Consider the following 144,179-nt stretch of genomic DNA (forward strand, 5'->3'; position numbering starts at 1 on the left):
ATCAAAGGAAGTGTCCAAAATCTCTCTGTCGTGGCTTTCCAAAGATTCAGTCTCTAAACCGTCTTTGGGATCTTGGGTTCTGCGTTGAAGCCATGGCACATTTAAGCCGGGCACCCTAGGAATGATGGCTTTTACTTCATCAGCAACGTCCACGGTGTCCTTTCTGAAGCCCAAGGCCAGCACACATTTTAAGCCAATGGCAGGAGCAAGTCTCTGGCTGAGCTGAGGAACCTGACAGACAGGAACAGTTCTGCTTAAACTCAGCTGGATCATGTGTGAGGTGATCACGGCAGGCTTAGCCGACTTACACACTAGAACCAGGAGCAGTTCGTTCCTCTCCAGGGCTCTGGTGACTTCATTAACACCAATGGCCAGCTGTTTTCTGACGTGTGCAGGTGTCCACCCTGACACCTTCAGATCCCCTTCGGGCTCCGTCTCTTTTGGAGCCTCACTAATTTCAACATCTGAGCTGCATCTTTGCTTTTTTTACAAGAGGTGTTCTTTTTCTTTTCTTATCTTCAATTTTCTGAAGTCCAATTGACTTAAACTTGTCCTCAAGTGTGTGTAATATAAAGCATATGTCCTCTCTCTCCAAGGTGCTCCAGGAAATAACATATGGGTTGTTGAGTGAGGTCTTTACAACCAGAGGTCTAGTCTTCCGGATAGATCCCCTCTTTGGTGCCTGAGGGGCTACAGCCATCTTGAAAATCCTGTGCAGAACAGCCCTGCGGAGACCACGTGGCCGATGGATTCACCGCCGCGACTCCGTCGGTTGCACCGGACCCACGTGCGTGCGCCTAACGCGAACCACCGAGTACAAGTAGCTTTTTAGTGACCTAGGTTCATTCATTAAAAGACCCCAACTCCAGTCACATCCTTCTCCACCAATGACGTGATTTTTCATGAGACACGAAAGATCTTAACATTCTTTGTCTCCCCTTTATGAATACTTTGGATCTATTGTCTTACGGTTTCATTGCTCTGAAGAGACACCACACCCACAGCAACCCTTGTAAAGGAAAACATTTGATAGGGCTGGCTTACAGTTCAGAGACTGTCGTCACGGCAGGAAACATGGCAGGATGAAGGCAGACATGGTGCTGGAGAAGCTGGGAGTTCTGCATCTTGATGCGCAGGCAACAGGAAGGGAACTAGCTGGACCTTCTGAGACTTCAAAGCCCACCATCTAGTCACACACCCCCTGCAACCAAGCCACACCTACTCCAAGGCCACACCTCTGAGTGCTCTTCCCTATGGGCCTCTGGGGGCCATTTTGTTTCAAACCTCCACACTACCTTGTATGCTTCCTTCCAGTTTGGAAAGAAAAGTATCCTCCGAGTAACAGGCCCGGCCTTCCATAAATGGCCTCAATCCTCTTTAATCTGTCCCAGGACTGTGTTCCAATAATACCACTTAATTCCTAAATCTTCAACTTCTCATGGCCTACTTCTTCTTTTTCTAAGCCCAGAAACCTATTTAATAATTCATCAAATTATTTATTATTTATTTGCTTCTTGGTCCTTGGTTGCCCCATGAAGACCATCACTGTTCTCTTTTAAACTGACTCACCAACTCATCCTTCCTCCTTATTCTGCACAAGTCTCACCCTCACGTCGGCCGTGATCACTGCAAGGTATCTTCCTAGGCGAGGACTCCATCATGCTCCTGTTGCTCTGCTGGGCTCCCACATCCTCTCACACACTCTTTCGCTTACCCCTCATCTGTGCTCTTGAAGGTCTCACCTTTGGGGTATTGCTTATTTGGAGTATTCTCTTTATCCAGTTTCAACGCCACTGGTTTTATAAATATTAGTGATATGGAATAAAATCTAATTTTATACTTCTAGCCCAGGCTTTCTCCTTTACTGCTCACATTCCAGATGATCCACTTCCTAGAACTCAGCAGGACAGGCCCATGGAACCCTGTTTTCCACTACTTCCACTACTTCCCCCAGTTGTAGTTTAGACTATTATAAAGCCAAACTTTCTGTGATTGTCAAAATTAGTCAAAATACTAGACCTATGATGTACTAATCTCCTAGCTTGAAATTCCTTCCCACATTGATTTCAATTTTTAGATTTTAGAAGATGTTTCACCCCACACAAAGTAAAACAAAACAAACAAACAAACAAACAAACAACAACAACAAAAAAACTTCCTGGAATTTCCAAACAAGGCCCCATACCTTCATCGTTGAATTTGTTAAAACATGCTTAAATCATCAGTTTGGATGCATTCCTGTCCAGGTCCCCAGGGTAGACATGAGCAACATATTGTTTGCTAGATGGGTAACACTGAGGCTGGCCAACCAGATACACCGCTTTCCCCATATAACACTTAGAATTCTGTAATGTTCTTGGGACCACTTGAGAACGGCAACAATTATCTACTTGTAAACCCTGCGTCACTTCCTTGCTAGTAACAGCTTACTTTTGCCGGACAAGCTGAATCTCCTTTATTTTCCACATCCCTTAAAAACATGTACAGGAAAAGCATCGATATTGGGTACAGTGAAGCCCTCCCCATGTTACTATATCTTCTAGGGTTGGGATTCTTGATCTAGTGTGGTTCTATTGTTCAGACAGATATTTCCGAGATGTCTCCTAGCTATCACCAGGGTACAAATGCCTGTAGTCAAAAGATTTCTGGACTGTTCTCCAAATTCTGGATGTATCACAAGGGACCAATCTAACTGTACAGGTGAAATCTCCCATGCAGGTGTAAGGACTCACCATACTCCCTTAATTCAAAAGTAAGACAAAAAGATAGGGCTCACAGTGGAAACTCACTTGACCCACGAGATCACTCTGTATGCATTTCCTCCTGACCACACTGGAGTCAGACTTTCATGGCTTAAGTTCAATTCTCTAGAGTCAGCTCTCATGTTCACTCCTGAGGAGAAACTTCACTCTCAATGCATGAAAAGCGCATTGAGCTCTCTGTGAACGAAATGATGTAAACACAGTATTATCCTGTAGATAACCTCATGAGGTAAGTATTAATGTCAGAGGGAGTATTATTTTACAGTCGGAGAAGTCAGCTGAATGCTCTAAGTCAGAGATGACAGTAAGAGCCAAGAACATATTCCAAGAGTTCAGTGCTTACATCTCTTGCCAAACCTGATCCAAGCTTTTCAAAAAGTCACTCTCAGAAAATGAAAAGTCTAAGAACTTTATTCCTTCTTTTCTAGACTACTCTTGCACAACCCTCTTCCTTACTCTTATTCCCAACAGGGAAACCTAAAGAATGAAATATTCACTTAGGGGACATCCAACATGTGCGACATCTGGAGAAGTGTCGAGGTTCAGCCTGGAACACTGCACCTACTTCCTTTCCAGATCTGAGTCAAGGCCGTGCAGAGTTGTATCAGCATGAGTTAATTCAGTCAGAGTAGATCATGGTGGCCTCCAGCAACAGCGTGGTCTACTGACATTCTTCTCTGCAGTCATGTCTTACACAGGTGGCCCATGCAACTCCAGAGATGCCAATCTCCAAATAGATGTGCACATCTCAAACATTACATTTATAAGGAAGGTTTTAACTAAGTTGCCAAACTATTTTGGTGGGGCCCTATGTAACAGCAACCATGTAGGAAGAGCAGAACTGCTGGACTGACTGGAATAATCACACACATACTAAAGTCACAGTCATCGAGGCGTTCAGGCTTTGGTGTGAAAACAAAAGGAAGGGAAGAGAGTAAGAAAATGAAGAGAAGATAAGAGAAAGAGGCGAGAGAAAAGGAAGGGGAGTAAATGCACCTTTGAGGGAAAACAAAACAAAACAGGTATTTGTTTCCTGCACTTAAGGAGAGGTGCAAAAATGTGTTTAGTTACTCTTCCTGAGCACTGACACGTTTAGATTCTGGCGGGGTGCGGGGGGGGGGGGGGCACCACATCATTTATTCAACAGCTGGGTAAAAGCTAGTTGTACACTGGGTACCAGAGATAAAAACCCAAACAGAAGCACAAATGATCTTATTTCATTGAGATGACAATTTTAACTTATGGTAGGCATCCATGTAGTGGAAGCAGATGAGAAGATTCCTGCAAAGTTATTACCAGTACTTTGCCTTCCTTTAACACCAGTCCAGCTAGGCAGTACCGTCTAGATTCTAGAGGGAAGATCTGGACCTAAGCCTACCGAGTGCATTTCACGGTCACAAAGACCACACCCTTCCTTCCCACTGGCTGGCATACAATCACCAAGCCCAGCAACGGGCTGGGGAATGAGTAACGGTGGGCTCGGTGGGAGAACACATAGACACCCTGACTGGTTGCCTGTTTGTTTCCATGGTTCAAATCCTTCTGAAATGGCTGCTGTGAAGCTATCAGCATAATCTCAATAAAGATGGAGTTGGGAAGAGCAGAGGTATAAATAACCTCAAGCGCATGGGTAAACACACAATGTAGTAAAAATAATTAGGAAATTAGGAGTTGAGTACTTGCTATCTTTGTTTTAAAAACAATTTATGTGATTGCAAGTTAAAGTAATCTAATGTTGATGATGACTGTGTTTAAAGCTGAGCTCATAAGTCCCTGCGAACTGACCGGTCATGAGCGAGTAAGGGTCAACTCCAGTATCTCACTGGATTCATATGTAGGCACGACAGCGGCCAGGTGGCAATCCTGGCCTGGTTATCAGAAACTTGTTCCTTGCAGTGCATTGTCCTTGTCCTACCTACTCTAGACTAAGGTCAGAAACAACTGTATCCAACTTTCTATCTCAAGGACTTGTACTGCCCCTCCAATAGGAAGATGTCTGACAGTAAGAAATGAGGTCTCAGGAACTGCGTTTATAGGTCACGAATTCTCAGTGCTAAATTCAACAAACAGGGCTCCAAGCACTCACTATAATTTGACTCAAGGTGCTGGCATGACTAAGTGGCCTCTTCACGCTGCAACCTCTTCTGAAGACCAGTGGGTTGAAGAGTAAGTGGAGGGGAGGTGCAGACAGGAAAGGCCCCTGGTGGAGGAGGGGCTAGGCACTGGGCAATCCGCTTAAGAGTTGAGCCTGTGAACGCCCTCCCTGTATTGCAGTCTATGTAGAACCTGCTACCTACTGCAGGATCAGGAGGCAACTCCCGAACACTTACTCACCTACAAATTGTGAACATTTTCCTATACAATGAGATGAAAAATATCCTCTCCTCTGCTAAAACACACACCAATGCATAAACATACCCTGAGTAAATCAGAGCTTGACTGCTTATATCATTTCTTGATATCAGAAAAATTAGTTATGACATGAGAAAGCCGAGGCATGAAGTGTGTGCTGCCTGCCTTTCCTGAAGAAACCCATGCAGCAGCCTACTGCTGACAAGGACGTATTCTAACCTTTCCTACTTTATTAAAAACAAAATAAAACTGTAAAGCTCCTTCACAAACAAAAGATGAGAAAGATGGTTATGAATTGCTTACTCACTGATGAAAAGCACCTGGCTCTTGGGTGTGTTGTTTCACAAGTCAGACTCATGCTCTTCATTTCGCAGTGGAGCCTTGGTGCTATGCTAGGACACTGGGTTTAAATCACAGTCTTCTGGAGCAAGGTAATCTACTTAGTAACACCTACTTAGTAACATATTCTATGCTTTTGTATTTTACCATAATTTACAGACATAGGCGAAATCACTAAATACACTTAATACTTCAATACGTACATTGAAAACTACTGAAGAATGGCAGTTTTTATAGACCTTCTCTGGGGGCCTGGGGAGGTCCTGTGTCTGCGCATTATATAAGCTGCTGCCCGACTGATAGAAGATAACTTAGGAAAGTGTTTTCCAGTACACATGTGTGAAGATACGATGCTGGGTGACCAGGCTCGGCCTGTGCCCATCAGTGTCCCTAGGAGCCTCTTGTTTTTTAAAGAAGCTATCCTTCTGAAGTCTCTTTTTGCCCTAATGTCCCAAACAAGTATCACCACTTTGTGAACCACACTGTGAAGCACAGGTTGTGAACCTGAGCTCAGGGAACACCTGATGCACACAGCAGATCAGCACAAGAACTTCATGCAGGAAGCTGTGTCAGCATATTACCATCCTAGAGAAGAACAAGGAAGATTTGGGCTATGGCCAGCTTTCTCACTGCCCCTGAATCCCTGTGCTCTCCTGAAACAGAAGTGGATTGGTACAATTGAAGGGCCCATCTATCTTGAATTCCTGCATCTCTGAGCACCAGAGAGTATCACTGGGCTTGCAGTGTGGAGGGAGATGGAATAGACAGAGACAGTCTATATTCCAAAGGTTCCTAGAGGACAGCTAGATATAAGGTCATTAAGAGAGATAATGATGATGACGATTATAGTCATGTGAATTAGTGAATCAGCTTCACATTGAATGCTACTTAGGACCACTGGTAGAGCCTACTGATTATTTTCTTCATGACATAATTTAATCACATCATTAGCTGGTGCATATTCAAAAGACACTGACAAAGCCTGGGAAGAGTGCTTCCAGTTCCCCATGAAATGGAATAGATATGCCACCCTCACTCCACAGTCTCTGTTCTTCCTTACTGTTGCAGGTGTTCATACCCCAAACCCTCTTTGAGGTGGCAGAGAGTAGAAAAAGCAAGTGAGACAGCAGGAAGCCATAAGTGCCATGGAAACCCAGGTCAGTTCCTGAAAGCCACCGAGGAAGTGATGGCCTCTCTGTGGCTGCACTGTTGTATGCATGGACACTTGCTGTGTGTGTGCAGGACAGGCCTCCACTGAGAACGCAAGCAACAAGCAGGAGCCACATCACTAAAAGCCATTAATTTTACAGGAATGCAGTATTCCCTTTGTTTGAACTCCAACTCTTCCGTATTTGTTTTTTAGGGCTTGTATTCAAATTCTGTCTTTTCACTTACCTTTCTAATCTCTGGTAAGTTATTTAAAATCTCTATTTTTTTTTAAAATAGTTAATTCATAGAATTAATTTGAGCCTTAAATTTCTTCATATAACATGGCCAGGTAATCCATGTTACATGTATTTTTTTCTCCTCCTTTCCCCCTTCCTCATGTTGGGTGCAGAAGGCACCCCAAATGTTGCCATGGTTGTAAAAATGTTTAGCAGTATCTTTTTCTCTTCCTTCTCTGAAATCTCCCAGCTACACAATGACTCATTATCTACCTATCTCCAGTGATTGAACACATGCATGTTCTAATAACAAAGCATAATATTAAAAATATTTCCAAACCTAAATGACCTCATACAGAGCCTTTCAAGTTGCCCAAAGTTATTGAGTAATCAAGAGAACAATGACTATCCATCTGATCAGGACATCCTATTATTCTCCACTCTCCCTCCTGTCTGACCTCATCTCCACACCCATCAACTCAACTTTCAGTCCTAGCACTTCTCTCCCCCCCTCCGCCCTCCCCCCTCACTCTCCCCTCTTCTCTCTCCTCTCCAACTCCCATTTAGTGTCATTTCCTGACTGCACCACCCTCACGCCTCTAAACTCACCTCAAACTCTTTCACCTCCAGCCTTTCTAAAAGAGAATCCTCTCTCCTTCATTTATCTAGATCCCTATGGGCATTCACAATGCCTTTTATAATGTGTCTTCCGGTATGTCCTCCAGGAACATTTCCTTAACTCTCCCAACCCTCCTCCTGCTACTCCTGGTGACCCGGCTGTGGCGCTCAGCATTCTATCATTATGAGACTCAAAGATCAGTACAGCAAGGACATGGCTCACTTTGTCCTCAGTACTTCCGGTCTAGCTGCATCTAACACACACAAAGCAGGAATATAAAAATGAACTTTGTCATAAGAAAATAGATTGTCCCCGTGAAGAGAAAGGCAAGATAATGCCATTATTTTTAAACATCAACAAATAACATGAAAAGGAAAGAATAATTTATTATATAGAGCTTCAAAAGGACCCATTGTAGCCACATGTGTAGGTCCTGGAAGTTTCTTTCCAAATATCATGAACAATTTCCTAAAATACAGAGCATGAGATTTTTTTGGCTGATATTCAGCTACAAGTCACTGAAGAGGTTTACAGAGGGGCTGGCAAAAATGAACGTTATAATGCCTAGGCTCTTTGCATAGTTTAGACTTCATGACAAATTAAGTCTAAATTATCTTCATGCAATTGCTTATTTAAGGAGAAGAATATTAATTTTGGTTACATTAAGAAGACTATAAAGGGTTATAGTTTAATACATATGGGCCTGCCAACTTACTGAATATTAGAAAGGAATATACAGAGAAATTTAAATATAGCACAGCAGGAAAAAAAAATACCTCACAAACAATGCAACTTTTCAGTGCAGTGGCCAGCATCCCCCGAAAGCATACCAAGGTCAGCCAGGGCTTTGTCCACACCACCTCTCTCATCTTAGAGGAGGCAATTTAACTTTACAACTATAAAGAAACTTCCCATTAGAAGTAATTTCAACTTTAGATTTATTGCATTTTCCACAGTTATGTCATTGAGGCTGTGCACAATCCAGAGGGACTCGAGGGGCTACACTGTAAACTGTTATAATAAATATTAATGAGCATCATGCCTGATAAAACCTGAAGTCTGTACACATGCATGCAGGCACTCACACAAAACACGACTTTTCACCTTATATGGTTACTTTCAAAAACCAACTCTTTCTTTATTCTACTTTGTTGGCCTGCCAAACACAGAGTACATTTACTTTAAAAACACCAATTAAAAATATTAACAACATGAAAATATATAAACTGTGGGTTAGAGCCAAGGGCACATAAATTGACATAGATTCAAGCAACAAGTAAACAAAACAGTAATAACAGGAACTCCTCCATCACCCAAAAGGAAGCAGGAACAATAGCCGTGTAGTGAGAGTGATCCTCCTTCTTCTCACTAGGCTGAGTCCTTATGGACAGGGCAAGCTGACCATTAGGGAAGCAAGTCAAGTGGAGGGGCATGGAGGGGAGCAGAAGGTCTGGGGAGGAGGTGCTTCCACCTCACAGTGCAACCCCAGGGGCTTCCACAGTCCCGCTCAGGAACAGTTTCCTCAAGCCATCAAATCCACACCTTCTCCTTTGGCCTCTCCAACTGAGGAGCAGCTGTAGGCAAGGGCCAGGGAGGGAGCTGCAGTATTTAGATCACGTTCAAGTCTTGCCACTCGGTTTCTTGCAACTTTAGTTTTCCCTTCCCGCTGTAAAATGGAAATCCTTAGATATCTACCTCATACCAGTTGTTGAGAGGGATAATTAAAACTGGGTGTGTAATGTTGGTTAGCTGGAGAGAAAAAAAAATCTTTATTCATCTTGTTTGCTGACTGGAAGAAACAACAATGAAACTACTCTCCGTTTTATTGAGTTGCTGAAAATGAATTTAACCTGGGTCGTGGTGGAGCCTTGTAATTATTGCATTATACAATGTATGTACTATTATACACACTGTAGACAGTTATGAAAGAAGTTGTGTGTGTGTGTGTGTGTGTGTGTGTTGGGGGGGGGGAGACCAAAGAAACAACTAGGCACAGTCACATCTCTTTCTGCCTCTGTGACAGGGGCAGGCTGACCCCGCTATCTCCTCTGTCCATATGGGAGTGGGCCTAGTCTTATTCTCAACAACTGAATGCGCCTGGAGTTGCAGACAGAAGACTGCAATCAGACTCCATGCTAGGTAGGGTTTTTTTTTTTTTTTTTTTTTTTTTTTAAAGAATTACATGAGTAACTTCCTTTCATTGTTTGCTACACAATTGCCCCATACACCCTGGGTGCTGATGTGATAATCTGCTGAGAGTCCACTCTCACTTTATGTGTTAAAGCATGTATTTGTTGCCATTATTTCACCTTCTGTTTCTAAATGGTTATAGCATTCTGATGTACAGATTACTAAATTTGTGATTAAGCCAATAAGATAAATTAGATCTAGATAAAAATTAAATGACTCAATTCCTCTTCATAGTATATTTAACATTTTAAAGGGGGCATAGAAACTATTTAAGCACTTTTACAATGATATTCCTTAATAGTTGCAAATATATTCTACACACTTGTTAGATTTGTAAATTTCAGTTACCACTTAAAAAACCAAATACTTAACATGACAAGTCAGTTTGTTTATTTTGTGTTTATGTGTGTATGTGTGGAGTATGTGCATTCTGTATGCGTGTACATGCATGTGCCTGTGCACTCACATGTAGAGACCAGAGGAAAACATCATGTGCTCTCTTCTACCACTCTCTACTTTATTCTCTTCTCTATTCTGTTAAGACAGGCTCTTGCAATGAACCTGGAACTAGGCAAGGGGCCAGCAAACTTGTCGCTGCCCCTTAAGGTGCTAGAGTTACAGGTACCAATGTTGCAGAGACCCAGGCCCGGGATCCTTGGGGGCAGGGGTGAGCTCGCAGAGTCAATGACACAGACTCTGGGAGTCAGGCAAGTAGCAAACGCAGACTCCTTTATTGCAGAAAAATAGAGCATACCTTTATAGCCCCCTCCCAGCATCCCACTGGCTCCTAAGTTGCAAGTTACTGTTGTGACTCTTCCTCACTGGCTCTCATCATGATGTCACTGGTCTCTGGGCAGTCTGCTTCAGGGCATGCCCAGCTCTAAGCTGCCAGCTCTATGTGGAAGCCCAACTGCCATGCGTGTTGCTTATGATTTACTTTCTTGAATTCAAGCTAAACTTCCATTCTACTTAAAAAAAAAAAAAAAGATGCATAGAGTAATAGCAAAAATAAGATTACGAGGGCAGACAAGACAGTTTTGGAAAAGAGTGAGAGCGACAAAACTATGGTGCTTAGCTTCCAGCTTAAGTGCTGAATGAACCACTGCAGAGGTTCATAGAAAGCCCAGAATGTGGTAATTCTAATTACATATGGCTTGAGGAAGTGATTAAAAGCATATCTTGTGCCTTGAACATGTTCTGATGGTAAAACCACACAGAAACAATAGAGATCACATATATGATATATATCTATAGGGTATGTGTACATATAAATATGTAAGTTATGGTTAGCTTTTCAAAGGAAAATCATACTTTTGTGGAAAAACTAGAACATTCTGGCTCTGAATCTTGATTTTGTTAGCTGTTAGTCAACTAGATACCTTCTGTTAGTGTTTACGGTGTGTGAACGCCCACCCACCCCAGCAGAGGCTGCCTTACACACAATTCATGCTTCATTCACAACTTTTCCTACTTTGCTTTACCTTTTCGCTGGTTGACCTTTCTGACCGAATCAGAAAGCTTTTCAAGCTACTCCTCTGCTTTATATTTTTGTTGTGAACTAAATAAAAAAGCTTAGAAACAGAGCAATTAGTATTTTTATTCTAAGAAGGAGGAGAAGGAGAAGGAGAAGGAGGAGGAGAAGGAGGAGGAAAGGTCATCAGCCTTCATCCCTCATAGGTGGAGAAAGATAGCATTACTGAGTTCTGTGTCAGTCTGCATAGAAATATGGTAACTACAAGGAAGGTCCTAGATTCAGAGATGACAAAGCCACCAGTAAGGACAAAGTGGGACTGTGTGCAGGGAACCAGGACATGGGAGATGAACATAACCAATCAGGACTGTGAAAATGGAGAGCATTGGCTGCAAGATTCTAGTAGATATTAGAGGCCAGTGAGTCCATTATGAAGCTAAAATGAAGAAACAGCAGTCGGGAAGAGACTACAGGCACGAGGATGCATCTGATGAGGGGGGACCAGAGGACATGGCTGTGGTGCCCACAGCTAAACAGAGACCAGAGAACCACGAGGAGCGCTCCTCTGTGACAGGGGAGGAAACAATGTGGAAAGGAAGGAAGAGAAGCTGAAGTGGAGGAGTCGGGGTAACAAACACGAGCGGCTGTTTTTCAAGGGGCAAAGCGGGCAAGGAGAAAATGGAAGGGACAGTGTGAGAAGCAAGGCAAAGAGACAAAGTAACAGATAAAACTTACTGTAATAGGGGTCCATGTTCTTTAAAAGTTAATTGATCTTTCATGTTGGTATATATTTATTATAAAAATAATGAGTTTCATTATGACATTTTCATGCATACATGTGTGTCATGTAATTTGATCATATTTACTCACATTCTTCTGTGTAGTTCCCCTTCTATTTGTACTGCAGGGGCATGCACACGTACATATGTATACATGTTTATATACACACACATATACATGCACACACAGTCTCTCTGCACCTGGCTTATTTCACTTAACATGATAATATCTACTTTTCTTCATTTTTCTGTAAATGACCTAATTCATTTTTCCTTATGGCTGTGTTAAAGTCGACTCTGTTTATATTCATATTACCTATTCACCTGCTGACAGACATCAAGGCTGATTCTATGACTAGTCTATTATGTGCAGTGCCTCAGTTAAACATAGATGTATAAGTATTTCCACTGTTTATTGACATAAGAGTATTTGGGTATTCACTCAGGGGTAACATTTCTGGGTCATATGGTAGTCATGTCGTTAACACAAGACAAAAAAGTAAGAGAGGCCACTAAGCAATGAACCCAGTCAGTTAGTCAACAAGCATTTGCTGAGCAACACTGAAGTGGCTGGAACCGCTTATCAGTAGTCAAGAATTCCACGGTTCACTCAGAAGCATAACACAAGGTAGTAAGTGCTGTGTTGGAGATCTATATAAGATTCATGGAAGAAGAGAGACTTGTATTTAATCAGAGAACAGGGGGATGTTTTCTGGAGGGGGAGCTGCTGAATGGTATTTACGGTAATCTCTGAGAACAGAGAACTCCCACTGGAAATGCTCCTTCCTACTCTCAAGCACAAAGTGATGAGGAAGTGTATGCTGTATCCTACATGAAACTTAGTCCACACGAGGGGAGTTCAGGAGCCTGACCACCAGTGCTTGGGCATGCAATCTCACAATCACCAGTGCATAAGCCACACAAAGCCAACAGCTCCGTGGGGAAAATCATCTAAACAAAAATCTTTCTGTCTTTTGTGAGCAGCAAAGCTGGCTGTGGCTGTTATCCTCTCATGACTGGGATTCATTCTGTGTAACTGCCTTCTGGAGTCAACTCACACCACTATATTCCAATTTAATAATTACTTGCTGGTCCCCGGGCAGTAAGCACAAGACAAATACTGTCTTCAAAACACTCTTGCAACAAAGTTCCCTTGTCTTGCTTGGCTTCTACGATTTGGAGCCTTTCTAGGTATCATATCTATTCTATCAACACAGATACTCCAAAGGCCTCACAATATCTTTGTCAAGGACAACTCTGAAAAGGAGTTTTTACTGAGCTGTCCAGGGGGCTTTGCTCCATCCTGTGTGATCACACCACTTCATTACTGCAGAAAAGACTGAGTTCTGCCGTACGGTTTCCTAGGAAGAAAAACAAAACTGCACAGCAAGAATAACAGTCACAGAACTGGAAGGGGACTCAAAACCACCTAGGTAGCCACCTGGGTGATAAAGGACAAACTAGATCAAGGACACTTGAGCTGTTTCAAGTGAGAGAAATATCCTTTTGTTTAGCATGGATATAGCAAAATCTTTGTAAGAGTCAAATGAGTGGCAGGTCAATCACTGTGTACTGCTACTTAGAGCAACATTCCCCTTTGGGGTGGAGAAACCATAGTTCACATTTGCTGGAGTCCACTGTGTACCAGGCACAGCGCTATGTTGCAGGATTATTCCATGCTGTCCTTACACTAATCCTAAAATGATTGTCCTTATTTTACGATGAGGAAATGCAGGCTCAGAAAAGCTGAGAGCCAATCAACGCTTGCTCTGATTTTACTATTAAGGGATGTGTGACTGTTCTTACATGGCGTGATATTATTTGTCTGTGTGTGAAAACAGAACAAGTATGATAGATATCTCATAGTGACTAAGTTATTATATGAGCTAATGGTCCTAAGTATGTCTAGCACAAATCTGTTTTTCCCATTCTCCTGGCAGCATGGGGTACCAGAAACCCTGCCACGTTATGCAATTAGGTGGCTTGAGATCAGAGGTGAACTCCATTCCTTGTTAGCTCTGTGACATTGGGCATGTACTTTGCTCTCTGAGCTTTAATTTCTTCACATAAAATATGAAAACTAACACCCATACCTCATAGACTCGGGAAGGTAAGCCCTCACAATGGCAGAATAGGCTCAACCTCTACGAAGATGCTCAATAAGCAGTATTAGAAAAGGATGCTTATGATCCCAGCACTCGGGAGGCAGAGGCAGGAGGACCACTGTGAGTTCGAAGCCAGCCTGGTCTACAAAATGAGTCCAGGATAGCCAAGGCTACACAGAGAAACTCTGTCTGAAAAACACCAAACCAAACCAAAACCAAACCCAAAAGCAATGCTTAGGGCTCATCTCGTTCTTTTAGAACCCCAAAGGCAAAATGGCTCACTGTGTCAGGAAACTGATCAATGAGCCCCTTTCTGAGACATTATTTTCATAAAAGTTCAATGGAGACAAAAGGAGGCAAAGCTCCCTTCAAACACTTGCACCCACAACACAACTCCATGCCTAGAGTCCCAGGGCTCATGTGATCTCTCAGTTTCCAAGACATGGCAGTGTAGCAGCTAAAACTTCACACTGAGTAAGGGAAAGCAACAGATGGAAGTCTGATAGCGGGAGCAGCAAACAAAATAAAGAAATACATTGTCATTAGGAATGCAGACACTGCTCATATGAATAGCACTGGCCACTAATTATACAAAGAAGTATAGATTACCTTAAAATGCGTCAACAGAACGGTTGTTAAAACCAACAGAACTACCCTTTAGCATTTCCAAAGGAAAGCAGCAGTCCTTGGAGAATCCCAGCTGCAGGCCACCCAGTGTGTGACAGAAAACAAATCAGGTTATATTATTCTGGATTTCTTTCAAAACTATATTGTTTCCCATTTTAAAGAACATACCTTTATAGCAGTCTCCTTTCTACCGTGTACCAGAAAAGCAATCCAAAATATAGAGATAACAACTGTCCTCAACCAACTCAAGTAGAACCTAAAACGGGAGGCTTTCCTGCATTTCCTTTTAGAAGCATTCACAAGCAATTTAATAGTAAGCCTAAGTCTTTCTACTTTTGTTTCTCTTTTATTCCCCTAAGGCTAGTAAAGCACAGATAATAGGAATCCATGGCGGTTAGGGAAAACCCAGATCTCTCTCTGGTGTCCTGAAGTCATATTCCCATGTCTGAGGCGAGCAGGACAGGGTTTCCTCACAGCAGAAGCTTAATAAACAGGACCGGAATAAGCAGTACCACACGGCTTCCATTCCACCACGGCTGAGCTAACCATGGATGGACTCCCACGATCCGAAATTCTTTACACTCTTTCTAACAGTTGGACACTTCTGAGCAGACACAGAATCAGCCAAAAAATTCTTTTGTTTCTAAGAGTTGAGCAGACAAAGGGGTTGCAGAAGAACAGCTGAGGAAAACATCTGAATTCTACAGCACAAAACTGTCATTTTCTCGTTATAGAAATACTTGAGACATGTAGCTGAGAGTCAAATAGCTGCATTAAAACTGCCCCCATTTGGCTCAGGACTCACATTCTGTAACCAGAAACTATGGGATCTCAAACAGGAATTGACCTTACTTCTGCCATTAAGTCAATGACAAAATCGTATCTCCAGGAGACCATGGCCCATGAGTTTTTATAGGCCCTGGTAATGTCAGTACCAAATGTACACACTCTTGCTATTTGCCTCCAAGTTGGCTCAAGGTCATATACAGCTAACTCCTCTCCAACTAGAATAAACAGTGACTTTATGAATAAATCTCCACTAAGTGGCAGAGGAGACATTCTTTCAGATTGACTTACTTATAGGTTCCCTGACTATCATTTCATCACATCAAATAAGGCAGAGATATGCAAAACATATCTCTGCATATCTCTGAGTGCACATGTCTAATGAGTGTCATCTTCCTCAGTCACTTCACTGCATTAGGTTTTGAGGCAGAATTTCTTACTAAACCTGCAGCTCACCAATTTAGCTAGACTGGCTGACCAATGAGCTTCAGGGATCCAACTGTCTCTGCCTTGCCAGCTCTGGCGTTAAAGGCGTATGCGGGCTTTTATGTGGATGCTAATGATCCAAACCTCAGGATTCACGTTTGTATGGCAAAGACTTTACCAACTGAGCAACCCCCCCCCCAACTAGACCCCCTCTTAAACATAAAGGTCTGCTGGAACACAGACATTGCCATTCATTTGTGTACATATGGCTGCTTCCTGGAGACAGGGAGAGAGAGCAAGGGAGGAAGGAGAAAGAGGAAGGGGGGCGGAATGGAAGAGGGAGGGGGGAGGGAGGGGGTGAGCTATGTGGGCTGCAAAAAAATCCAAGACATTTGATATTAGGTCATTAACAGAAAAAGTTTGCTGAATTCTGATCTAAGGAGGGCTGTTGTCAGATGGCCAACGTGGTGGGGGTGAGATGGTCAGGTAATAATGATGTTTGTCATATATGTACTTGGTTCGTTACTATTTCCCACATTCCTCAATTTAATATCCAGCAGCTGAGTGAATATGTGAGCTTTGCTTGGTCAAATCTGTAGGACTTAAATCAGGGATACTACACTAAAAGAAAATCTGGTCATTTAAGATAATCAAGATAAATGTATCCATTCATTTGACAGAGTAAGCCACTAGAGCTGTGTCTTCAGCCAAGAGACTATGTCATCCCCTTGTGAAGGTAGCCATTTAGTGGGAGGGTATGAAGGATGTTGTCCCATAGAGCAAATAGCAGGGTTAGGAAGTCAGTGAGAGATTCTCAGAAGGAGTTGCTGAAGCTGAGGGCTGCAGGCCAAATGGGAGGATGGCAGAGGAAGAGGCCTCAGCAGAGAGCACAGCCCCAGACAACACCCAGAGCTGAAAGGGAGAATGGTGGGTGTTAAGTCATTAATAGAAGGCCACACATTTGAAGAAAATAGACTGAAGTGGGGGCGGGGTGAAGCGGCAGGCCAAACCAAGCAGTGCTTGGATCCCTATTAACAAGTTTAGAGTTATTCTAAGAGCAGAGTTAAACCCAGTAATCCCTGGGTGACAATTCTCCCGCCTGGGGCCACAGCTATCTTTATGATCCGTTTTTCTTTTTACTCTGGAGCTAATGTCGTGAACATTCCCTTATGTCTTTATTAGTAAAATCAATCAGCAAAAGCCGAAGAGAAATCATGATAGCAGAAAAGGCAAAGTAGAGCCTTATGTGGATGTTCTAAACATGAGAATGAGAATGTAGGCTTGCCTCCATTCCTTTCCTGTTGGGCATGATGAGCTATGTGTACCTTCCTACTGGAAACAGCCAATTCTTAGACTTCAAAACTGTGACTGCAGAAATAGCACTCTGCAGCTACGAGGCCAAGCAAGTCACCAAGGTAGCACCTGAAAACGAAAGGCCACATAATGAGCTTGGGGTAAAAAAATCCCAGGAATAGGAACAGAACAAGTGATTACGGCCCAGGCACCTATGATGTTTACTTAAGCAAGGTAACTTTTCAGTGCTATCTTTCCTACCTGTTAAGTCAGAGAGCTGGGCATGCTTAGAATTTTAATGAGAGCTAAATGGGAGTCTGGAAAGCTCCAGATTCATAACAGACCTTCCGCCACACTTTTCTTCCTTCTGTATTTCTGATGTATGTCACTGCACATGGGCAAGCTGCCATAATGGCGGAGGAAGACACAGGTGTACATGTGAGTCAGGACTCGCTGCTCTGTAGACAGACAGCTCCTTCTGCCTGGTAAACATTACCAACTTTTGTTTTCTAATATAACTTGCTCAGAGAACTAACCCTGTAAAATGATCTTATCTTTAATTTTCCTGTGTGGGTTAGAAAAGGCATAAAAACAAAGGTATACATGTAATATAATTATGGAATTAAGAGTTGTTATGTAAAACTCAGCTTGAACTCCTCTCTTAAGACACACACACACACAAACACAGGTTTGATTAAAAATGCCCTTGTTCAAAGATGATGAGCATCAAAGAACCTCCTTATGGAGATGGCTTCAAAGGTGGTAAACCAAACATTGGGCAAAATGTCCTCAGTCCTGCCACAAACAGAATCTGCCTAAAAATGGGCAGCTTAGATGCAGGCAGAGTCGACAGCTGCACTCTGCCAAGTCAGAGTAAGCAAGTCCTCAATAGTTGCTGCCCTGCAAACAAGCCTGGCAGAGATATTAGGCCAGAAAGCTGAAGATGAGGCTCCAATGTTATAAAGTGTATTGAGTGACTGGTCAGGCAGTAAACTGTCTTAAGTCAATTTGTACATTTTGGAAGCTGCTAACTCACACTGCTGGTTCACTCAGGAATTTAAATTTTATTCCTTCCCAAGTCTCTGAGGGGCAGTGAAGACAAGATAGTATAGTTTTACAACCAAGCTTAGTTGATTAGAGGACAAGATTGTCTTAGATTAAGATAAAGAAGTCAAGCTATTAGAGTTGAGATAGGATAGATTATTGAATCTCATTCGGAAATTTAGACCCAACAAGACAGGAAAAACACTTACTTCAAATGGGACGAATGTAGATGGCCAAGTCACTATGAATGTAACATATATAGAACTCATTATTCTCATGATTGTCACATGGTTCTCCCTTGTATGTAGTTTGTTTTATACATGTGTAATAAAAGTATTTTTAAAATGCCCTTGTTAGTCATGTTATCTGGTTTTAAGGGAAAGATTAGCAACATCAAAAGAAAAAATTATTGCTGCATATGAAATAATTCTCAATGTGGTTTTCAGAACTTAGAAGCAATTACAAAACAAAAATTAAACTCTAGACTTTGAAGGCTAAAAGAACTACTGGAAATGTTGCATTGTCCAACTCCAACAGCCTTTTAGCTATTAGTTCTTTTTGCTTAGGGAGTTATAGAGTACAATATACTTCTTTGAACCTCTTGGGAAAACATTGTGTACTTTGAGATACAGACCGTTAGCACTCTGAAAAGGAAAGAGCCCAAGGGCATCATAGGGTCATTTGTTTTTCTATCAACTGATACAGACACTGAGAATGAAGTAGTTTACTCAAGGTGACACTGTTACGTGTTTGCCATGCTGCGCAACAGACCTTTCAGGCAGAACCAAAGGGAAGAAATCAAAAGTATACTTAAGTATTTAAGCAAGAAGCCAGTTCCCACTTTGGTGGGGGGAAGGCTAGCTTTTTCATAGGCTTAGCCTCAGCACCCTTTGTTGTCTCACATACTTTTGGAGTAAGGAGGGTGGGCCCTTTAAAACTTCTGAAAGATTTGCAGCAGATCTGGGAACAGAGGCTGTGAACCACTATCATAAAGCTTATGGTACACAATGGATGCAGACCATAATCAAGGATTATGCCTTTTTATTGGTTACCACTAGAAACATACTCGCCAACCATCTGTAACCATATATCCACAAAAGAAATACGATAATTGCATGGAGAGCTACTACACAGAAGATGTGAAAATAGCCACAAGTAAGTGACATGCTGGGAACATCAAAGTGAGTGTGGCACTTCTGATGAGGGGCTGACTATGACAGGCAGGGACACGGGAGTCCAGAAGGGAGTGGAGCTTTAAAAGGAATACGGGGTAAAGTTGACTTATCTTTCCTTATAAAGCCTTCTTCTATCAACCAGCCACCCATCCCCTCCCCCAGTAAAAACAGGGGCGGCCTCTAAATGCCAAGAGAATAATTGTCTGTGTTTTGTATGCTGAAATTGGCTTGGCAAGCTCTCCACCTTGCAAAGAATACAAAGGGCTTAGTTTAGTCTGTGTGTAAAGGCTTCACGATCATTACATCCAAGGCAGCATGCTCGGGGGAGGGGAATGATTCTGCTCCCACTCCCCCACAATTAAAAGTGTCTGACATCCATTTATTTACTTACAGCTCCAGGCAGCAGCCACCACCCTGGTCAGCACACACTCTTGGCGGCCCTCAATGTTTTCTAACAAAGGGCTACAGGGATCCACACACAGTGGACAGGCAGAAGCTGCAAACTTGATCTGTCTCAGGCTGAGAGGACCTGCTACAGTTGACAGGCTTCAGAGTGTTTGAGATCTGGTTCTGTTCCACAGGCTGCAAAGGGGCACTCCCTTCAACGACCAAAGTGCTCTTCTGATGGAACTGGTACTATGAAAGGCCAGCTCTCCTCTCTGGCTGCTTCCTCCATGAGGGCATGAGGAAAACACTTCAGTTGGAAGACCCAAGGCCTGGCCCAAATTCTTATGGTCTAGCTGGTGCCATAACACTTTACTGTGTTCTCCTGGCTGCTGTGCTTTCCTGATATACCTGTGTGACTGTTTACAGACTTCTTGATTTTGTAGCTTCTCTCTTCCCACTGCCTAGCATAGCTGAATAAAGGGGCTTGAATGAAAGCCACACTGTTTTAATCTCTCATCACTTCAAGATGAGGGTGTTTCATGAGACAGGATGGGCCAGCTCAATTTTGCTGACACAGGGCTGTAACAGTTTGGCTGAGAAGGTATCTGTCCTAACTTGATACAAGCCATTAATTCTAATGAGAAGGCGCTCATGTATGTAGTGGCCTGCTTTGCCACTTACTGTCTTTATGGATTGGGGCAGGCTGACCTAACCTCATAGGGTTTAAGTTCTGAGAACCCATATGAAAGCATAGATTGATAAGGGGTTCATTCCAACAAAACTATGCATGTAAAATATTCTAGCATGGTCCCTGGAGCTAGTAAGCTCTGTGTTGTTTCTATGTCAATGATGGATTCTGAAAGTCTTCACTGACCATCAGGAGTCTGGTGAGCACACTGTGGTCTTGTTTACATCAGTTTTAGAGTTTGGCTGGTGTGGACCAAAGAGTCACTTCATGCCAAGCCCCTCTACATTGGCAGGGACACAGTTCACTATCACTTCTCTATTGGACAGCAGCAATCGATCGGTTCCTGGCCAAATCCCAATTCCTTCAGTTTGCCAATCTTGCGTTCAGACAGGCACACAATACCACACACTCTTAAACTCCTTGTTTAGCTCTGACTAGACGAACTCATTTCACTTGGTGAATGAAGTAGGACTAAAAAATATATTTGTATCAAAATGCTAAAACTATTTTCATGTTAAGAGGAGGACACGTGTGGTGATAAGGGGATGGAGTTGTTTCTTTAGGTCATCTCCACCAGGATGCTGTGAGTCCCTGACATGTCCTGGGAACCTGGACACAGCACCATATACCCACGTTCTCTAATTTGATCTATTTCATTTCTCAGAGTGTTTGCTGGGCACTGGTTGTTGCACCTTGTTTAATAGATGAGCTGCCCTGTGAGGAGCAACCGTATCTGGCCCACACGTTCCCTTATTTTACATTGCTGAACATAACCTTTGCTTTAGTACTAGGAATGGTTAATATTTTACATATATTGTGTTTTCCTGCCACTTTCTTCCATACATTTGACCTGGAAACTCCTTTTATCCTTCAAGAACCAGCTTACCTGCAAAGTGACCTCAGCAAGTCCATTGGCAGAGCTAGTCTCTCCTTTTCAAATACTCCTAAAGCACTTACTACGTACTGTGTATACTGTAGATTATTTATTGTGTGTTTTTAAAAGTATTTTGTATTCAAACAGGAGCCTACATTTCTACCATATTAAGTTGTGAGTTTCTCAACATCTGTTTTTTAATCTTTACATTTGGCAAGGGAGAATAATAAATGTATGTGTTTAATTTTTTAAAGGCACAAAGTACAAAAATTACACTATCTAATATGAAAGGGAAATTTTGAAAAGTTGCTTTCCTACTCATCCACTAAAAAGAAGAAAAAAAAAATCTCAGACTAGTCTACATGCTTAAGAAGTAAGGCATATCAGAGTCGTTTTGATTTGCATTTCTCTGATGACTAACTACACTGAGCATTTCCTTAAGTGTTTCTCAGCCATTTGATATTCCTCTGTTGAGAATTCTCTGTTTAGTTCTGAGCCCCATTTCTCAATTGGGTTATTTGATTTGGTGGTGTTTAATTTCTTGAGTTCTTTATATATTTTGGATATTAGACCTTTGTCAAGATGTAGGGTTGGTGAAGATCTTTTCCCAGTCTGTAGGGTATCTCTTTGTTCTGTTGACAGTGTTTTCTGCCTTACACCACAAAACCAAACAAACCAATTGAGAAATGGGGGCTCAGAATTAAACAGAGAATTCTCAACAGAGGAATATCGAATGGCTGAGAAACACTTAAAGAAATGATCAACATCCTTAGTCATTAGGGAAATGCAAATCAAAACAACTCTGAGATTCCATCTTACACCCATCAGAACGGCTAAAATCAAAAATTCAAGAGACACCACATGCTGGCGAGGATGTGGAGAAAGAGGAACACTCCTTCATTGCTGGTGAGAATGCAAACCACTTTGGTACAACCACTTTGGAAATCTATCTGGCGCTTTCTCAGAAAAAATGGGAATAGGGCTTCCTCAAGAACCAGCTATTCTACTCCTTGGAATTTACCCAGAAAATGCTCCAACACACAACAGGGGCATATGCTCAACCATGTTCATAGCAGCCTTATTCATAATAGCCAGAACATCGAAACAGCCTAAGTGTCCCTCAGTAAAAGAATGGATAAAGAAACTGTGGTACATTTACACTATGGAATACTACTCAGCTATTAAAAACAAGGGATTCCCAAAATTTATGGACAAATGGATTCAACTAGAAATAATCATAATGAGTGAGTTCACCCAGAAGCAGAAAGACTCACATGGTATATACTCACTTATATCTGTACACTAGCCCAAGGGGCATGTCCCATGAAAGTCTTCACTTATTAGGAAAGTGGGTCAGAGGGGAGGACATCCTATTGGGACTTTAGGTGAAAAAAGCACGGGAGAATGGGGAAATAGAAGGATTCAAAGGGTCCTAGAAACCTACAAGAAGAACATTATGACGGGCAGATCTGGGCTCAGGGGTCCTGCTCAAACAATGGCACCAGCCAAGGACAATACAGGAAGTAAACTTCAAACCCCTACCCAGATCTAGCCAACGGACAGGACATTCTCCAAAGTTGAGTGGAGAGAGGGGTCTGACTTTCACACGAACTCTGGTGCCCCATATTTGACCACGTCCCATGATGGGGAGGCCTAGTGGCACTCAGAGGAAGGATAGCAGGCTACCAAGAAGAGACTTGATACCCTATGAGCATATACAGGGGGAGGAAGTCCCCCTCATTCAGTCATAGGGGAGGGGAGTAGGGGGAAAGAGGGAGGGAGGGAGGAATAGGAGGATATAAGGAATGGGCTAACAATTGAGATGTAATATGAATTAATAAAATATTTAAAAATGCAGAAAAAAAAGTAAGGAGTCATTCAGCCTTCTCCCCAGTTACAGGATAATACTGGGGTACACCTGAGATGCTGGGGTTTTCTCCCCAGTTACAGGATAATACTGGGGTACACCTGAGATGCTGGGCAACAGGCAGTCAGTGGCTCAAAGGTCTCATGTTGCCCAGCTGCCTTATGAGTTATGACTTTTTCTCTGTAATATTGACTTTTCTTGTTTAGTCACATTGCCTTAGATAAAAGAAGGGGCAGGAAAGATTATGTTGTCATGTGACCTGCTATGCAAAGGATGAGGAAGATGGTTGAAAAAGACTATTTTTTATTTTTTGTGGGAGACTTTCAAGTACTCTCAAAGATATGTTTTTATTTTTTAGAATTTGTATCTTTCTGGAGCTGGAAATACAGACTGGATATGAGCAAGGGACATTTTAGCAGACACAGCAACACTGTTGTGGGCAGAAGACCCTTGTGCTGGTGTTTGTGTTGGGTGTGACCTCAGACATGTCCATTAACTTCAGTGGGGCTTAGTTATAGAAAAAAGGAGACTGGACATGCTGACCCTACTAGACAAAAATTCAAAGAGGACAGAAAGCTTTAATGATTGGCATGATACCATCTCACTTCTAAGAAAAATCAGAGCAGGAAGAAATATTTAAGTGGTGTAGTTTGAAAACTTAAACAAATCCTGTTATTTTCAAGAGAGCTCTGAGTTAGTCCTGGGAGTGTGCTTTTAGAGCTAACTTGAATTACATGAAAACAATCTTCTTTTTCTGCTCTATTCCACCAGATCTGGAAACCATTTTTAGTGCTGTTTCAACCGTAAATGAGAAAGGACTCTTTAAAGAGCCACTGATTTGTAATGGAAAACTTGGATAAATCAACTATTTATACTCAAGAGATTTTTATATTTCTTTTTGTCCTTTCTCCATAACACAGAGCTAAGAAAATCCATGATGTAAGTTTGCCCTGTTAGACCTCATTGGCAGTCTATTTATTCTGTATCTACAGCCTAGCTGCTTCTGGGACTGCAGCAGTTAGAAGACAAGAACCAAAGAGCGCCTTCAAGTTAAATAGAGACTATGAATGAGCAAGGAGAGCACATAAAAAGGTGTGTGTGTGTGTGTGTGTGTGTGTGTGTGTGTGTCCCGGTATTTGTTGACTAAAGTTATTTGTGCTTACTAAATCTAAAATTCCTCATTGGCAAAATAGGATGAATAACTGTCATACACATGAAAGGTATTTGTAAGTAAACACTTGAAAGGAACCTGGAATAAGTTTCATCAATGTCTCTTATTAAATTTTGGGGTCTGAATGTAAAATTTCAAATGACAGCTAATATACAAAGAGTTGCTAAAATCTTCCCTATAAACACCCTCAGCAATCTGTTGTTTCCTTGGTGTTTAAGATCTGAGAAATTGTGTCCAACTTTCTACGTTTCCTTAGATAGACTCAGGTTTAACGGAGAGTGACTGGGGTCTAGAAGAGTAAAATTATAATGTTTGTGTGCCAGGTGACGGCCTGAAACTAGGTGGTGCAAGGAATAGGTTGGAAAAACTGTGTCTTTATAATAGAGAATAATCCTGCCCACTAAAAGAAGGCAGATTCTATGACAAGAGAAGTGGCTTTGCTTGTGTTAGCTCTGAGAAAGAACAAGGTACATGACCTGATGTTGCTGCGAGCTGGCTGCATCTGTTATCAAGGGGAGACCTGAGGTCCTGGTACTGTGGGGAACAGAGGAGAACGCAGTGCTGCTCACATCTGAGTCTGCGGGGTTTTCTCTCAGAACTCAAGATCTTTGGGAATCAACACAAGCCACATTCACCATTTTTCATTCCCTTCTCTGAAACTGTGTCCATGTCCTACAGGGAAAAAAATACCAATAGTGGAATGTAGTGGTGATTTTCTTTTAATTGAAAATGGGAGAAAAAGATAAAGAGAGGCAAATGCTCTGATTTTCAATTTGTCTTGGTAGCCATCAGATAGGTTTAGTACAGCTGGCTGAGTTTAGTGTCTTCAAATGCTGGTGACTTGGGCAATAAAAAGAAACTTTAAAAAAAATTTTTTTTGTTTGTTTGAGAGACCAAATAAAATCCCAACAAAATCCACCTCCCTGCCCCTCCAAAAATCTGGCCATGCAAGCACAATCTGGCTATTCTGACTTAAACACTGTTAACATCTATTTATAGAAAGCATTTTCATCACGAATCACATTTACTGTAAGACAAATGATATTAAAGACCTAAGCAGTTCTGCTGAGAACCCTGTAATCTTACTCCAGCTCTGTCCATCTTCCTTTGAGGGAACTAACTTTTCATTTAATGGTTCAATGCAGAGAACGGTGGGAACTGAAAAGCTACCAGACAGGAAATCACTGAAATATGAGCTTTTAAACACATCTTGGGTCATTCCTAGCAACGAGGCGGCATAGGATGGCTCTGCATTATGTGGTTGTCCAGTCATCAAAATAACAATTCACACCTTAAATTCACTACATGTTTAAATTAAATTTAAAGGACATAAAATTAATAAACTGCAACATGCCCCAACACAAAGCTAATGATGGCCAAATAAAAAGTATGATTGACATTCAGCTCATTTTATGTATAGAGGGAGGAGAGTTAGTCATTTTCAGGGGAAGTGCTATCAAACACTTTCTAAATTCAGTGAAATTAAAAGGAGATTGCTAATTTGCCTTTAGGGTCTAAAGTCATGTACTCCTGGCATATTACCATGTGTGTATACAAACACACACTCAGCTTTTTTGTAGGCATTTTCTATGTCTTTGATGACATGAGTTTACAACTTTACTTTGTCTTTAGCAAGCCTTTTCCTAGTTTTTATTTTATTTTTTTGCTAAAAGTCTTTTAAGCTTACTAAGATAATGTACACACAGCACACTTCACTCAGTGCCTGGCATACAGTTGGCTACACACTGTTTCTCAGTAGCTCTACAGCACTTCGAACCAGTGTTTATTGATGAATCATCTCTATCTTGAAGTAGCTCTTACCCAACCAGCTCTGCTGAGGAAGAACTGCATGATTCAGTCATCCTGTAAATCCTGCCAAGGGTCCAGTTCCTCTAAATACGGGGGACGCAGGCATGAACAGCAGGAGGCTTTGCTTGCTGGCTGCACCACAGATCCATTAGGAGGCACCATTATCTTCATTTCACAGGTAGGGATGCAGATCCAAGGCCAGAGTCCTCTCTTGGAGCAAGGGTTTGAGCTCAGAGCTACGAAATTTTACAAACCTCATATTCTACCCTGAGGCATGTTTCCTGCCATTCCAACATGTTAGTAAGATAGTCAAGAAGGATAACTGGTATTTACGAATAACTGTACATTCAAATATGTTTCTGCACATGTATAATACACAGAAGGAAATATTCTGACTGAATAGCCCAGAGCTGTTCACTTATGCTACTTGGAATTTTGTATAACTTGGCGTCCTCAGGAATTTACAAGTGGGGGAAAGGTATCAATGATACTTATGAATGCTAAAGTAGGATTTTCCTTTATTATTTTCTTTTATACTTTGTGGGTGATGTACATAGACGACCAAATTAGAACCCTATTTTGCTACTGTAGTTTTTAACAATTCCCAACTTCTGTTTTTCTCCCCTCAAAGTAGAGAGAGGAGAAATAAGGAGTTTAGAAGGATTAAGTAAGTTAACTAAGGAAGGCCATGTTGAACAGGGGTGTGCACGGTAAGCACGGAATGCTAGTTATCTCACTGTTACTATTATTTCCTCTAAGCCAAAGTACTTCTGATTAACTACCTCAATATTATAGTAAGTGAAAAAGACCCAAACTGATTTCTTTTGAGCCTTTCCCAAGGTACTTTATACAAAATCATATTTCTTCCATAATTTACTCAGGAAATTAACCATATATTAATCCTGAATCTATTTCTGAATGACTATCCAGTTATGTACAGTAAACACTTGTGGCATACAAGATAATAAGAGTAATGTTAGTCACTTCATGGGTAAGGACTTGACTAGGACATGTACATTGAAAGAGAGGGTGAACAGAATAAGTTTCTATTTACATTTGCCTGTTTCTTATAACAAAATTACAAAGAAAAACCCTCAAATTCTCTGTAGTCCTTCTCCTGCATTGACACATTCTTACCAAAATCTGCCATATTTTCAACTAGTTTAAACCAAAGAAAAACAGACCAAGGTCACTACAAAGGAAAACAAAATACAATCTACTTCTAGCTGCCAACTGCATGGTATTTGTATCCATGGATACGAGACAACAAAGAATCACAAAACCTTACTGTGGGAAGCCCCAAGACTTCAGAGCTCATCTAGGCTCCGCCCCAGTCCTGCCATCAGGGGAGCCATTAGTGAGCAAGAGACAGAGCAGAGGTCAAGGGGAAGAAGCCTTGCTTCTTGTTCCATCTTGAAGGATCTGGAAGGGTCAACGCAAGGCAAAATTCTCATGTTGTAAGTGGGAAGTCAGGCCTGCCCAGTTAAAGGAAGAACTGGAACCAGAAGTCAGGCTTCCCGATTCTTAGGCTGTGCAGTCAAAGGCCATGATGGATCATACATACGGAGGGCAGTAAAGGTGGTGCATTTATGGAAGCAGCAAGTCACCATTACTTGGCATTTAGTGTTTAAAGAAAAAGGCAATTATCCTCCCTCCTCCTTCTTTGTAAAGTGGCATTAAAAATAAAAATAATAAATAAATAAATAAATAAATAAATAAATCTGTCTTTAACCACCATTGCAAATACATTTTTCTTTACCTCACTCTGTATCCCTGGGCCATGCACAGATGTACCTAAAAATTGCCAAGAGAAACAATGAAGTCACTGATAATACAACGCATGAGTATCATTAAATTCATGCCTTTGTTTTCTTCCTCTCGGTAATTACTTCTCATTACTGATCATGTTGTGGGTGTTGGCAGAGGGGGAAGGAAACTCCACCACTAGAAACATGTAGAGACACATACTCAACAGACCAGGCACCTGTATATGCTGGGTCTGCTCTCAACCCCTGAGTACTGCTTCATTAATCAGCAGTACTACAGCCACTCACTCTAGTTCCCAAACAGACCTGGTAGTCTCAGAAGAAAAACAAAAACAAAAACAAAAAAACCCTATAATCATGTTGAAAAGAGCAATAAACATGCTATTAAAATTTTGGAGTTGTGTGCTTGTTTTTCTATTTACAACTTGTCAATGGCTCTCTTTTGTCAGATTTCAACTTGGTCACTTAAGAGTGAGGGGAGAGCAGCAAGCACAGAGGGCTCCCAAAGCCCCCTTCCATCTTCTGCTGCAGCCTGGGCAGCCTGGGCACAAAGGGCAGTGCTTCCGTGCAATGCTGAGCAAGCTCAAAGAAGCAAAGAAGCGTATGCTATCTTGCTATGGAGGAAGGGCATACTTTACGACAAATGACAAGGGAAGAGCAGTAGTTAGTGACTAGCAGCAAAACACATGGTGATTCCCAACCATAGGCAATTGTTCCCTACAGGGACTCGCTGCTGGGCTCCAGATGAGAGTGATATGTTAGAATGGAGGGAGGGAAGGACCCAGAGAATCTAAGAACCCCACAAGGAGACCATCAAGGATGGAGGATCCTGACCCCAGTTGATCATTTCTCCTTGGTGGGGAGGACTGGTGGCACTCAGAGGAAGGGGAAACAGGCTATCAGGATGAGACCTGATAGGCTGTGGTCATATGGTTGGGGAGGAGGTCCCCTTCTGCCAGAGACCTGGGGGAGGGAAATAAGACAAAAGAGGGAGGGTGGGAAGATACAAGCGAAGGGATAACAATTGGGATGTAATCTGAATAAATTATAATAAAGAACAAAGATATATATTCAGCAATCAAGAAGACAGAAATAAAGAAAAAACAAAAAACACAACATAGAAATCCTTTAAGAAAAAACACATCTAAAGAAGTAAATATATTTTATCACTTTTAAATTGGATTTTGTTATTGTGTAGCTGTGGTGGGCTTTTCCAAATGCCTCTGATTTGTGAGTGTATATCTCTCTCCATCTACACACGGGAAAGCTATTGTTCCACACTTGCCTCTACTAAGGCAAGAGCATGAGCGAGAGCTTCCGTTCTCACTGCTGCTGTGCTGCTGATGCTGCTGACTGATGCTACCAAGGGTGAATCTGGGTCTAGCATACAAGAGGATGAGTCCAGAGATGAGACAATCTGGCTGAAGCCCCAGCACACCAAACAGCCTGCAGCTAGATGCATGAGAAATGTGCATCTTAGGCCAACGCAAGATGGGTGAAACTACGGAGTGAGCTGCAGAATTGAGTTGCTGTGGCTACTATCTTAATTTTAGAATAGTTTAGAACAATAATAAACACCTGAGACAAAAGGCCCACAAAGTACAAGGAGCAAATTGGTCACCCTGTTGAAGAGCATTCTGATTGAATCAGGCAAGGTACATCCCAGGAGACATGACAGTGATTAACTGTATTAGGGCTTGGTGTAGCTCAGTAGTAGAGCAAATGATTGGTACCATCCTCAGTAACTCCTCCTCCCAATATATACATTAGAAGATAGAATAAAAACATTATGTGTAAGGCACGAGATGACCTCGTTCTTCTCGTGCAAATATAAGGCAGAGAACAGTATTTATTGCTATGACTATATCTAATCTCTGTGGTAACTTTCCATTGTTTTTATAGTACAGAACAAGGGCATCCTTGAGGTGTTCAACAAAGTACAATGCCTGGAGGAAAATAATTAGAAATATAACTTACATCCATCTTTCCTTTTTTATTTTAAAATACCTTTCCATAAGGCACAGAATATGTTGATATAATAGTGCATAGGCACTGCTTACAATTAAATTAGTATATTTGTAGTAGAATTTTCCATAGTCATATCTCCCACTCATCATAATTTCTACCTGGTATGGTTGAGTTCTACCAGTAACTTCAGAGGCAGAGACAGAGGATTGCTGGAGTCCAGGTATTTGGAGCCAGCCCAAGTAACAAAGTAACAAAATCATATTAGTTAAATGTAAGTTATTTTACACACATACACACACACACACACACGTACACACACCTTCCTTCTTGTCCCTGGCTACTTAGCAAAGAGCCAGTGACAACTACTGCCACAATCATTGTTCACTGATAGTGTATCTATGTTACGTACTCTCTATAGCCAGGCAACAAGCATTTCTTATGGTGGGAAGCAGGTTGTCTGTATTTGTCTTAAGCAATGTAGCATATATAGCATATTGGCTTTTCAACATTGTTTAAGAATGTAGGCTTAGTGACTACATGTGCTTTCATTTCTTCTATTTACAAAGTTCTCTGTACTTTCAGTTCTTCATTATTTGTAGAAGATACTAGTCTGTGCTACACAGTGTCGTTGTGGGTCTTGAGGTAGTTTGCAGAAGGTGGTTTGCAATGGTCTGTTTACAGGAGCAAGCATCTCTAGTGATACTCCAGGACACCCATACTTCACAGCTCAAAATTCCACCCTAAAACACAGTTCTAAGAAAAGAAATGTACATACACCAGAAAAAATATCAGCAAGACTATCCAGAATGGCATATTTCTAATAATGTGTTTGTTGGAGGAGGGTAAATTATTTTAAAAAGTTATCAAAAGAAAGTGGGTGAGTAAATGGTACACTATTCCCACAACGAAACCCTATATAGCAAGCAAAATACACAAACTACAGAAAAAGAAACAAACGTGAATTTTTAAAATATAAGATAAACAAGTTTCAGAAACATATCAACATGTTACATACATTGGCTTGAAAACATGCATGTTTTTATTGTTCCGTAACATACATACTTTTTTTAAATGTATGAAACACGTACAGGAATATTACATCCCAAGTTAAGATTATGGCCGCTTCTGAAAGTGGCAGGGAAGAGGATAAACACTGAAGTAGACACACGGGATTTAACTGCTTCTACAATACACTACTTGTAAAATAGTTTTCTTGTATACATGGTAACTTATTAAAGTTTCCCAAGTATGCAAGGTAGCACATGGCAGCAGTTAACTTGTATGCTTGCAGTCCTCACCCCTCTCAGATGTTAAAGATTATTATTGTGGACTGAAAGTAAGCACCAGTGATTTAATGTTGCAAGGGGTGGGGATTTTATGGTAGTACATGCCAGAAATCTCATTCAGTATTCAGGAGGCAGAGGCAGGAGGACTGCCACAAGTTTGAAGACAGCCTGGCCTACGTAATGAGTTCTATATAGAGTGAGGGTATTGCCTCAACAAAACAAACACCAACAAATGTATCTGCCTGTATATTACTTTGAGTCCTCTATAAGCTTCAGACTAGTCAGAAATCTCCAAGGCGAAAGAGCTTTTCTTGCTGTCAATCATTTGGCTAGCTGTGTCCTCAGCTATGGAGTTCATCTGGTCCTTTTCCTGTCAGCTACTCTGCACTGGTGCCTCTGCTTTATGGATGAGATAAGCTGTGATTTATCTATCTCGGTGACACATCTGGAATTTTGGTAGGCTCTCAGGAACAGAGTCAAGGAGTGGGCCTGGATATTTTTAATACTAAACTTTGCCTTGATAACAAAGCAACCTAATGTATTCTCTAGCAGACATTCTGGCTGTCCTGTCTTCATGTGCCAAAAGCTAAAAAGTTAACAAGACAAAAACATACATATGAAAAGTAGCAACAACTTCAAAAGGAAGTAATGTGACGCTAGAGAAAAACCATTAGCAAGTTCATCCTTTCACAATGATGTTAAGTATGCCTAGATGTAAGTAAGCACTCCACCACAGTTGGAGGTATGACCTGGGTTCTTGTGGTGGAATGCGTGGTGGCTGAAGTTCAAACACGGTCTGTTTACCCATGGACGTAAGTGGCTTTAATCACAGCAGAACAAGCTTTTAAAATGTTGACTTTAAAAGGAGAAGTGTAAATAAGACGGTGATTTATGAACCTGGTAATACCCTTCTCTGCTCTACACATTAAGAAAGATCAAGTTTGGGGCTGTGGTAAATATTACAAGAACGTAGCGTTGTTAAGGCAGTAATAGGTACTTATAAAACTACCTCTAATGAGTTACACATTGTCTTCTCTCTTGCAGTCCTTGAAGAATGCGGTCCAAAAGAGGCAACACTGAGGGCTCAGCCCCAAAGCAATTCCCAAGACATGGCAAATTCCACACTTTCCAAGACACAAAGCACACTGTGCAAGAAAAAGAGTCCTCTACTGAGTCAGATGGGGTCCTTCCTCATCTCACGTCAGAGAAGTCACACACTGGCAAAAGCCACCAAGCAGAAGACCTCTCAAGAGATGACTTGCTATTTCTCCTCAGCCTTCTAGAGGGAGAACTGCAGGTCAGCTGGGCTGGGGCCATCCCTGCACAGTCTAAGGGGAAGCCTGCTTGTGAATCTGGTCTGCTTGCTGCTAGAGAAGTTGATAGCTGCGGTTCATCATTGTGCATATCCAAAAGCAAGGCATAACTACACAAACAGAATCCTCTTCTACCAACTCAAAACACAATTACAATTAGCCACATCTAAAAGGGGTTGTCATTATGACATATCATTGGCATGCATGCTACGAAAGGACACATCCTCTGTTCATGCAGCTCGGCAGCTTTAGCTCACAGGCACATCTTATACAATTGTGCCAGATGACTTCTGCATTGGTTTTAATAATAATACACATTTTGTATTCCATTTAAACTGGTTCCTTGGCATCATCAATCATTTAATTTACATAAAAACTTAAAAACAGCTGCTACACATAAGAAGGATCTTTCTCCCTAACCAGTGAAAGCCCAAATGACAGTCCACGAAGGGCTATTTTATCTCCTGTTGGAAACTGATGAAACAGTCCCCCAGTGTAGTGCAGTGATGATTTTGTAAACCGTAAGTGGAGTGTAAGAGTGATGAAGGGACATGGTTCGGGTGCCTTCTCCAAAAGGTACTATACCCAGCAACTGCTCGCTTATATTTGAAGGACAACAATCCCCCAACTATCACAAGACAGCATGTGCTGAGTCTGGGGGTAGATAAGCAATCTTTCTGAAATACTGTTTCTTCTTCCAGGCTCGAGATGAAGTCATAGGCATTTTAAGGGCTGAAAAAATAGACTTGGCTTTGCTGGAGGCTCAGTATGGGTTTGTCACTCCAAAAAAGGTGTTGGAGGCTCTCCAGAGAGATGCTTTTCAAGCAAAATCTGTCCCATGGCAAGAGGATATCTATGAGAAACCAATGAATGAGGTAAGTACCACAGTAGCTGTGGGCAATTAGAAGGCAGAAGCACACCAGTCAGCCAGGAGACTGGGCCTAGCAAGTGATCATGATATGTACCTTCCTTCAGTCTTTACAATCATGTCTTAATGCTCTTAAAACCTACCCAAGCTGACAGATATTGCAAGTTCTATGAGGGAGAAAAAAGAATGACAGGCAAGATGCTTCCACTTTGGTTTGTTTTTTGTTTCTTACCACTGACGTGAAACATAAAATGAAGAGCTCACATATGCGCAAATCTTGCAAGCATATGCATTTCTTTTGGGGCCTGAAGGATATCCAGACTATAATAAAAAGCAGATCAAGTTCAATTATCAAGGTTAAAACACTGAGGTATTATGTCATAGAAAGTTTGATCATTAAAAGGAAATGATCTAAACTGCCCAAGAAACAGAATTTTAGAAGATGGCATACCCTCTGTCTTTCAAACACGTACCGAAAGTGAAGACCTTTCTACTACCCACTGCATCCTGTGGTGACAAAGGTGAGCCACCCAAACATGGCCACCACTACCCAGAGATGAAGGGCTGCTTGATTCTTTTTTGGTGCTGAAAAATGTAAAACTCTGGCATCCTTTCTTATTTTTCTCTTTTCCTCAGGGATCTAAATGGAAACTTACATAATTTTCATTTTTATAAAAGGAAACAACTAAGAATATGAGTTAAGGCTGAGAGAATGAAAGCAAGTTCTGGACAAATCACTCCCCCAGCCCCACCCTCACCCTTGCTCTGGCAATCTAGCTCAGGCTTGACCTCCAGTGTTCTTGCTATTCTTGTCTTGGGAATCTCATGAGAGAAAATGACTGTCTTGCCAAATTCTGAAGTAGTTTGGTCATGTGAATGCACTTCTCTAAGTGGTGTGGATGAGACCACCCAAAGTTTGTTGATTTATGCCTTAATCCAAATTTTAAACAAAAGGAACTGATGCTGCATGCAAGTCAACAGCGCTAAAACTACCCTGGCTCCCAACGAGCTTCCCCTGGGTCTGACAGATACGTGGACTACATGAGGTGCAATGCAAACTGATGGTTGGTGAGAATGCCCCGGGTAAAACTCCTCCAGTGGCAGTCCTGTGTCTGCAAAGTGTCCCTGAATGTCGTTCCTAATCTCTTCTTGCTTTACACATTCAACAGTCCTTCACTGTCACTTCTACAAATATCCTTCCGCCTAACCAAGACCCCCACCCAATCTCACACACATTGCTACCTCCATGTTTGGTCAACTTTTCTCTTTTATTTTTTCCTACTTCACAACTCTAGATGTCTTTGTCCTTGGCTATAAGTTTCCTGAAGCCCAAATAAGAACTTACAAAGCTGTCTACTGTCCTCTCCCTAATAGGTAAGAGGTGAGAAGGGACATCCAGAAAAGAAAGGGGAGTTCTGACAAGAATTCCTTAGATGAGGCTGAAGAAAAGGAATGAGGAGAGTGGACTTATTGAGACTATGCATGTCTATATCCTAGTTACACAGTAAGAAATCTACATGAAAAAATCTTTTTGTTTTTGCCAGCCTGCCATTTTCGAACTGTCAACATTCTCCCTTTGCCTTTATTCTCCTCAATATTTCTTCTGAAAACAATAAGGAGAACCAAACATCCATTGATTAGAACATCCATATTAGGGTTGTCTGTTATTTGGCATATATTAACACAAAGATAACTATTATTTCCTTTTAAAAAGTCAGAAGCTAAAAGATGAGCGCGCGCGCGCGCGCGCGCACACACACACACACACACACACACACACACACACACACTCCTTATTTTTCTGACCATGGAAAGGAGTTTTGGTGTCAAAACTACAACTGGACCAGATGTACTTTGATTGTATAGGGACAGGAGTCAAGCTGACTAACTGGAAGTTATCAACACACAGTAAACATTAGTAAGCCATTTCTTAAATGTTCTACCCAGCTGTCCCCTGAAACTGCCAACAAGTACTGCTGCTTTCCCTCCCAGCCTCAAGCAACAAAGGATAGAACACGGAAAGGGCGGTGTCTGATCATCTTTTAGCACCTAATGATACAGTGTCTTACATTGGTCCCAGGTGATGTGTGGGTTTATCTTCTTTTCCTAGTAAAAGCAAAAGGGCTTGGCATTCAAATGACAGAAGGGTCACTAGAATACTTGTTACTTTGTTTTAAAAATTAAGGTACCAGGTTTGATCTTATAAATCATTAAATCCATTCATTTGCTTTATAAAAGAAGAATCTCAAGTATAAAATAGAAAAGTAACTTTGCCAAACTCCATGTACTCGGGAAGAGTTGGGTCCATTGTGTGATCTGTCAGGAGTGAGAAGAGACTGCAGGGAAAACCACTGGCATATTTTCTAAAAGGCATACCAATACATTAAGTCATGGAACAAAACTTCAAACACAAGCTAAAGCAACTCCAGAATCAACAAGCCTCTTCAGGGAGCATCTTCTCTGCGAGGTCGTTATGCAACAGCTTTCTGATGACTGCTGTTACAAAGGCAAGCTGCCTGGGGATTGCTCTGAATAACATATAGGAAATTCAAACCATTCCTCTAGAGACATGGAATGTGAAAAAAGGAAGTCTCAGGAATTGGGCTTTAATATGAAGAAGGAAACTGCTCTGTCGAGGAGTGAGTGGGGAACAGGAGAAGTTTGGGATGGGGGAGGAAAAGAAGGCTTCTAGGTCTCAACATTAAAATAGAGCAATCTTGTATCACTGTGTGTTCTGAGAACTGCCTGAACCCAATGTGGCTCATGGAGAATGGAATGAAAATGGGGTCGATGTGACAGATGACTCTGAGTAAGCAGTGGTTCTCAACCTTCCTAATGCTGTGACCCGATAACACAGTTTCTCATGCTGTGACACCCACCATAAAATTATTTTTGTTGCTACTTCACAACCGTAATTTTGCTTGTTATGAATCGTAATGTAAATATCTGATATGCAAGATATCTGCAACCTCATGTTAAAGGGTCATTCGGTCCACAAGTTGAGAACCACTAGAATACAAAATGAATATTCCCACGGGTGATAACACACACTATCAGGCCTAAGTAAAGGGTGAGAGGAACTGGGGGAGCAACCACTTAGGTGGTAGGGTCCATGTAACAAATGCATCGCCCTGACTCCATCCAGCCTCCCTCTCAAGTAGGTGGTGAAGAAACCAACAATCAGTACACAAGAAGCAACAAAACTAGGAATCAGAAAGTTTATGTATCTATATACTCTATTTGAATGAATACGGTTTTTATTTCAATTCATTACAAATTAAATCATGATTAATTATATGACAATTTTTCCTTTAAAATAAAAGTTTCATAGTATTCATTGTACATGGTACTCTACAACCTACAGACATGCTTTTCAAGCTGTACATTAAATATTATAAAATGGTACTTGGCATTAAATTCACAATGAGACACAATTTGTTCAATCTTATATGGTAGAACAAAGCAAAAAACAGTATTTTATCAGTTATAATACCTTGCATTTAATCCATAAAATAATGTTTTAAAAACTGTCCAAGGAGTAAAGAAAATTTAGCAAGTTAGTTAGTAAAAACACAGAAATATATAAAAGGCTCAAAGGTGGAAGTAATGTGAGTAATTTGTAACTAACAGTCAATAAATGCATTTTTTTCTTGTAGTTGGATAAAGTCATAGAAAAACATAAAGAGTCTCACAAGCGAATCTTGGAGCAACTCCTAATGGTAGAAAAATCCCACAGGCAAACCATAATGGAGATGGAAGAAGAAAAGAGAAAACACAAAGAATATATGGAGAAGAGCGACGAATTCATAAACTTATTAGAACAAGAATGTGAAAGGTAAGACCAGCACTGGATGAAACAATGGCCCCTTCTGCAGAGGTCACTGTGGGCTGGAAGAACTGCAAGCCTTAATGTGAAACATATTCTGTTCTCAAAGATCTGATGGCCCAGGGTGAGGGAAGCATATATTTAAAGGCAATAATTATTATATATAATAATAATTATGGAAATATAAATACTGAGTTCCCAACTCTCTTAAGGAGTGCCACTGAGAGACTGTATGGGGAGTAAGAGAAATTGTGCAAAGGCAAACATGCAAACTGATTCTCAGTGTAGGAGGAGAAATTAGTGCAAGAGCAAGTGGTGTGGCAAGAAGTGGCATGAGCAGCAAGGGAAGCCCAACGCCACACAGCTACAGAGCCCGTGCAGGCTCAGGGGGGAAAAAGGGAAGCCCAACACTCCACACAGCTACAGAGCCCGTGCAGGCTCAGGGGGAGAAAAAGAGGGACAGGCACCCGGCCGCAAACACTCACACAATACACTGTTTGCAAGATGAAGCCAATAAAAAACTGTGAGAAGGAAAGTGAGGTCATCAGGTATGCTTTCTTAAAGAACAATGAGAGCAACATGGAGGAAAGACTGGAGGAGCTGAAGATTGGAGGCAGGAAGCCTGGTGTAGAGCCAACAGCCCAGATAAGGGAGACGAGGGGTGTAAACAGGAAATGGTTATGCTGGAGAGTCCACATCGGGACTGCTGAGACTGGAGAGGTGTGCATTGCCCACGCAGAGTTGTTTAGCCAGAATTCTGGTTATGCATATGTGAAATGGAGAAATGGGGCACAGCTTTTGGTTGTGGAATTTTGGTTGAAGAGAAAGGTTAATTCATGAAGGTGAATCTGTTTAAGTTTTTCCTTGGTTATTTTCGTGAGCTTTTTCTTCTGGTTCTTCTTTCCTGCCATGGTCAGGAATATAGGTCTACAGAAGTATGGGCTCATGTGTGGATTTGTAATGGGCACCAGTTGAAGCTGTCTGAGTGGGTGCCATCAGGAGATAAAATGTTGACAATAGAACCCTAGAATCAGTGCTTCGATGTTTTCTAGGAAGTCAGTAAAGAAAGCTGAGGGAGGAAAAAAATAGCAGGATAGAAGAACCAGAAGAAAAAGCTCATGAAAATAACCAAGGAAAAACTTAAACAGAACAAAATAAACAGAAACAAGTGGATAGTGGAAAGTGAAGCAGTAAAAAATCATACAGGAAAGGACAGAAAATGCCCTAGGCTTTGGTGACATGGAAGACATTACAGGAATTTAAATGGGCATTTCACCAAGACAGGAGCAGAAACCAGTGCAATGCTCTAAAGAGAAGATGAAAATACAGTTGCTCCAGGTGAGAACCAATACTTGAGAGGTGTGACTGCTAACAGGGGCTTGGAGGTGGGGGTGGGGCAAATCTTTTATTACCGTACCCAGGGCAGACTGTTTGTTCTACTGTGACCTACTCTGAATCAGTGTCAACAGTATGGACATCCGTCCATATCACACAGAAAGACAGTCGACCACTCCATGGATACTGCAAAGGAAAAAGACAAGCAATGTCTGCAGTGGCAGTTTCTACGGCGCTTGGTTTACTTCTTTCTATGTGTACTTGCAACAGTCACACTGTTGACACTGAAGTCTAACAAGCACAGAATAATGCAGAAACAATGATCAAAACATTAGCCATCTCAACTGCTCAGTTCAAACATTTCTGGTTTGTTTTGTATTGTTTTTGAGTCTTGGCCTTGCTGTGTCGCTCAGGCTGGCCTTGAGCTTGAGACAATCTTCCTTGCCTCAGCCTCCTGAGTACTGGGATTAAAAGCTTACACTACGAAACTGGGCCAATAAGTTTCCAATTAGTATTTTATCTAGGAAACTGAGGTTCCATCAACGTTGCAGCTCACTTATTTTCAGAGAACTTCCTGGTAAACACTCACTTGAGAATATCCCCTATACCCACTCTATTTACACGCCCCCCACCCAGGTTGTTTGTTTTACACATGGGCAGTAGAGACAAAGGTGAGAGACAGCCTAGCAAATCTGAACCTCATGAACTTTAGAGCTATCCGCAAGAAATCTGGCACCAATGGAAGATTCAACTCAGACATTACAAATATACGATTTATTATTCAATGAGACAATGTTATATTAAATATTATTTTGAACCCCTGTGGTTTGGCACTAGTGGCCTCATTTGGCCCCCATACTGTCTTGGCATTCACTTGCTAACAGACACGTTCTTTCATCTCTCCTTATTGTGAACATTCACTGACCATGGTCAGGATGTTGCCTGGCAGAGAACAAAGGGGTGCAGGCTGTCCCTGTCCAGGGGCTGACCACATGAGAGGCAAGATGACTGAGACTGTGAAGGGCTGATGGAGTCCGGTTCTCATGCTCACAGCTGCTCTCATCTTCTGGAGCAAGGCTGGGGCAGCAACCACAGTAACACTAACACTGGGAGGCAGATGCATATGGCTGTTTCATTCCAGAGAGCAAAGAGGAATAACACCAGAAATGTGAATAAAAGATCAGTGGAAACAGGACACAGGCTAGGGGCAAAGTAAAAGAGGGGAGTGCACACCTTGGCAACAGTCTGCTAACGACGGCTTTCTACAGTAACTAATGAGCAGGAGAGGAAGAATTCAATGGGTTAGTTTTTGTCTTACAGGATACAGAATCTTAGCAGATCATCAAACTGAACAGGGCCCTGCAAAGAAATAGGGGAAGTAACTAAATTGGACTGTTGCTTGCTCCCTGCTTGGCCAGTGTAATAGATAGGTGAGCAGGCACTGGTCCCCATTGCTGAGGAGAGGCTTCCAAGTGACACTCAGTGGCTGTGAGAATATCAGGCTTCCTCCCAACTCACACCACACACAGGACCTTCGTCCTTTGCTCTGCCTGTACACAAATCCGGTCTCTTGGCACTCTAAGTATATACCCCTCCACGCTTGCTCCAGCCTGCTGCAAGAAAGGCTGCAAGCCTCACGTGGCATGACTGACATCCACCTCTTTAAGGCCACGAACACGAAATTACTGAGTGAATAGCACCTAACAAAACAGGTAAGGAAAGGCACTCCAATGATTTCAGGTAAGCACACACAGGGAGGTGCTTGTTTACATAGAAGAAAGGGAAACATCAGTCTCTCGTTTTCAAGTGGAAAGGCACACACCATCACTGAATCCTTTTAAACTGTGGTGACACAAAAAAGCAAGACTACTTTTTCCTAGAGGAACAAAGAATAGTGTTTACTTCCTTAATCAAAGTGTTTTAAGAGTCACTCCAGAATTTGTGAACTCTCATACTACAGTAAAACACAATGTAAACCCTACTTATAAGCGGGTTGTGTGAGTACAGCAACAAAGGACTATCTGCTAAAAAGTATGAGGAGAACACTATGAGGTGAGAGTTTAGCATTTTAAGTATTAGTTAATATCTACATAAAAAATTAAGTAAGATATTACTGAGGTAATTAATGAGACCTTAGAGGATACAATAATGGATTTCAAATGAAGGCTCAATTTTTGTGTTTTCTTTGGAGAATTCATTTTATGTGAAAAAGCCTAAAGGAGCCTGATGTCACACATTGAGTTCAGGCCAAAATGTTTGCCAAGTGATGTCGCTGTTGTAATCAGTAAGCAGTTGGCTTTCCCACTGAGGGGTGGGGGGCAGGGATCAGTGCTGGGAAGCATGTTCCCAAGCTTGTTAGCGGAGCGGTTCCCTAACTGGGATCTGTGTGGCTTGGAGGGTCCACACAACCTTGTCATGTCACACTTCACGACAGCTTTTGCGCAGTGACCAGTTCTGCTGAGTGAGCATGTGTGTCACTGATGACCTGCGCTCTATACACTTGGCTGAACTACAAGTGGAGTCTATGTGAAGGTTTCACACTAAAGTAGAGCCAGGACTAACTGTTGGCCTTTCTGGACAGCTTCACAGGAAAGCCAAGCAAAAATCATTTTCAGTCAGTGTAATTTTGCAAAAAATTCCCATAAGTAAAATGCCAATTTTGTATGTGCTTTCAAAAAACCCTGCAGAATTTTTCTTTAGTGTAAATGGGGTGGGGGTGGGGATGGAGTTTGTAAAGGAAAAAAAAAGGTCTTATTTTAAAAAAATATTAATTCTCTGACTAAAACAAATCACATCACAAACCACATCTATTACTGTATTTATGCCCCTGAAAGGACTACTAAGGCAGGAAGCAGATATTGTTACAGCAACCACATAAAAATGTGGTTTCAACTCTAGATGGTTCTAAAGCCCTAAATTACTTTTCAAAGTATCTTGGCCAAGTCACTTAGCACTGATGATCCAACTTCACAGAGGAGACGCTCACCTTTGCGTCTTAGGAGCCACACAGAGGAAGACCTCACAGAGAGAATATACTTCCTACCCCTCTTCTCCCAGGTTTTGAGTAGCTAGTAACTGGGGCAAGTGCACACTACTGGAGGTCAACAGGGGTGCTTTGGTCACACTCTAGACAAGTCCTTCACTGTTAGGGTTCAGTGAAGAGCAAACCATTCCCACTCCTTCCTTTGACAAGAAGCAACTTTATAAAGATGTTCATTAGGTTCCCATTCTAACATGACAAGCCTACTTTGTAGACTTGCTTCAGGCAAGATGACTGAAATATTGAGTTCTATTGATCCTACTGTTACCTCACTCACAAGACAACTTAGCCAACTTTCAACTCCTCTCCAAAAGCATCAGACCTCTCTGAAGGCTTTGGATATGGGCCCTTGAAATACATCAATGAATGAATATATTAAATATCAGAATTTAAGTTAAATGAGTTAGGTACCCAGGTGCTGAGCTTACTAGTGTGACTTACCAGTCATTCATTGGTTCATTAAAAATGTGTAACTACACTGGCTACGGGACAGTCCTGTATTAGACACTGATGGGATTAAGGGAGAGTTTCATTTACATAAAACCCAGATGTATTTACTGTAAAAAGTAGACACAAAGTAGCCTGAAACTGTGTTGCTTATCAGGCATTTTAATATATAGGAAAAATGCCACCATGTAGTAGAATAACATGATGCTCACAAGGACCAACTGAGAAGCCAATAAACTTACTAAACAGAGAACTTAACTAAAGGATTTTATATCTTGCAACTATGGCTATAAGGATTTTTATCATCTTTGGTCTTAAATATCAGCTTTTCTAGTATCTCACAAAGCAAAATACCCTGCCTACAATACCTTAAAATTCTACTTCTAAAATGCAGTATTTGGAAAGCCAGCAGTTTTACATTTCATGCACACTAAACTATTGTTGTAGAGTACATTGCACACAAATGCAATCATTTCCTCTCAGTTTTCTGGCAAGCAGCTTTTGTATTACATATTCTCTAGACTACGTCCTGAAAGTAGTAAAATGGATGACAGATCTCCACTTGACCTTTGTCATGGGTATCCAATTCCCTGTCAGAACAAAATGGAGACCCACCACAAATACCTATTTTGATATTGTACTCTATAGAGAATTACAATGTGAGTAGTCTTCTGTTCACACCCCCTACTTGATACCTAACATAGGAGCTAGGCAGGGATGCAGAGAGATAAATTAACTCATGAATGCCAAAAAAAAAAAAAAAAAAAAAAAAAAAAAAAAAAAAAAAAAAAAACCCCACACAAAAAAAAAAAAACCCAAAATATTTTAGACTATACATCACAACTCAATCTTTAACAAATGCCACAAAGAAGTATCCACGTGACTGCACAGTTCAGAGGTTTTTATTCACGCCACATAATGAAAGGGGTCAGAGCTTGAACACAGTGCTGATGCTGTTTGACCATTCTCCTTCCCAGACAGCTAGACTAAATTTCACAAATACATTTGAATGTAAGTCTGGATGTATAATGATTAGCAAGTTTACCCCATTCAAAAGACTAGGACTGCTTAAGGCAGCAGTGCAGTGCCGTTCGATGATGAACTAAGGGCTTAAAGGTTGGGAACTCAGGTCTGCAGATCAGAGTGCATGAGTTGCTGATGTGAAGCGTAACTCACATTATCAAGAGGCTGGTGAGAGTGACAGCGCCACGAATGCTAGCTTCCAATTGCAGATCCGCATTTCCATTCTTAGGCCATGTAGAGTTCAGTGTACTCCATGGTTGATCAAATATTATTAATTAAAACTAACCCTAACATCACCTGCAAATCCAGGCCATTCAGAACCTTTCTACTCCTGACAGGGCGACTACAATTAAAGCATTGGTATTTAAGTAAATAACACAAGTTACCAAAAGCTCAGAATCTTATAATTTTCAGTTAGAATAGAACTATGGCATAGATAGAGCAATCTTGTGGTTTCTGAACTGAAAATAGGGAGACCTACTAAGATCTAACTAAGAAGTTAAAAAAAAATCTTGTTGCCATTCTCCCAGAACACTGTCACTGTGCACCCTAGCCTTGGGCTTGGTGTCACAGGAGATCCAGAAGAAGTGCACAGCCTAGCCACAGTGCAGCTGACACAAGGTGGTCATAAAAATTTGGAAGAACTCGCCTGTTAATTCTATGGTATAGAAACCAAGGTTGCAAAATTATAAAGGGACGGGAAAAGGGGGATTTAAGGACTTTGGTCATTCAATGGCCAGTATAGCCCTAAGAAGATGGAGGACATACAGTAAGTACTGGTAAATACATCTAACTGGCTCACAGTCACTGGCTTAACAGCCTTATGAAAGAGGAAGCCAAAGACTGGATGTAGAAAGTCCACCTCAAACTTCCCTTTCCACCCAGACTATAAAATACAGAGAGGAAGAAGAGTATTAAAACACACCACAGTGAAAAGGATGGCCTCCTACATAGAAATCAAGCAGTGTGCTGGACTTGACCTATGTCCTGAAATCTGTACCTTGCAAGTTTTCCCTGGGAGGCGTATTAATCCCTGAGATGTGACTATGACCATACCACGCCGAGGGTGGGGCAGAGTGGCAGTGATGAGTGAGTATCGATGCATAGACAGGCCTTACTGAAGCCCAAGGTAGCAGAGCTGACAGCAGGAACTCGGGCTAGGAAGCTGTGGCTTGGAGGATGGTGTCATCCTTCATCCAGGCTCCTATGGGGCCTCTGTCAGGCAGCTGTTTTCTAATGAAAGTGTCAAGAAGTATCTGATACAAGCTCTTTGCTCATAAAAGTATGAATTCACTTTCCCTTCTTTGCATGCCCTTTCTTTCATGTGCTGGCTAAAACATGCGTTCCACAACAGTCTGAGTTACCTCAGCTGTTCTCTGAAGCTCCCCCACCTCCTCCTGCTATCCAACTGCTCCCTACTCTCCACAGAGGAACCTGCCCGCTCTCTAGGACCCCAGCTTAAACACATGACTTGTACTTCCCTCTCTTTCATTTCCCTCTTCCTCACAGCTCCAAAGATTTCAGTTTGCTTGCCCTATTTCTTTTCTCTAAAACTCCAATAAAATTGTCCTTGAATTTCCTTCAGGGGGTAAAAATATATGGATTTTATAGGAAATAACTAAATCATATCCTACACAGGGAATATAGTAATAGTCACCGCCATGTGGAAATCACTAAGGAGATATTGAGATTGAGTTGGCTAGCTTTTCCCAGACAAACGTGACATTACATTATAGATATATATTATGCACCCAGAAAGACATTTGTTGCAGTTTGTTCACTTACATTATTATAAACACTATGTAGTCCATGGTCTTCCATTTGCAAAGTGTTAGGCCAGGAAAAGCAGCAATGAAATTTGAAAACTTGAGAGCAAATCATCCAAATTCCAGTTCAAGTCTGAAGGACTATAAACCACGAGTGACATTATCAATTCAGTAATTTATGCACCGATAACTCAACTTTCTCCCAATTTTGTTTTATTTTGGCCCTCAAAAGATGGATGATGCCTTCCAACACTGGGAGGCCAGACACTCTACTCAGTGCACTGTTTCAATCATAACCTCTTCAGCAAGCTCAGACACACCCCAAAATACCACTTAACTGGTTAATTGCATCCTATGGCCCAACCAAGTGGACACATAAAATTAAGCAACAGAACTACATTTTTTACAGTTGTCTTTTTTCAGAGCATGTTTTTCACATACTAGGCCATACCACTGGCATTCTGAAGATTGCCAAGGAAGGATTCAACTAGACCGTGGGCTTGGCTCTGAGGATATGACAGCGAATGAGAACCATCAAGGGAAATGCTGTTCAAAATAGACACAAATATAAGCAGGAGGAGTTACAGATCGATGAGAAGAGGGGCTACAGAGGAGGCAGAAAGGAGAAGTCATTCCCAAGTCACAGTTGCATCTTATTTCCTGCAGTGCAGAGGAGCTTTGAAATAGTCTAACAATCTAACATGGTAAAACAATGAACTGAGGTAAAGCAATGCTCAATGAACTTAAAAAAAAAACCTGACACCACTGAGATCTCTCTGGGGGAAGTCATCCCACAAGGATAAGAAAAATGTTGAGTGCAGTGGTATTCAGAAGCGCTCAGCCTGTCATATGACGAAAATCAGCCCAGCTAATGGGATGGCTTGAAGTGTATCAAAAGCCCCAGGTCTTCTGCCCGGCCTATCACCAGTCGGAAGACTCTCCACCCTACTGCATCCTCTTTACTAAACTGCAGAATACCAAACATCCTCACTCTTTTGATTTACTTTCCTCCTGTAAATTCAAGCATTTAAAAATTTGATCTGGGCATGGTAGCGCACGCCTTTAATCCCAGTGCTTGGGGGACAAAGGCAGGCGGATCTCTGAGTTCGAGGCCAGCTTGGTCTATGGTGATTCCAAGACAACCAAGGCAACACAGAGATACAAAAACAAAGAAGAAACAAAAATGTAAAATTTTAATTAAAAAATTAATTTCCATACACAGTATTAGGTTTCATTGTGGCATTTGCAGATGAACTTCATGTTGGCCCCCTTCCACCTCTTTGCTATCCCCTTGACCCCATTCTATGCCAGTTCATTCACCCCACAGCCCCCTTCCCACTTGCATGACGTCACTTGTGTCTACTGCATCTCCCTACATCAACAGCTATCATTCCCTGCCATAGTCGTTCTAGTTTTACAGGCTATGCCCCTTCTTACTCCCTAAGCATAAACTGAGATCCACATGAGAGAGCACAGGCAACCTTTATTGCTGGGTCTTTAAAAAAAGAACTATGATTTTCCACTAACTGTGTCTCATAGGCTAGCCCTGTCAATTAGCATGGTTATGGGAGAACAGAGTATTAGACAATCAGCTGTGACAGGAACTGTGAGTACATGTGAGACCAACAGAGCAGGTGGGTACTTAGACTTTGAAGTCACATATTCCAAAACAGCAACTACCAAAAATAAAAAAGCCACAAAAACCAACCCACCTGAGCTATACTATATACACTTTTGGTATCTTATCATTTTTCACTAACAAAAATATCAAGAATATATTCCTAAGTCCTTAACTATAACATGTAGATATATTACAACTTAACAGAGTTCGCTCTGTGAACATTTCGATTCCTTCTACTTTCTTTTATTATAAAGAACTTTATGATAGCTTCATATTTCAATTAATTTATGCGAACTCCTAATTGTTGCTTTAGGATAAATTCTTTGATGTCTATTACTGGGTCAAGGTTTTAAATCTCTTTTATTTAAGGAGTTTGAAGTTTGTAGCTAAATGGCCATCTGCAGATATTTATACAACTATCAACAATAACGGAGAGCCTCTCAGTGTATACTTTATACATTTATCTGGGAATAATCATGACTATGATCTCATTTAAACATATGATGTGAAAACATCCTTAAATCTGAATGTCAATAAGATGAATCAGACTTCCCCACTGATATGGACTTTGATTTTAAGAGTTATTTATTGAAGTAAAGCCCTAATACATCATCAAAAGCACACTTAAAGATTATAACATTTTTCCTCTAGAGCATTTTGATGTTGTTAATATTTCAGTGTATTCCCACGCCCGTTCTCCAACAAATTCAGGGTTTTGAGTTGAGCATCAACAGTCTAACTAAATACTACTTGTGTTGGTATTTGGTAAACAACACTCACTATAGACCTTACATGGCTCTAACCAGCCTTCTTCGTTTCCCAATACAAGATTTAAGGAGTATATCATTAAATTCTTTCTCTAATAATTCACTTGGCATGGATTACACACATGGCAAATATAACTAAGAAAACAGGTCAAAAGATGCCCAGCATGGACTGAGCTCCCAGCTAAGGGTGCACACATTGTCCATTCTGTCCTGGCTCCTGTTTCAAACTACTGATATCAAGGAGAGAAACCAAAAGCTTAGAGCATCTATTCATGGGATGTGTTATCAGAGCTCTGGTGAGTGGAGGGAGTAACCAAATGAGGCCATGTGAGAACAGAAACCTTAGTGAAGCTATTTAACCCCATTTGTCCTGCCATCCTCTTTCCTGCTTTTCCTCCATGTACCATGTACATACACTTGTTCACACCCACAAATGTCTCAAGCACCCTGAAATGGCTGAGCTGATTGACAAGCAGGCAACAGCTTCAGAAGTGATATAATCGGGTTTTATAAGAAAAATGCTTTCTGTGTTATTTTATTAAAAATCAGGAATGCCAACTCTGTTTTGCATTTTATATCTTACATGTTGGGTTCTAGGCAAGTATGATAGCTAAGGCACTTGTATCATAACAAACACGGTAATATACCTAAGTAAAGGAAAAATGCAGAAAAGACATTGTTCTACCCTGATGAACGCATACAGAAACATCTAATGTTTCCAATTTGAACAGATTTATACATAAAATACCCATAATCTCACTGCCTGAAAAGTCTGGTAATCAAAATGACAAATTGGGACTTCTACATGACAGCTTTGTTTCATTAATAAACACAAGGGGCAAATAGTGAGGGGATATATGATGGTAAATAAATTTAGACATTCCCACAAAGTTCAGTGCATAAACTATTTAAATCTTTTTTTTTTTTCTGACAAGGCCTCATTATGCAGCAGACTTGACTTGAGCTATTGTCTGATTGCTAGGATTATAGGCATGCAAACACTGCACCTGCTTGGGAGAAAGGAAAGGGAAATTTGAATGTTATGCAGAATACATGATCCTACAGAATTATTTCTCACATTTTATGTTAATTGTTCTGTGGGTGTGTATTTCAAAAGAACCCTTACTGGGCTGGGAATGTAGCTCAGTTGGCAGATGCTGTGTCCAACAAGCATGAGGCCCTGGGGTCCTTCCCCAGCACCACATAAACAGAGCACTGTGAACAAAATGGAAATATTAGCACTTAGGAGGAAGAGGCATGCAGGGGAATCAGTGTAAGGCCATCATGGGCTATGCAGTGAGCTCAGCCTGGTATACAAGTGGCCCTGCAGGAAGGAAGGCAGTAATAGAGAGGGAGGGAGGGAGGGAGGGAAGGAGAAGAGGGAAGAGATGAAAGAGTTCAAGAGAGGTGGGAAGAGGTATGAAGGGAAGAGAAGAGAAAAAGTGGAGAAGTGAAGGGAGAGGAGTGGAAAGAGCTTACTGATAAATTCTAACGAATTTATAGGAGTGGTTCTTCACCCTAATGTCGAGACCCTTTAAGACAGTTCCTCATGCTGTAGTGACCCCCACCCACAAAATTAATCACTGCCATTTCATAACTAATTTAGCTACTGTTAGGATCTTAATGTAAATGTCTGATATGCACATGGATTAGGTGTCCTCTGTGGGAAGGGCTGGTTTAGAAGCAATGATTAGTTCTTAAGGAGTGAGTGTGAAGGCTTCCTGGCACCCAGGGATTAGCTTCAAGGCATTTAGCTGGCAGAAATTAAATGCCCAGATACAAAGGAAGTAAGGAAGATAACTAGTGAAATACTGTGTCTCTTGAGGATGGATATATGTTAGGTTGTATGCCACAAGCCAGATTCTCCTCTTTATTCTGAACTCATACCATGCAGAAAAGTCTCAATCCACATAACTGCCTGGTAAGTGTCTAAAGCCAAAGTTGGGGAGAATCTAAGAATACTAACAATAACAAGATTAAATAGCAGAACACTATTTTAACCAGAGCTCTTTAATAAGGATTCCAAGTATGCCATCACGTTCCTGTACAACTTCCTGATAAAGTCTTTTAGAGCAAAATGAGATTGGAGAAATACATTTCCATTTGGCTGAAGCAAATGGAAAATTAAATCTCATTTTATCCTAAATCATAAAAAGGGAGCTGTTGTAATATGCTACCTAATCCTTTTTGCCTGGCCTAAAATTAGCTAATTACAGCAACATGTGAGCAAATGGCAATGAAATATAACCTAACGAAAACCAAAAAGGACAGGAGCATCTATTTATTTTAAATGTGTCCAAGCTCTGCCAAGGAGGCCTTCCAATCTCCATCCCCCATCCTCAAAAAGAGCAACCCAGCTAATCTCACTTAGCTATTATCCTGTCTTTGCCCAAACTTTGAGTTTGACTCCAAGTTTGCTGGACAATTTGATGGAAAAGAGTGACATGGATTCTATCTGCAAAATGGACACAACAGTCTTGTGCTCTACTTTGCTGCCCAAAGCTTATCTGGGACTACTAAAGGCAACAATTTGGGCACTCACCTCTAAGAGCTCTCAAAGCTCTGTTTCTGCATTGTGTTTGCTGGGAGAATTCTATGCTGGCATTCTATCAGTCCACAGTGTGAGTCAGTCTATTCCAAACTGGTTTTTTAACTAGAAAACTGAGAAGTTTGATGACACATTAAGGTAAACATGCTCACTGGATGAAGTTATTTGAATTTTTATAGCCTTTAATCCTCTGTGAGCTGTGAAATCCATACAGGTTTTTAAGACTAGATTTAAGTTCATCTGAGTTAAATAACAGAAATTATATATAAACAAACTCTATTAAAAAGTCCATGGAATCTGGATAGCTAAGACCATTTAATACCATAAAGAGCAATTAAGGTAAGCTGATCTGAAACTGAAGCCTTTTACTATTAACTAATCGCCCTCATTCTTAATTAAAATCTCAGTTCTCAATAGACTTCTTGCCCAAAGAACTAAAATTTCTCCATCACTCTGGTTGGATGACGACAGCTCTTGTTGACAATGATAAATGAACTCTGAGTCTGAAGGGTTCACTGCAGTGAAAGAACAGGAAGGGGCTGCAGACCAAGACCCTCATCACCTACTTTGCAGGCAATCTGAGAATTCAATAGGCAGTTGAATGCAAATGGCATAAAAATGTGGTAAAAATACACACCAACAGCATCTAAATTAACTGACCTGATAGCAACTGTAACTAGCTAAAGCTTGCAGTGTTTTTATCTTGGACTTTTTAACCTATCAGATGACTGACAAGGTGGATCAAAATGTTAGAAGTTTCTCTTTTAACAGCCCACTGCTATCATATCATTACTTCTTTGTACAAACAAGACTCTTCAATATATCCACCCCATTCTCTTTCTCTTGCCGTTGGAGATGTCTGCTTCACCTAAAGAAATGATGCTCCAGTTGTCAGTTCACATTTCTGCTCCACACTGATATTTCCTTATTTACTGTTACTCCTGAGGGCGAATGCCTCACATATAATTAGGGGACAACTGAGTGGTCTGAAAACTTTGATACTGGTGACTTTCCTTGCCTCCAGCCCACTTCTTCCTGTCAAAGGCTCCAAACCAGCCATTCATGATGTCCACAATCACACAAGTGTGCATATAAGCCACGCACACACACAAATAGGAAACAAGTTTATTTTGTAGGCTTCATACCACACCCAACCCTAGCTCCAAGCGCCTCTCTTCATCCTGTGTTCGATGTTGAGGCAGGTAAGGAAGTCATTTCACAAGAAGACGCTCAAGAGTCAAATAGGTGGCTCAGTATTCTTTTCATCCAGGCTTTAAATCCCTGCTCCCCAAACTATGCCACTTTCACCATCATCTTGCTCTGGAAATGCTGCCTTAGTTAGAGCACTGGCTTCCTAAATTCTGCAGGTAAACAGTTCTCTGCAATGGTCCTGTGACACACAGGAACAGTCTTCCATTATCAGTTTTGAAAGTATAGAGGAAAGAGGCTCAGAGGCTCTCACACAGAGCATTAGGGGCTAGGACACAGCTCAGCTGGTGGTGTGCTTGCTTAGCATGTGTGGCCTGGCTTCCATCCCCAGCTCTGAGCATACCTTATGCCTATAACCTAAGCACTTTGGAAGAGGAGGGAGGGAGGGCAATGGTTCAGATGCATGCGCATGCGCGAGCTCTTGCACTTGCACTGTGCTTCTTACACGTATGAGGCTGCGGCAGAAGACCAACTCAAACACCACAGTAAAATCTCCTGGCAGGGGGGACACCAAGGAAATAATGAGATTTGTTTGTTGTAGATATGGTAGGTTCTATTTTTCATACTTTATACAAAAACAACACAAAGAGCCCTTACGAAGAACTGGAAAGCTAGTTGAACAGTGGAAACAGCAACAGTTACAGTTACCTTCAAACACCCCTAGGCTCTGAGATGAGTTGCCTCATTTATCCTCAGCGTAATCCTCTGAAGCAGGTACTATTATTGTCCACAGAATACTCACACAGTCATTCTGAAGACCATCAGTGACCTGCTCAAGGTCACACTGTGAGCCACTGTGAAGGAAAGGAGGCGTATGGTCCAATTCCTAAATCTAAGTTTTTAACCCTTTCTGTGCAGGAAGGGGTTCCTCAACCTGGGTGATCATCACTGTTTGCCCAGAGAGATATTTAGAAATGCAGATTTCTGGGCCAACTCTTAAACATGATCAAGCAGATTCCTGGTTATGGTGGTCAGAGGTACCAGCACAAGGGCATTTCAAGTATGGTTCAGATGTTCTTTCAAGATGCCAAGAGAACACGAGTGAAGCCAGTTGTCAAATAGTTGTCTAAGTCAAATCATCTGCCCGGAATAGAAGTAGAATTTCTCATTCCACACAAACCTCACTCCATAATGGTCAAGAAGGTCTTGTTACTGCAGGGTCAAACGAGGTGACGGCCATAATGCGCCAGCAGCTAGTATTAAGACACACCACCGCAGGAGCAATGTTAGAGAAGAGGAACATGATACTACAACAGAAAATCTGCTGAGCAACAACTGTTAGCTCAGAACTTGACCCAGGCAGAAGGCATGGGAACCAAGGTAGAGAGAGCCTAAACCCCGGCCGTGTTCTCGCAGGACCAGATCAACATTTATTAATATTCAATATAAAGTTTAAGCTTCTGAAAAATTCATGTGTGTAGTTCATGTATCCATTTATTTCAAACTATTTACTGAGTGCCTTCCACATGTAAGGCACTAAACCCACATATATGACCTCTGCCCTGAAAGGCAGGAAAGCATTTGGGTAATGGAAAATGATGTCATCATTGATTACAGGATCAGAAATATGCCTCTGTGAAAAGGTAGCATTTGAGCTGCATCTAGAAAGACAGGCACAGTTCAAATAGACAGAAAAACAAGAGAAAGAGAAACAGAAATCATTACAGATCGGCAATGGCATAAAGGAAGGACATTAAGACAAAACACTACAACCAAAATCAGAGAACAAAGGGGAGTATGCTTACACTTAAGTATAGGTAATGTAGAAAAATAGTAAAATCAATGGTTGCAATGTAACAGTGGTCAAAGAACAAAGAGCTGTGAATGTGAAATTAAGAACGCTGTAGGTAGCAGAGATGCATTTCAGTAGCACAAAAACAGAAAGGCAAGAAGCAAACACAATAGATCTGAGTTGAAGGAATACTTACACTATAAACTAACAAGTGCATATGGTTTTCTTGTTGTTAGGGTTAGGAGAAATGACTTTTATGTTAGACAAGGTTGTATATTACCTTGGTGTTTTTGTGGGACTCCTAACAGTAGGAGTTGGAGTGTCTCTGACTCTTTCGCCTGCTCTAGGGACCCATTTCCTTCTGTTGGGTTGCCTTGCCAAGCTCTGATATGAGGGTTTGTGCCTAGTCTTATTGTAACTTGTTATGGTGTTTGGTTCATATCCCTGGGAAGCCTGCTCTTTTCTGAAGAGAAACAGAAGAGTGGATCTGTGGGAGAGGAGAGGTATGTGTGGGGAGTGGCAAGAGTAGAGGGACAGGAAACTGTGGTCAGGATGTACTATAAAAGAGAAAAAAAAAAAAAAAAGAACTGGAACTTAAGGAAAAAAAAAAAAAAAAAGAGAGAGAGAGAGAAATAATTAATTGAGAGAGAGAGAGAGAGACTTTTAAGGTAGGGATATAAAAAATGAGGGGAAAGGGCAAATTTTACAAAAGGTATCTTGCCTTCAAGTAAGAGAGCAATATCTTTCTCTACATCCATGGCTCTAACCCAAATTCACTTAACAACTTCTCAAAGTATGAAGAGTAGGAAATGTTTGGCCAGTCATAGTGGGAAGCAGACAGTTGATGGTTAAGTGTAACTAAGTCAACTGTAATCTTAGTGCCTCTTAAGCTTTCTGTATTGCAAGATTTACTACAGTGTAATAATAATAATAATAATAATAATAATAATAATAATAATAATATTATTATTATTATTATTATTATATGGAGGTGGTATTTGTGGATGGGGTATACATGCCACAGTATAGTGTCTAATGGATCCAACAAACTTGTAGAAACTGTTCCCTATTTCTACCATGGGAGGCCCAGGTTAGTAAGCTTGGCAGCAAACCTTGACCTACTGAACCATATCTCAAACCAGATCTCATATCTTAATTTTATCTTTATAAACTTGAAGGTCAATATTTCTTGAAAAGGATAAAAAACAAGAGATTACAAGAGATTGAAAAGCAGACTTCATTAAAATTAGTAAATTCTGTTTAATAAAAATACAAAAATAAGATGAAAAGACAAACCACAGATTGGGGAAAGATAATCTATTTGAAACAACCAACAAAAAACTCAGAATATGTAAGCAGCACTCACAAAGCAATAACAACAGTAACAGGACCAATAACCTAATACCAAAAAAGCAAACATTTGAAGAGGTGCTTTATGAAAGAGGATATTCAAATAAGGGTGTGACTAGCCCAAGGGGTATGTCCCATGAAAGTCTTCACTTACCAGGAAACTGGGACAGAGGGAACGACATCCTATTGGGACTCTAGATGAGAGAATAGCAAAGTAGAAGAATCCAGAGGGTCCTAGAAACCTACAAGAAGAACATTATGATAGGCAGATTTGGGCCCAGGGGTCCCGCTCAAACTATGGCACCAGCCAAGGACAATACAGGCTGTAAACTTCAAACCCCTACCCAGATCTAGCCAATGGACAGAACATTCTCCACAGTTGAGTGGGGAGTGGGGTTTGACTTTCACATGAACTCTGGTGCCTCATATTCGACCATGTCCCCTGGAGGGGGAGACCTGGTGGCACTCAGAGGAAGGATAGCAGGCTACCAAGAAGAGACTTGATACCCTCTGAGCCTATAGAGGGGGAGGAAGTCCCCCTCAGGCACAGTCATAGGGGAGGGGAGTAAGGGGAAAATGGGAGGGAAGGAATAATGGGAGGATACAAGGGATGGGATAACCATTGAGATGTAACAAGAATAAATTAATTTAAAAAAATAAAGTGAAATGGATGAAAAAAAAAGGATGTGGACAGTGAGCTCAACATTGTTAATTCTTAGGGAAATATGCATTAACATTAACTTATGGGCTGATGGTAATAGCTCTGCAATACTAGAGTGCTTGCTTTGCATTTACAAAGCAGTGGGTCCTATCCCAGCACTGCAAACAGAAAAATTGAACCCAACTCGAACCACTAAAATCCAAACCAAAACCCCAAATCCTACTCAGCCTTACCAGAAAGACTAAATCAAAATGAACACTGTGATCCAGATGTTGTGTCTCATATCTGTAATTGAAGCACCTAGTAATCTCAGGCGCAAGAATACCAGGGTAGCCTGGGCTAGTGAATTCCAACCTGAACTGAAAAATGAGACCTTGTCTCAAAAAAGACATTACTAAATGTTGAGAGGAGGTGAGCAAGTAGAACTTGCATACATTTCTAGAGACTGTAAATTCTATTTATAGACACATCATTCCATTACTATGAGGCCACTGATGTTCTATCCAAAATAGACAGAAATAATCTAAGGTAGCAAAGGTCAAAATGGTGGTTACTTCCAAAAAAGGAAGTAGACAGAAACTAGAAAGTGAAAAAAAAATATGAGGCTATGCTACGTATCCTAAAATTGTACTATAAAGAGTTGACTGAACTCAACAGTTCTGAGCAGTGCTCACATGACTGGTTCTAACAGCAACTGGAAGATGTGGAGGGGCAGGTGAGTCTAGCTTTGGAGTGTTGTGGTGGAGGCATCCAGGAGGATGTGCACACACAGGTGAGGCAGAACTTGGGTGAGTGAAGCTAATGATAAAGATATGGTAAAGCTGAAACATTGTGGAGGAGGGCACGACATGGGCAGTAGGGTAGAGAACAGATGACTGGATTGTGCTGGTGGCAGGAGCCTATATTCAGAGAACAAGAAATTAAAAAATAATCTGTGAGGCAGAGAATTTGGAGAGGCCAGTGTTTATGAAGTTAGAAAAGAATATTATATGAAAAAAAAAGAATATTATATGAGACAGGGGGTCTGGAGAAACCTGTGTTTGTTAAGGAAAGACTTCTCTATAAGATAGGATTAAGAGAGATCAGTGCCTTGGAAGCCAAAACAAACAAACAAAACAAAAAACCTTAAGGACCGGGAAGGCAGTCAGCTGTGTAAATGGCTCTCAAGGGACAAGGATGTCAAAAAGAACCTGTTAGATGTGATAATGAAGTTACCCACCAGATTGCTGCAGTATCATCATGCTGGGAAGCAGTGAGTCCAGACGTCCATCCAAGGAGGCTGGTAAAGATGTCGACACAATGAACGCAGTACTGTTCTTTGAAGAGATTTGCCAGGGATTTGGAAAGGAAGACAGGAGTCAGTCACTTGTGGAAGCAGTGAAATTGAAGGGAAAGGAACAAGTGTGACTGAAGATTTTCAGGCAGACGTTGAAACCAGACATGACGAATAGAACCAAGTCCTGGAGAAGACCAGTGGATGTGGGAGGCCAAGGGGGAGGTGGTGACTACAGGGAAGGAAAGCTGAAACATGGACACAGGCTTAACTAAAAACCAGTACATGATCACAAGAAGAAAGAAATTTAAATATGAAATAAACTGTGGCCTGGGCCTGGAATAGCAAGAAGATAGGCAGTTAACAAAAATTAATATTTAGAAGGTTAGCCGGGTGTGGGGGTGCATGCCTTTAATCCCAGCACTCAAGAGGCAGAGGCAGGTGGATCGCTGTGAGTTCGAGGCCAGCCTGGTCTACAAAATGAGTCCAGGACAGTCAAGGCTACACAGAGAAACCCTGTCTCAAAAAACAAAAACAAACAAACAAACAAGCAAATATACATATATTCAGAAGGTTACACTACTTATATTAATAGAATGTCCTACTTTATAGTAGTATATTGACTATATTTTAAAGGCTATATTTAAATTTAGCCATTCAATAATTCCAGCACCTAAAATACTGCCTTATAGAAACAAAACTAACAACCCTTACCATGAAGGTAAAATTACCTGAAGTGGTTACAAATACTAGATTGGAAAACAATGTTCTTCTCTCCCCATTGAAAGATCTGTTCTAAGATTAGGCACTAAACTACAGATGGTGAAAATAACAAAATAAGCACATTCTAATGATGAAACAGTATGGTTTACTGACCCAGCAGACCTTTGTTTACTGTGAGAATAAAAACCACATACTTAGCATTAAGAGCAACAACAACAATACCATTTGCCACACTCACTGCTGCCAGGAGTGGAAGCTCTGGTCTGAAAGCTGGGCGGCTCAAAGCAGGTAAGCAAATTAAGGGCCAGTTAGATTTTGAAATAAGAGCATTTGCTTAGGAAAACAAGATGCATATCTCCTGTTACTTTTCCTGGCCAAGGATCTTGCTTAACTCAATTAGCTCAGGCTTGTTTTTTTTGTTATTGTTGTTTGTTTTTTTTTTTTTCTTTCTTGAGGCCATTATTTTTCTATTACCAAATGAAGATTTGTTCATTTATGACAAATTAGTATAAGTAAGTGAAACAGCAGGGGACCTTCATCATTCTTTCAATCTGGAAGAGTTTTTATGCAATTTTTCTGTGTGAAGCACCTTAGTTTTTTGTTGATGTTTGCTTTGTTTTGTTTTTGCAAGAACATCCTTTTTTGGGGATGTCAGACCACTGCTCCAATTAATCAAGGGTCTCTTTTCTCATGTTATCTACAAAGGGTGTTACACATAGAAACCTATGTAGATGCATGAAAATTTTACACTCACCAACTAATTACAATTTTTCTAAGCCTACCAAACCAATATGACTAATACTTTAAAACTGAACACCTACACGTTTGGATTTATATTTGTATGTATATACACAGAGGGGAGGGTGGAGTGGAAGGGAGGAGAGGAGGCAACTTATTACTATTTTTTCTTTCAAAATAACTCTAAGTATGTTTATCAGCAAAGTTTTATGGGCTGAGAAACTAACGCTTGAGAATGTGCATAAGCTGCTTAGGGATCAACTGGAAATGGGTAGGGAGGGAGGTGACACACCACACGGCCATGTTTGTGCCCTCAGTCATGAGATGACGCTGGTTTGTGGGCAAAAGAACTTCCTGCACAGATGGGGAAATGGAAACACTTAATACAACCAGAAGCCATAGGATTCTAGCTGATTTGGACTTACATGATCAAGATTTTGTTTCCCCTGTCACAATGCTTATAATCAATAGATTTTAATCATACCCATTTTTCCACCTCCAGTTTTTCCAATTCTTTAACTGCCTTCCCATGGAAGTCACCTTATTTCATTCTGTTTATACATGTGTGAGAACTCCAAACTTTGTTAAAACTTTCGGGACAGAGAGATTCCAAGAACATAACATGTGAAAGTAACATATTTGTAATCACAAATAATGTTTTGCATTTAGTATGAATCTGTTCCAGACAAGAATTTTGTTGACTTGCTAACCCTTTCAGTTGTCCAATTTCTTCCTGGCAGTGGAATGTGGTCCAAGATTTCTTCTCTCCATCAAAATAAGTTTTCAGGAATATTTCGTGTAAGCACTTTCCACACAACTTTCCGTCTTAGAATAGCTGGCTAATGAACGCTGGTACAGTCAGGATAGCTTTGTGAGGAACGGGAGCGGAACAATGCTACCTAGAATTAGCTAAAGTGTATCTCATTTTCACTACCTCTCATTGAACTGATTCTTTCAAAAGAATGAGTGTGTGAGTATCTGAGACTATTCAATTCAAGACCCATCTATGGAGTTCCTATCTTTTCTTGCATAATATGGTATAAACTGCTGAGGAGCCTTAGCCCGCCTCCCTTTACCGCCCTGTGTTTAGGAGACCAAGCCCTAAAGTCCTATTTGAACAGCATGCTGCTACACAGTACTGAAAATGTCCTGGGAACTGATATTAAGAGTCATTTATAGCTAGTCACGGTGGTGCACACCTGTAATCCCAGAACTCAGGAAGGCAGAGGCAGGTGGATCCCTGTGAGTTCAAGGCCAGCCTGGTCTACAAAGTGAGCCCAGGACAGCCAAGGCTACAAAGAGAAACCCTGTCTCAAAACAAACAAACCAAGTCATTTATTCTGATAAATATTTTAAAATGTCTAATCTAAGCGTGAAGACTGTGATTCACATCTTTAATCCCAGCACTCGGGAGGCAGAGGCAGGCAGATCTCTTAGTTCCAGTTAGAGACCAGCCTGTCTACAGAGTGAGTTCCAGGACAACCAGGAATACACAGAGAACCCTTGTTTTGAAAAATCCAAAAAGTACGCACTCCCTCTGATTGCTTAGGTTAGTGAAGGTAGCATAATCATTTAAGAATTTTGTTCCTAAAAAATTAATTGTAGCTGGCAAAGGACTCTTACAGGCCTATATAGTACTAGCAGATAGTGCTCGGGACATTAGTGGAAAAGACACCTTTAACATTATTATCAATAACACACATTTTGTATACCTGTGCAACACTGTGCTGAGCTCTACTGTGAACATATGTGCTGTTACTTATATGGAAATAAGTACGTATCGTGTGTGTGTGTGTGTGTGTGTGTGTGTGTGTGTGTGTGTGTGTATTTTAAAGTGTATGTTGAAGCTTGTTCTTATCCGGGCTGGAATCTATCAACAAGATTCATCAACAAGATAATTCAGAGAAAACTCAATAGATGCATCCTGTCACGCAGAGTGACATAAGTAAACATACAAAGAAACAGATTTCTTTCTTAGCTTCAGAACACACTGCTGTTATTTGCTCTTTCTAAACTGTCATACTACTGTCAGCTTAAATCATAGGTCTTGATGTACAGTGAGATTTCCCTATGAACTTCTGGCTAATAGCCAAGCAAAAGTACATAATTTAAAACACTCAATCAGTTTCACTCTGAGGCATTTAGTTTAGTGTTTAATAGCTTCTCCAGGGACAGGAAAATTACAACAGCACATTGTTTTGACATGAGCTCGAATGAGTCATTGCTTGTCACTACATTTTTGAGGATTTGGCATTAATCTTCTGAGAAAGAGAACCTAAACATTTGAAAGAAATGCCATTTTCCCTAAACAGTTTAGTAAAACAGGGCTACTCTTTTCAGAAAGCAGTTAGAATGCAGCCCCAAAGGAAAACACTATTCTACTCTAATTAGGAGCCATTCTCTTTTCCCAACACCACCTTCTGGGAAAGTTTTAATAATCTTTGAAACCCAGTCCCTAAAGCAATGTTAAAGCTCATCAGAGTGTTTACTCTTTACAACATGTTACTAGACAGTATACAGAGGCAAATCTCAAACCCAGTACCACCCAGCATTCCCACTCATTATTCCTGCATGCGCTCACAATTTCAACACAAAAACCGGACTGACTTGAATTTGAACTCCTAGCTACTGCAGAGTCTAGACTCTCCTACCTGCATACCTCACGCCTTCAAGAATGTTTGAGGACCTAATCAAGGGCAAGTTTACTTCCCTGTGGACCGGTGGTTCTGAAACTGCTTTGTACACTGAAGTCACCAGGAGTCCTGTATTGAGGAGCCAGGTCAGAATCCAGAGATGTAGTCATGAACGCTAATGCGAGCTCTCCAGGGAATCCCAGTGTATAGCAAGGTCTGATGAGGAGGTTCATGAGAGCTAGCTAATGTTAAGCAGCTAGATGCTATATGCCTCATTTAATTCATACAACAGTCTACAAGGAAAGTACACCCCAGTACCCTCAAATTAAATGGCAAAACGGAAATACAAAGAGATTATACAACTTGGATGCAAATAACTCAAGATTTCTCTGTCCACGACTGAAGTATTTAACTTGGGTTGTGGGATGTAATCTGTAAAGTCACAATCAAGGAGCAGGTGGGAGTCTAAATGTCTGCCCTTCAGTTTCAGAAACAGTACATTTCATGTGTAAGTCCTCATACTTTGCCTTAGACAGAGTTTGTGGAAACATACAACAGAAGTGAGGAAAGTACTAGGGGAATGGCAATAGTCACAAACACAAAATCTGTACATGAAATTGCTTTTGGTCATTTAAATTGTGTAATCAACTTAATTCACGGAAAACTTTGTAAAAAGAATTAGGGGGAGTATTTCCAATGATTTTAAAATATGTAATTTTTACTTTTAAGTCTAGTGCATTAATAATGCTTATTAAGCTTAAAGTATGTGTTACAAAATAACCAAAACGCCCTTAAAATATAATCATGTGATAAAGGAAATAAAAAATGAGCTTTTCAAACTATAATCAAATGTTCTGTTTAAAATAAGTGATGTAAATAGAGATTAACAAATATCAGACATTATTTTCTTTTAAAAGATATTTTTAGATGAAAAGAAATGACTTTTCAGTTTCAGCGTCTAAAGAAATGAACACATAAAAACCCCTATCAAATATAATCAAAAGCATATTCACTATAGCTGTTGTGAAAAAAGGAGTGCATACCTTTTTTTAGTATGTATATTCAGGCTTTCTTGGTTGACATGAAATTGCAGTAGCAATCTGACTTGCACTAGTATTACTAGTTATCTAGAAAAAAAATAGTTCAAATTGCACATAAATTTCTATGAGCTCTTGAGACGCAGTGTCTCAAGAACAGTGTCTTTTAACTTCACTTTCTGAGGATATTTCAATCACTGTCCATCTTATTTTATAACATGGGTCCCTCTCTGAAGCCAACGCTCCACGAGCTTCAGGGATCTGCCTGTCTCCCTTCTCACCAGCGCTGGGATTAGACACATGCCACCTTGCTCAGAGACTCAAACTCTCATCCTCATGCTTGCATTTGGCAAGCACTATGCCAACTGAGCCATCTCTCCAGTCCTTTCTGGATATTCTTATATGACCATCTAAGTCACATTAAAACAAAAACAAATACATTCTGTTTTTAATTAGTCATAGTGATTAGAAGCACAAGCAACTATTTAAGCAAGAATACTAGACATGCATGAGTATTTGCTCAACTTTTACACATTATAGAATGTCCTCTCCAGTGAGGGCTCAAAACAGAGATCTCTGAAATCCCAGGAGTCCACTTTGAGGGAGGTAGGAAAGGGCTATGACAGAGAAAGCAGAAACTGAAGAACCTAGTACAGAATCTCACTGCTTCCTGAAAGTCTGCAACAAGTTTGGTTTTCAGCTTTTAGTGTACAAAATTTTCCTAAACTACATTGCTGTCTTCGTATACCCCCAAAATAAATAATAAAATAAAATATTCTGTTTGTTTATTATTCTATTGTCTTGGCAATAATATTAGCTTTTAGAAAATACAGACTACTCAAATTCTTTAAAAAAAAAACAGAAAATTCAAATTCTGATGTCAGGTAAATGAACATAAATTCACTGAAATACATAAGTCTAAACTTTAGGTTGTTTATTGTTTTGTTTTGAACTATATTTATTTATGGCCATGTATTATAGGTATGCTATTCATTGTACACAGTCATTACCTGAATCAGAGAACAGCTCGGCAAACTGTTCTATAAGGAGCAGGTAGGAAACAGCTTAGGCTCTGTGAGCCACATGGTTTTTAGTGCAGCTGTCAGCTCTGTTGTAGCAGCAGAGAAGGGGCCAGGTGACAAGTAAATAAAGGAGTGTAGCTCTATTCTTTGCAATTTTGACCTTGAAATTTGCTTTTTATATAATGGTCATGTATGATGGGGTAAAATGTTTGTTTTTGTTTTTTTTTTTAAGTATCTGCAAACTTAAAAACTAGTCTTAGCTTGTGGGCCCTAAAAATTTGGCAGTGGCCTAGCTACAGAAATTAGTGAGGCCTTTCACAAATTTGTAACTACACATATTTATTTTTAAGGCATAACAGTAAAACACACCGTTTAAACTAATAACCATAACGGGGGGGGGAAGACAGCAGGCAGAGTTGGGGTTCCCCAGCACTGCCATAAATCACAGCTAGTTATATGCCTATTGAGTTTACACAGTATTAGTCTGAGTGAGTCCTTCAATGGTGCTAATAGCATTGTCTTTGAAAGGACCCTAACCAACAATAATACCTAGTGAATTTTCCCTACAACTGGCAAGTTTTAAATAAAGCAGTCAAGTTTTACTAAAACTAAAATTAAATGTCACTAGATCTTAAGAGACAGAACATTCATAAATGGTCTTTACCACAGTCCTTTCTGCACAAAAATTTTTTAAAAAGGAAAAAGAAACTTACTTTTAGAAGCAAATCATCATGTATCTTTCTAGCACTTTTCTCTATAAATTACAATCACATTTTAAAACATTTTCTATTTGTCATGTCTGACAGATGACTGGAAATGGGCCTCAGCTTCCTTTTGTGTATGTTGGGGTGAGGTGGGGGGTACAATATTTTGTGAAACCTGTGTTCTTAGGTACCTTGTAGAATCTGGAACTCTGCATAGCAAAGGTTTAGGTGCGACGACAATCATAAAACCATAAATAGTCTTTTGAAACACTATTTGAATAGAGCCTCCCTGAATATAGTAATTTGTGGGTCATTTCTCTCTTCTACAGTCATTTTGAGGACTGTTTTTTTTTTTTTTTTTTTTTTTTTTTTTTGGTATTTGCTCTGTTTTCACTACTTTAATAAAGTACTGTTAGCAGGATTTTGCTTTGACTTCCCCATTCCCTTTTCTTGTGGTAGCTGCAGGAAGAATTCAAATGTGACACAGAGCACGTAGTTAGGAAGACAGACAAGGTTATCAGAGAGAAATATGAAACCCTCATGGGGTGAGAGTGGACAGTGACTCAAGAGATCGCTATGCTGGCCAACAGATCTATGCAGGCTCAGTACTGTTTCTCTAAAGTCTCTAGAACACACAGCTTTCCTGAGAGAGGTTCTCTAGTCATGTGCATAAAAGCATCTGTATTTGAGTGTAAGACAGAGGACAACAGTACCTCCTTGTTCCTTCCAGGATGCCTCAGGCTGGACAGTATAGTGTGTGCATTTAGATGACTTAGAATGTCTCCACCCAGGGCCAGTACCCAGATCCCACTTTTCTGACCAGTAACCAAAGTTTCTCAGTTTCAGTTTCTGGTTCACAGGCAAAAGGGGTCCATTATTAATGAACTGCAAATCCACTACTACCTTCCAGTATCACAGATCATTAAATAATTTTTCAATTTTATTCTATCTAAAACTGTATAGAAATTTATATAAATATATATTTATTCACATATAATTATATATAGCCTTACATAATTATATATTTACATACATACATACATACATACATACATACATACATACATACACACACACACACACACAGCTTAGCTTGTGGGCCACACATAGTTGAGAATGGGCTGGCCAGAACTTAGTGCTAACTTCTGGAATTTGTGACTACAAATAAAGCACTCCTAACAGGGGTCTATCTTTTGGGAACTTCTTACTCAAGGACTCAGTGTGACACTTAAGGATTAAGGTGACTGCAGTTCATGAAGAGACATGTAAGCAACCTCCACCCCAACTAGAAAGAACACATTTCACACAGAGAAATGCTGTACGAATGGGGCATTCAGGCTTTTAAAAGTAAAACAGAACCTCTGAGAAAAGCATAGCAATTAGGTAGCTAACACTGGGGCAACAAATTTTCCCTGGCCTTCCTGTTGCCATATGCCTGCCATCTTTCCTCTATAGTTTCCATTTGCTGTTTCAAACATATGTTGCCACTTATTTGCCAGGAAAGAAATCTCTGACCTACTCTTTATGTATGATGAAATGGCAGACGGAACGGAGCCAGAGACAGCACCATTAACAGTTATTCACACTTCTGTTTTCTCTTAACTTCCTTTTCTCTAGTTTATTCCTCATATGCTAGGAGGGATGTGTAATCATAAAAACATCCGTGACTCATGCTTTAGAATATGGAACCAAAGCAATTCCCTGAAAAAGCAAATGGCTCCTCCTGCCACAACGCAGCCTCTTCTACAAAAGGAGCATATCTAACACTCAGAGCTTGAGCAAACAGAGGTGAAGTGCGCCTTTGTCCAACTTCTATCAGCCTCAACATAGCTTTCTTTTCTCGTCATCGCTGCTAGAGTTTACCCAACATTAACTCACAGCCTTAATGAGGCACCTGTTCCATGGGCCAGGCTGCAGGGAAAGAAAATATGACAGAGATTAGGTAAGAGGAAGAAGGGTTTTTCCACCAAAGATGAAGGGAGCTGAGGAGATACAACATGGAAGGCTAGCACAGCATCTACAGTAGTAAGAAATAAAGGCTCATTTCAGTCTCCATTAATTGTTCTATTTTGGTTTACTGAAATAAGTATGTGACAAGAAGCACTGGCATTGCTATGCTATTCTACAAAACAAGCAAGTAAACAAACAAACCAAACTCACCTTAAATGATAAGCAGCAGAAACTACCAGAAATTTGTCCTGGTAAAAAAGACTGTCAACCAAAACATTAGGCTTTGTTCATGAGAATTAAATCAAATACAGTACCTTGACACTTGAACAGTCCACAGACACTACCACTTAAATGTAAAGGGTTATGGTAACAAACAAACAAACAAACAAACAAACAAAGCCCTGCTAAGTGAGAACCCGCTGAGCCTATATCATCCCTTAAAAGAGGGGGATGGCAGCTTTTCCAGGATGAACACTGGGGACCACAAGTTATTGAAAAGAACATGATTTAGTGCTTTTGCTGGGACAGCAAATACAAAAGCACAGTTAAGTTTCATAATACTGGCTATGTAAAATATTTACTTACACATTCTCTAGGTTACGAACACCTGACTTGTGAATGTTCCTTCTATATAAAAAGTCCACTCACCCTCCATACAAAAAGATGACACCTGATGAGCAAGATTATTTCCAGAGCTACTTAATCTTCTGCAGGCCTGGCTGGCCTACGGCTGCCATGGATATGACAGGGAGGTATTCACCTGGAATCCAAAGGGCGAGCCTGGAACACAGTTGCTAATAAATATCATATTTTATGTAGCATGCGGGCTCTCCGCTGGTTCACAAAAAGCTAGCCAACCCAGAATACAGCCTAAAGCCTATACATTTGCGAGCACATTGCCCTCCAGTGCATGCTGTGATAGTCACAGTATGTATGCATCTCCTGAATCATGCCGTTACTATGTCACTACATCACCGCACCGTCAGTTACGAAAATGTAGGGTCTCAGTTTTAATGTGGGTTTGTGTCCTTCTGCTAGAGTGAGAACCAACTCCAGTCTTTTAACAATGCTGCTTTCACAGGGAAATATCTTACAAGTGAGCCTTTCAAATGGCCCTTTTGCAAAACAGGGAACTTCCTACATTTGTTAAGAGTATTTACTTCTGTCCCTGCTATAAGAAGGCAAACTGCTCTAGGACCTGAAGTGACACTCAGCTCAGTATTACCATATTTTTCTTCCATGAGCAAAAGAAAGTGGGGAAAACCCCTAACCTTTAAAAAACACTAAATAATAAGAAGAAAAAAATAAAAGAAAGTAGTAATCGTAAGTGGAAAGGAGGGAACAGCACATCAGGTCACAGAATTAACGGGGCCAGCAGCTCTTCTGTGCAGCTCTGACAGCAGAATGAGCACACACCCACACTCACAACAGATCAGCGTGCCCTGTGGGCCACACTGCCAGCTGCTTTTGCACTTTTTCAGATACAGAACTTCTACTGCATGGAAAAGACATCAAGTGATTTATATGCAGTGCATAATTGAATTAGTTTGGATCCAATCTACTTTCTTTATATCCACACCTTTCCAGCCTACATCCTGTTGTAAATTTCTTAAATTAGGGATCTGTCTTACTTTCTACCAGACAGTGAAACGTAGTACCTTATAACAGAATGGCAGATGAACAGTGCAGCAGGCATGGAAGGAACTAGTTTACTGCTGCATGGTACATGCTGGCTCTTGGTTAACGGGCTTTTCCTCACCTAAGACCAGGCTGTACATAATGCACTTTGAAAGGATGCCTAGGGTCTGGTCTGCCAGCTTCAAGGAGAGGAAAACACAGAGTAGAAGCATCTGTGAAGTCAGCAAAAGAGGGAGTGGATTGTTCCCACCTTTGATTTGTTTTGGTGAGCAGTAAAATTTAATTTAATTTTTAAATGTGTATATTTTATAAAGAGGATTCTAGCAAACAGAAATCATCCTCAATCACCACAGAATTTGACTTCTATATGAAAAGAATCAATTATAGACAAGAAGTGGTTGTGGAGATTAAAGCAACTGGAGAGGCTTTCATGAAGGCAATGAACTCTGCACAAGCACAATGAAAGAATTAGCTATCTGCTTTCATCAAACAAACAACATAATTATTCAGGATCTACTATGACAGAAAAAAATTTATAAAATCTTCATACTTTAAAGAGGTAAAATTTAGTTAGTCTCAGATCTGAAGAGGACTCTAATTTCCATAGAAAGTGAACAATATTCCTTAGTTTATGGTTAAAAAAATATCCAGATGCTAAATTTACCACTAGGGATACTATACACATAAATTAACTACAAAGGGGAGTGTCCCAACAGGCTCAGGACACCTCAGGGGAAAGAAGCAGAGCACCCTGGCACTTCACTCAAGGAAGGCCCTGCCGCCCCTCAAGGTGGTCACACTCTCACCGTTTCTAATTTAGTTTTGTGGTCATCATCAACAGGGTCTCTACATTTTACAGACAAAGTGACAGAGCAATGTAGCACTCAGAGCTTACACAGCAGTGAAGTTAGAATGACTCTAGGCCCACAGCACTCCCACAGATATGGTCATGTATGCAGCCAGGCTGGAGATAAAAGGTAACTGACCTACAGGTCAGCCACGTCACTCTCCTAATTTCTGGCCACTCTAGATAATATGAGAGGAAGGTAGCAGCTTCCTGACTCCTAAGGAGATAACAAAAAGTACTTTATTCAGGTGAGATGTTAGGAATTACAGAAGTACTTTTGCCAACAGTGAGACAATGAGACCATCAAGGGGGTAGGCCAGAGCCATAAGACCTAGAGAAACAAAGGCAGCATGCCAAGACTGGAGCGTGGGCCCATTTCTTTCTCTGACAAGGTAAGGGTGCGTGCGGTGTGCATGGGTGTGTGTGTGTGTAGGATGTGTAGGGTAGGAGTTGACGTGTGAGATTGTGATACCTTTCACCATTGTTTGAGCTAATGAGAGTCCACTCAATCTGGTAACTGTGGCTTGAGGCATACTTGCCACTACCATTTGTTTGGACACTTATACTCTGGACCACTTGAAGAATCCAGTGAACTATTTTTAGGATAGTATTCAGTAGAGGAGAATAAGTTCAAGTTGCCAATGCCTCTACTCTCCAGAGACAGGAAGCCATCTTGCATTACACAATCCTTTACACAAAATCAGATGCTTGTCTAGTAATCTAGGACTCTGTGAAAAGCTGCCCAGTTCAAATTGGTTTCCCCCAGGAAGCATCAGCTACATGAGAAGCCTCCCCCTGGAGTGCGCAGGATGAGACTTCAACACCTACTACCCATGATAGCTCCTTACAAAGCCCAGGAGAAGCTTCCCGACCTCTCACAACCATCGTTCTATGTTAAAGACTAAAATAAAACACAAATGTTATTCTACTCAATGGGCTTATATCTGACAAAATACTATGTGATTTGGCAGCTAGGAAGAAAAACCCCACCAACTGTCTATTTTATATAAATTGAATGGTAATGCTGAGATGCACACCCTTGAGACAGTATCCATAAGTCCAGCTCTCTATACAAAGATTCTAGCATACTAATCTTCTGGATATTTCTTATATAGTTTTCAGGCTGATTTTTCAGTACTGGGTTGTATGAGTCTAATATTTAACTGCAGACAGTGACATAGACTGGCTATCCTCAGGCACACATAAAGACACACACACACACACACACACACACACACACACACACACACACACACACACACCTACCTTAACATATTTAAAAACAAGTATTTAAAATACATTAATGCGATGGCAAATTACTAAGGGTGACCAAAGTATGGCATGACAACCTAGCAAGGCATACAAAACAGCAAATGTGGCTTTTTCTTGGAGAATAATTTTTAAACTGTAGGAACTTAAATTTTGGACCTCATGGTGTGACAGGTAGCATGGGACAAGTGTGATAGTCCCACAGTCCTCCTAATCCCACACAAGAGAGTGATCACAAAGAGCTCAAATGTCAAATCAGGCTAATTTAGAAGCAGGACCAACTGCCGGGGACTGAAAGGACAACTGCTTTCCTTGCACCCTGGCATTGAGAGTGGGAAGGAGTAATCCCAGTGAAGTAGATGTCAACAATGTAGCCCACTTGAGAACTGTAGCCAGACTCAATATTTATGTGGGTGGTCCAAACCTAAAACCAGAAAGTAGACAAAACAAAAACAAACAGAACAACAATAGCATGTGTTGATGTTTGTACAGAGCTTTGGGGCTGAAAATATCCCCTGGTACAAACAAATGGAAATTCTCTCTGGTAGATGCTCCTTTCAACACAAGGTTCGAAGAATACCTAAATAAAGAGTTCTCCATATATGAGCTCATATAAAAAACAGAAACATGCTTGAAAATGGCATATAATGACTGAAACCCAAAGTAGGATTAGATTTACAAAGTCCTCAGATTCAAACTATCGGACAGATGTGAACCATGTTTCATCTCTTTAAAGAACAGCAAAGGAGTCGACAGCATGGACAGCATCTGCCTAGACAAGACACTTCCCAAAAGTAGTCGTACTAGGGGTGAAAGAGAGAAGCTTCAGAAATGAAGTACATTATGTCAACCAAGCAATAGAACTAGTGAACAGGACAAATCTGAAGGACTTGCAGTCTACAGCCATATCACCCGGGACACCCCCAGTCTCACTCGAAGGACCTAAGCAGGGTGTAATCTGAAAAGGCGGACAGCTGGGGAAGCTGACAGAAGAGTATAGGTGTGTGAAGACAGAAGAATAAAGCTTAACAGCTGTCTAACCTAAGTGAGTTTTTAAGCAGAAACGAGTGAGCACTGATCAGAAGCCATATCTGAATAGGTAATATTGGCTAAGAATTTTCTAGAACTGAAGACACCAATCTACAGAATCAGTGAAATCTCAATAAAAATTAGGACGAATAAAATATATCTGTACTTAAGCACACCACACTGAAACTAAAATATAAGATAAAAGTCAGATGATAAAAATAACCAAAGAAATAAAGGAATGACAATTAGATTGATGGCTATTCAACAGATAACATAGTAAGCCAGAAATGTGATAATATTCTCTATCAACTAAGAGAAAATCAGTGTCATCCAAGAAGCCTATACACAGAAAAATCTTAACAGTAGAGGTGAAAGAAGTTCAAATAAATAAAAAGAGAATGCACGAAGAACAGACATCCACTTTAAAAACTTCAAAGGAATACATTTGTATTGATGGAAATTGATCCCAGATGAAAAACAGAACTATAAGGATGATAAACAAGCAATTGTAAGTATATTGGAGCATCTAACCACCATCCCTAAAACTGTAACAGACAATGATGCCCCGTGGAATTAAAAACATCTAAGCAGGCATCCAGGAGGACTGTAACAGTGATGTCCTGTGGAACCAAGAACAACTAGGGTATGTGACAACAAATCACAAGTGTGTCATTATAGTTTAAAAAAAAAAAAAAAAAAGAAGAGGATTAAAACACTAGGCATCTTAAAATATTAGGATTTAAGATGTGGAGAAAAATTGACAGAGTAAATAATCCCCAACAAAACAGAGATACATATGAAGCTTCCAAAGCACTTAGGAAGGAAAACCAACAAAACTGCAGATCAGAAAAAGCCAAGAAATCAGACACTAACAACAAAGCAGCAATAAATATTAAAAAGAGAACAGATAGGGGCTGAGGAGAGGGCTCTGTTCTTCGACTGGGAGTGAGGAGCAAAGGCAGGCAGATATCTGTGAGTCGAAGGCCCGTTTGGTCTACAGAGCAAGTTCCAGGCCACCCAAGGATATACAGTGATACCTTGTCTCAAAAAACAAACACACACACACACACACACACACACACACAAAAAAAAAAAAAAAAAAAAAAAAAAAAAAAAAAAGAAACTAAACAAACTCTGGCTGTTTTTCCAGAGGACATGAGTTGAATTCCCAGCACCACAGCAGTTTACAACTGCCTGTATCTCCAGCTCCAAGGATCTAGCATCCTTTTCAGGTTCTTAGGGCAGCCACATACAAGTGACAAATGTACATATGGCACACACACACACACACACCAATTACCATAAATGCCATTGCTAAGAGACAAAGTTGCAAACTGGAGTAAAACAATTCTACCAACAATAACTCCTAACCATGTGCTGTCTATATAAAATTTACCAGAACACAATGCAGTAAAGCTAAAAGTAAAGAGTCAGAAAACAGGATGAAATGAGCAACTACAAAAGAAATTTGTTTATATGCCTACATTAATAGAAGACAAAATAAACAGTAAGGTAAAAACCATCTATTTTAAAAGAATCAGGGGTTTTTGAAACCTTAAAGCCCACTCCCAGTAAGACACTTCCTCCAACAAGGCCACACCTCCTAATCCTTTTCAAATAGTGCCACTCATATGAGCCTATGATGGCCATTCTTATTCAAAACAACATAGAATTCAAGACCCTAGATAAAGAAAAAAAGAACCCAAAGCCTGGCCTTCGTCAGAGGGGGGACAGAGATGATAGTTCCAGAGTGATCCTTTCCTAATTGCAAATGTCCCACTAATGAGGAAGCCACTGATGACTATAAGAAGTTCATGAAGACGCACAGGAAGTGCAGACCTTGCAAAGGTGAGTGTCGACAGTCTCCTGGAAAGCACATACCCACTCACTAGGCAGACAGCTCCCAGACAAACAGGCTGCTCACCTGTTTTGTTTGCCTGTGCTTTAAGTTGTTTTGGACATAGGTTGTTCCTATGTAGCCCGACCTGGCCTTGGACTCTCAATCCTTTTCCCACCACCTCTCTCATGTTGAGATTTCAAAAGTCCAGCACACTACATCTGTCTGCCTACTGGACTTTGCAAGCACCAATACTGTAGCCTTGTTAAATGAAACAAACCATAATCAGCTTCCTATTTGGAGGCAGACTTGTCTTATGACAACTATTGAACCTTATTTTTCAATATGTTGACTTGAGGCTGGATAGATCACTTATCAGCACTTGATCTTGAAGAGGACCTGGGCTCAATTTCCAGCACCATGTGGTATTTTACAACCATTCATAACTCTTCATGTCCTCTTCTGACCATCATGGGCACCAAGCACACACATGGTACACATACATGCAAACTCTTAACACATAAAAGACATAAATCTAATATACTTAGATACTTAATATATTTAGGATGAAGTTAAAATGCATCCTTCAGGGCCAGAGATCAATCTGTTTCTGCTTCTTGAGTGCTAGGACTCAAAGTGTGTACCACCACTGTCCTGCAATGTAATATATCTTTAAATACATCCTTCATTGTATAGAGTAGGCCCAACAGAAAAATGAATGAGATCCAAGTGATACTGGTATTTTTCTGTCTTTCTTTTGTTTTTGTTTTTTGAGACAGAAATTTTCTGTGTGCAATTTTGGCTGTTCTGGAACTCACTCTGAAAACCTGGTTAGCCTTGAACTCATAGAGATTTTGCCCTCTCCACCTCCCATCCCCCACCCCTGGCTGATAGTGGTATTTTCTGACTCTTGAAAGGTTACCTATTTTCGAGCTTAATTATTGAGTACAAACTGGGTACAAAAGGGCTATTTTTTCTCCACAAATATTTTTCCTTGATAACAAGTTCTGCTTCTATATGGAAAGCTCTGTCAAACTACTTTCTTTACAAACACATTCCTTGAGACATGGAGTATAATCTATTTGACAAAGGCTCTTTTAAAAATGGACTAGATAAAACACTGAGGACAGTCTGTACTGGCAAGAGACAAGAAGGCTAATAGGTCTTTTCCGTCTCTAATTTCTGTGATTCGAGGGTTTTTTACTCCGACAGTAATACTTGTTGAGTCCAACAACTTCTCAAAACTATTATTAGTTGCCAAGGAAACACAGAATGTTTGTCAGAATAAATAAGCAAATGGACTGGACCTAAATAGCAGGCTTTTCCTACTTCCCATGCAGTGGTGGCATCATGTTCTGCCTCTTCATTCTCTCCACGCCACTCTGCTCACCTGCTTGGCCTGCTTGCTCATAAGAATACCACATCTATGTCACAGCACTACATGGGGGAAAAGAACAGAAGACCTCTGTTCCACACCAAACCCTTACTCCATTCAGTGTAGATGCCATGCAATGTTAGGGGACAGCAGGAAGCAGCTGGGTTTGTGACAAACATAATTAAAATGTATGAATTTACACCCCCACTACAGTATGAAAACATTGAATTGTTAAACAATATTCATCTGGCAGAATTATGTGTCAGCTTTCTTTTTTGTTGTTGTTTTGTTTTGTTTTTCAAATTTTGAAGATACCTATTAATTCTAAAATGAAAGCAAAAAAAAAAAAAAAGAATTATTTAAAATTAGTTCTTGCCCCCCAAAAAACCACCATTCACTAATAAAGTACTTCTCCCACAGCCTCACTATTGCTGCACTTGGTGTCATCAGCTCTCTGGGGTGTAGGCTGCTGTTTTAGACAAGCTTTGTCAGCTGAAGCATGTGTAGAAATAATCAAAGGGTGCCACGCAGTGATGGTGTACACCTTTAATGCCAGCACTATGGAAGCAGCGACAGGAACATCTCTGAGTTCGACGCCACCCTGGTCTACTGTCTGCAAGCATGAGAGGGAGCACAAAAGAAGGAAGGAAGGAAGGAAGGAAGGAAGGAAGGAAGGAAGGAAGGAAGGAAGAGAAAAAAATCAAACAGCTTCTGGAAACTTCAAGGACTACAGATGCCCAAAAACATAGGCTGTACATTAAGAGTGAGAAGGTACACACACACACACACACACACACACACACACACACACACACACGTGTGTGTGTGTACGTATGTATGTACGTATGTATGTATGTATGTATATCTAGGGTACTCTTGGAGCACAGTAATTGCCGCCCTAAACAAGAGTAGTTTTGGGAGTATCTACATCATCCCACCAGGCAGGTATCACCCAGGAAACAGAAAGAAGTGTGAAGGGAGTCTACAGTTGCTTGCACAGTGCTCAGCTCCTCAGCTCTTGTGTGGGAGCAGGAAGGTGTGAACCAGCATCGTAACCCAGATCCGTGGCAGTTTCTTGGTGCTCAGGGGCAAAGCTGCTTTGCATGAGCGCTTCATGAAACTATATTAGCACTGAGGGTGGTTTTGTTGCCAATCCAAATTTAACCAAAACCAATGGGAGGACTATGGAGCTTTACCTCCCTGAGCCATCCGAGTATGTCCTTACTCTGTTCAGGTTACCAATCTGGACCAGGTACATATGAAGTTTACTGCTGGCCTTTTTTCCTAACACGCACCCTTTCTTATCTTTGGGGTTTCAGTTTGAAGATGTTCTGCATATGCCTGAAGCAGGGTAATGTTGAACCTTGCATAAATGTTACTCTTCTTATGTACATATATCTCTGATAAAATTTAATTCATAAATTAGGTATAGCAAAAGATTAACTAACAATGACAATGATAAAATAGCAGAAATCAATATACTATAATAAAAATCTTTTAAGGCTTTGGGATTGTTTCCACTTAATGTTACCAAAACCATGGTTCAGAGAGGGTAGTGTTTTTCCATGTATTATATTAGGGCAAAAAAGGAAACACATCACATTCAGGGGTGTGGCTACCACCCACTAGGCTAGGCCAGGGCTCATAGGTAGCCAAGAATACTACTCACTTAAAATGAAGATCATCACTGAAGGTATGGGCATTTGAAAAAAGCTGCTTAATCACTGTTTCTCTGGCACATACTGGGATGACAGAGAAGAAACAGAGGCAAGGAGAAGTGCTACCTAAAAACCAAGACCAGATCACAAAGAGGATTTGGTTTGACATGCTTAACAGCATGCATTACTTGCATTAAATAGGATGATACTGTACTTATGGCTAATAATGACTGGCTTGATTAATGACATGGGTTGCTGTGATCATCACAAGAACCTCCATTAGCTTGAACCACATGAAATTAGACCAAGGGAAACTATCTGTGACCACAGGAGTTCTTTTCAGGTGGTAGAGTGCTTGCCTAGCATGCAGAAGGCAGCGGGTTTGATCCCCAGAACTGCCCAAGGCCACCAGAGGGGAGCAGGTCTGTAATCCTAGGCAGGCAGAGGCAAGAGGATCAGCTCATTTAGATTATGAGTGCAGATTACTAATTGTAGAAAAAAGTCTTACCTTAATTTGCTAATATGCTTACTTTATGGTAACTAACCAGAACTAGGCAAGAAAGTAAGATTTCCTCAGCCTATTTTGGTACAGAAGTCCTATCTAGACTGCTTTTGTAATGATATGTGTTAGGAGGGAACAAAAATTACAATTCAAGAAGAAATGTCATAGGAAGAGGGAAAGCAATGAAAATCCACTCATGAGCTTCTGAGAGCCAATGATGCACAGCAAATGCTGGCTGGAGTTTGCAGATACAGTATAGGTAGGCTGCTGTGTCTACTTCACAGGGCTTGACTTTGAACTATAAGAAAATCTCTCTCGTGCTCAAATTTTATTAGTGTTTATGTCATGTTGCTGCCACCTCCTATAAAGCTGTCACATATGCAATTCCATGATGTGTCCAGTGTAAAAATTCCCATAGGGTTATTTAATGCACAACTAGGGTAGCTCTGGTGTGAAATTCACAAAGACAGTGAGTGAGTCTTGGCTTTCCTGGTTCATCACCTAGTCTGTAAAACAGTTGTAAACACTCATGTTTATCACAGTAGTCCCTTGACAATGATAGACACCACTGAACCAACCTCCAAGATTACATTTAAAAAAAAAAAAGCTTTAGCCCTTGCTTCTAACTGTGATTACCGTGTAGCCTTGGTTAAGAGATTTCCATTGGAATGTGTTTCTTCATCTGAAAACTATGGAAAATCCTATCTCAAAATGTGTTGTAACGATTAAACAATGGTGTGCATGTAAAACTCAAAGGACGGCCACTGGCACCATGTAAAAGCTCAAAAAAGGGAAGGTTTCCGTTAGTTACTGAAGATGCTGCTTACATACCACGACCTTAGTTGGAAAGCTGAACCACAGTGGCCCAAGACCAGTGCCTCAGGGAGCAACAGGGCACAAACAAGTAAGGCTTCGGAAACTTGCTTCAGGAACTGTAGACAAGTCTTGCATGTGTCCAGAGAAAGAGGAAATAATTTCACAGAGGATATAGGAAGTCAATGAATGAGAATAAATAGAAAGTATGAGTGCAAAACCAAGAGAAGGAAAATAGGGGACAGTGTAAAGTGTCAGGAACTTTTCACCAACAGGAGAAAAGCACAGCAAGCTAGCAACTGCTCCATCTTAGATAAAAGCACTTTATGCTGTGAGTTCATGTTTCATGCTGCTTTCATCAGTCACTTATCTCATTAGAAATAGAAAAGGCATAATCATCTCAATGGGTACATTTAGTAAGGAGAGGCGCATACAGAAATGAAAAAGATCACACTGTGCTTCTCAAACGGAACTGTAGTAAAGCTAGCAAACCAACATCTAATATAGACACAATCCTGAAAAGCAAATGTGAAGTATGAATTTTAAATTCAGATGAAGGGTGTGTGTGTTCCCTTGTCTTTAAACAGCTGTATGAAAGGCAGCTTGGCAGTCTCAGGAGATTCACTTTTCCAGTGAGCCCCAGTAAAGCAGAGGATACATGCTTACTTGGGGGCCCTTGCTCCCCCACATCACTCCCCTGGATAGATATTCTACAACCATCCTCTCTCACACCCCCCACCAAAGAAACAAGCAGACCATTTTCACTATTCCTGCTTGGCAAACATAAGGGAACAATAACGCCATAGACATGTACATCATAATAGGAAGCAATCCTATTTCACTGTGATTTAAAAGGAGGTTTTAAATAGACTCGAGCTACTAAAACTGCTCATCTGAAGCCTGCAAATGAGGCTGGCACATCTCTAATTTACTTAGCAGATGCACAGATTTGGGATATGGTTCTGGAGGTTACTTCTCTTACTGGCGTTCAAGGTAACTAGGGGGTCAGCGCTCATTTACAAGGAAGATTTCTATACTAGGAAATCTGTCCCACATTAGAGGATAACAGATCTAATTCTATCATATTTGGCCAATGTTCTCCTTCTTGTGTCTTTGAGCTTTTGTCTTACTTGGTCGGTAGGAGAACAGCAGATTAAAGTTGGTTCTGAAGTTCTATTTTTATACATTGTCCTGCAAGTACACACAAAACATTCAACTTCTTTAAAAACATTTTCTCTGCCAAAATAACTGAGTTGTAACTGCTTTCATTAAAAACCAGCACGGAGAAACGGGAAAAGAGGAGGTCCTTTCAGTAAAAACAGAGAAAAATAAGATTTCATCTGGCCTTCCCATCATCACTTGTAGAATTGTTTGGTAGTTACATCATCAGGAAATAAAATACTATCCTCTGAGGACCCCTACTCTCTACAAAGAGAAAAGAGGTTTGAAGTCTACATGTCCCAAATTCCGACCTCTTTTTCTCTCTTGCCTCCCCCAGAAACCCAAAAGAAATGTAACAAAAATGTATTTTAAAAGTTTACTCAAGAATCAGGGTGTGCAATTTAAGAACTTAAAGCAGCAACTGAAGTTGTGAGAGGCAGGAGGAGGGTCAACCTTGACCCTGCAAGATCTTGGGCAGCTTGGTAGGAGGGCGCGGGTGGGTCGCCTGTACCGCGCCTGGAGCCGGGGACCCACGCTGCACACAATGCCCACATCTGCGGAGCTGCGAGGGTCAGGTCTGTCACTGCCCCGCCGCCCGGCCGCACATGCGGCGCGCCTTATAAGGCTGAGCGGTGACGTAACGCCCCTAGGCCGGCGCGCCCGGCGTCCCGCTCGCATTGTTCGGGAGGCTCCCGGAGCGCGCACAGCCGCTCGCAGCGCAACCGCGGCCCGGCTCGCAGCGCAACCGCGGCCCGGCTCGCAGCCCGGCCCGGCCCGGCCCAGCCCGGCGCCCGCAGCTCAGGTAAGCCCGAGAGAGAGAGAGCCGCCGCTCCGGCTCCCGCACGGCCACCGCCCCGACAGCGGCAAGTGTGTGCGTCGCGCCCCGCACCGGCTCAGCTTAGAGCGGCGGGCAGGTTCGCGGAGCGCACTCAGTGACCGCCAGCTTCAAGCCCTTTCCCAATTCAAGAACTTCAAAGTTCTTGCGGGCGGCGGGGAGAAGGCGCGATTTAAGTTTAAATGGGAGGTACGGATTCCAAGGCTTCCCGAGAGGCTACCCGTACTGAGAAATCTGAAGGGCTGTGGACTTCACTTTCTTATCTCCTCAGGACTTAAACTCTTTAAGCTCTTCCAAGAGCAGAGTGCGAAATCCTGCCACATGGGATTGGATTTGTTAGTGTCAGCTTTTTTCGTTAGCAATCTTAATATAAAAGCATTCTTAAAAGCAGCGGAAATACGGTTGGAATTAGTAGGAAACTAACCTTTAAAATAACTTTTTGATGATACAAAAAACTTTTACTATTCTGGCTCAAATGCATGTCAACCCGTACCAGGAAGTTGTTCGTTTCTAGTTCTTTCTACTTCAGCTCTACTTTGTAAAGGACAATCCTCATTTAAAAGATGAAGTGATCGCCTCTAGATTAACATTCTAGATAATATATTTTAAAAACTAAATTTGAAGGTAGCATCTACAAAATACTCTTAATCACTGGCATTTTTAACCATAAATAATTACACCTAAGCCTGAAAAGGCCACTGCTATTATAAAGGCTTCAGTTAGAAACGAACATTTGGCAGACACTGAAAAGCTATATATTTTACTTTACCTTTCAAAATAACGATCAGCAGAGGAATTTTTTAAATGTCAAGTTTAGCACACTAGAAGAAGAGATGGGAAACAACTTCTGTACTTTTACCTGATCCGAACATACAGTGTGGAACAAAACTTTAGGAACCAAAAGAATTATTTCCCCTTTTAAGTAACCTCTATTTTCCAAGTTTACACAATTAGGAGCTCAGAATCCATGGGCTACCATTGCTATTGAGTTAAGCTGAAAGGCTGGAAATGCTTTCATACCCTTGGCACTGGAAAGACCATCAAGGCTACTGTACCATTCTGATGTTTAACAGAAACGAACCACAACCATTTTGAGGTACAAATGTGTATTTTATTTATATTTGTCAGTGAGAGGGAGAGTTAGATATAAAACTTAAGACTGAAATAGTATTTTCAATGTGATCAAAAATTGAGAAATGGTTTTAGTAGTTCTTGTAGTTGAGTTTTGAAAGTATATAACACACCTTCCATTTTTGCTGCTTATGAGGTTTTTTTGTTTTGTCTTAATTTTATTTGGAAAAGTAAATGGCTATTTTTTTCTATCCTAAAAATAAAGTACATGTTGTCTGGTCTGAAGATAAGCTAAATAAACTGCAAGTTAGTACTAAGTAGTATAATTCCTCCAAACCATCATCTCAATCCCTGGGAAGTCTCTCAGCAGGAAAGGAAGGGCCAGCTGCCAGGGCTCTGTGAGGATGTTTGGAATATAGGGTTCTGTGTTCAGAAGATAAGGAGGAATTCTATTTGTTTGTTTGTTTTTATAGACAGTGATTGGAAGCTCGATGATAGTCTGCCTTAGGGAAAAGGTATTAGAATTTTCTTAAGTAGGAGAGGAGGGAAACAGAAACCATCAATTATTGTTTGAGCTATACCCAAAGCACCATCTGTAACATTAACTACAGCTCAACTGCTGAAAAGCAGAAACCTGTCCAAACCTACAGTTGTGTTTCCCAGAGTCTGCCTTTGTTTTTAAGTATACAAACACTTTTTAAAACATCCAATCACATGCTTTTTCATATTACTTTTTTTTTTAAAGCTATACTAACCTTTAAACATGCTTTAAAGAAACTAAGACCTCTTTTAAAACTGAAAGTTAAACCAAATTTATCATGGATACACTATGTCAAAGTGGGCTGTGTAGCTGAGCATTTTTCAGTTCTTAGGACAATCTGCACAATGGGAATTTTTTTTAAAACTTCAAATAAAGTACACTGCAGTCTTAGGCTTAGTAAGTTCATTTCCCCTGTTACAGCAATTAACATAGCTGTTAATCACTGGATTTCTGCTGTGCTTTCTTAATTCTGTGATGGACTGTAATAAGGGCCAATGTGAAAACATGAATCAACTATTTGTCTTCATTTTCTAGTCTTGTTGCAATTTCAACTAATTTCCCATCTCCATCTCTCTCTCTCTGTCTCCTCCCTTCTCCCTTCCTCCCCCCCCTCCCAGCCTCCCCCCCCCCCCCCCCCGACACACACCCCTTAGGATTTCACTTTAGGATTTCTGTTCCAAGGAAAAAAATTACCTCTGGTAATAAACAGAATTTGAAGTTGAAAAAGTGAGAATTGAAAAAATAAATTTCCACTGATTCTTTGTAGGTTTTTACAAGTAAACAGGAAAACAAACAAAACCCTGATCCTCTTAGTTAAAGGAAAGGGTGGGGGGCAGGAAAAGACTGCATATTGTGGGGCACTCATCAGAACAGAAAGCAATGTTGGCTCAGCCTCCCTGGGTACCAAGAAGGTGGCATCTGTGGCTCACTCAGAACTCTAACACACTCTACAGCTTATCCTCTTGGGCATATCATTAACTTCAAGTATCCTACGTTTATGTAACTTGTGGTGGGCCAAGACTGTTGCTTCACTTTCAACTGTTGCTTAGCTTCTGTGAACTCTGTTTAAATAATTGTTGAAGAATAAGGTACTGCATCTGCAGCCAGCATCACAAATATTCAAAGCAGCAATCCTATGGCTGCTTCACCGCAGTATTTCTGAGCCACCAACCTAATCACGTAAGTCTGATGTACACTACAAAGACTACTAGGCTCTCCTCTGGCTGGTCATGTGAAGTGAGGTGTGTGTGACATTTATCTTGAATCCTTCTATGAGACTAAGTGATTGCTGATAGCTTATCACCAACACAGCTGAAAACTCTTCCACATCCTTCTTTCTCATTAAGGTACAGACTTGAGAATCTCGTTCCCTCACTAATCTGCATTAACAGTGCCTCTGACTGGGAAAGCTGGGCAAACAAAGCCGAGGGGCCTTGCCAAGCAAACTTTCTTAGCCATGAGACGAATGCTCCCCCTCTTCATGCTGATGTGAAATGTTTCAGTAGATTAAGACAGGATCTCAGCAGTTGTGACTCTGAGTTCAAGAACAGTAAAGAACACATTAGTCGTTTTCTTTCTCTAATCTAACCATCCCCGCATTCCTGTGCGCAACTGGTTCCCAAATATGTCTAAGTCTTAAGGATACAACTATTTTATGATGACAAAGCTAAGGAATGTTTGCACGAGAGCAGTAGGGAGGTATGCAGAGGAGACAGACAGGTGATCGCTGGGACAGACAGGTGCAGACACACACCCCATTTCTTGTTTCTATTTGTAATTACTTATTCTAGTCCCAAGGTCAGTTATCAGCAAAAGACAGAATATATTACACCAGAAGAGCAGACGTTTCAACCACATCAACCACAGAGATGCAGGCCTTACTAGGTCCTAAATAAGCATAGGCTACCCCAGGAGTGTGTGTGTGCTCGCTGGCCGCTAGCATAGCAAAGAATGCCAGCAGGACTTCACAGCTGCAAGTGGCAGCGGTCATCTGATCCTGACATTACAGAAGACACTGACATCCTGTGTGACCTGCACCAGTGATGCTGAGCAACTCCCAGGCAGAGCCAACACTCCTCCGCTCTTGGACTGTAGCCCACTATTGAGTTTCTCCTTTAATTAGTGCTCAAAAGACAAGCAAACAGAGGCCTCAGAACTGTATGTGGTAATTTGGACATAAAATTCATTAACAAAAAGGTGGATATGTTCTCATTAATAACTAATAAGAGAACAAAGGGAAAGGAGTGAGATGCAGTCAATACAACTTAACCAGGCCATCTGGATGGGAAAGGCCACTCTTGACTTGAAGGTGAGAGGTGCTAAAGAGAGTGTGTGCTGACGTCATTGTGAATTGACCTGACAGGTGACTTGTTAGTACCAAACAGTTTCTACTCCACCAGCCTCCTTGGCTATCAAGAAACCCTCTTTCAAAAATCAGAGGCTTAATACCTGCAAAACACTCGCCTCATGAAACGCAGGCCCCTTTGAAGTCCACTTGCAACTGGTGATACCTTGATTCCTTTACCCTCACACCATGCATTGCCACATGTATCATACATTAACTAGTTTACTGTCTGTATCTGGGATTATAAAGTAATTCAGTATCGCTTTTACAGCCAGCTTTCTCCCTAGTGTCTAGCCTTTATCAGTAGGTATGTCACTAGGACCAGAAGGATGTTGAATAAACGTATGAATAAAAGACCTATAGCCCAGAAGCTTCTGACTTGGGAAGAGACTCCTCTGCCAATGATGGGCTGAGGAAAGGCCCTCTACATTTTGATCACATGTCCCAAACAAATCTCTGCCACTACCTGAATTAACCACAGAACTGAATTACAAATAAAACAAACAAACAAACGAACAAAAAACAGTTAGTAGATCAAGTCAAGGCAGTGAAATCTTTGAACTCACTGTGCCAGGTATACTGTGTACGCAGACTATGTCAAATGCTTCTTAGCTCTTGGGCCGGTCTCTCCATATTTCCTTTAACTCCCTCCCCCAAATAATGAGATTGAGAGTGGTGAGAGAGCACCAGGTGAACTGCCTTGGGCATGAGAGAACAGCACAGTTCAGCGGTTTTGTCCTTAACGAAGAAGGGATTCCTCTGAATTTCTAATCTCTGCACCCGGCTGTGGGCCTGGAAGGTGCAGGCATGTGGCCAAACAACTAACTCTCCAGGTAACTGGAAAGGATTGGACTAGCTTTTCCTATGGACTTTGTCTCCAAAGTTTCTGTGCGTACTTTCTATATCTAAATTTCCATGGGAGGTATTTTTCTAATTCCAAAGCTAGGCAACACCATTGCCTACTCTGAATCCAGTGCAGGCCTTATAGCTTGTTGCAGAAACAGCAAACTTCACAAGATGAGCTGGCCAGGGACAGCAAGTTCACCACGCCACTAACCTCTTAGTGCTGCCTAGCTCTGAACTGATGAAGAACAGGATCACCAGCGTCTTGCACACAGGCTTGAGCTGCCCTCGCTCCCATCTCAGCTTCTCAGTGAAACACTGTAGCTCACAGACATTAGCTGTTTATAAAAATTAAGCAATGCGACTACGCACCTACGCACACACACACACACACACACACGCACACACACAGAGAGAGAGAGAGAGAGAGAGAGAGGAGAGAGAGAGAGGGGTGAGGTGGGTGCATGCTTTTGATCCTAGTACTGGGGAGTTAGAGGGAAGGAAAGGCGGAATCTAAGGTCATTCTTTGGTTAAAGAACCAGTTCAAGGCCAGCCTGGACAGAGACTCCACTGCCTCCTTCCCACAAAAAACTTAAACAACAGAATATAGCTAATTGCTGAGTGTGCTTGCTAGTGAAGCTACTGGCACAAACAGTATGGTGAAACTAAAGAGTTAAGAATAACAGGTTCTGCCATTCATTCACTGGGCCATCCTCTTACACCCTTGCTTTCCCCAAACCTCATAAAAGAGACAATGCCAGCTACCCCAAGTATCTCAGTATTGGGGGGACGACTAAATAGTGGTCAGTAGCCTTTATAAGAATTCTGGTCAACATCTATAAAAATTCAAGGTATTGATTTGTCATTACAAATACATCAGTTGAAGAAAGCGCAGGTCAGCCTAACATAAGTACATCAGCCCTGCAAGAGCTCCAGATCATTTACAGAGCAGCCTCAGGGATAAGGGCGGCCCTTCAGGATAAGCTGCTCAGACAGAAGCAAAACTGCCTGATTCATCATGTCTCGTGGCCCACTAGTCTGGGAACAAAAGTTTAAAGGTGAATGACACTTCCCTCCTCTTTAAAATTTTTAAAAAATACAACTCAAATCAAAAACAATCTCTTGAGCAGTTCATAAGAGGGATGTACAATATTCATTGCATTTGGACCATCTGCAACCATTAAAACTTGAAGAAAGGAACGACTAGACCCAGGAGCACATGGGAAATGTCCTGATTTTTGTTGTTGTTGATGTTTCTTTTTTTTTGCTTTGTTTTGTTTTTGCTGGACCCAAAGGAATGCAGAGACACTGTCTAAGTTGCTTAGCCTTAGCTTGTTAGTCTGCTAATTGGGAACAGCAAAAAGAGGTGAATCATCCTGGAATTTGTGGGAAATGAATGCACTTTGGTTACAGGGAAGATTACCCTTTAAAAATAGCTTCATTTCAATCACTATCTAGATAAACACTCAAGTACTCCATCATGTATGAAATAGCATATCATCCTCAAGGGAGGTGGGAGGCATTATGAAAACATTTACAATACATAATAATTTTATATAATAAGCACCTATTATATATATATACATACAAACATGTATACATGTTTATACAACAGTACGGGGACCTATTAAAAAGAGGTGATAGCTTTGTCAAGGGATTTGTGGTTCCACTCATCTCTCACTACATGATACTCTGTTGAGTCTTCTTACAATCTCATTGAACACATAGGTAGAGCATACAGACAAAGAATCGAAGGCAAAGGTAAGGCCTTCTGACCATTTTCTCCTATCTGGACTTCATCTAACTGTGCCTCCAAGTGTTCCTCACCTCACAGGAAAGGGAGAAGTAACAGGAACAAGAGCACTCTGTTTCCTTGTTCTAATAAAAGGAAATTCTGAGACCTTTAGCTCACTCATCCTAAGAGGCTTATTATTGCTCAAGAAAATGGTTCTTCTTTTATATAGGGTTTAAACCTAAATGAAGGGTATAGAAGTATTCCTTCAAGATCAAACAATATGTTAAAACAAGTTACAAAGCAGTATAAGACAATACTGAATAGATGTCATAAAACTAAAGGCTGTGAAAACTGTAGAATGAATAACTCAAAGAACTATTTACAAAGGTAAATGTCAGTGGACTTCTGAATGGAACAGTCTAGAGATGTTGGGTTTATTCCTTAGGAGCCTACGATGAAAAGAACCTAAAGGAAAAAATTTAAACCAAGTTGAAAATTGTGTCAAAACACACACAGTGATAACTTAACCCATTAGTTAGCCTTCACAGCAACCTGGACTTCATCGATAGGAAGACAGCTTAAAAGCCTACAGTGTTAAGGTGAAGGATTATGGGAGGCTGAGGAAACAACTGGCGTCGCTCTGTACCTAGCGCAGATGCTGAGGAAATGCTGTCCATGGCTAAGTTATGCCTGCTTTCCTACAAGGCTCCCTACTTGCCTGGGCTTACTGTTAGCTTCCAGCAGCCTGGGGGATAGGGGTTGCCTCAGGACCCAGGAAATGCTTTGTAGGATGCAGCCTGGAGGGGCTTAGGTTCTCTGACACCCAGCAATGAAGTAAAGGAATGAGCTTCCTGGAGAAAATCTGTTGCTGATCTAACCTCAGCCACTCTGAGGATGACCTCTCCTCAGGAGGGAAGCACAGCATTCCTAAAGGTGTCTTGTCACTTAAGTAAGACCCCAGTTGCTGAGTAAAGTGTGGAAGAGAGCAGGTTACACAAAAGGCTTAAAAACTAGCCTGGAACCTGTTTAATGGTGAAACTTCACTGCACCTCAGCCTCAGAGGCACACAAATGAAAAGTTTGTGAAATGAATCTAAAACTTGGGCTAAAGGCTTATACCTGGATCTTAGACACAGACAATTACATTTTCTTTTAGGAAACTAACAGTCTAAGTGCCTCTCCCTTGGGTGTTAATTTCTTAGTTTTATGTATTTTCAATTTAGCATGACATTTTAAGTGACAGAACAGTTAAGATTTACTTCTTTGCTTTTAACTATACCTATAACTGACTACAAATGCTTTCTATAGAAAGGAACAAAAATCAGAATGCCATAAAATTCCAAATAAGGTTCTCAACATAGTCAACAAGCCAGTACGGCCTGATGAGGCATACAATCTCTTGACATATTAACCTGTGTACAACATTAAACAGGAAAGGAAGGGGACCCTGAAGGTTGCTGGAAGCTTCTGTTTTATGGAACTGAGGTCTGAGGATTGTCCAAGGCTTTCCAGATCTTAGTCATGAAACTGTACTGCTGTCTTTGTGTCTGGGAAGTGGGAGAGGGGGGAAAGAAAGCCCAGCAGTAGTCTGGAGAGAATTCTGGCCTAGCATTTCCACCTATTAGAAATATGGCTTGTTAAAACTGGTTTTCAACTGTTTACAAACTCTGGTTTTGCTTTTCTTTCTTTTTTTTTTTTTCCTTAGTAGTTTATTTTTTTTGTTTTTGTTGTTGTTGTTATTGTTGGTTTTTGCAGGGGGTGGGTGGGTGGGGTTGAGGGTTTCTCTGTGTAGCCTTGGCTGTCCTAGACTCACTTTGTAGAACAGGTTGGCCTCAAATTCACAGATCTGCCTACCTCTGCCTCCCAGAATTCTGGGATTATAGGGATGCACCACTGCACCAGGCGTCCAGTAGCTTTTCACCTAGTTTGCCTGCTCTTAAAATTCAAAATTAATGTAAACTCTAGTATTATAGATGGGTATTCATAAAACAAACAGATAAAACTTTGAGACCTCTCTATTTCTGCCATAAGTTTACCATTCCTTATGGAGACAAACATAACTAAAATGTCTAACATTTCACTCAGGGACAAACACAAAAGCAGAGTCAGCCAAGCAAGTTTGGATACTGAGATCCTAGAGTGTGTTTTGGAGAACCCCTCCTGGATGCTAATGTCTTGATGGAAGTGCCTAAAGTACAGTCAGCTACAACCAGATGCTTATACCCTTACGTTTTCTGAGGGCCCAGAAATGGCAGAAAATGAAAATGTAACGCAAATTACTCTGGACTATTGGTCAAGGGGCAATTAAGGCTCTGATGACCAAAATAATTTTTATTTTTATAGTGAATACAAAAGGACGTACAAAATAAAAACACAAGGCAATAGTTAGCTGTGTTCTGACAGATTTTTAGAAAAGAAAAAAAAAAGAAGAAAAAAAAAAAGCAAAGCAAAAACTTTTCCTGCCTGTTTGAAATTAGGCTTTACATACGGCCTTAAACTTGAGCTTTCCAAAGTAATAAACTAATGCTTAGGTTCTCAGGAACTAAGAAAAATTGGCTAACACTGGGCAGAGGATGCCACTGTGCTCTGTAATCTGTTGCTAACAGTAAAACAGATTATAGTGTAACAACCCATTTTCAAGCACTCTACCCTCTAAACACTATTAATTGTATTCAGGGTTCCTATTCCCCTATTTTACTACAGTTAAATGAGGAATGAAACCAAACCAAAGAAACCTCTCTAAGAATGAAATGTTTCATTTTACACTCTTGGTATTCTGAACTACCCAGTTTCTATGGCAAACTGTGACTTCAGTAGTCACAGTGAGCCATATGCCTTTGTTGTTGTGGTTTTAAATTTTCTGAAGTTTGAATTTCTCTCAAACAAGTTTGGAAATGTTTGGTTTCCCAAGCATACCATGCTAGCCACTGCCTCTGTGTGGAACGCCAGGCCACTAGAAGGTGAAAAACAGTGAATTCATCCACTCTGACACATGACTGGTCCTTGCATGGGAGCCTTTAACACCAATAAATTCATGTAAGAAAGCCTTTAGAAAGAGAGACTGCAGGGATTAAAAATATTGGGGTTTTGGTTTTGAAAGTGTGCTAAAAAACACCTGGAAAAGGATATATTCCTTACAAATTTTCCCCCCTAAGGACACTAAAAGAAACAAAGCCAACACATGAGTGTTGAGAAAGGAATTATGCTAATCTTCCAAATATATACTTGCAATATCTGAATGAAATAACCAGGTCTAGAAAGGTTAAAAAAAAAAGGGGGGGGGGAAATCAATGAGATTTTTTTAAAAACATTGACACCTATGTCAGAATGCTTTTCTAGAAAATCAATTTCTATTTCCTCAATCTACTATTATACAAAAGAATACCTAAATAACAAACTAAAATAATATAAACAAGTCTAAGGCATACAGTTATTATGCCCTTTAAGTCTGTCTGAGAAAAACTGTCTGTTAAAAATAATTTTCCAAGAACTTAAAGTTCCCTGAAATGTTCTATGGAAATTGCATTTATGACACACTCACCTCCTCTAGGGACTGTGAGATGTTATTACTGGCAAAGTCACAATTTTTAAAACCATCCAAAAATAATTACAAATGTATGCCGAATGACTAAGCTTGCTATACTATTACAATGATGAAGTGGACATTTGTTCATGTCTCATGACCACGGCTGAAAGTAGCCATGACCCTATAGGAAACAGAAAAGAGCAATCCTTTCTGTCTTTGACAAACAGAATATTCTAGCACACAGATCCATAATGAGGATGGCGCACAAGATATAGGAGATAGGTGTAAACATTTGCCTTAGTGATAAGAACAGAAGTCAGAGCAGCAATTGGAATGGCATTCTGGCTCTGCTAATTACAAGCTGGACCTCTAACTAGCTACTTAACTTTTCTGAGGTTGACTGAGCTCTCATTTATAAAATAAAAAACAATGATTCTGCCACTTTTTGTGTTTCTAGAGTAGCTGGTACATGGTATAAAACAATTGCTCAACCATTTGCATTATTTCCACATTATTGAGGAGAGGGATTCCCATGTGTCTGCTATTTATACTTATCCCCTAACTCCCTGAAATTGTTCCTGATACAAAAGTAGAAGAGGTATTTGCTCAGCTCTTTACTGAATACCAAGTATGCATTGTTTTCACGGTGGGAACGAAGCACTGCCTATAACAGAGCCCAATGATTGGCCACTTTACTAAATAGAATGTACGAGCATGGGCCACATATATCTCTACCTTAGTTTTAAGTACATGAGTGTTTTGCCTACATGTACGTGCACTACATGCATGCCTTGTGCCTACAGAAGTCAGAGGAGATGGTCAGATTCCCTGGGACTGGAGTTACAGATAACTCCAGGTAAGTCATCATGGGGGAACTGAGCCCGGTCTCTTAGAGAAGCAGCCAAAGCACCTAACCACTAAGCCATCTCTTCAGCCATGATATTTACATTCTAAGAAATAATCAAATAAAGAAGCAACAGATGGTATGGGAAATAGGACTAAAGAAGCTAAGAGTCCAGAACCTCCCAAGGAGAAACCCAAAACAAAGGCATATAGGGTGTCAAGTCAAAGAACAGCAAAAAACAAACAAACCAGCCAAAAGCCTAGTATGACTGGAGTAGAAGTGGAAAGGAGACCAGTAGGGCAGAGGGGAGACAGCAAACTCTTCTCGGGTCCATGTGGGTTCTCTCACATGTGTCATGGTTGGGGGTCGGGGGAGGCACATGAGGGTGTGTGAAGCACAGGTTTTGCTGCCCATGTATTCTTATTCTGGTCTGGTTATCTGTGCTGTAAGTTAACTGTAAGGGGAATTGAACCAGGTCTAAATCACATCTAAGTTATAGATATTTGGTCCCTCCCCACCCTGTAAAAAGAAGCATACTAGTTACCTATACAGTTATAAGAATTAAGTTAAACCAGGTGGCACTGTAAAGACCTGGGCCAGTCAGTCTGTATCCTTCTGTGTAGATGTCCCACATCACACTGGAGCCAGAGTCTAGTTCCAGGGCTTCCAGAAAGCTGGACACTGTGACAGTAGGAATCTACAACAAACCAGTATTTTAAATCAAATAATTTCACTATTACAAATTATCTTTCTAGTAAAAACTTTCAAAGGGAAAAAGCCTGTAATTCCTATAACTTTACCTATTATTTTGTTTTTAAAACTCTGACAGATTTTACCATGAAAGTTGTGAAGACTTATTTCATAACCAGATTAATTTCCTGCCTCTGCTTGAGAACAGATCTAATGTAGCAATCTCTAAGGAATGCTGTATAACAAAAGAGGTTAGGTAGCTATTTGTGTAAGAGGAATGAGACGCTGTCCACCGTTAACTTGTAGACACTCTAGTCTGGAAGGGGCAATAAGGAATTCACATCAGTAGTTACAATTTGGGACTTAAATGATAAAGTGGGATGACAACATTTAATGTACAAATTTTGAGATATTTATTTGTAAATACTAATCTGTAAACAAAGACTGAAACCTATGTTGCTCAAGGAATTGAAGGACATAAAGTCAACTACAAGTTCAGTAATGGAACAATATGAGCCAATGGTGGTGAGGGATACACTTGGAGGCTGAGACAGGCAGATTGCAAGTTCAAGGGCAGCTTCAACTATGCCAAAAATTTCCTAATATAAAAACCTTAAGCTAACCGTTCCTGGGGAAAACCAGATCTTTCAACCTGTTAGGTTCTAAGCAGGAAGGTGGGCTTTGCATAGCTTCATCCTCCAACTGCTTTGGAGGGAGGAAGGCATGGGGCAGTGGGCACACATCACAAAACATAAATATCCTTAATGGTCTTAACAATTTCTTTTTAACTCAAGAAGCAAAGCCTACCAAGTATTTACAGAAACCAAACAAAACAAAACAAAAGGACATTCCCCTCAGATTTGTCTTAAGTCACTTGACCCCCCCTGCCACCTTTGAATGCCCAAACAGATCAAGTCTGAGTTGTGAGCCCCACAGAGAAAGTACGCATTCACATTCGAGGAAGGAAAAGCAAGTATGACTCAAGCATCAGACAGGCTTTGGGACGGTCAGCTAGTGACATCCATTTGGTACGCTGGCACTGCATTGGAAATTGTACACTTGTTTTCTTCTGGGAAGGGAGAGGAGCTGGGGAGTAACAGAAAAGGAAATGAAAACTAATGGCTGGCCTCAAATACAATTGAGCAGCGGATAAAGCAGAGTTTTTAATACCAGATACGTTTTACTCAAGTTTTCCCACAAATTAACTCACCCTACATGATAGTTACTAACCAGACAATTCTCCATCTCAACTCGTATGCTGGAACATGTGTGATGTCTGCAAACATTTCTCTTTAGTGGGTTACAGACCACAAATGCATATTTCAGGGCTGGCCAGTGCACAGGCTACTGTCATGCAGCTACCTGCATTATTATTGTCATCTACTACTAAGGACAGTGGGGAACAGGTAAAAGGAAGGGCACTAGCCCTATGTAAAAGAAGGCAACTATGAAGGACAAAATACAGATCACGGAGGTAGAAAGTAAAGCTCAGGAAGAAGGTAGGAAGGATGAGGACCACGAGCAGTCGCCTCTCAACACCACTCTGACTTGGCATTTAGAGCTCTGCTAGGTCTCTCAGCACTCTCAGGCACACACTTGCTTGTGAGAATGCAAAGCTGCCCATGCCAAGCAAGTAAATGAATGCTTCTCCCTAAGGAGAAGTCCACAGAACAGTCCTGCATGGCTGAGGTGGGCCCTTCAGACCTACAAAGTTCAGGGAGACACTTATCTGAAACCTAGTCTGGCAAGGACAGGTCAACTTAACAAGCTGCTCACTTGTTAAGACTGGGAACATGGTATCGATCAAAATGTAAAGTCTGGAAAAGGGAAACACTTTTGATCTGAGGAGTCTTTTCCAAATAGCTAAGAACCACAATTCAGAGGAGAGTGAGCAAAGGTGAACCTGTCCCCTTCCCCGCAAAAGTAAGTAGGTTCTCTATACAAGCTCAGGAAAATATGCTTTTTAAAAAAGTTCCCTCTTGCTACTGCCCCCCCCCCCCCCGCCAATTGTTCACAAGAACAGCAAAGAGAAAATCTGGTTAAGTATTTCTTAGTATAAAAATTTTGAACTGAAAGGTGGGTAAGGCACAAGAGTCATGGCACTTTAAAATCTCTTGTTTTGTATGTGTTGCTGTTGCTGCAGTGCTCGAGTTTGACTCAGTACCCCTGGCAGGCTAGACAGATGCTCTACTACAGAGCTGCATCCAGACCCGCATCAGTGGAATTACACGAACACTCACCACCGTCAGTGTTCTAACTAGAAAGGTTCCTGATACTATAGCACAGAAGCACATGACACACAATTCAGGCTCGTGCTGATAAAACTCAATAAGGAATTCCTCCTGTTCTTGTCCCCTTCTCCTCTCCCGGGCCCAGCCCAAGGTTTCCAAGTGGCCACCTGGCACGGGGATGGGGGAGTGTGTTTCCTAGCCCAGATTCCACAGGTGCCTCCTTTGGTTTCTTTGTAGTTGTCTGCCTTCTCCTCTGCAGCTCTGTGAACTTGGTCTTTCATTTGATTCCATACCTGGCCTTTCTGCAGGTTTTCTTTAAGGGACTCTCAGTCCATTACCTGGTTCTTTTGTTCTTTTCTCAATGTTAAGACAGCAGGATTTGACCCATACCAGCTCCTGCTCATAGGTCCTCCCAGAATCCTATTTATCTGATTAAATTTCCCAAGCTCTTTGTTATTTCACTTTCCCTGACTTTGGGGAATTAAATAAGATTGTCCAACTCACTTTTATACCCCTGAACAACCTCTTCTCCATCACTTGGGTCCTAACTCTGACTTCACAGTGAAGGAAAATAGTAAGGCAGCTTGCTGACTCTGGGCCCATTTATGGTATCTCTAAATGATCTCAACAATGATGACAGGATCTTCAGTAACAAAGACATAAAACAGACACAGATGTACACTCATACTTGGCTAGCAGATGCACACACACACACACAAAAAAAAAAAAAAAAAAAAGCCTGACTGTTCTTCTAGATCTTGCTGACCAAGTCAAATGAATTGAGCATTACACTATGGCTATGGCATGCAGTAACTATAATTAAAAGGGGAGGAAGGGGGAGAAAAACCCTTTGACTTGTAAGATAAATAAAAAGCAGCAGCATACACAGAATCAAAAAGGCTGGTCATAAGTATTTTTATGAATGCTCCTAGAAATTAGACTAAACAGTGAAAAGTTCTATTGAAAAGGCAAAGAACACAGCAGGAAACATAAATTACAGTAACTATCTGAAAAGAGGGAAGCTTTCCAACAAATCCCATGTATTACTCTTCAAATTGCTAGAACTTGTTATCAGTACAATCCAATAATTAAAATGACATATTAAACAAGAATTTAGAAAATAAAATGAAATATAACAGAACCAAAGTACCAAATTTAATAGCCAGAAGAGCACTTATAAAAATGAATAATGTAGTGTGGTGAATGCAGTATTCTTATGGATCAGCATGCCAAATCAGCAAGAAAATGTATTAAACTAGCCTGTAGAGTAATAACATTCACTTACATTATCTTCCTAAGACTAAACAGATCTGTTATGATCAACCATTTGGTCTTGATAAGGTACTACACAAATTATAATCAGATTGGGCTGGGCAAGGATGCTGGTTTTTTAAGAAAAAAAATGTAAATTAGCAAATACAGCAAATACCAAGTACAGTGTCTTACACACAGTAGGAGCTCCCTGAACTTGTCTTATAAAGACCTGAAATGAATTAAAGACTTGTCAGCTGAACTGTTTTTGAACAACAGGCAACATGGGCTCACTGAATGGCATATATTTGTACTCCTAGCACTCAGGAGGCTGGGTGTTCAGAGCTAGCCTCGGCTACACAGCAATGGACTTGTCTCAAAAAAGCATAAGTACCAGAATAGCAAACTGCAAATTCAGTGGTTTAGATGCCCTCATTTCAAAGAGTAGTTTCAAGCAAAACAGCAACAGTATGCAACTAGTTCAAAGAATTGGGAAGAACAAGTCTGAAGGCCAAGAACCTATCTCTTGTGGTAGTCAGCAAACAAATGGATGTGTTAGTGATAAAAACATCAACACAGACTAGGGACTCCATCCTGATGAAACAAAGGCTGATAAGTAATAGAGCGACCGTCCAAACCATAAGCGTTTCTGGAGAAAGATATCTGACTTCACTTGCATATCCTCTACAGCACAGATTTCAAAGTATAGTCCCCAAGAGATCAGGAAGATCCCCCTATCTTCGTAAACACCCTTTTTATTCATTCTCTGGAAAACATACAACTTTTCCAGATACTACACGAGCTATGAGGATGCCATGGCTCCCATAGCTAATGGAATGTGTAACACAGATCTGAGGAGCTAGTGTCCTCATCACAGTCTGCAGTAATACAACACAACTCTTATAGGTGTGTTGTTGTTGTTACATAACCAAGGGACATGTGAAACTCCTGCCTGATGCCCCTGCCTCCACTTTCCAGTACTAGGGATTACGAGCCAGCCCTATCATACCAGGGCCCCAATTTCAATTATTAATACAGTAGAAAATCTTTTAAAATGAACAAACTGCTTAAGACAATGCTGAGGGATTCTCCATAGGATGCATATTTGTTCACTGTTTTATCATTCATTCATTCAAACAAACACTCATTTGGTTTCTTCCATAGGGCTTTGCAGTGACCGCAAATGAATCCCTTACATGCACACTCTGCTCTCAAGAAGTTAATATTTCAGTAGGATTGATTATGATGTATATAAGTGATACAAAGCAAAACATGGTGAGAACAGTAACATAAATTCTATGAGTATGACTGTCTATACAGCATTTACATGGGCACCATCTGTTTTGTGTGTGACATATACGCTGCATATTACTAACATGTCACACTGAGGAGATAAAAGGGTGTGTGTGTGTGTGTGTGTGTGTGTGTGTGTGTGTGTGTGTAAATTAAAACTGAAAAGACCCTCTGAATGTATAATTTATATTGAAAAGCCAGCATTATGGTTGGTACAAAAAACAAAAAACAAAAAAACATTCAAGATGACAGATGTGATATTTTTGAAGAAGCAAGTAACTGGCATTGCACATAATAATAGTGATAAACCACAGTAAGTTAAAACAATTTTGAGCCATAAAAGAAGCTCTAAAGAAAAGCTGTAATAAGACATTGCTGCTTTAAGTCAGTTTGGATTTAATTACTTCACATTTGTGTCCACAAAAATCAGCTTCCACAACCTGTTTTTATTGGACAGGATTCAGTGAATGTTCCAGTAATCCTGTAGTATCGGTATTTAAGCATGAACATGAGAACTCCAAGACGGTAGTTTCCAAATGGAGGTACATATAACCCCAAGGGCACAGGAACTCTGCAGAGCTGCAAGCATGGGGAGCGTCAAGGCAGTCAGTGCCTCCGCTCACATCTCCCATGCACGCTCTCTGAATGTGTCCGATGAGCCCTCTCTTTCCAACACCCCTTTCAAAATAGCGTCTTCGCTTAGCAAACCCTTACCAAGGGGATTTGTCTAGGCTAGAAACTCCTCTAGAACCTGCTTCAGAAAGTCCGGAGAGCACACAGGAGCAGCAACAGGTGAGACACAGCCACTGGGGGTTGGGGATTTAGCTCAGTGGTAGAGCACTTGCCTAAGCCAGCACAAGGCCCTGGGTTCAGTCCTCAGCACTGAGGGGGGCGGGGGGAGAATCTCAATAAATAAACATTTAAAGTAATTTTGGGGGCTAGAAAGATGGCTCAAAGGTTAAGGGCACCCACTGGCTGCTTCTTCCAGAAGACCAGAGTTCAATTCCTAGCATGGCAGCTCACAACTGTCTGTAGCTCCAGTTCCAGGGGATCCAACATTGTCACACAGATAAATATGTAAGCAAAACACCAATGCATATACAATAAAAATAAGTAAATTAAAAAAAAAAACCCAGCCACTGGATGGGAAGCAGCACTTATCTTCACCTGGGGACACTGGAGACACCTTAGGCCACGTCCCCACACAGCTACTGCTTAGCAATCAGATTCTCTCCCCAAAGAATGGTTTGACTGTCTAGTTTATTAATGGGGACTTTTAGATTGAATGGCAAAGATTAAAATGTATCTTCTGTACCTGTTTAAAAATTGAATTTTAAGTGGTAAAAGAACAAATAAGGTTTTTTTTTTAAAAAAAAAAATCACTGTGTATATGTGTATATATTCCCAAATAATATGTATATGTTCCCAAACAATGACAACTGAGATCTTTCCTTTAACTCCACAGTTTCAAATTCAAATAGATTCACTGATAGACACGGTATATCTGGATCAATTCCATTGTGGTCTATAGTCTGGCTTAAACAGGCAGTTCAGCTGGCAAGACAGCACAGGTTCTATGTCTCCCCGACCTTGCTGAACCCAAGTCTCCTACATCTGGGAGAAATCTACAATAAATAGTAGAACCCAAGGCCAGGAGAACAGGCTCATCTGGGAGACTGTTCTCATGAAAACTGTGAGGCTCACCCCATCCCTACAGAACTGCAATCTGCCCTTTAACAAGATTCCCAGGTGATCAGAAGGCAATGTCTTGTTGTCGCCATCAAGTGTGAGTAGGACACTAAGGTATGAGGAAGAGGCTTTGCTAGTTTGTGGAGCAGTTTCACCACCATAGCAGTTCACCCCAACTCTTCCACTGAATTGCAAAACTCTACACCCAGCAGGAAGAAGCTGCCATGTTTCTCAGGCTCCCAGGTGTCTCAAGCAGGGAGAATTTTGAAGCTTCTTGCCAAGACCATAGATGAGGTCACCAGTAGCCGCGCCCCAGCATCCTGCTCAGTAGCTTCTGAACTTTCCATGTCAGCCTTTTGTGAGGTCCTCAAAACAGGACACACTAATCCTATCACCCAAAAGCTTAAGAATTCTTACATTATGTGGTTATTTTAAACATGGGTTTTTTTGTTGTTGTTGTTGTTTTTGTCTGTTTTTCCTTCTTATGAAAAATAATTACACAAAGAACAGATTAGGGTCTTATAAAGAACTTTTTTTTTCCCCTCAAACTGCCCCAAATTTGTTTCCTTAAAAAAACAAAAAAATGTTCTCTCAGATCTTATTTTTAAAAGTGTTCTGGGACAAGGATAAAAGATTACAAATTGGTTAATTAACTAACAAATAGAAAAGATTTATTAAGCCATGGTAGATTTACTAAGCATGGCTGAATACTATAATCCTAAATGAGGCAGAAAGGACTACATGGTCAAGTCTCAGGAGAACAAGTTAGAAAGAAGCCACCCTAAGCTGTACAGGGAGACCCTATCTCTAGCAAAGAAAAAAAGAGAAAAGAAAAGAAAGGAAAGGAAAGGAAACAGAAGGAAGAAAGAAGGAGAAGAAAGGAAGAAAAGAAAGAAGGAAAGGAGGGGAGGAGAGAGGGAAGGAGGGAGGGGGGAAAGTAACAGGTTTACTAACATACCATGAACTCTACAGGCTTGATTAGGAAGCACATATTTGTATTTTCAAGCTAAGTCCTTTTTACTTTTCAGGGATTCCATTTTATTTTAGCTTCTGCAGAGCTGCAATTATATCCTCTATAATTAGCTCATTCCCAGTATAATTAAGAGAATCACAAGTTTAAAACTGTAACCTCACTACAGACGTAACCAAGTGTGCGGAAAAGGCTATTTGTTCCGCAATGTAAAATGCCCTCCTGCTACAATGGATAGTTTTAAATAAAGGAATAAAATAGTGTGTTAAAATAGTCCTTTAGGATGGATTCATTATGCTCCTGCTAACAGAGGTTCTCCGTTTCTAGCACTGGGCTGGACTTCTTATCAGCAAGCTTTGGTCTTCCACATGTTAAACCCTAACTCTCTTCCCTCTTACTTCTCTTACATGAAATCAGTAGGCCAAAAGAGACACAGGAGAAGTGCTCCCCAGGATGCACATGAAGATCCACCTGTGCCTTGCATACCTTCCAAGCAAACTGAATAAAACGTTATTTTATCTAACAACCAAGGAGTTAAACAGTAACTAGTAATATATCTTATCTAATAACCAAGGAGTTAAACAGTAACTAGTAATATAACACATACCTAATGGCTCAAGTAAGCCATTCAATACAGAATAGGAATTAGAAATTTAAAAAGCACCACAGCAACAGTTATCAAATGTTTACCAAATGCCAGGACTGAGATGGTAGATGAATTGCTGCACTTTCACAAAGAGCCCTTGAGATAATTTGAGGAAATGGAGACGTATGCAGGTTAATTAACTGGTCAGGGCAGGTGCAGTTTTAAAGCCAAGCCTAACTGAAATCTCAAGTCTGTACCTATTTTATAGCCTTCAGGTTGGACTACCCATTGATTATGCTACACAAACAATTTAAAACAAATATTCTTGCCTGCCCTCTTCTAAGGCTAGTCAAATTTAAAACGATACCTTAGCAAGGTATCTGAGGTTTTCTTTCTATAAAGAGGACACTCCCGCATCAAACTCAGAAACTTCTGTGGCTGTTATCCATAAACTGGTACAATTACTTTAAATTACAAAAATGGTTAAGACAGCTGATGAATTACTAAAGCACTAACTGCAATTCATGCTCTTGTGTTTTTCAGACTAAAGAACCTACTCGATCAAGAAACTGAGTCCCAGGAGAAGAAGGAGCAAGCAAAGGAGAAGAGCATCAAGGCCCTGAAAGAAGAGCTGACCAAGCTCAAGTCCTTTGCTTTGATGGTGGTGGATGAACAACAACGGCTCACGACTCAGCTTGCCCTTCAAAGACAGAAAATCCAAGACCTGACCACAAGTGCACAGGAAACGCATGGTCAACTAGCCCTTGCTGAAGCCAGAGCTCGGGAGGAAGAGCAGAAGGCAACCAGGCTAGAAAAAGAACTGCAAGCACAGGCCACAGAGTTTCACCAGAACCAAGACAAAATTATGGCGAAGCTCACCAACGAAGACAGTCAAAACCGCCAACTCCGGCAGAAGCTGGCAGCACTCAGCCGGCAAATTGACGAGTTAGAAGAGACCAACAGGTCTTTAAGAAAAGCCGAGGAAGAGCTTCAAGATATAAAGGAAAAAATAAACAAGGGAGAGTATGGGACCTCTGGCATCGCGGCTGAAGTGGATGAGCTGAAGAAGCGCGTGCTGGAGATGGAGGGGAAAGATGAGGAGTTCATCAAAATGGAGGAGCAGTGCAGAGATCTCAGTAAGAGGCTTGAGAAAGAGACAATACAGAGTAAAGACTTCAAACTAGAGGTCGACAAACTCAGCAAAAGGATTACAGCTCTGGAAAAATTAGAAGATGCTTTAGACAAAAGCAAGCAGGAGTGCTACTCTCTGAAATGCAATTTAGAAAAAGAAAAGATGACCACAAAGCAGCTGTCTGAAGAACTGCAGAGCTTAAATGACAGGATCAAGGAGCTAGAAGCCATTGAAAGTCGGCTAGAAAAGACAGAAATCACGCTAAAAGACGACTTGACTAAACTGAAAACATTAACTGTGATGCTTGTGGATGAACGCAAAACAATGAGCGAAAAGCTAAAGCAAACCGAAGATAAGTTACAGGCCACTGCCTCTCAGCTCCAGGCGGAGCAAAATAAGGTAACATCGGTGACTGAGAAGCTAATTGAGGAAACCAAGAGGGCACTCAAGTCCAAAACTGATGCTGAAGAGACCATGTACAGTGTAACCAAGGAGAGAGATGACCTCAGAAATAAACTGAAAGCAGAGGAGGAGAAAGCACGTGATCTCTTGTCAAAGGTTAATATACTGAAAAACCGACTTCAATCACTGGAAGCAACTGAGAAAGATTCTGTAAAAAACAAAGTAAACCAAGACTCCAGTAAGTCCACCACAGCATTACACCAAGAAAACAATAAGATTAAAGAGCTCTCTCAAGAAGTGGAAAAGCTAAAACTGAAGCTAAAGGACATGAAAGCCATTGAGGACGACCTCATGAAAACGGAGGATGAGTATGAGACCTTAGAGCGGAGGTACGCTAGTGAGAGAGACAAGGCTCAGCTGCTGTCTCAGGAGCTGGAGCATGTTCAAATGGAACTTGCCAAGTACAAGTTAGCAGAAAAGACAGAGTCCAGCCATGAACAGTGGCTTTTCAAGAGGCTCCAGGAAGAAGAAGCTAAGTCAGGCCATCTGTCCAGAGAAGTGGATGCATTAAAAGAGAAAATTCATGAGTACATGGCAACAGAGGACCTAATATGTCACCTCCAGGGAGACCACTCAGTTTTGCAAAAGAAACTGAACCAGCAAGAAAACAGGAACAGAGATTTGGGAAGGGAAATCGAAAACCTCACTAAAGAATTAGAAAGGTATCGGCATTTTAGTAAGAGCTTCAGACCTAGTCTCAATGGACGAAGAATCTCTGATCCTCAAGTATTTTCGAAAGAAGTTCAAACCGAAGCAGCAGACAATGAGCCACCAGACTACAAGAGCCTCATTCCTCTAGAACGAGCAGTCATCAATGGTCAGTTATATGAGGAGAGTGAGGACCAGGATGAGGATCCTGCTGAGGAATCTGTGCTGTCCTTCAAATGCAACCCGTCCACTTCCCTTCCTGTGAACAGGAAACTATGGATTCCGTGGATGAAGGCCAGGGAGGGCCATCCTCAGAATGGAAAAATACAAACTAAGTCCAACGGCAACTTTGTGCAACCTGGAGATCTAGTTCTAAGTCACACGCCAGGACAGCCACTTCACATAAAGGTTACTCCAGACCACGCCCAGAATACTGCCACTCTAGAAATCACAAGCCCAACCACAGAGAGCCCTCACTCTTACACCAGCACAGCGGTGATACCGAACTGTGGTACCCCAAAACAAAGGATTACCATCCTCCAAAATGCCTCTATAACACCAGTTAAGTCCAAAAGCTCCACAGAAAGCCTTGTGAACTTAGAGCAAAGCATGCCCCCAGTTACCATGGCAACCTTTGCCAGAGCACAGACCCCAGAGTCCTGTGGTTCTGTGACTCCAGAACGGACAATGTCACCTATTCAGGTTCTGGCTATGACTGGTTCAGCTAGTTCTCCTGAGCAGGGTCGCTCCCCAGAGCCGATAGAAATCAGTGCCAAGCACGCAGTTTTCAGAGTCTCCCCGGACCGGCAGTCATCATGGCAGTTTCAACGTTCAAACAGTAACAGTTCAAGTGTGATAACTACTGAGGATAATAAAATCCACATTCACTTAGGAAGTCCTTACATGCAAGCTGTGGCCAGCCCCGTGAGACCTGCCAGCCCTTCAGCACCACTGCAGGATAACAGAACTCAAGGCTTAACTAATGGGGCACTAAACAAAACAACCAATAAAGTCACCAGCAGTATTACTATCACACCAACAGCCACACCTCTTCCTCGACAATCACAAATTACAGTAAGTAATATATATAACTGACCACCCTCACCCATCTAGTTCATACTGATATTCTCACAAGGAACTCAGTCCCCCTTAATCATCCCTCCAAATCCCCTAAAAGAAGGACTAAACTTGTAGTTTGGGAAGATTTGTGCATGGACTGTACAAGAGTATCTGGAACTAACTATGTGTTGCCTGCATAGTCGTACCAAGTGTGCACTTACTGTATATCTTTTCATTTACATACCTGTACGAAGAGTATTTAGTTGGCACTTGTATAAATACATCTTTATGTATTTCTTTTCCATAACTCACTTTAATTTGACTGCAACTTGTCTTGGTGAATTACTTAACATTATAAAACAGTAAACTGTTTGTTACTTTTGCCATTGCTTGCTGAATTTTCATTTGATCATTTTTGTGTTATATATCTGCATGTACAATATAATTTCATTTCCTGTTTAAAATGTTCATTAATTCTTTCTAAAGAACAAGCAGGACCTATTTGTCATGTATAGTTCTGGTCACATGTTAGAGAAGGAGACAGTGATTTAAATAAATAAGTTTCATCTCCATGACTTCAAAATGAACCACAATAACTATGGCAAGCTTAATGCCATTCTTGATCTATATCTTAATATTCCCAGTGCTCAGCAGAGGCCTATTAGAAGCCAGAAAATGTTTACAAATAACAGGATAAAATAATATTAAAAATCTGCTTTTAGTGAGCACACACATAAACTGATGGTAAAAAATGAAAAGCTTTGGCACATGACAGGAAGCCAGAAAGCACATTTGGAAATACAAGTTCTCTTGACTGTGAAGTTTGAGCACGTTCCTCTGACAGACTGAAATCCCCATAAAGCATATATTACATCTAACTCTGGAATCAGACAGTAGGACATAAACTTCTGAACACTCTGCTTAAAAACAAAAGTGTCATTCTTGTTCTGTATTATTTGGTTCTCAAAACAGTCTGGATTACTTAATGCGGGTGCTGCCCTACCCCTGAAAGAACTCTCGTGAAGCAGATGTTAGGAGCTAAAGCTAAAAGACTTCTCAAAAATAATCACATAGCATGGCAGCAGAGGCAATAATGTGATTCCCACCCCCTCCCACCCACCACACCCCCGTGGTTGTTATGCCATTCACAGGATGTATGACAAAAAAAAAAAAAAAAACTGCAGCCAAGCTTCCTAGAAACAGTGACAGCAATTTCCTAGTAGCCCCTGAGCATGCTCCACACCTCTAAGTAGAGACACAGCTTTTAGAGGAACATTTTAAATGGCAAATCTAGTTCTCAAGTCACATTCTAAAAGGATGGTTTCAAAGCAGCTAACTCGCCATTTTCCCTTTTCCATTCCCTTCCCACACTCCTAACTGTTAATTTAGTGTAGTCACTTTCATTGCCAGTTGTTTTAAATGCAATCCATCCAGGCAAACTGTGAAGATCTTTCAAAAGTCAAAGGTATCGTCCTTTCCCCTGTAAAATCAATCTATGATAGCGAAGCAAGGATTTGTTGACAGAAACACTTCCATGGTGATGAGCTGCAACAGCAAGGCTGTGGGCTTGCATCCTCACTAAATAACTGTGGATGGAAGCTGAGGCTGATGATGAATGCGAAAGCTTCTGTTTAACCACATTTATCTTGGGAAGCGGCAGAAACCCAACTGTATTACAAAACACATGATGGTCTAACTATTTTCAAAGTTATTTTTAAGTCAAGTTAGGAGAGAACTCTAAGAGGAACTACACAGTTCACTACAGTCCTCTCAAAGTAGACATAAAAAAAGAGCCTGCAGGGACTCCTTTTATAGTCACTAATCCACGGAGGGCACTGTGATATTCAAAGGATATCAAGCAACTAATCACAAAATAATCAACAGAAACCAGGAGGGATTCAAGAACAGCCTTCTTGATTTTGTTACATAAAGGCACAGACTGAAAAACATACTTTCATAGCACTGGGGAAAACAAGCTGAGAGAACCAGCCAGAGGCTTCTCCTCATCACCCTGCCATCCTCCTGGATGCCCTAAGAACTCTGGGGCAGGGGGTGGCCACTCTTGGCATACTGAAACTAATAATAGAGTTTGGAAGCTCGGGCAGTCCATCAGACCAACTAGTCTGTAAGGATTCTATTTTTTATTATTATGTGATCTATAGCAATTCTTAAAAAGCTCCATGCACTCTAAAATTACAATGCACAAATCATCATTTTATCATCTGTTGCAGATCTCAACTATAAATAGGAGTCCTAGGTAGTTAAACTCTATTGACAGCAAATCTGCAGAATGCCTAAGGATTCTCCCTCTTTTAGAAGAGTGTAATCATTAACATATAAACATCAAAATGAATGTAGCAGCTTCTCATTACTAAGCCATACTCAGTTTGGTCAAGTGTCACTAACTATTATCCAAAGTCAAAGGTGTCTTTTTTGATAAAATTACATATAAAATAAAAATGACTCTTGGCTTTAATTTTAACTCTCCTATACACTGAATGTATCTGTGATAGACATACATGTGTGAGTTAGGGAGGGAGACAACAAGAGAATCTGTGTGTGTGATTACAGAATTTCTTTTCATTAAATTATTGGGACATGCCTGCAAACCAAGAAGGATAAAGGAAGTGATGCTGGGAACTCTTCATATGAAATACATGAAGGCAGAGGAGAGGGATGCACCAGCCATGAGTGGCTGAGTGGCTGGCTGAAGACTGGCTTTGTTTTGTTTACTTTATCACTTTCTTAAAATTAAGTATGTGTGCATCTGTATGGTTAAGTACATGCAGTGCTCATAACTATTGAGCCATCTCTTCAGCCGTGTGTGTGTGTGTGTGTGTGTGTGTGTGTGTGTGTGTGTGTGTGTGTGTGTAAAACTCCTACTTCCTTTCATTAGCCGGAATCCTTGCTTCAAAACCAAATTTCATTTACTCACAGTCCCACTATTTCATTAGCCTTTGAGCTGTAGAATTCCACCACATATTTAAATATCCTAGGAAGTTCTATTTTCCATTTAAAAGCTATAGGGAAGTCTTGGCAAGAAGTTTCTGTGGTGGGGGCAGGGGCAAGTAGTTGCAAGCTAAATACATTGAACAGACTATAGCACACCTCTAAGCCCAGCATTCAGGAGACTTAGGGGGGAGGAGTTCCAGGCCAGCAAGGGTTACATAGTAAGGCCTTGTTTCAATCAAAGAAACAAAGAAGTCAATGAAACATCAAAGCAAGCAAAGACAAAACCTTTCCCAAGATGATGCCAGTGTTCTTTATGGGTAAAAATAATATGACCTAATCTTTACTAGAAGGGCACTATATTGTAAGGAACACATCTTTATATATATAAAGGGATTTCTAAACAGGGTGGAAAGCTATCTGAAATGTTTGGAACCAGAACTATTTCAGATTTTGGATTTGATTTCCCCCCTAAGGATATGCAAACACACATACATATAAGATATCTTAGAGATGGAACCAAAGTCAAAATATGAAATGCATTTATGTTTCATACATACCTTATATATACTGAACCTAAAGATAATTTTATAAAATATTTTAAGATACTTTTATGCACAAAATGAAGTATAGTTTTTGTTTTTGTTTTTTACTTGTAGTGTCATGTAAGCGCTCAAGGGGTTGATCTGTATCTTGGAACACTTCAGGTTTCAAGTTCCCAAATTAGGGATGTTCACTCTACGCCTATGCAAAATGATGACCGGATTACATAAATTCTAATTGGAAGGTCCCCACAGTTCTATTTTCAATGCTGAGACTGTAGACCTGAGGTCTTCATGACATTCAAAGAAGAACATCAAGGACATTTTGAGAGATCTTAGAAAGCAGTATTTTCATTAAAAGTTTTCAAACCCTTATAATCCAAAAAATTCTGTGATTTCTTTTATTTGCTGAAATAACTCTAAATTGAAAACATTTTATAGCTTCTTTCATATTGTGTATGTATAAAGCAGGATTTCAAACACATGAAATGAAACACAGGACTCTATTTGCTCCAGTTATATTAATTTCTGTTATTTCCACATTCTTGTGTTCTAAAAATGTCATTTTTTTCTTTGAAATGCCAAGAGAAAATAATTGGACAAAACACATGAATCAAACATGCTTTTCCTTTCTTCCCTTTTTCTTCCCCCACTGTGGCATTAGAGGTGTTGGAGATTGAACCTAGGTCCTCCTGACTCCTGATTCAAGGCAAGCTTCTGCCACCGTACCACTTCCCAAGCACAGCATTCTCACAATCAGTGTAGCTAAATTAAAGCCAAGACATCATTCATATGAGAGTCTCCTGAGGTTAACATTGTGTCCCCAGTGCTATCAAACCTGGATTCCCAGAAGGAAGTGGCCTCTAAGCTACCGTCTAACAAAGCCTCTGCTTGGTTGGCAGCCTGAAGTCAGAAGTCCACAGCTACAGAAATGTCTGTATTGCTATCCCAAGTGTTCCCCCTACGCTTAGACTATTTTACACCTGGCTCAGAAAGTGAGACTACCTTGCCCTCTAGAGGTTGTAACGAAAAACGGGGTTTATTCTCCAGGCTTCCTTTGCACTTCACAGGTGGGAATGTTCCCAGTTTCATAACTAGCAAAGTATAGATTCTTGAATATTTAAGTGAACTGCAGCAGATGGACCCGACCAACAAGCTCTGTTTCTCCCCCAAATCCCAGGTCTTAAATTTCTCCCTACACTTCTCAGGTCCAGAGCACAGACTAAAGAGAGCAGACCAAAGAAACAAAGCCCAGTGAAGAAAGCACAAGACTTGTAGCTTGCTAATACGTTCCCAAAACTAAAATTTTGTTAAATTGACTTCTACTTAGATTAAATGTCAAGCCTTTTCCTTTCTAACTGAAGGACCCTTTGAACTACCAAAGCTAAGTACTTTTGTGTGGTCAAATACATCAGAGAAGCAAGAATCCCCGAAAAGCACCTTAGAGTCCACTGAGATAACTGGCTACCGCCTCTGAGTACTTTAGTAATTTGGTAATAAATTAACACTGCTCGAATGGCAGCATTTACAAGTCTGCCAGCATTTCCTACAGAGAACAGGCTTTTCACTTAAAATTCTGTCATAAAAATGCACTCCTGGTCAACTCTGGGCACCAGTCATCACCTCAGGCCCTTTCTTACAGCCTCAGTTAAAATTTCTGTTCAAATTATTAATCAAACTAGACGGTGAAGGAGAGAAGACTTCTTAGCAAGTCATTCTGCATGATTATCTCTGAGGAGTCTTCTGAGATAGCCTTGGGCATGGTGGTCCAGGCTATTTGTTGTTGTTTGCTTGCTGAGACAAGGTTTCGTGTCAAGCCTAAAACACACACTCTGTATTGTCAGCTGAGATCTCCCTGCTTCCACGCTGAAGTACTGGGTTACAGGCATGTGCCACCACACCTAGCTTGTTTTCTTTTTCTTTCTTTCTTTCTTTTTTTTTTTTTATAAAGGCTACTCATGTTTAAGTAAAAACACAATGGCTTTAAAGATCCACAAACCTTCTACACTCTCTGGATTGGTCAGGTGGGCTTACTCAGAGAAGTTACGCATGTGACCCAGTTGCATGCAATGCTTAGCAATGTGGTATCTTCAAAGCATCACATGGAAATAAGTGATCTGGATCCACTGACTATACAAATGAACATACCGTGTGCTTCCTAGCCAACACTGGCTATTAAAAGGATAAGACTCAACCCCTTAGAACTTAGTAAGGAAATGGCACAGGAAATGAGTGTCCCAACATTTACAAGTAGAAAACTACACACACCACCAGTAAACCGGAGATGGAGGAGGGCTACACTGGACTAGCAGGATTCATAAAGCATGAGACAAGTGGAAGGACTAGGAAGAGGTACCCTAGAGGCAGTCAAATGGAACACCCGGTTCCCACTCATGCCTTTTAAAATTAGTTTTAAGGGCCATGGACAACTCATTTAACTTTTGTGAAGAACAAAACAAAACAAAACAAAATAAAACAAAACAAAACAGAGAGCTCTAACTTCTGTAAATGCATGAATTAGTTTTCTGTAAGAGCTGTCACCTTTCTGGAAGTTTGTAAAATTCTATTAGGAACAATGCTGAGGCATAGACATGCTACCTGACTTTATTTTCCTTTAGAAAATCAACTTCTCTCACTGGCACATGCCAAAACTAGAAGAGGATGACCTCCTAACACTTGTCTTCATTCTCTATGAGTCCATGAACTCCTTTACCTTTCATCATAGAAGCCCTAGCCCACCAAATGACACAGTATTCAACCTCAGCATTAGTGACATCATGGGTCCAATAATTCTCTGTTAGGACAAAGATGGGGGCTGTTCTTTGCCATCATGGGATGTTTAGGATCCTCTGGCCTTTAGATGCCACAGGGCATCTCTCTAGATGAAACAAGAATTATTTCCAGACATGACAATGTTCTGTAGGGGCCAAGGTTGCCCTGCACTAAACACCATTGTATCAGAGATGAAACAACTCTCTAAGTCAGCTGCTCTACTGCCGAAACTGCCCCAGAGAAGAACTAGCCACAGTGAGCACTGCCGGTCCTGGTTCTGGAGGGCTGGCGCTGGAGGACTAGATCTGAGGAAGAAGTGAGATAAGAACAGGGACGAGAAGGTGGGGTGACAGAAGAGTGTCACTAGGAGATGCCCACATGGCAGACATGGAGCATACAGGAGAGAAGACATCCACTGCTCAACAACACCAGGTAGTGCAAACTGAGATGGCCAGGGCTGGGATACAGCTCTGAGTAAGGGAACAGATCAGTCACATTGTGACAGACCTTGAATACAGTGACAGGAAATGCTCTGTGTCTCCACAGAAGGCTTCAAGTTAATGCTGTCCTATAATGGGGAGAGGGGTGACAGGAAATGAGTACTTTATACAATATTTTATAACAACCCTAAAAGGGGGCAGAGTGTTCTGTCAATTTTAGACACAGATTAGAACAGATTTTCTAGATTTTTCTATTAGTATGTGGCAAAACTGACATGTTACAGACAGGCCTTTCATGTCCCATTCTCTTTTCATGGCAACACAATGTGAAGCTTCTTCAATGCAAGGGGAAGCAGTATAAACAACACTCTAGCACCATGGTGACAGACAAGTTGCCTACCATTACCTCTATGTTCCACCTCAGATATATGACACTTCAACCAACACACACACATGCCCTTAGACACAGAAGGGCTCACCCACCGCTGTTCTATATGGATAACATTCACATTTCTTGTCAACTGAAAAATAACCTTGAGAAGTCTAGCCCAAAGCTCACTTCTTAGAAAAGATTTAATAGTCACTACAGGCAATAGTGACTTGCTTTTTCCTAAAACTACTGTTAGGCCAGCAGACACTGAATGACAAATGGCAAGTATGGGGAGGACTGTGTCTGTATGGGGCAAAGAAAGATTCACATAACCTCCCATATGCTCATAATCAAGAGACAGTCCTCAGACAACACCAGGGCTCTACCCTAAAGCATAACTCTGCAAGCAAAATACACAAATGCCAATCATGAAGGATGAGCTTTGGATGGGCCGTCAATAAGTGTAGAGAATTAATGTAATCATCAATTTATTAAATAATAGAATTATATAGGCTTCAAAGAGAGCAAGCAAAAAAGCATCAGAAGTGAGTGAACATGTCCATGGGAGAAGCACTCCAGCCACAAACACTGGGATTTAGAAGTAGGTGGCTGTCTCAAGTCCAGATAATGACTTCCTCTGGAAATGGAAAAGTCCACTAAGGTTCAAGGTCTCATCCATAACAACAAGCACCAGACTTTTTCTTAAGTTAGAAAATCTACTTTTAAAACAGTGTCATATCTTACTAAGGAAAAACTGATGCCCCTATTTAAAAAAGAAAAATACTGTCTACTTTCTCCACTCAGGGAGAGTGTGAGGGTTCAATTCTATTGGCGTAACATTCTGTTTCTAATCAGGGGTGTAACAAATATAAACCAAAGAGATATCCCAAATCAAAACTGCCACTTCAAGTCAAAAAGTGTTCAGAATGGTCTCCCATGCCCCTCATAACCACTGAAAGCATATAAAGGCACTGTCCAAACAACTCAAAATCACTCCTCAAAAATTCCCTCATAGTGGTGGGTTGGTTTTCTTTCTTTTTAAAATGGAGGGGAGGGAAGAAAAGAACAAGCTACTTCCTTTTCTGTTTTGTCATTGGATGAAGTTTGGCCTAAATATATAAGTAAGTTGTATCAGATGCTTTTGTAACCAAGAACAAACACACCATTTTTAGGTCCAGGAGTTTAACTAAAAACTGTGAACAGATCTTCGGCATGACTCTCCTTTAGGGGCTAAGGGAGAAAGTCACACGCAGGGTACATCATGCTTCTGACATCTCTCACAGCAACATTCATAAGCAGTCCATTTATTTTACAGCAAACTCTTCTCTGATTTTACTAATAAAAATGTACTGCAGAGAGTTTAGAAAGTGTGAAGGATTCTTTAACTGCTGGTTTTAGCTTCAAAGAAAGCAATGAGAACAGTAGGAAACAATGGGTAATTACTAGTGGGTCTTTCTGTTTGGTTGGTTGTTTTTGTTTTACTTTTTTGTGAAACCTATCAACCATGGCCACATTCCAGGCTGTTCTCAGATTACCAATGAGGAAGGAACTCTGCATACCTTAGTGCCAAGAAATGGCAGATCTCCCCAGAGTGCAAGTTTATGTAATCTGTCTGCTTGGTCCCAGACACAATGGCTAAGGTGGCCAGAAAGGTCACTGGCAGAGGGCAGGATTTCCTTTCCTCCAAGCCAATCAGTGTGGATAATGGTTCAATCAGAGCACATTATTCAAGTAATGAGAAGAAATTTCTTTAAAGGTCTTTTTAAGACTAGTTAATGTAGCCTTGTAGAAAAGATTCAGACTTTCATTTTTAATTCTAGGAAAGGGATGTAGAAGTACTTACAGTAGAAAGGAGGGAGCAAAAATGTGGTGAGAAATTGCACATTTTGCCTAAACAGTTGAACAATGATCACTTCTCTACCAGGGTTCTATATTAACATCTCCAAAATTTCAATGCTACCAAACAGTTACTCACACGTGTACACACACACACACACACACACACACACACACACACACACACACACACCAATTACATTGTCTTCCTCAGAGGTTCTTGTCCTTGTTCTTCCTTATCACCCAGGTTCAATACCTAGAAACCACGGTTCCCCAAAGAGCACCATCTAGTTAGCTTTTTTTCCATTATTTCTTTCTCTGCCCCTACCACTTCCTATGCGGGCCACTAGTCCCTTAATCCAGACCTCACCACAGATAGGACTTTAACACAGTCACACTACATACAGCCCTCATCCTAAGTACCGTTCAGGTCACTGCCTTCTGTAGCCTTTCATCAAGTAATCGCACTCACATCGCTGTCCAGGCAACGGCGGCTCCAACCTCCTACCAGGGTTTGCCTCCTTGTGCTGCCCCATCTTCCTCTGACACTGACACACCCTTTACCTCAGCACATGGTCCTAACTCTCCCCCTGCATACACTTTGGCCTTCTTCGCTTGCACCTTTGCTTCTAGGGCTGGACTATTCTCCCCTGGCTCCTCGTATTCTATGCCTACTCTTTCCTCAAGTACCATTCCTTTGGTAAACCTCCCACTATTTTTCATTCTGCTTGTGGATTTCCTAAAACACTGTAGCTTCTGCACAGTATTCACTTTTGCCCTGTCACAGGTTACCCCTCCTATAATACAATCTCAAAAGCAAAAACCAGCTGTTATTTCTTTTCCAAATACATTAGTGTTTTTCATAATACAGTATTGCCCACTTTGTTCAGAATCACCCAGAATTCCTCACGTTTCTAGTCTCAGTAAAGCCAACAATGCAAAGGATCTGTATCATCATAGCTCTCTGGGAACTGTTAGATATGCACAGTGTAAGAACTATATCACACTATTCAAGATTAAAATGCTGCTCATAGGAAATGCTAAACATGGCTCCTATGGCTAACAACACACCTGGACTTTACAAGCCACAGGACAAAGATGGTTTTATGAAAAGGTAGGAAAGAATGGGTAGCACTTCCATATGAGTGCTGTAAAAGGCTCACAGCAACCACACAAAGGGGCACTGTAAGGAAAGAACATGTACAAAGGATTATTTTCTGAGCCAAAGGTGATGAGAAATAAAGCCCTAATTATCCAGTTTCCATTACTCCCATTTAGAAATGTTATCTCCAACAAATAGGGGTAGATTTCAGAGCAAGAGGATAACGCAGGGAAATATGAAAAATAAAGCAAAGATAAGATGGGATTATGATCAAGAAATAGGCACTCCATGAACAGAAATAAGGAAAAAGACAAAGATAATAACAATTGTAACAACTAATACTTACCTGGCACTTTGGCTATAAGGGACATCCTGTATTGTATCTAGACTCCCCAAACTTCAAGTAAATCCCCAGGTGAAGATTACAGGTAACTTAGCTTTCAATTGCTGTGATAAACACCATGACCAAAAGCAAGTTGGGGAGGAAAGGGTTTATTTCAGCTCACAACTCTCAGGTCACACTGTATCACCGAGGGAAGTCACAGCAAGAGCTCAGAGCAGGAACCTGAAGGCAGGAACTGGAGCAGAAGCCACAGAGGAAGGCTGCTCACTGGTTTCCTTGGCTTGCTCAGCCCGCTTTCTTACACACCTGCCTGAGGTCTGGTACCACTCACATCAATGTTAATCAAGAAAACGCCCTAAAGACTTGCCCACAGACAATCTAAATGGAGGCATTTTTCTCAATTAAGGTTCCTCTTCTCAGATAACTCTAGTTTGTGTCAAGTTGACAAAAACAAACAAACAAACAAACAAAAAAACCCAATGAAACAAAGCAGGGAATGAGGTCTGAGGGCTATAACAACTCAGGGACAAACAGCAGTTGGTGCCAAAACTAGAGTAGAAAGTCAAGTCTGTTTGGCTCCATGACCTGGGATCTAGTAACTGAACCTGATGTAAAACTCAGGTCAAGCGAAAATATATGAAATGGGTGGGAAAAAGTTAATGCAAAAGGAAAAAGAAGGGGGAAAGAAAGGGTATCGAAGAAAAGAAGAAGGACCAGAGAGATAGCTCAGTGGTTAAGAGCACTTGTAGAGGACCCAGATTCAGTTGCCAGCAGCCACAAGCTGGCTCACGACCACCCATTACTCTAGTTCCAGTGACATGTACACCACACACTCGTACATAAAAAATAGTTGGTAATGGAGCACACCTGTTACCCCAGCACTTGGGAGGCAGAGGCAGCTGACCTCTGTGAGTTTGAAACCAGGTTGGTCTACATTCTGAGTTCCAGGCCAACCAGGGCTACACAGTGAGGTTCTGTCTCAAACAAAAATAAAAACAAAAATAAGTAAATAAAAGAAAAAAAAGCAGAGACAAAAGAAATCAATGGGTAACAGGATAAACAATGAAGACAAGGCTAGTATATTTTATATTACCACCATATTTCTAAATGTAATGCTGTTTGGCACACAACGTGGGCAAGTGGGTAAGGAAAGATTTGAAAACTATATTTCAATGTTTATTCTTGGAATACCCCCTTGTGCCCACATGTAATTTCCACAAAAAGAGAGACTGGGAATGACTAGGTACAACCAAAAACCACATGACATTTAAAGAACAAAGGTACCAATTTACCCCTCACCTCAGAAACTGGACATCTCTTCAGTGTGAATCATAGTGGTGAAACACTGTTTAAAAAGCACTGTTCTTTCACAGGAACTTAATGAGAATGAGAGCCAAGCTATAAGGTCTCCCTATGAAAGGCCCCTTGCCATATAAAGCTAAAAATTTTAAGGGGTAGTTTCATTGAATAATGGAAAATTCTAAGAAAATCCAGAGATTAAAAAAGAAAGAAAGAAAGAAAACCAAAGCAGCATGTAAAAATTTGGGCTATCTGCCAGGTTTATTATTATCTGTTATCTCCACCCTTCCCCCTGCCCACAAATTAGTGGTGATTTGCCAAACAATATAAAAGACAAAAGGAATGAAAGCAGTCATATTTCAAGGACACTTTTTCCTGCTTCAGCATTTCCTCCTTTTCATCACTGATCTATCAAGATCACCTCTGCACTCTCCTATTAAACACCCAAATTAAAAGAAAGAAAAACAAAAACTGTGTCTTGAAAGCACATAGCCTTGACCAAGCATGCCACAGCTGGGTCCCCACGGCGTCAGGAAGCTCTGAATTCACCTCCCACCTCTCAAGGACAGACCTGAAGGCTTTAGAAGTCTCCACAGTATCTGTAGCCACAGGCATGACTAAGGGCCTTCTGCAGTGCCTGCAACCAAGCCCTCTACTAAGGAGCACTGGCTTCTCACACACTATGTTGCCAACACGTCACCAAAAAGTTCAAAGCTCTTAAACACCAATTTCCTTGAGAGAAAAGCAAACATCCAGCCTCCAGCTGTCTCGCCATAGCTCCCAAATTGTCTGGTGCTCTGCTATGCCTTCCTGAGCCTGTGATGACAGAAAACACCATAGGATTCATAAGGAAGGCGCTAGAGACTTAGACTGAACAAAACTAAAAACACCGCACACACACACACACACACCTGAACTTCTTTTGGTCACTATGACTTGTAACCATCCAAGCAGTCTGTGGCAGGTCACTACAGGTGGCTGGATTCCCTTTTAAAATGCAGTGGACAAAACAAGCTGGTACTCTGAGAATTTAATGAGTTTACTTCACAACTATGCTTTTCTTGGGCAGAACTTTTTTTTTTCCCAGTGAACCCATCATCCTTCAGGCTTGTTATCCATTCCAAATAGCTCCCTTCTTGTGGAATTAAAAATAAATAAACAAATAAATCTTTTTCGGCCATACTCCTCTCCCAGACATTTGCTTTCTGATGAGACTCAGGAGCCTCTGGGTACAACAATCGCTGTGTGGCCTTAAAAGAGCCATATACATGAATCTCTTTTGCAATATGCACTCCAAAATTAGAGAGTCTTGGAGCTATTTGACATAACATTTTATAAAACTGATCCAAGGGATGACACATTTTACAGTGCCATACTTCATTTACGGAAACAAGTCCAAGTATAAAATTCATACCAGAAACAAACAAAACCAGCATCATCCCATTATCCTCTGCCCTAAGACACCCTGAGGGAATGACATTTGAGGGTTGTCCTAATAAAACAACTAGTCTCTGCTGCCATCTAGAGGTAAAGATGTGTAGTGAAATCAGCCAATAAAGCCAATCTTCACCAATACACATCAGTACTGCCTATGAGCCTGACACCACTGTGTTTGAGGTTAGGAGGGCATTTCAGGCAGATTCCTGTGGTGCTACTGAAAAGTACGGCTGCCCTAACTCCAGTCCCAGCCAGTCATCTTTGGCTCTGACACAGCATCTGGGCATGCCATTGATTTTAATCACAAATGATTCTGTTGAACATCCTGCCAGGTGACCACTGGGCCAAGATGCTCTGGACTCTCACAGCTAAACTTTCCCTATCCTGGCAGGTCTGAGTTCCCTGGGAAGAAACTGTTTCTATCTACAGCAACTTCAGCTACAGTAGAGGGCCTCTAAGTGTAGTAGGATTAGCACCTGCAGAGAAAATCGTCCTTAAGAATTTATTAAAGCTTTGTATTCCTACTGGGCCACAGAACAACTTAAATAGGCCCTCACCCAGGACTCTGAACACTAAGTTACAGGAGGCCTCCTATAGTTCTTAACAAAGCTAAGGGGCACCACAGAAACCTATTCCGGATAAGCTGAAACAGTTCAATTGCAGCTTCTGTTGTTCATGGTTAGATTTAGATGACATTCATAGACATGCTCATCACTGAGAAATTCCTTTTTCATCTCTTAACAGTTTAGTATAGCATCTTGTAACCGCATGCTTTTAGAAAATGTTGGGAATAAAGAGCACTTATAATACCACTAACCTGAATGGACCACTAATACTATGGATGCATTTTCATCTGCAGCAGTGGTTTTCAACCTGTGGGTGTCGAATGACCCTTTCACAGGGGTCGCTCAAGACCATCTGCATATCAGATATTTACATTATGATTCATAAGAGCAGCAAAACTGCACTTATGAAGTAGCAGCAGAAATAACTTTACGGTTGGGGGTCATCACAACATGAGGAAGGACGAATTGAATGTTGTAATAAAATTTTTTAGTGCCACTATAATACCATAAGTGGAAAATTCTGCACCTGACCTCATATGACATGTACTGGTCAATACACTGAAAATAATGCATAAAATTATATTCACTCTATTCATGTAATGTATCTATGAAATATATATGGCTTCTGTGTTTAGATGTGGATTCTGTACATGCAGATAAGGCCCCAAAATTCAGACATTCAAAATACTTCTGGTTCCCAGTGTTGCAGAGAAGGAAAGTCAATTTGCAGTTTTTTCTTTTCACATATAAATATTTAAAGTGTGCATGTTTTAAATCCAGCTTCTTAACATTTCTGTGGCTGTATTTCCCTGTAAGTTCAAAAGCATCACTCTGTAATGATGGCATAGTGTTTTATATAAGCATACTCTAATTCATTACCACATCCTTATTCTTTTTTTAACTGTTTTTTTTTTTAATTTCTTTATTATGTATATAGTATTCTGACAGAAGAGGGCATCAGATCTCATTATAGATGGTTGTGAGCCACCATGTGGTTGCTGGGAATTGAACTCAGGACCTCCGGAAGAGCAGTCAGTGCTCTTAACCACTGAGCCATCTCCCTAGCTCCCCACATTCTTATTCTTAAGAATTGTTATCTACATCCTATTTTTAAATTCTAATTTATGCTAAAACTACTATCTTTAAACTACTATCTTTACCCGTCTCTCTGATTATTTCCTGGAGAAGGTTTCTAACAAAATAAAACAAAAATGGCTAAGTCACGGGGATGAGTTTTAAGGTATTTGATGCACAGGGCCAAGTTGCTCCCAATAGTCATTGATTATTATTATTGTTATCAATCTTAAAAACAAACAAACATGTGCTAAGAGGCAAGAACATAGGTACTGCATGTCAGCACTTGATGAGACCATGAGGTCATGGTGAGAGGTAGGACACGGAAGGCTGGAACAGGAGTCTCACTGTCTCACCTGGCAGGCTTACGATTAACACCAGAAGGTAATAAGAGCACTAAAGCCAAAACACTGCTCCATACCTAGGTACAGGAAAACATTGACCACACATAGCAAAGACGTATATTCTCAATATGGTTTATCCTTCACTGAGAGACACCAAATCTGCGCAGCATTTATATTTAAAACCTCTGCTCATGGTGCTAGGCATTTGTTTTAAGTGAATGTACCTAATAAATTAAATTCTAACTACTTGCAAAGGCACCTGAGATCTTATTTGTACTTCATTACAAAAAAACTATTTCTAAAACTTTGTGTTAACTTTCATTAGCAATTCCAGCAATAGATGCCTAATCTGCTTGGCATCAAACACTTTCTTCCCTTCTAATTCAGTAAGCGTCAGACTCTATTATGATCCACAAACCCTGCTAACAAACACATGCTACAATAGTACCTGAGCATGTGTGTATGTGTACATACGCTCACACATATAAGCTGAAACAATATTCATAAAATAGTACTTCAGTCATATTAGAGGCAAACATTCTGCATTTTGCATTCTAGTCTACACATTTCTACTTCATGTTATTTAAATGTTTATAAAGAGAAAGATACATTAATATATCTTTTAAATCTAATACTCAATGGCTTAGGGAGTTAAAAACCTCAATAATATCAGACTATTTTGGGAATAATAAAATAAGATGGAAATCATATATACTATATTTTAACAAATGTAAACTTAAATATACGAAGGAACTTTAACGGTCAATCAGTAAAATACAAATGTTAAAGGATAAAGAATAATTATAAGGATTAGGTAACTCAATATGGCACCTGGCATGAGGAGCTTGTTTTCTAACCACAGCAGATATGTTGAATCTTTTCGGAGGTTTCTAAATAATTCCATGGAACACCAGTGCAAACAGGAATGTATGGGCAAGAAGCTGCCAGACATAATAGCAAGGACTGGAGAAACAAAAGCAGAAATTAAGATTCTGAGCACAGGTGGAGGCACAGGTGAAATGGACCTACAGATTCTTTCCAAAGTCCAGGTTCAATACTGAGGAATCTGCATAAACAATGAAGTTGTTGAGCCAAGTGCTGAACAAATCGTCAAGTACAAAGAGCTTGTAGCCAAGACATCAAACACGGAGGACAAAAAATTTGCTTGGCACAAGGAGACATCATCTGAATATCAAAAATGCATGCTCAAAGAAGAGCCTCAAAAGTGGGACTTCATTCATATGATTCAGACGCTATATTATGTAAAGGATATCCCAGCTACCCTGAGATTCTTCCATGATATCTTAGCTGCCAATGGTAAAATTCTCATTATTCTTGTGTCAGGAACTAGTGGCTGGGACAAGCTATGGAAAAAGTATGGACCCCGCCTACCAGGGATGACCTCTGCCAGTATGTCACATCCTCTGACCTTGCTCACCTACTGGATGACCAGGGTATTAAGCATGAGTGTCATGACCTTTTGTCCACCATGGACATAACAGACCATCTTATTGATGGCAATAAAAATGGAGACCTGCTTTGGGATTTCTTGATAGAAACCTGTAACTTTAGCAAAACAGCACCCCCGGCTCTCAAAGCAGAAATTATGAAAGATCTTCAGGAGCCTAAATTTAGTGTTAAGAAAGAGAGGAAGGTACCTTTTAACAATAATCTGAGTTTTATTGTGGTTGAGGCACATGCATAAATCACAAGAGTATTCAGAACTTATATTTTGAACAATTGTTGACTTATTTACATATTAAGTACATATTATTTACATACTGAAGTTAAAATTAATCTTACAATAAGGGTACAATATTATCTCCTATAAGTGAAATCTATAAATTTCCAAGCCATTTTTGGGCTTAAGAATCATGTGGGCGGGTTGGAGAGAAGGCTCAAAGGTTAAGACCCCTGGCTGCTTCTCCAAAGGTCCTGAGTTCAATTCCTAGCAACGACGTGATGGCTCACAACCATCTATAATGAGATCTGGTGCCCTTTTCTGGCCTGCAGGTGTAACATTCAGGCAGCACGCTGTATACATGATAAACAAATATATCTTTAAAAAATTATAAGATGGTCTCTCATAAAAAAATAGTGTTAGAAATCTACAACAAATGAATACAACGATCTTTAAGATATTTAACAATATTCACATTTATGAATTAAAAATAAAAAAGAATGATGTACCCTGGGTAGGGGGAAGAATAACTCTGGCAGAAAGACTGTTACAAGACCAGAGCAAGCCTGGGTGGGGCACATGGTGAGTTACCTGGGATACAATGTGAGAGTGAGCCTCAGACACACACTCATACACCACCACCAAACAACAACAAACAAGCAAACAAAAATAACAATGAAAGAATATGTATCTTATAACCGACTGGATTATAAGAGAGCTACAGTGTAGAAAACTTCCTATCTATTTGCCAGCAAGTACTCTTCAATAGTCTCATTCTTTAAGGGGCCATTTTCTTCCTTTAAAAAATAAAATAAAAACATTAGTTTTTAGCAATCTATGTAACTAACTCTGCTAACCTACTCCGTCAGCCTACGTCACTCAGGCTCTGTGACCCCTTTCACACTCCTTCTCGTGTTAACCAATAGCAAATAGTAGACAATTCTGCCTCGGCCATGCAGCCCATCTCCCACCTCAACCCACTGTCTGCTCCCACATGCATGCCCCTGGTGTGAGTGAGTAGTTTCCCTGTGTGGCAGTGATCTACTTCCCCACCCCGGCTCTCATAAGCAGCCTACTTTGAAGCAATCCACTTCTCAACTGTGTTTGATGTTTTCTGAATGAAGGACATTAACAAACGCATTCTTTCATCTTATTACCAAAAGCAGTTTCCTATTTGAACTCTTTGAGGGCCCAGTCAAATGCTGCTTTTCTTATGAAGCTCTCAGATGCAATTCAAATGAAATGTCTCTCTGGAAATCTCCTAGCTCTCTGACAACAGTCTGGGGCACAACACTGATTAGCAAGAATAAATGGGCTTACTCGGTGTTTACACATTATCTAGCATTATATATGTGTGTGTATATATAATAGGCATGCACATAAAATAGGTATGCAGAAATGCGTTCCTGAAATATCTCCTCCTCAAACTGACTGCCTTAAATCTATAGATTCCCAGACCTAGTGTCTCCAAAGTAACTACATGATTTGAAAAAATGACTCTTTTTCTTCCAAATGTACCAATAATGATCTTTTGTCTTTGTTGTTGTTGCTCTCGTTTGATTCAAGATCAAGGGTATATGCAGGCAGAAAGCTCCAACAAGGATCCCTAAACCAAAATCTACAGGAATCAGTAGACTTTCTACCAAAACGCCAGTAGGACCTATGGATAAACCTAGTCATCAAAATGGGTGTGAGAAATTACACATCATAACAACTGTCACCTCTAACACTTTCCTCCACATAAAAGGAAAAAGGTAAGTCATACCTATGTACTGTCTAGGAAGATCCGTCTCCAGAAATCTCTGGTAAGCTACAATCATGCCAAGGAAGGCCAAAGAAGGATGGCCACCTCTCCAGGGAATGGTGAAGCAGCAAAGCATCCTACGGTGCAGAGGCTGATGGACCTGGAGAGGGGATGCTCAAAGAAGCAGCACGTGTACAGTGTTCCCCTCTATCTGTGAGCATAACACACACTCCCAAGTTCCCATCTGCAAACCAGACAACTCCTCATGCCATCTGTAATTTAACTCAAAGCTGGACGACATCGTCAGCCCAAGACAAACCTGGATTCACTGCTAGAGCCCAAGAGGTTTTTGTGAACAAATAAGTAATCCTTCATTCTACAGAACTTTATCACCCAATGACAGTGGCTACAAAAATACACTAGCAAAAAAATGAGAATAAAAAAACACTAGCAATAATTCCTAACTTGTTTCATAAAAGTAGGATGATTTCAACCAAAACAGCAATAACAATTAAAATCAAATGTTAAGGTCTAAAAACCATCCTTTCTTTATGAGTATGAGAAAGAAAAGTAATTCTTAGCTATAAGGAGAAAGAAGCAACTGAAGATGCAAGGAGGAAGGAACAACAGTTGATCGTGTCTTTGGTGCAGTGTACCAATACCCGTTGGTGTGTGCATACTTGACTCCCAGCATTAGCAGATTTCCCCTCCTAAAGATGAAGGCATGGAATTGTAATCCCTGGAGTGTAAGACAGAGGTTTTTAGATCCACATGTGCCTTTCTGTAGTAATCAGGGAGATGAGCATCAATGGTCACCACTACTGAGACTTTACAGAAAAACAGAAATCACTGTTCTAGGTCCTTTTTAAAAGGAGCAATAATTTTTCACTTCATGGGGCAATCTTTATTCCCACTCCCTTCATCAACGTTACCCAAGAAGCCAGCAGTAGGCTCAACAGAAGCTTTGGACCAGGACATGGCGGAGGATGACAATAACAGAATACTACATTTGGCCACCCACAGGATGCGTATAGTGCCTTGGCAGTAACACGCAGCCACTGTCTCTGTCTCACTCAAAGCTGTGTCACTGAATCAAGAGAAAGGAGAGATTATGATCCAGTGTGGACACAGTAGCACAGTGACGTTTTTAAGATGAGGAGTTTTTCGACTCAACAGATTTCACAACTTCACAGATCCTTAGGGTCTGAGGGGTGTCAATGGTTTCTTTGACCTATCACTGGACACTAGAGACATAGGCCTGGAAGAAACCCTCCTGGCTGAACACTACACCTCTGCTAGCTTTCTACAGTGAGCTGCAAAGCAGAAGCAATGGAGCTGACATTCCTCACACCTATCTAGCTAATCTGTTTCAATGCATACACTGGTGTCCCAGAGGCTGCTTAATAAAGAGAGGGATTGGGGGGAAAGAGGGAGGAGATGTTATACAAGGTTATACAATGTATACAAGGTTATACAGCATCAGGCAAGTGGCAGAGGGAGATGGGGAGGACAAACACATTATGAGAGTGAAACAGAAAAGTCAAAGGAAAGCAGTAACGAAAGAGAAGAAGCTCTGGAGCCGAAAGCAAGATCCATACACAGGGTGCACAGCAGCATGCCTGGAATAAGGCACGTATTTAATACATCACAAGCCAGCTCAGGATGAGAAGGGAGCTAGTGAAAGGCCATCCAATCAAGACACAGGCGCGAAACTAGGCTTAGAGACAGCAATGAAGTATGGTAGGGGTGAGAAAGAGTGGTTATGCTTGGGTACCATTCACTATACTAATGGAAAGATAAAATATTGGCATCCCTAGGGTGAAAACCAAATAGAAAAAGAGGAAGCATAAAACAAGCTGGGCACATGCCTGTAGCTAGAGCACTCTGAAGAGAAGCAGGAGGTCGGCGGCGAGTGTGAGGCCAGCTAGGGCTGTTACACTGTCTCCCTCCCTCAGCCCGCCAGAAAAGGTCTGCTCTGGGAGAGAGAGAACACTTGAGCAACACACACACATACACACACACACACACACACACACACACACACACACACCATAAAAAAATGGGAAAAAATAGTAAACTGGACAGATAACTCAACAGTTAAGAGCACTGGCTCCTCTTCCGCAGGGTTCTCAGCACCTGCATGGTAACTCCCAACCATCTGTAACTCCAATTCCAGGAGACTTTGACACCCTCTTCTGGTCTCCATGGGCACATGGTGAACAAATATGCATGCAGGCAAAACAGCCATACACATAAAAATAAAATACAATTTTTTGAATAGGAAAAATAACATATACTATCAATAGTCTCGGAAAAACAAAATGACCAGTAAAGTTTTACCTCGAAAAGGAACGCAAATAATGTTATCTATTGAAGGTTTTAACATTTTCTACTATGTTGTTACTCTCTCTACTCAGTTTTATGTCAAGATGGCATAAATTCACGAGCAAGCAAGCAAAAAAGGGACAAGATATTGTTCAAAGTACTAAAAAGAAAAACATCTAAAATAATTATGGACATTTCTATGATCACCAGCAGTAATTCACCTTTAAATGGTAATCACAAAATGTTCCATTTTACTATAAGAATTACCACTTACAGCACAGGCTCACTCCAAGCAAGATCTGAGGCATAACATGCAATGAGACTTAAGACCTGAGTGTGACGGGGGTTTCAACAGCATAGTGTCTGACATGTAACGCCAGTGAAACAGGGAGTCCTGCCACCCCAGCATAACCCTTCTGATGAGATGAGGTCATTATGAAAGGAAAAAGAAAAGAAAAGAGAAGAAATGGGAAGGTGGCTTGTTGGGAAGGTTGTGTTTAAAGAGAGTAGAAGGGAGTGAGGGAGGTTAACGAGGGTGAAAATATGTGAAATTTTTAGAACTTTTTTTAAATTTTAGAAAGTTCTAGAGTAACTGTAATTAAACTTTAAGAAATAGATTTAAAAAATCAAGTGAAGAAAAATAATGAAACTCCTAAAAGCTGAGAGTTTAATACTAGAGTTCCACTTGTCCTTTATTTATTCAGCTTTGGTGACCTCTGGATTACCGTTCTAACTTTCTGAAATGGTGTTATTGGATTTTAGTCAGAATGTAACTGATCTAGTATCTAACAGAACTGTGGACTGAATACTAAGGTAACTAATAAAAACTCATTTTGCTGAGGTATCCTTCCAAAGGCATATATAGCTGAAGGCCTGAGATTGGGATGGGAGCTGCACCTGCCAGCTGAGTGGGCTGAAATTCAGCGCAATGGCTCCCCTCATTTGACAGGCAGGTTACGAATAGTTGTGGTAGTCAGAAACGTTGAAAGAAATCAAAACAAGACTATTCTATGGCAAGAAAATTACACAAAACTCAAATTCCATTGTTTATAAAGTTTTATTAGAACATAGGTAGATTCATGTTTATATTTATTGTCTGTATCTACCTTAAAACTAAAATTTCAAAGCTGAGCAATTAAAACATGACAATTGGATCTGTAAAGCCTTAGTATTTATAGGAGTAGACTACTACTGAATAAAAAAATACATACAGAAAAGGAAAGAAGTCTGCTAACTGCTGGGCTACTATAAACTAGACTAGCAAAGAACTCAAGAACAGAACATATAACCACACTACCACTACTCAATTTCTAAAAGCAACACTTGCAATTCAAGAATTCAAACCAGCATTCTACTAAAGCTGATGAAAATAAGGAAACTACATCTCAAGATGTTTGTGAAGTGTTTTGAAAATATGTAACATCCAAGCATTCAAGGACAGACCATTAGATCATGAACAGGTCAGAGGCAGGTGCTGGGCCACTACAATCCCAGCAGCAAACAAGCTAAAGCGACAAGCATCCAGTTCAGTGCAGTAAAACTTGTAGTTCAAGACCGACCTGAGATCCTTTCTCAAGACAAAGAAAAAAACCACTACAACACTTCAAGGGACTTGTAGTACAAAACAATGTTATGCATTATTGTCAAACACAGACAGGAAATGAGGGGTATTTTTCATGAAACTCAATGGATGCTTAGGAAAATTATAGCAAGAAATGTATGTGCAACTTGGAGAAAGATATGTATAACTGTACTTTCAAACTTTCATAACCTTTGTCAAGAACCATTCATTGTAATATTTATAAGAATTGTGAGAATTCTATCAAGTCTCCTGGGTTATTTGGGGGTCCATTTAGTGGTTGCTCAGGATATGACTGACAGTGTTGCCTCTTTTTCTTTCCTTCCCCTTCTGTTTAAATATTCATCCTAAATTTTGCTCTTAGACCTTCTGTCACGTTATTTGTATCTTTAATGAGCACAACAATACATATATCCAATAATGTGGACTGATGATGTTTTTCTCCCTCTCATTCTGTGTCAAAAAGAGAGATGCCCTCAATAAACAATCCTGAAAACATGCTCTGAAACTGGTTCTCTGTGAGTACCGCCAACATCTGAGGTATTCCAAGCCTGAATCATAGCACAGATGACGCCTCACAGTACGTACAATGCCTACACATTGAATTACACCATAACAGTCTAACTTTGGTGAAAAGAGGGCAAACAACAAGCAGTTCACTTAAGGATCCTTGGTGTTCCCCCACCACGTCATTCCAGAAGAAACTAAATATCGATAAAGCAACATAATTTGGAGGGAACTTACAGTGCTGCTCTCAGCAGTCACTAACAAAGAGAACCACTGCATTCACTTCAGGCTACAGAAGCTGTCGCCCATACAAATTACAGTTTCACTTACAAGGCAGGAGTCTATTCATGGTCCCCTTTGTGACACAATTTATTGTACTAAATCCAGTTGAGCACGGTAGCAAGCACTTAAATAACCTAGCACCTGGGAAGCCAATTTCAGGCCAGCAGACTGGGCTACGTAGTAAGATCCCATCTTAAAATTAATAAATTTAATAAAGGTTAGCTAGACACTATTGTAAAGTACAGAATTTGGACGACTTTTCCATGTAGTTGACCATCTTCAGAGGCATAAGGTCTCCAGCCAAGTTATGGCTACGAAATATTAACAATTAGTTCACTAATAAAGACGGAATGAGAGCTTTCTATGAGCAAAATCACTACTCTCTAAGCCTCAAGGATAAAGCAAAGAGTGAGGCAAACCGAAGCTCTGCTCACGTGGCGCTTACACTCTGGTGCCAGGAGACAGTGATCTAACAAGGCAAGCAGCAGGCAGTGCTAAGTGACCTGCCCACAACCAGAAAAGCACCCAGAAGGAGTGCATCTGGCACAAAATAAAACCATTACAACTGTTTAACCCAGTCCTAGTTTTGTTTCTGAAATAAACTAGCCAAGTGAGCTCGTTAATAAGCATCTTTAGGTCACAGCCCTTAGCTGTAAAGCAGGAGAGTTCAAGAAGATGACTCTATTTAAGGTCTAACTACATGTTCTAGAGAAGACACTATATTAATATTTTGTGCATGTACCATGCGCCAAGCAGTGTGCTGAGCTATACATAAATTACCTTCATGTCATCATCATAACAATTTTTTGAATAGACATTAGAATTGCTCTTTTTACACATGAGGAAAAAGAGATTATGCCAGAGTATCAGAGTCTGCAGTTCGAATTCCCACAGTCTGAAACTAGTCCAGGGATTACCACTACTCCAATCTGCGTCTTAGTACAAAACGGTCTATTTAGTCTCAAGGAATAAGTTAAAAGAATAGGAAATCACAGTTCCGGAAGGGGCCCTTCCAGACTTGCAGCCAAAGAGTATGTCACTCGCGTTCCACGTGTGGCACGCTGTCCCCTGTTCCCTCGCCGCCCCGTGCTCCCTCAGCTCCGCGCCCCACCTCCCGGCGGACCACCGCGACTGCCACAGGGGGCAAGGAGGCTGACGCGAGGACCTGGGGGGCGGCCGACGTGTACCTGGGCTGTTGGCGGCTGCAGGATGGTTCTCCCACCACTCGTCTCCCAGATCGTCTGCCATCCCTGTGAGACCCGGACGCGAGCTGGCTGCAGCGATCCCCTCAGCTTCAGAGCCGGCGACCGCGACTCGACACGCGGAGAAACCTAGGACTGGTCGCCTGCGCCCTGTGGAGATGACGTCACAGACACCACGCCCACCTCCAGCTTCGGAAGCCAGAGAGTGTCGCCGTTTCCACACAAGCTCCGGTGGTCAAAATCCACCTAGAAACACAAAGTAAATGCTTGACGAGCCAAGACATACAAGCAAAAGTTTATCAAATGTTTTTGCCACTTATTTTAATATCTTTTGGGGTTTTAGTTTGATTTAGGGCCGAAATGCCAGTGTCGAAAGTGCAAGAACTGATCCTAAGACTATTTTTTCTATGTTCAATTTCAAAGAATTTGCACCGCGGGAGGAGACCCGAGCACGTGGTTGTGTTTTCATTAAGTTGTCAGTGTTCTGACGTTCTGGGGCATGTACAGTTTGCCCTTAGAAAGGCACCTGAGAGTTTCTGACGGCGAATTCCAGGACTTTATTGTACATGTGGATGCTGTTCTTTTGGGACAATTTAAGGAAAGGTCAGGAAGAAGCGAATCCCCTAGAGATCAGAAACATTATACCATTTCTCTGTTTAAAATATTTCATCAGGTTTTGGTATAGAGGACTGGGGTTGTTATCTTTCCAATTCTGTACTATATCCAGTCCTGATGGTACATGCCCTTAATCCCCGCATTCTGGAGTCAGGGGCAGGCAGATCTCTTGAGTTCAAGGCCAGTTTGGTCTACATAGTGAGTTCCAGGACAGCCAGTGCTTTGCAGAGAGTTCCTTCCTCAAAAAAAAGAAAGGGGGAGTGTGGGGTGGAAAGAGAAGAGGAACAAGATGAAATTTTTGGGGGGTTGGGTTGGGTTTTTGTTGTTGTTTTTTGTTGTTGTTTGCTTGCTTGTTTTTTGTTTTGTTTTGTTTTGGATTTGTTTTTGTTTTTGAGACAGGTGTATAGCCTTGGCTGTCCTGGGCTTACTTTAAAGACCAGGCTGGCCTCGAACTCACAGAGATCTATTACAGGCATGGGCCGCCACACCCAGCAGAAGATGAGTTTTATTCAACAAGAAGCCAATAAATTTGTGTCAGCTTTCTGCCTGATAACAGGTGTAAGGGTCTGAGAATCGCTGGCAAAAGCAAAGAGCATTTATTCTGCAGAAACAGCCAGCATGCAAGGGATCGACCTCTCATACAAAATGGCAACCCGGAAGGGAACTTCCAGGCTCATTATTTCCAGCTGTCGTCGTTTGACCTTTATTAGGATTGGTTGGGTTCATGGTAACTTGTATATCTTCATTGATTCTGACCCTGGGGAAGAAATGGTCACCTTATATGCAGTTTAGCTCCAGGCAAGATGTCCGGGCAGTTGCTGATTGATTGCCCTTTTTTCTGTGGCTTTTCTGAAAAGTATAATGACCCCTTATGGGAAACCAAGAGCTAAGCCTCATCGTGGTGGCCTGATTCAAAATGGAGTAGGTTTGGCCTTTTCATTCCTCCCTTGAGTAGTATTCCATCTCAAATCCTTGAGTAGACTCCAGGTGTTGATACTGAGATTTTAACACCATAAATAGTGGCCACTCAGGCAAGGTTGTGTTCTGCCCAAATTTTGAGAGACTTCCCAAGCAGACCACACAAGAGCCGAGTCCAAATACAATGGCAAGGAAGTCTTTATTGCAGGTTCAAACCTGGGCCACACCTCTAGTGCACTGACACAGCAGATGCAAGGAAGTAGCTCCAAGTCTCAATTGAAAGGGGCTTTATAGGTTTTAAACAAAGAAATGTGTTTTAGAGTATATGATTGGATGTTATTTGGGCAGAAAAGCTGCAAGCAAGGAATTACAAGCCTTGGCGTTTCATGGTTGGGTAATAGGTGTAGGGGCAAGTTGACCTATAGAAAAGATTGGTTGAAGTCATGGGGGTGTTAGCAACTTTGGCCTGCCCTCGCCTCTCTTAATTGGCTGTTACTATGTGTCAGGCCACCTGCTGGTCAGCTTGACCAAAAGAAAATGTATTTGGACTTTCCCAAGGTGGGATGATTGTGTTTCTAGGGAATATTTTTTCTGTTTAGACTACTTTGTGGTTTTTCCTGGAATCTGGGTTCAGCCCTTGGCCAGGTTTAACACAAACTGGAGTTTCTTTTTCAAAGTGGAGTTTGTCTGGTCCTTCCAGTTGTGTGGCTCATGGAGGTTGGGGTTAGCTTGAATCATGGCCATAAAGTTAATAGCGTTAAGATCTGCAAAACCATAGCTTCAGGAGATCCCGGGGATGACGTTGAACCTTCCATTCCGTTGCCTGAGGTTTGACAGGCAGTCTTTCCTATCAATGATGTAGCTGTTGGCCCATCTCTTGTCCTGCGGGCTTGATGTGAGAGTGATGCATCTAAATCTGTATTCTGTTGACCTTCACAATCTGGGTGTTGTCAGGATCACCATATGGGGACATTTCCAGCAGGGCTCATGGGCTTTGTGGATATGCCTCTTAATTCAGACTTCATCACCTGGTTCAAGACAGTGGAGGCTAGGAGAGGGAGCTGATTCTTAGACTTGGCATATATCCAGCCAAATCCCTTTCTGGACCCTATTGAGGGCCTGCAGGGATTCCAAAAACCTCTAGTGGTCAAGTTCTGCAAGGATTTCAGGTTGGAGGTAAGGCAGAAGGGGACGGGGACCTCCTGTCAAGAATTTCTTATGGAGTGAGGCCCAGGGTATGAGGGGTGTTCCTTGCCTTATATAAGGCATAGGGAAGGAGGGCCACCCAGTCACTGCAAGTTTCTAGGGTTAATTTAATTAGGGTCTCCTTTAAGGTCCAATATATCCTCTCTACTTGTCCTGAACTTTGGGGAGGTAGGCACAATGGAGCTTTCAGTCTGTCCCCGTAGCCCTAAGATGTGAAGGCAGGTCCATTGTCAGAGCCTAGCATTGAGGGTAGTACACCCCTGAGAATTCTTCCAGAAACATCTAAGCCACCATGTTGGTTGTTTCTTTTTTGGTCAAAAACACCTCCACCCAGCCTGGAAAAGTATCTACCAGGACTAGAAGATATTTACATCCATACAAACCCAGTTTGATTTCTGTATAGTCTATCATCTCCCAGTTGACATCTGGCCTTTGTCCATGTAGCCTATTCCTGGGGTCCTTGTCCTATAGTCAAGGGGTTACCTGCCTTACAGGTGGGGTGATGAGAGACCACATCGTCCACCAGTGGTCCCAGGTGGAAGATCTATAGTGGGCATTTCTCAGCGGTTCTTTAGGCTTTCTGAGCCCTAGGTGGGTCCTTTGGTGTATCTGAGGAATAAGTTGTTTAGCAAAGTCTGAGAGAAGGATTATGTCATCAGCAGCAGTGTGAAGCCATCCATCCTTCTGACATTTGGCTTCATTTCTTTTATCCTCCAGACTATAGTGAGGGGCCTGGGGAAGTTCCAGTGGGCATAACGAACAGGGCTGCAGTGGTGACACCTAGGGCAATCTCTGTGGTGGCCCGATCAGGCAGTCTATTTCCTCTGGCCCCTTCAGCCGACCCCTTCTGATGCTCTGGGCAAGGGATGATGGCCACCTTAAGAGGTGGCCATATTGCCTCCAAGAAGGCTAGGTTTTCATCCTTTTTTTTTTTTTTTTTTTTTTTTTTTTTTTTTTTTAATCTTTCTCTTTGCCGTGAGTTGCCCTCTTTCCTTATAGATGGAGTCTATGGACATGAGCCGAGGCAAATGCATATGAGCTCTCCGTAAAGATATTGGCAATTGCACACTTGGTCATTTTAAGGGCCCGAGTCAAAACAGTCAGTTCGGCCTGTTAAGCCAAGGTCCCAAGTGCCAAGGCAGAGGTCCATTCTGTGGAGTCAAGCTGCTCCCATCCATAAAGTAGACTACATCCAGCCACAGAATATCTGTCAGATCTGGCCTCAAGTTCTGAACATGGCTCAGCACCATGAAGCAGTCATGGTTTACATGCAGGTTCAGATCAGGCAACAGGGTGGCCAGATTAAGGAAGAGGAGGAACTATATATACCAGATGCAGGGCGGGGTCAGGAGTAGGACTTGATAGTGAACCAGCCGGCATTATGTATTCATTAGTCTGAGGGTGGTTCTTGAGAATTCCCTCTATGGGATGGGGGTAGTGATGATCCGTTCCTGCCTCTTGGTGGTTTTATCTGCATCCTTGACCAGTAATTTGGTGGCTATCACAATGCAAAAGCAGGCCAGCCATCCTTGGGCCACTGGGTCTAGTTTCTTGGACAAGTAGGCTACTGGTCTTTTCAAGGGACCCAGAGCCTGCATCAATACCCCTTTAGCTATGCCCTTGTTCTCATCCACATATAGATGAAAAGGTTTATAAATGTCTGGTAGAGCCAGGTCTAGGGCCTTTAGGAGAGCCTCTTTTAGCTTGAGGAAGGCCTTATCCATTTCAGGAGTCCAGGCCAAGGAATTCTTCTGCCCCCTTGTGGCCTCATAGATGGGTTTTACAATCTCCAAGCCCAGTACCGCAAGTCTACAGAACCTCACTGACTTGTCTCAACGTCTTATGGGTAGGGATGTTGAGGATTGTCTCTTTGAGAGCTTGGGACAGTAGATGTTGACGTCCCCTGCCCCTTCCCCCCCAGTATGTACCCAAGGTTCCACCTTTTTAATGGACATAACCCAGTTCCTTGAGTAGATCAGCAGTTGCCATGTGGTGGGTCTCTTCGTCTGGGGCTGCTATAAGGGGGTCATTGATGTAGTGTAGGAGGTTTATTTGGACATGAGATTGCCTGTATTCAACCAAGTCTTCATGGAAGGCATCATCGAAGAGTTGATGAGTTCTTACATCCTTATGGTAGCCTGGTCCATGTTAGCTGTCCATTGAAACTTCTTTCCAGATCGTTCCATTCGAAGGCAAACAAGGGCTGACTGGCTGGGGCCAGTGGGAGGCTGAAGAAAGCATCTTTGTGGTCCAATACAATGTAAACAACCCGACCAGGTGACAGGCTGCTTAGTAGAGTGTATGGATTGGGCACTGTTGGGTGTATGTCCTCCACCCTATTGTTGATTTCCCTCCAAGTCCTGAACAGGCCAGTAGTCATTGGAATGGAGCTTTCTTACTGGCAGGAGAGAGGTATTCCAGACTGACTGATGTGGAACCAGTATTCCTTGCTCTCAGAGATGGTTGATATGATGTTGTATTATGATGCTCTTGCTTCTTGGGGCATGGGGTACTGGTGGATCCTGGCTAGCCTAGTGCCAGCTTTTAGTTGGACCCGGATTGAGACCCAATGTCCAGCAAGCCCCATTGGGTTCCTTTCTGCTCAGACTCCTGGAATTTCTTCCCATAGCTTTTCTAGATATGGTCTCTTCTTGCTGGACAGAGGGGATGTAGCACAGAGTTTATATTCCTTCTCCAGGACTACAGTCAAGATATGCAAGGGGCGATTTTCACTTAGAACCTGTAACCCCTCAAGGCCAAAGTGAATTTGTGTTCCCATCTTTGTCAGGAGGTCTCACCCAGGACATTGTGAGATGACCATGAATGAATGGGTTACCCGTCCCATTCCTAAGTTCACTTCTCTTTATGTAGTCCATGGGTATTGATTAGTCCCAGTAGCTTCATGCACCCAGTTTTTTATTTGTTTGATTGGTTATTGGACAAGGGCCCCATGGGCTGTTTCAGGATAGAATGTTGTGTCCCTGTGTCCACCAGGAAGTCTACTGGCTTTCCCTCCGCCTTTAGGGTTACCTAGGGCTCGTGGAGGGGATGTGAGCCCCAATGTCTTTAGTCACTGAGTTCTTCTAGCTCTAGGACTTTTGGTTCCCCTTCTCTCTGCTCTTGGGCCATCCATTCTTCCTTTTGTACAGCAGGCACATTGGTCTTTCTGGAGGTGGGATCATGTTTTCCTTCTGGGATAGTCTTGCTTTCTTTCTCCTCTCCCATATGCCAGGTTCTTAAGTTCCTTTGTATTCAGTCTTTCTTTTTCCATGGCTTCCAACAACAATTTGGTGAGTCTCTTGGTTTACCTATCTTCAGTAATTCCCCTATTGCTGTAGACCTTCTTGGCTATGGGTACAAGCTCTGCCATTTGCTTATCTGCAAATTCTTCTAGTCACTGGAGATTTCAACGGATGTCTGGTGCCACCTGGTTGACAAACACCATGTTTACAGCTGACTGGTTTTTCTTTCCTTCTGGGTTCAAAGGATTATAGGTACAGCACACCTCCAGATCTAGGAAAGCTCCTGAGTCTCACCCTTACCCTACACTACCTGTCCTACCTTAGACAAATTGGTGGTCTGTCTGGCCACACAGAGACCTCCCATTATAATCTGGTGATAAACCTTCAGCTGTTCCCTACCTTTGGGGTTGTTATGGTCCCACTTTGGACAGGTCAGTGGGAAGGCATCATTAATGTCAGGTTGAACAGTTGCAGTTTGGCCATTTGACCCTGGAACTAGTTTCCAGGTAGCCTCCAGCACCTTACCTTGCCCCTCAATTATGAAAAGCAACCAGTAAAAACTGTTGATAGTCATACCAGGTGGATTGATAAGTAATCACCAGAGTCAAGGAGATCTAGTAAAGCAGATGATTTCCCAGAAAACTTGGAGTTTCACATCTTCCAATTGTACAAGTCACTAGTAGCAAAAGGTAGGTGAGTCATATACTGGTTGCCCACCTGGTCTGGCAACTTGTTTGCTGACAAACATAGGGCAACTCACATGGAATCTGCCTGCCTACTAGTCTGGGCCCAAGTATGAGGGAGACTTACCAAGTTCTCTGTACTATCCTGTCGCAGACATGAGGACAAGTCATAAAGGCTTTGCTTGACAAATTTCCAAAAACTTCCAACTGCCCAGCATGATCTTTAGACATCCAGAACAGCCGTTGAGGTTTTGCTTGACAAAGTTCCAAAATCTTTGCCTGATCACCTCTGCCCTGAAATATTGGCTATGTTCAAGATGTAATTTTGCCTAAAAACTAATTTGAAATCTACTTTTGCTCCTAGAACTGTCTTTCTCTCTATTTCCTACTTTGACTATGAGCCCTAATGGAATTTACACTGGGAATTTTTCCCCCACAGACAATGTTGGAAGAAGGCATCTGGCCAAAGGCTTGAGACAATGAGAGAGTTTTGGCTTCAACTACTGTGATCAGCCAGTCAGAAATTGCTTGAAAAGAAAGTTAAGACTTTGACACAACAGTACCTGGTTAGATATTGTTAGCTATACAACAGTGTGACTGGAGAGATGACTCAGTGGTTAGGAGTTCTGCCTGCTCTTCCAGAGGTCCTTAGTTCAATTCCCAGCAACCACATGGTGGCTCACAACCATCTATAATGTGGTCTGACACCCTCTTCTGCAGATAAAGCACTCATATGCAATGAATAAATAAATCTTCTTAAAAGAAAGAAAGAAAAGTAAAGTAAAATTGTTCCTTTAGAATCTGCTTTGAAAGTAATAGAAGGTGCGCTTGTAACATCATGCCTTAGAGATATTTTACAACAGAGGACCCATTGGCAGTTAGCCTAGGCTTGGATAGCACACCTATTGGTTTGGCACTAGAAGTAAGTCAAGTTTTTTTTTTCTGTGCTAAGCACATTTAGTTTCAAGCTATGTTGCTATGACAACCATGTGAACACAATGACTTAAATCCCAGGAAAATTTATGGTTAAACTTTCATGAGTATTGTTTAGAAATATTAATCAGGTTATGTTAACCATTGCTTGGCTATTGATTGATTTTTTTTCTATATGCTTTATTGTAGATTAGGTTATACAGAACCATTTGTATTTCTTTGTTAGATTGCTTTCCTGCTCTGTTGATTTTTAAATGCTCTATTGATTATAAAAGATGAAGAAAAAAACATGATGTCATCTGTAATAATAATAAAAAAAAAAACCCTAAACTTCACTTTAAATAAAGTACTGAGGTTGGCCCAAGAAAGACAGTAAAGGAAAAATAAAGTTCTCCTGGGATAGAAGACCTTTTATTTTGCACCACATTTTATGCCTGGGCTTTAGTATTTCTTTTCTCTCCCATTCCTCAATCTCTCTTCAACAATTAGTTCCTATAACTAATCTCTTTGTCCAGCTGTTCCCCGCCAGCTAAATTCTCTCTACCTCAGAACCACCAAGACTTTCTCTTCTCTGATCCTGAAGATGGTCTACAAGACCTTCCTCTTCTCCCTCCCCAGGAACTGGCTTGGCTGCTGCTGCCATTTGGGCAAATGCTGGAGCAGGGACAGGTCCTCCTCCAGGGCAGAGTGGACCTCAATGAGTGTTCAGCCTTTGTCTTCCTCACTTTCTGGCTTCTATGAAAATCCCTGGTACCAGGTACCTGATACGCTTAGCCTTTGATCTACCTGTTAGCTGGTTAACAAACCACTAAAACAGTGTGGTCCATGCTCAGTCCTCCCTAAATCTGGAGATGCCCAAGACTGCAGGCTGCAGGGACATCCATGCCCCCTTTCCATCCATAGGAATTGTTTCTTCAAATTCTCTCCCTTGGAGAAAACTCTGGCCTCTACACCTAAAATCTGACCTGAAAGACTTTAAATGCACTCAGCTTTCTAACAATAAGATCAATTAGGTAAATGGGAGGCAATTCCTATTCCCCATTTTTCTTTTCTCAAAGTCCTGCCTCTTTCTCTCTGGTCCTCTCCCACACTTTCTAACTTAAACATTCATAGAGTCAGAGCCAGATGGGAATGGAGCTGGCAACACACACCCTCTCTGGCCACCAGCTACCCCAGAACAAGCCAAGAATTTTAACCACTCCTCAGCTATGTGGAAACCATTTCTCTGTGAATATGATTCTAAATTCTACTCAGTCCAATTCTTCCATGTGGCTTTCTTTGCTCATGGCTGTTGCCTTTCCCCCTTCTTCTGCCACCAGCTGACAGGACTCCCAAGTGCACATTTCCTCCCTCCCTGCAATGGGTTCTGTTACAATAAATCTGGCCATATCCACAGACAAAAAATTACCACAGACACATGGTTCCCAAATACCTAAGCCCTACCCTTATCTCCAAGGTGTTACTTTCCAGCTCTTAAAGATCTTTTCTCTCTGATTTGTTTACAATCTAATCTTAAAAACATAATATCTTAAGAATATGCTGTAAACTCTTATCTAAATATTTATATAATTTGCTTAGTGAATATGATTTTTAAAATCTAAATTCAACTCCTGCTTAGTGTATATATATATGTATGTGTGTGTGCATGTTTACAACTCCATGTGTATATGTATATAACTTTAATGCAACTCACTTAAAGATAAATCAACACAGATGTTTTTAAATACCTGTCATGTGACTCCACCATCTTATGATGACCATATGGTATAAAGCAACATTTATAAAACTTCTTAGTACTAAGAACTCTCTGTTTATTCTCCTATCTCCTTTTAGTCTAAGAAAGCAACAAGTCTCGTTTTAAATTGGAATGGATTTTTATAGAAATTCAAAGTTTAAAATAGTCTTTATATGGTGGTGAACTTTCAAAGTTATAGAGGTCTATTCAAATTTTAAATGTTTGCCTAACTACTTATGTCTTTACTCGTTCTTGGATGCATGGATGAATGAATGCTTCTTTGTCCTCTTGCCAGCTGCATGTGCTTGCGGTTCACCTGCAGGCCTCCTGGCCAATGGGTTTAATATAATAAATTCAAATGTAACTTTAAAGTTTTTATACTGTTCTACCATATTGCTGACTCTAGAAACAGGTTATTGTTCACCTTTTCTCAGCCCCAGTCATGTTTCTAAGTTCCAGGGTCAATAGTTAAAAGCGTGTGCTTAGATAATTTTAAACTATGTGACATACTTTCAAAAATACTTTTAAATTGGGATATATTAACTCTAGAGACATTAATTTGTTTATAATATTAAAGCTTGGTTATTATGCTCAACTTTCACTCTAAGAAGGTTAAAAATAGCTGCCTTTGGAATATGTTTAGCCTTGTTTTCTGAATCTGGTAATGTTATTAATCTATTAATATACCCTTACACTTTTATAAGCTATGGGCCTTTTATAAACTAAATCATTTGGGAAACTGTTAATGCTCCATAGTGCTGTACTACAAAAGGCGGCAGTACCAGCAGTGACACCTAGTGGCCATGGTTTTAAATTGCCAGCCATTGCTTCTTACAGGACCCAGCTGGTTGCCAGGTTGATTCTGGGATAAAGAAGGCTGAGTCATGGCTTGCCTCCATTTTGACTAAGGGCGTTCACATGACTGGTAGCCAAAAAGTAACTCAAAACAAAGTGTGTCTATTTAGATCTACTTGAGGTAGACTTGGTCTCACTGCCATCTTAACTAAAGGGCTGAGGATGTTCCCTGAACCCCCCATACAGGACTTGGTAAAGATGGCTTTTAAAATCTTTTTTTTTTCCATTTTTAAAAATTTTATTAATTTATTCATATTATATCTCAATGGTTATCCCTTCCCTTGTATCCTCCCATTCCTCCCTCCCTCCCATTTTCCCCTTACTCCCCTCCTCTATGACTGTGACTGAGGGGGACTTCCTCCCCCTGTATATGCTCATAGGGTATCAAGTCTCTTCTTGGTAGCCTGCTGTCCTTCCTCTGAGTGCCACCAGGTTTCCCCCTCCAGGGGACATGGTCAAATATGAGGCACCAGACTACGTGTGAAGAAGAACATTATGATAGGCAGATTTGGGCCCAGGGGTCCCACTCAAACTATGGCACCAGGCAAGGACAATACAGGCTTTTAAAATCTTTAAAGCCCAAGAGGAGCCTTCTCTACAGGCTCAGCTATGGCAGAAAACTATGCACCAGGCCTTGACTGCTGCCCTGAGGCCATCAGCATTTCTGTAGAGACAAGAGAGGTCCTCGATGCCCTCTTTTACCAGGTCCAGCCTCAGCCAGCTCTGCCAGGTACCTGTTTCAAACGCAGCCAGGAAGGCGAATATGCCGGCTATGCACAGACATGGAGGCCTAATCAGCACAAGCACCACAGACGCTCCAGCCTTTGAGTTCCTTGGTCTGCTGGAGGACGGAAGGCTCCCAGATTCAGCAACCTCCACCACCCTTGCTGAGCCCAGTGTAACTCTACAGGTCTGTTTTAACTTCCTACTCGGGTCCCATGGACACATTGCCAACTTCTGTCATGGGAGGCTTTAGATAGCTTCGCAGTCCTCGTCATGTTCAAAGGACCAGGCCTTAAGCCTCACTCCTAGAGCTGCCACTGGCAGGTTCAGATACAATCTACCTTGTTGCCAGACTCAAAAACCAGGTCTCAGATGTAACCTCTTACCTGTCCTTTAAATAAAGGACAGTGATTGCTCCCAGCGGCCTCACCTGTGTCTCATGATGAATAGAAAAGGAGCCTAAGAATATAGAAGTAAGTATTTTAGGGCCTAAAAAGGTGTTTTAAGGTTAACAAATAAAAGCCTCGGTTGGGCATTATAAGAGGGTGATGCTTCAGATGTCTTCCTGTTGCTTTGCTACTGTGACATTAAGCCTGTTCAGAACTTTGACATCTATCAGCACCTCTACACCAGCCCCAGGATGGGACACATTCCCAGCTGTCCCTGCAAGCCACATGTGCTCTCCCTGCACCTGCTGGGTCACCTTATAAACGAACTCTTCCCCTTTCTCCTCCCCCCCCCCCCCGCCTCTCTCTCTCTCTCTCTCTCTCTCTCTCTCTGTTTCCCTCTGTCATGGATGCCCTCTAATTTCTCTTCTCTTCCCCCCTCCCCTATAATAAATCTTCTTTTATATCAGATCTGTTGCACAGCATCATTCTTTATCTATCACAACAGTGGTATGCTCTTGTTGGAAGAAGTGTGTCCCTGGGCCTGGGCTTTGAGGTTTCAAGTGGTCAAGCCAGGCCCAGTGTCATTCTTTTCCCGCTGCCTGCCAGTCCAGATGTAGAACTCTCAGGTACTTCTCCCGCATCATGTCTGCCGCAAGCTATCATGCTTCCTGCCATGACTAATAATGAACTGCACTTGTAATGTTTTCCTTTATCAAAGCTGCTGTGGTCATAGATGAAATCCAAACTAAGACGTGCCTCATATGCCTGCTTGCTTCACCCTATTGGTGGCCCTAGTCTCTCTTCTGAAAGCCCTGGGTTCAGTTCAGTACGTCCTCAGAATTATTGAGTACTGGTAAATATGTACTGCCTCTCGGTCCTTTCAAATTTAGGGATGGTAATGGCCCCCTACCATTACTAACCCTGGAATTATGTTCCATCACTCTTCTAGCTAACCTTACTTTATTTTCATTAAACATTCTATAAGTCTATTGCAGGACTTTTTCAGTCCCACTTGTGGTTTATTAATACAGGGGCAGAGACATCTATGTAGTTTAAGGCTGTTGGCCATTTTGCTGGGGCAGTCTCTCAACTGGCTTCTGACTTAACCTGACTTCCCTGTCATGTGGCTCTCTCTCTTGACTTCCCTGCTTGTCCGTGCTTATGTCTTCTGCCTCTGTCCTTCTGCCTAGTTAACTTGCCAGTTCTTCTGCTCAGCTCTAGCTGCCAGCTCTCTACTTAACAAAAGCCACACTCCTTTCTCATACAAAACAGCTATTACCATAGTGGGAGAGGTTCCACATCTTACTCATTCAGAGAGATCATCAGGGACTCTGACCCGTTCATATCAGTGTTGCCTTTTGGCAAGATTGAGAGCAACATAACCTTCTGTGATCTCAGGTTGCTTTTTCTTCTTTTGAGGCAAGTTAGGAAGTGACAAACACTTACATATAGGAAGCAGGTAATGGCCGATAGAAATGACAATATCAAATATCTTGCCAGTACTTGGCACTGCTGACACAGCAATTAACAGCTGAAAATACAGGGGCGCACCTGCATTGCCATTTGGTACAATTTGTGTCGGTGCAGGTCATTCCAACGTAGGTCTGAGTGGTGTGTGTGTGTGTGTGTGTGTGTGTGTGTGTGTGTGTGTGTGTGTGTGTAGTGGTGAATGTGTGTGTGGTACATGCACATAGTGTCATAATGTGCAGGTACGCACCTATATATGTATATGTGGAGGCCAGAGGAGAGCCACGTCACTTAACCAGAAGCTTCCGTCCATATACTCTCCTTACCATGTGGCATGCCTTCCTTTAACTAGTGCTGTCTGTTTCCCTTCCTTGAACCAGCTGGAACTCTATCGCTTCAACCAATAAGACACAGTGGAAGTGATGCATGAGTTCTGAGGCTACAGCTCTGAAATTCCAAACATTTTCATCTTGTTCCCCTGGGAGGTTCACTGGGGTCCAAGATGCCGTGCTGTTACAAAGCCTACATAAGCACACAGAGAGAACCACATGGAAAGCACACGGAGCTATGTTGACCCACTGTTCCACTTAGGTCCTTGTTAACAGCACACACACAGCCTATAAAATAAAGAAAACTTGAGCTGATTCTAGGTATCAATTGTGTTGGCATGTAGGTAATCCAACTGCTTGTCCTCAGAGGACTTGAGGGTCCAGACAACATCCTATGTCATCACCTGTGTCAAGTGTGTGTGATATAAGAACCCACCTGCCACCCCATGTGCTCTCTCTCTCTCTCTCTCTCTCTCTCTCTCTCTCCTCACCCCAATATCTCGCTGTCTCTGTTTGTCCCTCTCTCTCTTTCTATTTCTTTCTCTGCCCTTATGGCTCTGTCCCTGTCTGCCTGTCTGTATGTTCAGTCATCTTCAACCCCTTCTCCAGGCTCTAATTCCTTCCCATTTCCCCTCCCAGCAAATAAACTTCCTAGAGCAGATATGTTGCAGTGTGGCATTTTTCAAATATTATAAAACAAATATTATAAATCCACAACTCCAGACACTGAGCAGAGACAAGCAACCTCTGTCATCTGAAATCTTGACTCACAAAAATTTTAAGAGATGGAGTGTAGGGACAAAACAACAACAAAACAACCTTGTTGTTGAACTGCTGGGGTTTTTTCCACCTTTTTTTATTAATTTATTCATATTACATCTCAATGGTTATCCCATCCCTTGTATCCTCCCATTTCTCCCTCCCATTTTCCCCTTACTCCCCTCCCCTATGACTGTGACTGAGGGGGACCTTCTCCCCCTTTATATGCTCATAGGGTATCAAGTCTCTTCTTGGTAGCCTGCTGTCCTTCCTCTGAGTGCCACCAGGTCTCCCCCTCCAGGGGACGTGGTCAAATATGAGGCACCAGAGTACGTGTGAAAGTCATACCCCACTCTCCACTCAACTGTGGAGAATGTTCTGTCCATTGGCTAGATCTGGGTAGGAGTTTGAAGTTTACAGCCTGTATTGTCCTTGGCTGGTGCCATAGTTCGAGTGCCCAGGGAGCTGCTGGGTTTTTTTTCTGGCCACCAGAGGGAGATGTTTGGCCGTGCAGAACCACAGGACTGTGTCCTTGGAAGCACTGCTTGGCATTAAATCTTGATATCTGCTGTGCCCATCACTGGTGAATTGAATTCCCATTCACATACAAAAGCTTGCGGACTTCAGCAATTAGAAGCTTTCTCTTTGTGACCTGGTAAAGGAGGAGATTCATGAAAAGAAAAGCAAAAAGAATATATTCTATTTCTATGACAAAAAATCCTCACAAATGCCAGAAACACTGTAAGTGTTCCACAGTGAGTGTATAAAGACCAAACTAATGCCATGTTCTGGATGTTCTGTAACTACTTCCATGGTCTCTATTTTCTGTGAGAACTTGTCCTCTAGGTGACCCTTTTCTCCCTGCATTCCAGGAGTGACCAGGTACTGCCAGCAGTCTCCAGACACTCCACTGGATACAATCAGCATCCAGTGTTCCTCTGAGATAAAAAAAACAAAAAACAAACAAACAACAACAAAAAAACCCCTTCCTCTTGAGATCCAGCCTCCACCCAACCTGCCTAAAAGTCGATTCCTATGACCCACAACTTTCCTGGATATTCAGCCTCCTCCAAGTTGCCTAAAGGTTGACACTCCTGGAACCCACAACCCCCTCTTGTGGTATTTTCCCTTTATAAACCCACTACCCTTGAAGCTCTGGGTCACTCTCCTATCCTGTTGCATCAGGAAGGATTGTGACCCAAGCTCAAGCCCATAATACAGGGCCCTGTGTATGTTGCATCAGTACCGAGTCCTGGTGGTCTTTCTCGGGGGTCTTGTGATCTGGGTGATCTGGGTATTACAGGTGCAGTGGAAATGTTCCTGAGGAGTGTAGGCTCCATTTTGTGATTTCTTAGTTTGGTCAATATAAGAATTAGAGGAAGCAAAACAAAACTCAGAAGGAATCTCGAGGACCATTTCATTAGAATCTGAGAGAAAAACAACAGGACAGGCAATCTGTAAATCCTGGCAGCGGCACTGAAGAGGGAGCTTGAGAACAGGGAGGGAGAGGGAGGGGTAAAAGCAGGAAGGGTAGCGCTTTGCTTTCTGAGTTGGGCTAGCAGCTTTTGAGAAGAGGCACAGACTTCAGACAAAACAGGCCAGAGTGTCAAAGCAAGCATGCTTAGGGTTTTGGGTTGTATCCAAAACTGATACCGAAAAGGAGAAAAGAAAAGCCATGCTTCTTGAGCTAAGACTCAGAAAAGTGGTCAGGATTTTGAATGAAGGTCTGAAGGAACTGCCCTGATGGAGGAACTCCTAGGATGCATAAGTGCATTGTCTCATTAAGAGAAAAACAGTTCCTCCCGTAGGCTTAGCATGCCTTCAGATGCATCAGCTCACTTGAGAAAGGGTGTCCTGGCCAACTGATTGACAGATCAGTTGCATTAGCTTTTTAAGGGGTGGGGGCGAGGGGCAATAGCTTCCACGTTCAAATCTTAGGGACAGATGGGGATGGTATGTCTGCCACCCACAAGGATGAGAAATAAAATACAACTTAGATTTCTTTCTTTTGACTCAGAGGAAGTAGCTTTCCCTCAAGAGTCCCAACAAAGCCCTGATGCCTTCACTGTTTCTTATGATAAATGGGAGGTGGAAGGACTTCCTCCTTGTGGTGGCTTCAACCCTGTAAGAACAGTAAGCAGGAGAAAAACTGACTGCTCATGGAGCTCTAGCAACAGGGCTGGATATACTTTCAGCAGACAGATGGCCAGAGAAATAGCAGACCCTTGCCTGAGACATACCGTCATAAAGTTGAGCGTCTCTGGGAGCAAAACCCCTGATTGGCTGAGTTAATACACAATGATCCTTTGTTTCTGTTCCATGGCTGATGCTCAGATAGTGATAGCTCATTGTCTCTACCACAGTCCACTAATTAACCATAGAAAATTTGATGCTTAGAAAGGTCATTTTATTTTTTTAGGTCAAAGCCCAGGAAAGAGAGGAGCTGAGATGGGCTGACCGCAAAGCCCTTCAATATTTTCTGTGTTAGTCTACTATTGGAATAGATGACAATAACATCATTGTCATTGGGGAAGAAGGGTAATGCAATTAGTGCCATGAGAGAAATGACTTACACAAGCTCCATCAGGTCCTACTTCTGTTTCTCTCTTCCCATGAACGAAAAGCAGATGTGAAAACGTCTACTAGTCACTTGTCAGATGAGAACCAATCTGGCTATGCCCAATGCAGAATCAAATTTTAAGTCTGGTTTTAACAAAGCATATGAAATATACCTCCCTATGAGATTTATAAACTTTAATTGGAAACACTTTTGATTCTAATAAAAATCAATTTTTACTTCAAGTAAGATATCAAAAGAAAACAGAATCTCTGGAAAAGTTCTAGATACCTCAAAGGAAAAATTTTTGGTGAGATATACTTCTGTTTTAGTATCAGAGAAGCTTCTTAATTCTTTATTTATTAATTATTGTATTTATTGTTGTTTATTTATTATAACCAATGTACGGGTAAAATTGATACCATATTCTATACGTAATGTATATTCTGCATAATGCCATGGTCTGTCAATGCTCTGTGAGAACTTGTTCCCCAGGTGACCTCACTTCTTCCTGCGTTCCGGGAGTAACCATGCACTGCCATAAACTAGACCTGCCAGCAGTCTCCAGAAACTCCACTGGAGTGATTAAAGATACAATTAACTCCCAATGAGGCTCTGAGATAAAACAAATTCGCTGCAGATTCAGCCTCATGGACCCAACCTGCCTGAAGGTCAGCATCCCTGTGACCTATAACTTTCCCTTGAGATGCAGCCTCCACCCAACCTGCCTGAAGGGTGACATTCCTGAGACCCACAACCCCACTTATGGTTTTTCCCTGTGACCCCAACCCCACTTTACAGTTTTACCCCTTATAAACCCATTGCCCTTGAAGCTCTGGGTCACTCTCCTATCCTGCTGCATCAGGAAGGATTGTGGCCTGATCTCTGAGCCCGTAATACAAGCCCCTCTGTATGTTGCATTGGTATCGAGTCTTGGTGGTTATTTCAGGGGTCTCTCGATTTGGGTGATCTGGGCGATCTCAGTATTACACCATATTACTTGGTAAATTGGGATGAGCTCATTTTTATTTAAACTTTGTTACATATGCTTTAGGAATTAATACTTTTTTATAATAATAATAATAATAATAATAATAATAATAATAATAATAATAATAATAATAATAATGCATTAATAGCCTGTTGAAATTTAAAACTCTTGTTTGAGAATAAAATGTACTCTGGCATATGTATTACTTTTACAATGAAAGCTAATATCATGAATTCTTTTCACCTCTACTAAAAGAAAGAGGTGGTAGGACATCTTAGTTATTCATGATATGGAGTGAGCCTGAATATTTTTTTAGGTTACAGGCCCTTTAAAGAAAACTTTCAAATGTGGTAAATGTGACTGGTTTGATTCCACTTGCCTTTGTGTATTGGAATTCATTGTGATTTTCCACTGGTTACAGTGATGCTTACCTTTGCTGGGCCTTTAAATGAAAGAATCAAATGTTAAAGCATTTTTATTATTTATATTTGTCAATGGTGCTAAGAATTTCAAGTTAACTTTTTGTCTATTTTTTGTCACAAGAGGCCAGTAGGTTTCTCCTCAGACTCATGACTCTACCTATCATCTTCCCACAAAGACACATCTGAGGTAGAGGCATCTCCTGGTGTTAGGCTATAGATCATTGGTTCTCAACCTTCCCAGTGCTGTGACCCTCATGTTGGGCTGACCCCCAACCATAAAATTATTTTGTTATCACTTCATAACTATAATTTTGCTATAGTTATAACTTATAATGCAAATATCTGGTGTGCAGGATATCTGATATCAGACCACCAAAGGGGTCATGATCCATAGGTTGAGAACCATTACTCTAGACTATGTCACCCAAAATGCATGCTGAAACCCTGATTCCTAATTCTTCAGAGTTTAATTGCTTTTGGAAATTGAGCCCTTAAAACCAGATATTAGATTAAAATAAATCCCAATGGTAGACCATAACTCAGGATGATTAGTGTCCTTCTAAGATGGTCATAGGGAAATGATGGCCGTCTGCAAGCCAAAAGAAAAGACTTGAGAGAAACTAACTCAAATGATGCCTCACTTCCTTTTGGAAACAATTTGCAGGAGAAATGTGAGAGAGTTTAAAATGTTAGTCTAGAAAGGCCTTTGAATGTAAGTACAGCTTAAACAACATTTTTCTCATTATGTAAGTCCTCTGTGACTGTTAATTTTAGTTGCCAGCATGATGAGCCCTGGGGTCATCTGGGAGATGGCTTCTGGACATGTTTTTGAGGGCTTATCCTGAATATGCTAATTCAAGTTTTTTTGTTTTTCTTTGTTTTTATTTATATTTATTTGTTTTTATTTTGGGTTTTCAAGACAAGATTTTTGTGTGTAACAGACCTCTGGCTCTCCTGGAACTCACTTTAGAGAGCAGGTTGGCCTCAAACTCAGAGATCTACCTGACTCTGCCTCCAAAATGCTGGGATTAAAGGCATGCTTCAAATGAGGATTTTTTGGTTTTTGAGACAGGGCCTCTCTACCTAGCTCTGATTTTTCTGAAAATACTTCATAGTTTAGGTTGGCCTTGAACTCAGAAATTCACCTGTCTCTGCCTTCCAAGTGCTGAGATTAAAGCATGCACCACTACACCCTCCCCATCCCAAACATCCCACAGTACCCCCAAACTCCTGGGGATTAGGTTAAATGAGATGGGAATGCTCTCTCACAGTGGGTGGCACCATTTCAGGGATGGGATCTTGGACTGCATAAAGTGGAGAAATGAAGG

At 41.2% G+C, this 144,179-nt stretch overlaps 2 protein-coding genes and 1 pseudogene across 3 annotated transcripts in view; 2 read left to right on the forward strand and 1 right to left on the reverse strand.

The window, feature by feature from the left end:
• LOC127192771 (ribonuclease P protein subunit p38-like) overlaps positions 1–766 on the reverse strand; it is a 967-nt gene extending 201 nt beyond the window's left edge. Inside the window, 2 exon segments of the mRNA XM_051150083.1 lie at positions 1–486; positions 488–766. The exon segment at positions 1–486 is cut by the window's left edge and continues 201 nt beyond it. Of these exon segments, the coding sequence (XP_051006040.1) occupies positions 1–486; positions 488–700 (699 nt within the window). The 5' untranslated portion in view covers positions 701–766.
• Positions 767–32,197: 31,431 nt separating this feature from the next.
• On the forward strand, positions 32,198–119,206 carry Filip1l (filamin A interacting protein 1 like). 2 transcript variants are annotated; one of them, XM_051150074.1, is made up of 5 exons: positions 32,198–32,466; positions 33,184–33,357; positions 37,007–37,185; positions 97,876–100,648; positions 118,955–119,206. In XM_051150074.1, the coding sequence occupies exons 1-5, from the start codon at positions 32,224–32,226 to the stop codon at positions 119,144–119,146; spliced, it is 3,561 nt and encodes a 1,186-aa protein (XP_051006031.1). In that variant the 5' UTR covers positions 32,198–32,223; the 3' UTR covers positions 119,147–119,206. The 2 variants fall into 2 exon arrangements, with proteins under 2 accessions (XP_051006031.1, XP_051006032.1); XM_051150075.1 differs by lacking the exons at positions 32,198–32,466; positions 33,184–33,357; positions 37,007–37,185 and adding an exon at positions 77,623–77,686.
• Positions 116,476–117,798, forward strand: LOC127192770 (histamine N-methyltransferase-like; annotated as a pseudogene).
• Positions 119,207–144,179: the final 24,973 nt, after the last annotated feature.

The sequence above is a fragment of the Acomys russatus genome, chromosome 8 (genome assembly GCF_903995435.1).
Source record: "Acomys russatus chromosome 8, mAcoRus1.1, whole genome shotgun sequence".
In the NCBI taxonomy this organism is placed as follows: Eukaryota; Metazoa; Chordata; class Mammalia; order Rodentia; family Muridae; genus Acomys; species Acomys russatus.

Coding starts and splice junctions, on each gene's coding strand:
- Filip1l (XM_051150074.1), top strand. CDS start 32,224: ATGCGGTCCAAAAGAGGCAACACTGAGGGCTCAGCCCCAAAGCAATTC. Junction 33,358..37,006: donor ATGAGAAACCAATGAATGAG/GTAAGTACCACA, acceptor TTTTTCTTGTAG/TTGGATAAAGTCATAGAAAA. Junction 100,649..118,954: donor CTCGACAATCACAAATTACA/GTAAGTAATATA, acceptor GTTTGATTCAAG/ATCAAGGGTATATGCAGGCA.